This window comes from Bombina bombina, chromosome 1, assembly GCF_027579735.1.
Source record: "Bombina bombina isolate aBomBom1 chromosome 1, aBomBom1.pri, whole genome shotgun sequence".
NCBI classification, from domain to species: Eukaryota; Metazoa; Chordata; class Amphibia; order Anura; family Bombinatoridae; genus Bombina; species Bombina bombina.
In genome coordinates this window covers 621306952-621451130 of record NC_069499.1, presented here as the reverse complement: position 1 = coordinate 621451130, position 144179 = coordinate 621306952, and the positions used below count along the sequence as shown (strand labels likewise).

The 144179-nt window shown below is 39.2% G+C and overlaps 1 protein-coding gene across 3 annotated transcripts; it reads left to right on the top strand.

Moving 5' to 3' along the window:
* The first annotated feature begins 28833 nt into the window (after window positions 1-28833).
* On the top strand, window positions 28834-129270 carry EDA2R (ectodysplasin A2 receptor). Of its 3 annotated transcripts, none has more exons than XM_053699024.1 (10): window positions 28834-28899; window positions 61512-61627; window positions 61713-61826; window positions 68725-68897; window positions 71244-71329; window positions 71595-71765; window positions 73354-73491; window positions 75058-75551; window positions 76230-76272; window positions 123511-129270. In XM_053699024.1, the coding sequence occupies exons 2-10, from the start codon at window positions 61565-61567 to the stop codon at window positions 123777-123779; spliced, it is 1551 nt and encodes a 516-aa protein (XP_053554999.1). In that variant the 5' UTR covers window positions 28834-28899; window positions 61512-61564; the 3' UTR covers window positions 123780-129270. The 3 variants fall into 3 exon arrangements, with proteins under 3 accessions (XP_053554999.1, XP_053554997.1, XP_053554998.1); XM_053699022.1 differs by having other exon boundaries at window positions 75055-75551; XM_053699023.1 differs by lacking the exon at window positions 28834-28899 and adding an exon at window positions 28908-29053 and having other exon boundaries at window positions 75055-75551.
* Window positions 129271-144179: the final 14909 nt, after the last annotated feature.

The following is a 144179-nucleotide window of genomic DNA, read 5'->3' as shown; positions in this document are numbered from 1 at the left end:
AGGAATTAAGGTCTTTAGCTATCTCACTTTTCAGGTGTTCATAGTTGTATAAGAATACATTTTTTGGGTTGTCTGTGAGGTATATACCTAGGTATTTGAGCTTGGATTTGGCCAACGTAATCTGAAATTTTTTACTTGTGGTGGTGATGAGATATTTAGTAATTTGAAACTTGGCCATAATTTTGAAGTTCTAGTAATAGTTCTGGAATTGAGTTCTCAATATTGGACAATGTGAATAGTATATCATCCGCATACATGATGAGTTTATTATTCATGTTGCCTGTCTGTATACCGGTAATTCTTTCATTAACTCGTATTTTTTGGGCAAGGGCTTCAAATGAGAGAACAAATAACAGAGGGGATAGTGGACATCCCTGTCGGGTTCCATTTGTTATGTCAAATGTATCTGATAAGACACCGTTAGCTCTTACCCTTGCGTTCGGATTGGAGTATAACGAGAAGACCATGCGTAGGAAAGGTTCTCCAAAGTTCATCTTTGTCATAACTTGTCTGAGATAAAGCCAATCGACCCTATCAAAGGCCTTCTCGGCATCTGTTGAAAAGAGTGAGAGTGGCAGTGAATTTTGTTTGGCAAAATTAATAATGTGCTGTATTCTAACGGTGTTATCTTTGGCCTCGCGTCCGGGGACAAATCCCACCTGATCAGTAGAGATTAATTTGGGAAGGATTTTATTTAATCTGTTGGCAAGGATCTTTGCCAGAATCGTTATATCTGTGTTCAGCAAAGATATTGGGCGAAAATTGCTTGGAGTGTTAGGTGGTCTGCCCGGTTTGGGTAATACAGATATGTGGGCCTCAAGCATTCGGTGAGGTAGCATCTCAGTGGCAGGTAACTCATTAAAGAGAGTGAGAAGGTGTGGGACCAGGAGTGATTTGTAAGTTTTGTAATATTTTGGGGTGAATCCGTCGGGACCAGGGCACTTCCCTGATGGGAGTTCCCCTATTGCCTTTAAAATTTCTGTGTCCGTGATTGGCACATCTAGGGCGAAAGACTCCTCTTTGGATAGGGAGTTGAGAGGTAAGTTCTCCAGGTAGTCAGTGATTAAGATTTGTTTATTATTATTCTGAGGGTCAGTAGTGGTGTCTGGGATTCTGTTCAAGTTATATAAAGATTGGTAGTAGTGTCGGAATGTGTTTGCTATACCCTTACTATCTCTAATATCTGTGGAGTCATCTGTCTTAAGGGAATTGATAAATGATTTATATTTTTTCCTTTGAATAGATCTGGCTAGGATCTTGCCGGGTCTGTTGCCTTCGTCGTAATAGAGTTGACGGAGGTACAAAGCCTGCCTCTGTGAGTCTGATGTAATCAATTCTCCTAGTTCTTTTCTAGCTTGAGTAAGAGATGTCGTAAGGGACGGGTTCAGAGGGTCCATCTTGTGTTTATGTTCTAGGTGGTATATTGTGGAGTGTAGTCTCTCGTAGTGTGCTCTTTTGTCCATTAGTTTCCTTGCTCTTATTTTAATTAGTTCTCCCCTCACTACACACTTGTGCGCTTCCCAGTTGTTTGTGTTGGATGTATCTGTATGGGTATTATGGGTAAAGAATTCTGTAATAGTTTTGTTTATAGTTACATTTGTGATTGGGTCTAGCAGCAAGTGGTCATCTAATTTCCAAGTGAAATCGGTCAGGGGAGTCTCCGGCCATACCACCGTGCAGGAAACTGGAGCATGGTCCGTCCACGTTATAGAACCTATGTCACTTTTAAGTATAGAGGAGAGCTCTAGTGAGTCTGTGAACAGGTAGTCTATTCGTGAATACTTTTTATGTACGTGTGAGTAATATGTATAGTCATTAGTCATAGGGTGTAAAGTGCGCCAAATGTCGTGGAGGTTGAGATCTGAAATAGTGGTTTTGATTGACTTTAAAACATGTCTAGGAGCACTGGAAATGAGATTTGAGGTATCGAGCAATGGGTTAATTGAAATATTAAAGTCACCGCCTATCAATACCATACCCTTGCGATGGTCCAACAAAAGGCGTGATATTTTTTTGAGAAAGCGGTGTTGTTCCGTGTTAGGGGCATAGACATTAAGCAATGTGATAGGTCTCCCAAATAAAAGGCCTGTAACTAGTATGTAGCGTCCCTCAGGGTCTTTAATCGTTGTAAGTGGCTGAAGTGAAATTGATCTGTGGATCAGTATTCCTACTCCATTTCGTTTATGTGTATTAGATGCGAAATAGCTAGTGGAATATTTATGATTTGACCACTTAGGTTCCTTTCCTTTCTGAAAGTGTGTTTCCTGTAGGAAAACGATTGAGTGGTTGATTCTGTTAATTTCCTTTGTGGCTATGGATCGTTTCCCCGGGCTATTTAGCCCTTTGACATTTATTGTAGAGACTGTCAGAATGTGATCGGTATTGTTGGGTATTGTGTGTTGTGGCATGATTTCGTATCAATTAAGTTATACACGCAGCACTCAGGTTAAGGGGGAGGGGAATGCTAGGTAGGAGTTTAGGGTTAGTATACAGCTATTATCTAGAGTGTTGTTCCGAAGGGGAAAGGGTTAGGGAATAATGGGTCTTAAAGGTAGTTGAGTAAGAATCTCAGTAGTATACTGAGAGAGAGAAGAAAGAAAAAAAAGAGAGAAAAAAAAGAGAAAGGGTGTCGTCAATGGGGTCAATGGGGATGTGTCCCATGGCACTAGTGTAGCAGAATTATAAAATTTGAAATGTTTGGGAGGTAGGAGAAGGCTCCGTCCTCCGCGAATAGAATATAGAAAAATTAAATATTTTCTAGTAGAGCTCCGCATCTTATAAGTCTTATAGAGACAGTAGCTATTGTGCATAAGTACTTGTAAAGAAGTAGATGGGGAGGGGGGTCAAAGTAGAATAAATACAAATTCCAAGACTATAACATGTTACATTGTACCAGCAGTTTCTGTAATTTGTCACACAATTATATATATTATTAGTAACATTGTATTGGCATTATCTCTCCTCCAATCGCGCGCCGAACCACCTCCGATGTCCATATAAATGAAAGGACTTATCAGTGAGTGATCCAAGGCGCAACCCTAGGGGCTGAGAGGAAGTTCTGTGTTCCAATGCCTCCATTTGAATAATTGTCAATACGTAAAACTTAGAAAGTTCAATAAACATTGGGTTATAACAAGTAATTTTAACTGAGTGCAAGTTATTAAAGGAGCACAATACTGTTCTTCTACTTCTGTAAATCGATACAAACGACTATTTTACAGAAAGTTCCATCTAATGATTAGTTCTCGTCCCTGCAACAATGAGTTAGTGAGAGGGCTAGAGTCATGTTATCAGTTTTCATGTGTTCATTGGCATGTGAGTCTCTTGTACTACTGCTTCTCTTCTCTAATGTCAATCTTAACATAGGCACCAGAACACTTGCAACTTCCAACAAAACAGAGTATAATCATATAACATTCCTTAACTTAATGTGCCGATAAATCTAACATAGTAAAACTATAAAAATACCGTAAGGGCAAGAGAAAAACATAACTTAAGCCTGAGCTCTATGTGATATCACCTGATGGGCTTTGTATCGGTAGAAATGTTCATATGGGCCAGAGGTTTTCCATATCTCCTCAGCCTGTCTTCTGTCTTTATGGGTATTTATGTACCTGTTGAGATGAGCCCATGTACATTTTGAATCAAATAGAGTGTTCTCCTATGTAGGTCTTTCTGAGTCCTACGGTGCAGGTCTCGGGGGTGTATTGTTGTCTGAGGAAAGTGGAGGTTGTGTTACATCTATCGATAGTTCTCTGCAGAACATTTGCAAATCCTCCTCTGTACGATAAATCACATTTTTATTATCTTTTGAGGCTATAATAGCCACTGGAAATCCCCATCTGTATGGGATCTTGTGTGTTTGTAGGACAGTAGTGATATGTGATAGTGCCCTGCGCTTTTGCAGAGTCACTGGGCTTAAATCGCTAAAAATTTGTATAGGCATACCTGCATGTTGCAGAGGCTGTTTTGCTCTGGCGTTGTGAAGGATTTCCTCCTTGTCTTGGAAATTGAGCAGCCGAAGTATAACATCGCGTGGTGGGGCCTTGGGAGGCGGTCTAGGCCGAAGAGCTCTGTGTGCTCTTTCTATAGGGATGTCCGTCGAGCTAGGGGTTCCTTTGATGGTTCTAAAAAGGCTTTGTAGGTACCCTTCTATAGCTGTAGCTGAGATTGATTCAGGTATTCCCCGCACCCGCAAATTATTGCGGGGACTGCGGTTGTCTAAGTCCTCTATTTTGTCATTTAGAGATTGTATGATGTCGTCCTGTGAGTCCACTTTGTTGGTGAGTTGTGTTAAATTAGTAGATGTGGATGCTTGATCTTCCTCAACTTCTGTTATCCTGTCTTTTAATGAGGATATGTCTTTGTGCAGCTCTTTGTATAATGTGCGTACTTCATGCATCACTACCTTTATATCATCTTTAGATGATAAATGGCTAAGGTCCTCCTTAGTAACATAATTTGGGGGTAAAGTTTTAGTGGTATTTGTGTCTGCCATTGCTGCCTGTTGTTCAGTTGTAGCGTGCTTTGTAATTGTGGGCTCCTGGGTATTCTTTGGTTTTAAATCATGTCCCAGTGTTCTGCTGGCATTAACCTTTTCTCCCTTATTCTGTTTCTTGTTGGGCATCCCAAAATGCAGTAGTGTTTAAGAGTTTCCAGTTCAATACCCCTTGGGTTTGTATGTGATGAGGAAGAGGGCAATAGTTGAAATGTCCTGCTTTGTGTATATTAAAATGCAGGTATGCCAACAGTAATGCTAGATAATGTCCTGCAGATAAAAGCCCAGTGGGGGGCACAGCCTGGTGTGGGACAGGGATTTTGTCTGCTTTCAGTATGTGCTGTTTTTTTTTAACTCCTTTTTATTATTTCTTTTTTTCCCTTTGTACTGTTTATCTCTTCCTGGCAGTTTCTGTGCTTTGCTGTGTGCGTGTGTAGTAACGTTTATATTGCAACCCACGTGGCTAATGGCTGTCTCCCCTGCTCTTCACCGTGCTTGAGCTTTGGCCTGGTCTACTGTAACTAAGGTTAGTGTTATTTGGAGGTCTCTATTAATGCTGCTTTATGTACTACCGCTTCCAATTTCAGGCCAGTCTATTTAATGTTAATGGTATGATTTATATTTTCCCCTGTATGTCCCAGATCGCTCAGCTCTTTTGTGCTCTGCTTGAATCGGACTGTTCCGATTTATGTTACCTTTTATTTTTCTGCAGGCAGCGCCCGCCGTGTGTGCGTTCCGGTGGCTCCGGTCAGATTGTTTGGCAACTCCATTGCAGATAAGGGAGGTGTGTCTGTGACTTTGCTCAACGGTGTTCTTGTGGGGTCGCAGATCACCCGGCAGCTACACAACCACCCCTTACTATGCGATCGCGATACCGGGCGCGATCCGTTACCAGTGCTTGTCCTGAAGGTGGTCTGCTGACTCCGGTCAGATCAGTAGGTAGCTCTGAATCGGGCAGGCGGTGCCTTCTTGTGGTGTTGTTCAGTGGTGATCTCACTGGGCCACATGTAATCCGGCAGCTATACAATCACTTTTTCTTTAACACATTGCTGTCAAAGGTCCCAAATCACGATCTTCATACACCTCTAATATTTCGGATGCTGTTTTAATATGAAAATTATAATCCTATATTGTTATTTTTACACTTTTTGTGCCATAGGGCTCAGGAGCTCTTTCAGTTTGCTGCCATCGGCCTGCGTGGCTAGGCTCCGCCCCCTGGAGTATGCAATTTCATTAAGAAATACATGCCAATCCTATATGGGGATGACAACTTAAAACACGTTGTCAAACAAGGTTGTGATTTTGTATACTCCAAAAATCTAACTATTGGCAATATGCTTTCACCTAGTATGTTACCCAATTTGGGTGTACGTAGTTCTTGGTTGGATGTTGGGGGTACCTACAAATGTGGGACACCCCGTTGTAAGTCTTGTACATACCTTAAACAAGGAGAAAGATTTAAGTCTTATATAACAGATAAAACCTTCTCTACCCATGGTTGTGTTAAATGTTCTTCAACATATGTTATCTACTTAGTGGAATGTTCTGAACACAAAAAACAGTATGTAGGTTTAACTACCATGGACATACGTACCAGGATCAAATAACTTCTAGGTTATATCTCTAATTATATACATTGTTCAGCTTTTTCTAGACACTTCATTCAGGTACATAATAAACAATGGGTAAATTTAAATGGATTGCTATTGAGTCAATACATACACCACGTAAGGGAGGTAGTAAACAAAAAATTCTGGAAAGACAAGAGATCTATTGGATCCACAAATTGAGAACCCTGGTTCCAGGAGGGTTCAATTCACAATTTGATGTGATCAACTACTGGGAAAGAACTATATTTTTTTTTTTTTAAATAATTTTTATTGAGGTTCAGAAATAAGTTTACAAACAATTATCAGTTGGAACAAGATATAAATCATAGTACTACAACATTTTACAGTACGTATCCAAACTAAACATATAAGAGCTGCATCTATGTCCATAGGATCTTGAGCTTAGTACAGGAGCATATCAAATATCTTAACATATGTTTACAATCCAATTTGTTGTTGTAACCTAGTATCCAACAATCAAAAGAGAAAGAAAAAAAAAAAGAAGGAACCTCAGATTTTCACTTTTTTCCATGCCTTTAGAAATAGTTCCCTTAATGAGCCTTTAGGACCTCCCGGACCCAGTTCTTTACATAAGTGTTGCATAGGGAAAAGTATTAACATAATAAACAACAGTGAACACTAAACATAAACAACCTGCTGGTATGAGGACGAAAAAAAAAACATCACAAGGATGTTACAGTTATTGAATAACTTATCAGGTTGCTGCCTGAATGAATATAACTAAAACTGTGTGAAGGGATATTTTCCCGCAGTGAAAAGAAGAATAACATATAAGTCTTTTATAGCGGGGGAAGATAGATATTGAGGTAGAAGTAGAACTACCGTGTGGCTTAAAGTTTATATATATAGATTCCTTATTATAAAAAAATGCACAGTTATGCAATATGAAGTAAGGATATAAGGTTCAAACTTCAATACATAAGAAAAAATATGATTATATTTGCGGTATTTATCGAGGGAACCGCATTAAAACACGTCAAGCATATTTACGGATGCCTGAGTGTATTGGTGGCAGGGGGGAGCTATATATATAAATAAAACAAACAAGAGTAGGAATTAGTTATGAGAACAACAGAAATATCAAGTAAGACCTTTGGGGCGTACGGTTGACACACAGTGATATGGTGGGAGTGACAACTAAGTATGGTCTAGGCATTATAGCTAGTAGTATCAACCTTGATTAAAAATTATCTCTAAGCTGGAATAATGTAAATATATATATGGCGTATATTAGCTCACAAAAGGTTGCCGGAAGTTACTTTAAATAGTCAAACCATGGTGGGGTGGAAAACAGCAGAAATGTATGCAAAACTTAAATTGGTGGATTAGGGGGGGGAGTGAAGGGTGGCAACATAAGTAATTAGCTTGGGACGTTAAACAGATGACTGATACGGGTTACTATGGAGGATATAAATATCATTATTATAATATAGGTATACTGCTGAAACAAGCAATCTTAGGGAAAGCAGTGTTAGAAGTAATATATATAACTTCCTCAATTCTATATAGGTTATAACAAGCGATGTTAAAAGTGTGTGAAAACTATTCATTAACTAGCTATGTTGAGCTTTAGCACAGATATTAGGAGGCCAAGCAAATACTCCTAGAGTATGCACATTGTATTCATATTATTGAAGATTTAGTTTGAGAGGTCATATACTATACCACCCCGCCGCGCGAGCATGGGCCCTATGCCCCACAGCAAGGCAAAGTACAGTTTTAGGCAGATATGCATACAGGTGATATGTATAATAATAAGCTAGACAAACATGTATCAGAGCAATTTCCTTCATAAGGATTTGAGATATTTTATGAGACACTTAGATGTCTTAAATATGGATATTATGGTCCCAAAAGTAAGGTACAGGGGTACAAGGAGTATTAAGCACAAAGCATTGTGGTGAACAAAATTATAATGGAATGTGACTCCCCTCTAGCGGTGGAAATGGCTATTACATACCATACCTAGAAATTTTATTTGAAAACCAAGTTCTGTACTATAACTTGTTTTAAAATATGTGGTTCAAACAATATAGTTCTATATGACCTAGGAAAATCAGCATGATGAAACATACAAACAGATATATTCTTGAAAATATGTGGTTCAAACAATATAGTTCTATATGACCTAGGAAAATCAGCATGATGAAACATACAAACAGATATATTCTTGAAGCATAGTTGTACACAAACTGGGTTGCTAGAATCAAGAGAATTAACCATTTATAAACAGTGTAGAACACTAAATTCTTAAACATCTATAACAGTTTGAGTTTCTTTCATTCAATGTAATACAAATAAGAATGCATGTGTTGGAAATAACAAATACAATTGTCAGCTGTAAAACATATGTATAGAGTGCAGACTTAATCAAGCAACAACTCTTAATGGTTAAGCGTTTTCAGTATATTGTAGGTATGATAGGGAAAAATATAAGGAGCAAAGGATAAGCTATGATAAGTCCACCTGACATCAACATAAGAACTCCGTGGCAAAGTATCCATGAAACTGTCTATGAACATCTCGTAGTCTATCAGTCAAAGGAGGGAGACTGACCCATATGGAAAGTCCAGTACTCGCTCGCTATAGAAAGCCTTGCTGAGTCAACCAACGCCGACTGCAGGAGAGAGGCAGCAGACTGGACACTGGTCAAATCGCAGACACAGCCATGCCCAAATAATCTCTGCAGGAGGTGCGCTAAAATGGAGCGCCTCAACACGTATTCTAGATTGCAGCATGGCAAGCACTGTCGGTGTACCGACAAACCGCCCAGGATCGCCATCTATGCATGACCCGTCCCTCACTAATTCTGGGAAATACAAGGCCTTCTCTGTAGTGGGATCTATTGGGGGTCTTACTTGGTTCTCGTACAAGGCGGGCTGCACAAATGGTGGGGCGGCGTTCACACGCCATCTCCTAGGTATATCCTTGTCTCGCACTACTAGATGAGGTGCTTGTAGGTCACCCAACTTGCCCACATAGGGAGCCTGTATGCAGTCGTCAGATTCCTGCACCGGGACACAGCCTTTCATAATCATCTGAGAGCTCTTGCGGAATATCATCGGGTCTGCGCCATCCGTCACTTCAGATGTCATACAGGCTTCTCTTATGGTTTGAATCTCTGGCGTAGGAAGAAGTTCATCTAGGCTATGAAACATCTTCCTCTGAAAATTCTTAAGCAGAGCTTGTATCTGTGTGCAAAAATGTTCCATTTTTGGGAGTATGAAAAAGAGTCCCACTTGAATCAGATTGCGTCTTCTGGGCCTACAGGCTCAATAGCCCCGTGGCCAGTCTAAACTATTAAGGTCTCAAAAATTGCCGTAGTGTGTATACAAAAGTTCGCCAGCTGGGTTTTTGAAGTAGCTACTTTCCCAGTTTAGAAGGGTAGATCAGAAACTTTGCGTGGATCTAGGAAATATAGCTTTAAATCATTTTAGTTATCAGGAGCCCATGAACTGCACGTCTTGTTTCCTCTGTGGCTGGCTCCGCCCCCCGGAATGAACTATCTTAATAGGAATTGGAGATAAAATGGTCATAAATGCTGTGGAGAGAAATCCAAATACTACTTTTCTTTAAAATATAATCTTAAAAACAAGAATAAGAATTAAAATTAATATCAACATTATAGGTTTTTTGTTTCCATCATAGAATGAGGGACATATATGAATGTAATAAACATTCTTTATAACAGTTGTCTCTATATTTTTTTTTTTTTTTTTAATAATTTTTTATTGAGGTAAAGTGTTAAACAGAAATAAAAAACTCCATAAAGCAGTATCATGGCAACATGCCCATTTGACAGATATGAAATTTTACAAGATAAATTAAACAAGCATGTCATTACATCTGAAGGTTCTGGACTTAACTCAATCCAATTGTACACCTTCAAGCCATGAGCATTACCTCGTTTTTACATAAGTGCATGGAAATAGGACAGATAAATCAACACCAACCGTCTAGCTGAGTTCAAGCCTAGCCTCATTGACCAAAATAAAACATTATGCAGGCTTATGTTTGTCCATGGATCATTTAGCTGAACCTTTAACTAGGTAAGAAAATTAAGCACCAGCATGCACATTTCAGTACAGATCTCTGTCAACAAATTAAAAAACATAAACAAAGTAAGCATCTGGAAGGAGAGAAATACACTGTAACATTCCATTATATCCTACAATATCAAACAACAAGAGAATTAATATTATAGATTGCATGTATTTTGTTCTAAAAAGCATTAGTATTAGTTGTATAAACCACTGTAAAGCCTCTGAGATGTGCTAATGCTATTATACGCATAACTTAGAGAAGAATGGCATAACTATAGCATTTTCTAAGTGCCATCCTGAATATGTAGAGTTCCTTACTGGATCTTACTGAACCTCATAGGATAATAAAACATTGCTATATAGGTATCTCCACCTTAAAGTCTCCCCATACTGCATGTATTTCGCTACTAACTCATATGGGTTACTGATTTTCTATTAGGAGGATATATCAGGACCAAGATTTATATCAGGGCTTATATCTATGCTCAGCTCCCAATTGTAGGATAACCTAGAGATTTTAACCTTAGAGGGGAATATATATAATGCTCTAGACACTATTGCAGGGGGACACTTATCTATATGAACTAACAGAACATAAGAACATAAGTAGAGCCTCTTAGAGCCCATTGAACTCATATTAAATATAGGATAACGGTGGCTTAAGAAGTACGAGTTGCCCCCCTCCCCCGTTAACACAGGGAAGTCTATCTACATATCAGTGAGAGCACCTTGTACGTTGTATATTAACGGAGCATGGTTAAAGAGACATAAAACATTACATAGTCCCACATCCCTGATTTGTCAAGCAAGTGAGGTTAAAATAACTGCACAGGGCACATCGGACCAAAAAGTCGTCATTAGTCCCAATAGAAGAAACACATTGACCATCTATAATTAGCTCTTATTCAGGGCCAGCCCAGGTACCCAGCGTTAATCCACTGTCCCTTTCAAGGCAGGAGCTATGTCCAGTCACCCAATACCAGTCCGGGAGGCACACTGTACACTCAGATCGTGACCTCTTGTGAGCAGCCAGGAAACTACTCCATCAAGTAGTATCAGAGCGACGGGCGGTGAGTACATAATCCACCCGCCTCCTTCGTTCGGCACCCAAATTCCTGTGTCCGGTGAACAGAAATGTCCCGGAACCAGCAGCTCAAGTGTAGTATTCAGGCCTTCGCCAGTTATCAGCTCTGCTCTCACTCCGCCTCGGCCCCACCCGAAGGAGCCGGCCGCATCTCCCCGGCTAGGACCCAAGGCAGGTAAGGAACTCACGCAAGATCTCGGCTGCTCGCATACCTGCATATTCTCAGCTATATTCCGGTCTTCTTCATTTGTCATAAGTCCACATAGCCTCGAGTGATCCATGTTCACCTCTTTGCCGCTCCCGGATACCTCCAGCTTAGTGTGAATGAGAACCATGTGGGATAGAAGGCGGTCGCATCTTGCATGTAGTGTACGATCAAGGTCAGTCATCCAGCCCTGTATAGCCTCCAATAGCTCCTCCATTTTCAATTTTGTAGGTAATGATACAGGTCGCATTACAGGGTAAAGTAAATGCAGAGACACACTATTTACTCCGCTAACCCCGGTTCCCCGGGGGGGGGGGGTGCTGAGTTCTCTTCCTTTTCAGGCCGCCAAGAGATCTCAGCGGCCCAGTCCGGAAAGCTTCTTTTCTCTTAATACAGATGTAGTCCAATCCAGCAGGACATTGTGCACTTCATAAAGATCAAATTCTTTTTGGATGGACAAAGAAAATCTAAATTACAAGGCAGATTGCAATTTTTCTTTGCAGAGCTCCCAGTTTAGCAGCCATCTTAGGCCATAGCCCGGACACGCCGTCTCTATATTTAAATGGAGGAATGGGAACATGATAGGAAGTATATGCATTTCCTTAGGTTTATAAGGACAGTGCTTTGATAGTAAAACTTGGACAATAAAGAAATTGTAGTATGAATGATGTGCAAAAGGAACTTTTGGTAAAACTATATGCAATAATATGTAATACTTCAATCCAATATGTATATTCTGCATATTGTGCATATTTTATTTATCCAAACATTCTGCTGAATAATTGTTTAACTGCTTGTTTTTGTATATAAATTGCATCTGAATTCTTCCTGCTGGTAGTTAAATGGTTAAATTAATTGCTTTTTAAGGGGCGGAGGAAAGCCTTATAAAAACACCCCTTCTATGTTGAAGGAGTATGTCTATGATTACGGCCATAATGGCTGAAACATGTTAGACCGTGTTTTACTTTTATCCTTGGAAGCTCTGTCACTAACGCTTTTAGATTGAAGAATAAAGCCTTTTGATTTTTAATTACCTGGGATGCCTGGAATTCCTTCTTTCTTGTATATACGGTATATTTTTATTTATATATATTTTTTTATATATATATATATATATATATATATATATATATATTATATATTAGCTATTGCATTTTAGAACACAAAAAAAAAAACACCAAAGACACAGTAATTTTTAATATTTTTTTTTTTTCTTAAATGTCGGGAAAAGTGTGGATTTTGGAATTATTACAGATTTTGGAATTCCAGATCTGGGATTTGTACCTGTATCTGCATATTTAATCCCCCAATTTTGTAATCCAAGAAACAAATGTGCACCATTAAAGAGACACTTAACCCATTTTTTTTCTTTCATGATTCAGATAGCGCATGACATTTTATTCAACGTTCTAATTTACTCCTGTTATCAAATTTTCTTCGTTCTGTTGCTATCTTTATTTTAAAAGCAGGAATGCAAATATTAGCAGCCAGCCCATTTTAGGTTCAGCACCATGGATAGCGCTTGCTTATTGGAGGCTTACATTTACCCACCAATAAGCAATCATAACCCAGGTTCTCAACCAAAAATGGGCCGGCTCCTATGCATCACATTCCTGCTTTTTAAATAAAGATAGCAAGAGAACAACAAAAAAATGATAATAGGAGTAAATTAGAAAGTTGCTTAAAATTGTATGCTCTATCTGAAAGAAAAAAAAAAGTAGGTTTAACGTCCCTTTAATGACAAACAAAATGTTGATTTGGAGGGTTTTAAATAACAGGTTGAAGGGCTTGTGCAAGTTGTGTGCAATTAACCTGTTATGCTCCAAAACCGTAGAAACAGTTAAAACAGGGGCATTATCAATATGTTGCGTATGAGTTTTTGTTGGATTGTGGATTTGGCTAATTAATGTAAATGTGCTTATTAATGTTTTTTCAACTTTGTTTGAGCATGTAGTGTTTGTAACTAGTTGGTAATGTTGCTTCCTAATGTCATCTAATATCATTGATGCTAAAATATAATATAAAATTATAAATACTTATGTATATAGAAAAAAAGCAACCTCTTAGAAATGAAAGTGCAAAACACTGTTATACTCCACACAGCCATTGGGGCCCATTTATCAAGCTCCGAACGGAACTTGTGGGCCCGTGTTTCTGGCGAGTCTTGAGACTCGCCAGAAACACCAGTTATGAAGCAGCGGTCTAAAGACCGCTGCTCCATAACTTTGCAGTCCGTCTGCTCTGATGAGGCGGACAGGAATCGAGTACGATCAGGTTGATTGACACCTCCCTGCTGGCGGCCGATTGGCCGCCAGCAGGGGGCGGCGTTGCACCAGCAGCTCTTGTCGGATCCGCACTGTCGGATCTGGTCCACAAGACCTTTAATAAATAGGCCCCATTGGCTGCACACTCGAGTGACCTATATATACTGTAACTGTCCCTAATTGTCTACAGCAGAGAAGGTAACCTAAGTTACAACAGGGCAGCTCCCATTGTTTTATAGACACTAAGGGAGAGATTACATATGTGGCGCAGGCTTCAGCATAACTGCTGAAACCAGTGTCGCCCGTAATATCACCTTGCACTTCGGGGAGTCACATAAACCATGCCTGCAGTTCCTAAACTGCCGTAAGTCGGATAAACTAGCGATGTCCAGAAATGTGTGGAAATACAAATTTCTGGAGTCGCCAGTGACTTACGGCACTTTAGAAACTGCCGGCGCCTAAGAAAATTAAAAAAAAAGTCAAATCTCCTGTAAAAGTCTAACCCGCCTCCAAAAAATAAACCCGACACGTATAACCCCTATATCCGCTATCACCCCCACATTGAAACTAATAATAAATTAAATAAATTAAATAAATTAACCCCTAATCTGCAAACCCTCCACATCGCAATCTAACTAATTAAACTATTAACCCCTAATCTGCCATCCCCCAAATCGCAAATCTAACTAATAAATGTATTAACCCCTAATCCGCCATTCACCCACAACGCCAACTACCTAATTACACTATTAACCCCTAATCCACCAACCCAACATCGCAAACTACCTAATAAAACTATTAACCCCTAATGCACCATTTACCCACATCACAATCTACCTAATAAAACTATTAACCCCTAATCTGCCATTCACCCACATCGCAATCTACCTAATAAAACTATTAACCACTAATCCGCCAACCCCCTACAACACAAATTAACCCCTAAACAGCCAACCCCCCACAATGCATTAAACCTAATTAACCGCTTAACCCCTAAACCGCCAACCTCCCACAACGCAAATAACTAATTTAATTACTAAGCCCCGTAACCTAACACCCCCTAATTAACCCCACATACCTAAAAAAAAATCTAAGTTACAATTAAAATTAAAAAAAGTCTAATATTACTTTAAAAAAAAACTAAGTTTAAATCAAATTAACCTAAAATTACAAAAATAAAAAAGTCTAACATTACAGAAAATAATAAACCAAATTATCGAAAATAAACAATAAACCTAATCCCTATGAAAATTAAAAAGCACCCCAAAATAAAAACAACCCCTAATCTAAACTAAACTACAAATAGCCCTGATTTTCAGCCAATAGGATTTTAGTAGCTCTCATCCTATTGGCTAATTTGAAAATGTCAGCAAATAGGAATGCAAGGTACCCCATATTTAAACGGGTACCTTGAATTCATGCGGTGGTGATCATACAAAGAGGATCTCCACGCTCGATGCTCCGCAGTTGCCGGTTTTCTGTTCCGTGGTCACCTCCGCGCCGGCTTGGTCCTGGATGAAGATAGAAGATATCCCAGCTTGGAAGAAGATTTTACCGCTTGGAAGAAGACTTTTCCCACTGGACTTCAGGAACGGTGAGTACCTATTTGGGGGGTTAGATTTATTTTATTTATTTTTTAAGTTTTTTTTTTTTTAGATTAGGTATTTCATGGGCACTCGTAAAAGAACTGAATACTCTTTTAAGGGCAGTAAAAGAGCTGAATGCCCCATACAAATGCCCCTTTAGGGGCAGTGGGTAGTTTAGGTTTTTTTAGCATTAGTTTTTTTTTATTTTGGGTGGTTTGGTGGGTGGTCAAACTGAGTCTTTGCAATAAAAACATTAAGCACAAGTATCTCAGCAGCGGGTACTGTTGGTGAGGTATTTTGTAAAATGCCTAGGAACAAGAGAGCATTCATAGGTATCACAGCAGAGTCCTTTTGATTTAAGCAGTAAAGATAGGAATGCCCATGGATCACAGCAGAGGTCTTTGGTCTCAGCAGTAGGATAAGCATACACAAGTATTACAGCAGAGGTCTTTGGTCTCAGCGGTAGGATAAGCATACACAAGTTTCACAGCAGAGGTCTTTGGTCTCAGTGATAGGATAAGCATACACAAGTATCACAGCAGAGGTCTTTGGTCTCAGCAGTAGGATAAGCATACACAAGTATCATAGCTTTGGTCTCAGCAGTAGGATAAGCATACACAAGTATCACAGCAGAGGTCTTTGGTCTCAGCAGTAGGATAAGCATACACAAGTATCACTGCAGAGGTCTTTGGTCTCAGCAGTAGGAAAGGCATAAACAAGTTTCACAGCAGAGGAGCAGGAACAAGATAATAAGGACCTTCCTAGGGAATAACTCAGTACAGACTGATGTACTGAGCAGCCTTATATAGGAACTCCCACACCTGTGCCTTCTAGGTGGGAGACAGAGTCCTAGTAATCAGAGGCTGGCCCTTTAAATCTAGGCAGCGTGAGGCCACGTGTGCCTAGAGAGCTGCAGTTGCAGCTAGTGAACAGACTAGTCTCGCTGTCTCTGCACGTTTTTTTTTTTTTTTTTTTTTTTAGATTAGGTATTTCATGGGCACTCGTAAAAGAGCTGAATGACTCATACAAATACCCCTTTAGGGGCAATGGGTAGTTTAGGTTTTTTTAGCGTTAGTTTTTTTTATTTTGGGGGGTTTGGTGGGTGGTCAAACTGAGTCTTTGCAATGAAAACATTAAGCACAAGAATCTCAGCAGCGGGTACTGTTGGTGAGGTATTTTGTAAAATGCCCAGGAACAAGAGAGCATACATAGGTATCACAGCAGAGGCCTTTTGATCTAAGCAGTTAAGATAGGCATGCCCATGGATCACAGCAGAGGTCTTTGGTCTCAGCAGTAGGATAAGCATACACAAGTATTACAGCAGAGGTCTTTAGTCTCAGCGGTAGGATAAGCATACACAAGTTTCACAGCAGAGGTCTTTGGTCTCATTGATAGGATAAGCATACACAAGTATCACAGCAGAGGTCTTTGGTCTCAGCAGTAGGATAAGCATACACAAGTATCATAGAAAAGGTCTTTGGTCTCAGCAGTAGGATAAGCATATACAAGGATCACAACAGAGGTCTTTGGTCTCAGCAGTAGGATAAGCATACACAAGTATCACAGCAGAGGTCTTTGGTCTCAGCAGTAGGATAAGCATACACAAGTATCACAGCAGAGGTCTTTGGTCTCAGCAGTAGGATAAGCATACACAAGTATCAAAGCAAAGGGTTTTGGTCTCAGCAGTAGGATAGGCATACCCAAGTATCACAGCAAAGGTCTTTGGTCTCAGCAGTAGGAAAGGCATAAACAAGTTTCACAGCAGAGGAGCAGGAACAAGATAATAAGGACCTTCCTAGGGAATAACTCAGTACAGACTGATGTACTGAGCAGCCTTATATAGGAACTCCCACACCTGTGCCTTCCAGGTGGGAGACGGAGTCATAGTAATCAGAGGATGGCCCTTTAAATCTAGGCAGCATGCGGCCACGTGTGCCTAGAGAGCTGCAGTTGCAGCTATTGAACAGACTAGTCTCTCTGTCTCTGCACGTGGGATGCCGAGACGGACTGCCGGGGGCCCCTCATTCACTATGTCTAGGGTAAAGACTGTGACACAAACCCCTTAGTTATGCATACATGCATCATATCCTGTCTGCCTTAAATAGCACCAAGTTAAACCTTAATTCTCCATGTGTAAACACACCCCACCCAGTTGTAAACTTCAACAATAACAGTTTACAGATACGGACAGGTAACAATAAATAAAATAGAAACAGCAAGTATTCTGTCATCCAATCTTAGATAAACAACAATATGTGTAGTTTTTATCAATGTCCTACCATTAACATCATTAGTAGAACACAGACCAATCTATCTCTTTGCTCATGCCCCTAGAAGCGAGAGTGTCTAGTGCAAAACTCCAAAATGATTTAATAACTCCCTATTACCACCCTCCTAGGTCTATTTACATGCTCAATTATTTGAAATCATAACTGACTTACTTAGTGTCCGGCCTCTACAAAATGTCCTGCAACTGGAGCTATTAATGTTCTACACCTAATGTTACTTTTGTGTTAAACTATCCTATCGCTCTCCGACATAAGCCCTCCCACATGAGCATTTAAATTCTCTATATTCATACATGCATATGTATGCATAGATGTAATATGTAAAGGAAAATCTTTCTATCTTTCCATCGTATTTCACAATCACTTAGATATTAAGACATGCACAATCAAAAATGGTGGCACAATTCAATTTTAATTCTTATTTTTTGTCACTGCACAATCATAGCATTCAATATCCACTTTAATTAACAATATTACCTATACATATATACAGTATCTCACAAAAGTGAGTACACCCCTCACATTTTTGTAAAAATGTTATAATATCTTTCATGTGACAACACTGAATAAATGACACTTTGTTATAATGTAAAGTAGTGAGTGTACAGCCTGTATAACAGTGTAAATTTACTGTCCCCTCAAAATAACTCAACACACAGCCATTAATGTCTAAACCATTGGTAACAAAAGTGAGAACACCCCTAAGTGGAAATGTCCAAATTGAGCCCAATTAGTCATTTTCCCTCCCCGGTGTTATGTGACTCGTTAGTATTACAAGGTCTCAGGTGTGAATGGGGAGCAGGTGTGTTATATTTGGTGTTATCGCTCTCACACTCTCTCATACTGGTCACTAGAAGTTCAACATGGCACCTCATGGTAAAGAACTCTTTGAGAATCTGAAAAAATAATTATTGCTCTACATAAAGATGGCCTAGGCTATAGGGAGATTGTCACGACCCTGAAACTGAGCTGCAGCACAGTGTTCAAGACCATACAGCAGTTTCACAGGACAGGTTCCACTCAGAACAGGCCTCACCATGGTCGACCAAAGAAGTTGAGTGCATGTGCTAAGCGTCATATCCAGAGGTTGTCTTTGGGAAATAGATGTATGAGTGTTGCCAACATTGCTGCAGAGGTTGAAGTGGTGGGGGTCAGCCTGTCAGTGCTCAGACCAAACACCGCACACTGCATCAAATTGGTCTGCATGGCTGTCGTCCCAGAAGGAAGCCTCTTCTAAAGATGATGCACAAGAGAGCCTGCAAGCAACCTAAGGACATGGATTACTGGAACCATGTCCTGTGGTCCTATAAGACCAGGATAAACTTATTTGGTTCAGATGGTGTCAAGCATGTGGCGGCAACCAGGCAAGCATGTTGCGGCAACCAGGTGAGGAGTACAAAGACAAGTATGTCTTGCCTACAGTCAAGTATGGTGGTGGGAATGTCATGGTCTGGGCTTGCATGAGTGCTGCTGGCACTGGAGAGCTACAGTTCATTGAACCATGAATGCCAACATGTACTGTGACATACTGAAGTAGAGCATGATCCCCTCCCTTCGGAGATTGGGCCTGCAGGGCAGTATTCCAACATGATAACAACCCCAAACACATCTCCAAGATGACCACTACCTTGCTAAAGAAGCTGAGGGTAAAGGTGATGGACTGGCCAAGCATGTCTCCAGACTTAAACCCTATTGAGCAACTGTGAGGCATCCTTAAACAGAAGGTGGGGGAGCGCAAGGTCTCTAACATCCACTAACTCTGTGATGTCATCATGGAGGAGTGGAAAAGGACTCCAGTGGCAACCTGTGAAAATCTGGTGAAGTGATGGAAAATAATGGTGGCCACACAAAATATTGACACTTTGGGCCCAATTTGGACATTTCCACTTAGGGGTGTACTCACTTTTGTTGCCAATGGTTTAAACATTAATGGCTGTATAATGAGTTATTTTGAGGGGACAGTAAATTTACACTGTTATACAGGCTGTACACTCACTACTTTACATTGTAGCAAAGTGTAATTTCTTTACACTCACTTTTGTGAGATACTGTATATATACATATATATATATATATATATATATATATATATATATATATATATCACTACTACATCATTCATTCACACATCATCACATAGGTTTCACTGATCTTTAATCATAACATTAATAATATATTTTAAACAATGGGTTTTATAAAATGTTTTAAAGGTAATTTATTGTATAGCATAACATTTTTTTGTATATATTTTTTGATGTCTTAATAATTTTTCACACCCAGGAACATGCTACCTGGTTAAATGTACACACAAAAAATTGCTAACAGGTTCCGCAGCACTATGAACATAGGTAGTATATAAAAACAATTACAGGGATCAAATTTGTAGAGGGTCCTGCCGAGAGTTGCACTGTTGTAGTGGGCTCTTATGAAGGTGGACTACAAACAACTGGGCTCATAGGCTTAGATGCTATGGGGTTTAAGGGGAAAGCAGGGGAGATAGGAAGGCTAGTGAAGGTTGTATGTGTCCCTGAATAGTAGAGTCTTCATGGAGCACTTGAAGCTTTTAAAACTAAGGGAGAGTCTTGTGGAGCGAGGCAGAGAGTTCCATAAGATGGGAGCCAGTCTGGAGAAATCTTGTAAACGGGAATGTGAGGAGGTAACAAGCGAGGAGGAGAGTAGGAATATCATGAGTGGAGCGAAGGGGTCGGGAGGGAGAGTATCTGGAGGTCTGAGATGTAGAGGGGAGCAATGCAATTGAGGGCTTTGTGTGTCAGAGTGAGTATTCTGTGTTTAATCCTGGAGGCAAGAGGAAGCCAGTGAAGGGATTGGCAGAGAGGTGTGGCAGATGAAGAGCGATGTGTAAGGAAGATGAGCCTGGCAAAGTCATTCATTATGGATTGTAAAGGAGCTAGGTGGCATCCAGGGAGACCAGAGAGGATGGAGTTGCAGTAGTCGAGGCGGGAAAGGATGAGACAGTGGAATAAAATCTTAGTTGTGTAAGGAAATGTCTGATTTTAGCAATGTTTTTAAGGTGGAACTGGTAGGCTTTAGCTAAGGACTGGATGTGAGGAGTGAAAGAAAGATCTGAGTCAATTGTGACCCCAAGACATCGGGCATGTGAGGTTGGGGTAATGATGGGGTTATCAACAGTTATAGAGACATGGGGGGTGGAGATTTTGGAAGAAGGGTGGAAAATAAGGAGCTCAGTTTTGGAGAGATTTAGCTTGAGGTAGTGAGAGGACATCCAAGATGAGATATGAGAGAGACAGTTAGTGACATGGGTTAGCAAGGCAGGAGATAGTTCTGGTGCAGAGAGGTAGATTTGGGTATCGTCGGCATACAAATGATAGTGAAACCAGTGGGACTTTATTAAGGAACCTAATGAGGACATGTAGATTGAGAAGAGAAGGGGACTGAGGACAGAGCCTTGCGGTACCCCAACAGAAAGAGGTAACAGGGCAGAGGATGCCCCAGAGAAGGCTACGCTAAAAGTATGTTTAGACAGATAGGAAGAGAACCAAGAGAGAGCTGTGTCGCAGATGCTAAAGGATTGGAGGGTATGGAGCAAAAGAGGGTGGTCAACAGTATAAAAGACTGCAGATACAGATCAAGGAGTATTAGTAGAGAGAAGTGGCCTTTAGATTTTGCTGTAAGTAGGTCATTGGTAACCTTAATAATTGTGATCTCTGTTGAGTGAAGGGGGCAAAATCCAGATTGCAATGGATCAAGGAGGAAGTTTAATGTAAGGAAATAGGATAGACGTGCATATACTAGCTTTTCAAGAAGCTTTGAAGCAAGAGGAAGGAGGGAAATAGGGCGGTAGTTGTATGGGGAGGTTGGATCGAGAGAAGGCTTTTGGAGGATAGGTGTGACTAATGCATGTTTAAGAGATGTGGGAACTATACCAGTGCTGAGTGAGAGGTTGAAGATGTGTGTGAGTATAGAGATATGGGTAGAAGAGAGGGAAGGGAGTAGTTCTGAGGGGATGGGGTTGAGGGGGTTGATAGGTTCAATGAATAACAACGAGAATTGAATCATTCACCCAAAATGGAACATATTATATGTATGATACATGTCACAATGTAACCTTTTACGTAAACATGTAACAACCCATGATAGGTTGATTCAAATTGTAACATCCAGGTTTAGCCTTTAAAACAAACACCTGTGTCTTGTATTTGTATGCCTGAAGAAACGGCTTTGTTAAGCCGAGAAACACGTTGCATTAAACAGATTATTTAACCAACTAATCCCACACCAGAATTTAGTTGTTTGTTGAATTTAACATCTATTGTTGGAGACATAACATAGGATCTATTTGCTAATCCAGCGAGCCACACTATTAAGTGAATCACGCCACATTGGGAGCTATTACAGCAGAGAGGAGCAGAAGGTTTCCTACCAGATCCATGTCCAGCAAATAACACCACCTTGGTACAGCGAGTTGACCGCTGAAAGTGTCAGCCTGCCTTATATGCACCCCAGCAGTTGGTGGCAACATTAAATGTGAGTAAATTTCTAATAATTGCAATATCACTATTCTTACCAAAACATGGCTATGCTATGAGGCACCCCTTCTTTTGCTTTTTACACAGATATTATCTTCGTACCAGTGATTTTAATGAATAGAACATATTCTGCTATGTGCAGAACATTGGAATGTGAAATATTCATATTTTCATGTGGGGTTAGCGCACATGAGAATATGTGATCGGGTTTGCGCTAGAGTAGGGTGTTTTTTTTTAACTTTTTTTCTCCATTGACTTCTATGGGGAGGATGATATTCTAACTTTGGCTTTTTGCACTTGTCTGGTTAGCACGAGACTCAAAACAGTTTTCAACAAGCTTACTTCTATTGCAGTTAACACTCAAGCGGAAGCATTAAATAAAGCTCCAAAAAAATAAAATATTTCAGTCAAGAGATAAAAATTACTTGTTTAGAGTATTCACTGTAAATGTGTCCAATAATGCCCATCAGTGCTTACGTCAACTTGTTTGTGTGTAAAATTAAAGCAACTGTGAAAGTTGTCTCACATTAGATGAAAATTATTGCTGGTGTTGTTCTGGTGTCAGCTTGCAAGAGTACTAGGCCTGCTCAACTGCAAATGGCCAAAAGTCTTCTTGTCTTCCATGTTGGTATTAGCTGCTGCTGCTTAGTTATCTGTGTACTATATGCCCAGTTTCATGTATATCTAATTATTAGGGTCTAGATTAAAAGTGGAGCACAAAAATATTAGTGTAATTGTGATCTAACATCGCTCGAGCACCAGGGCCACCATCAGGGGGTGACAGGGGTGACTTTTTTATTTTATTTTATATTTTGGCAGCCACCAGTTGGTACTACAGCAGAGTGCTAATTGAGCATGGGAAATGTTATTACAAGGAGTAAAGTATTAGCATTTGAGAGGATTTCTGAGTGTGCACTAAATCACTATGCACAGTGTGAGACAGACTTGGCACTTTGTTTGTACAGTGTGTGCCTGAGTCAGACGGCAGATCACTTTCATTTGCACAGAAGGTAGGACTTACTTAACAAATGTTTTTTATTTCTTTGTGCAATTTCAGATTGTAACTTCAATGTGGTAGTAGTTGTATGGTGGGGCCAGATGTCCATAAAAACACATTTTCTTTTAGCAGCAGTGTATTTATGATTATTTGACAATGATGTAAAAATTCTATATTTAAAACCATGCAGAAATGTTTCCTCCTCAATACAAAAATGGTAGGTGCCCTTTTGGCAGATATATATATATATATATATATATATATATATATATATATATTACATTGCAGTTTACTGCCCCTTTATGCAAGGACTTTCCAGATGCAAGGAGGCATTTTATCATTTATATTTTTACATCTGCATAAAATGTTATACTCTCAGACTAAGATTGTTCAGTGTTTGAAATGAGACAGGTTAACTTAAAACTGGTCAGTTTACACTACAGCTGACTGAATTTTGAAATACATACCAACAAGCCTAAGTCCTGCATTTAACCAGATCTAATGGTATGAGTACCACAGCTTATGGTTCCACCAAGAACATATAGAGTACAGCATTTTCAAAATCCATAAATACAGCTGACAGATGGGAACATTTGTACACTATATTTGAAGTGGTGCTCTTGGTTGGGGAAAATGGGGAAAAAACAAACAAACATATGTCAACCTTTTAAAAGTACTTTTCTTCATCTAGCAATCTACCCAGATCATTAATGTACAATTCTCAATTCACAGAATTATTTTTGTTTGCACATTTACAAATATGAATCTTTAAAAAGTGATCTCTTAATTGCTGCAATTTTTTTTATCATGCGTGTCACACACTGTTGATTTAGGGGATGCAATGTACATAAATCTTTACTCCTGTGAGTGTTTCTGTGGGTGTCTGTGTTTATGTCTTTGTGCTTTGGTTTGTGTCTCTATGAGTGTGTATGTATTTTTTTCTGTGGGTCTCTCTGTGAGGGTGGGTGTGTATGTCTTTGTGCATTTTCTGTGGATGTCTGTGAGGGTGTGTGCATATGTCTTTGAGATTTTTCTATGGGTGTCTCTGTGAGGGTGTGTGTATGTTTGTCTTTGTGTGTTTTCTCTGGATGCCTCTGTGAGGGTGGGTGTGTATGTCTGTGTTTTCTGTGGATGTCTCTGTGAGGGTGTGTGTTTTATGTGGGTGTCTCTGTGAGGGTGTGTGTATGTCTTTGTGTGTTTTCTGTGGATTTCTCACTGAGAGTGTTTGTATGTGTCGTTGTGTGTTTTATGTGGTTGTCTCTCAGTGTGTGTATGTCTTTGTGTGTTTTCTGTGGGTATCTCTGTGTATGTCTTTGTGTGTTTTCTGAGGCTGTGTATGTTGGTGTTTCCTTGGGTGTATGTGCAAGTTTGTGTGTGTGTCCATTGTCTGTTCCTTTTTAGGACATTTTGACCTTACTACTGATTATTCACATCTTTCTACAGACTTTGAGCTAACAAGACCTTTCCGGAAGTCACTAATTCACCAATTAACCTTTAAATTATCATTTAGGCAGTTCAGGGCCCTTCCTTTCAGCCACTGCATGCTGTTGTCATCATTTAGTTGGCATCTTCCTTTACAAAAAGATAATCAGAACTCCATATTTTGTTTTCTAAATCTCCTTTTTTTTTCTACAAAATTGTAGTTTACCTCATTACTTGTCAGGTCAATGTAAACAAGTGCTGAGTGTCTGTTTGGGTGTCTGTGTGTGTTTCTTTGCGTGTCTGCTAGAGTGTCTATATGTAAATCCTTAGGTGTGAGTGTGTGTGTGTTTCAGTGTGTGAGTGTGTCTGTGTTTGTGTATGCTACTACCTTTACAACATTTCCAAGTTTAAATAGACACTTAAGAATAAAGTGCATATACGTTTTAGTTACTTGGTAAAAAATTGCACATGTCCAAGGGGGGGGGGGGGCTGATCAATGGTTAAGTCAGGGGCCCCACAATTTCTAGTGGCGGCCCTGTCGAGCACAATCAGTAGCTCTTCCATTTTTTTGCTCATATTATAAGTCAAGAGTTACTTTATATTGCTTGAGCAATTAGGCATGTTGGATAGGGTTGGTGCCCTAAATCCCTCACATAATATACTTCTATGAAGCATCCAGTAAAAACATTGTAGCTGCTATATGATGCTTTGGTTAAAATGTTTAACCATCTACTTGTAATACCAGATTGTGCAAAGGACATTGCACCGTGCGCAACTGATTGAGCTCCACTTGTAATCTAGCCTAATATGTTTTATTTGTATGGGCTTTAGTTGTGTGATCCCTATTTTTTATTTGGCCATCTCATTTTTCCTAACTATGTAATTCAAAACCTGGGTTAAAGTGCCATAAAACATGTTGAGATCTGTGCATATCCTAAAAGCGCTAATTAAGTAAAAATAGTTTGCATATTTTTTTTTTAATTGCTGGCAAGTATTTTAAAATAATTTTCAAAAATAAGCAACATTATTTACATAGCTTTGCTGTCTGGAGTGTCTGGTCCACCCCCCCCCCTTATCAGTGTTTTGCATCAGAAACACAGGCATTGTATTTCACAGTAGTTTATTTGCTTCTAGACATGCTCCAGCAGATAATCACTGTGTTACTTCTGCATTCTACCAAATCAATGGTAGATATAGATACAGCCATAAAAGGAAATGTGTGGGGGGAGTTAGAGCTGTACAGTTCGGAAACTTAAAAAAAAGGGTTAATGGGGAGGCACTGCAGTATACATTTGCAGGTAAAGTAATTAAAGTACATATTATTATATTTTGTCTATATCTCAACATGTTTAATGTCCCTTTAACTTCCTCCAGAGGATAGGATGTGAAAAGAGGGTAATATAATACAACACTTACTTAGAAGCTACTAATTTAGCACTGTTGATGAGGTTAGGCTTGAACACTCATTGAAAGGGGCTGAGAAAGCAGGAAGATCAGACTTCCTCTCTCCCTGCATATGAAAACACAGATTACATAACCAGGGTCTGCAGACACCAGTATACATCTAAATCCAGCCCAGTTGGGCTATATAAATAGATCACCTACAAAACATTTATGCTAAGAAAAATCTAGTGTACAATTTTCCTTTAATAGAATTATACTAACATAAGTGTAACATTAGCAGGAATGTATTGAAGAGAACAGCAGTGCAACATGTGACAAGGATGGGTGAAACGATAACTAAGGTTTATGAGAAATCTTAAATGAGCATGACAGCTAGCATGTATACATCTTCATGGGCAAGGAAATGGAGCTGATCTGTGAGCTAAACAAATGCAGATAAAGCAGTATTTATTCACACTCCTCCGATCCTCTGGCATCCACCCCAAGCGAACCATGGGAAATGACAGAGGCAAAAAAGATCATTTCTTCACCCATGGGTACTTTCATTTAACAGAACAAAACTCTATAGTGCCATCTGTTGGAATTCTGTATTCAACAACCAAGTGGCGGTCTGTTAATGGAAAAATAACCGACTTTCGAATTTAATGCCTTTATCAACTTTTCTTGGTATCTTTAGTTGAAAATGGGGATGTTAGCTCAGGAGCCTATCATGCCAAGGGCACTATAGGGCAGAAGTGAGTAAAGACTGTTTAGAAAAATAAAGCTACATTTTTAGGTTGTGCATTTTTCTGTACCGCTGATACCCATGTATTTAATGATTACTGGCTGATAGGGACAATTTCCACCTGGCTTATGTGTTTAATCTTTGTTATAGTAAGAAGGGGAAAAACTCATACATGTAACACACTTTGTGACCCCCAGAAAAGGATATGCATAGATCAGACAATTATTGGCTGCAGAGGTCCTAATGAAATATATCAGTTTCATTTTGATTATTATGGCCCTTAAAGGGACAGTAAACATTCAGAATTGGTGCAGAATTATATAACATTATTCTAAACGTTTATTGTCCCTTTAAAGGGACAGTAAACAGCTTTTCGAGTTGCAAATAAAAAGTTTAGTAATGCATAATGAAACAACTCTAACAAGATATTGTAACTATTTATTTTCCCACTTTACATGTAATTTACCTCTTTAAATTGAGCAATTTCTAATTCTCAGAACTGCAAAACCATGCATGATTGTATCCTAACTTTATGAGAGGAATTAGCCTTGTTGTCTGAGGACTAAAGCCCAGATTGGCTCCTGAAAATAAGGCAAATAATTGCAGTAAAAAATAGTTAATTTGTTTTAAAAAGGTTTAGACTTGGCTGAAATGTTCTTCTATTGCAACACAAAATAAATATCTTGTAATTACAATGTGTTTAGTGTCCCTTTAAAAATCTGCACTTTTTCCAGACCCTGCATGTAAAGATCAAATTGAAAAAAAAAAAAAAGAAAAAAGACCTCCTACTTATATATATATATATATATATATATATATATATATATATATATATATATATATATATATATATATATATATATATATATATATATATATATATATATATATATATATATATATATATATATATGATACATTTAAAAATGCTTAAAGGGGTATGTTAGTGCAATAGTAAAACATTCTTTTTTGTTACAGAAATGTATTCTTATAATAATATTCCTTGGAAACAGATACATTTCTCTTAGTTACAAAAGAATATTAGTGTAATAATAAATTGCTTTAACAAATAAAAACAGTTTATGTTTTCACTGACATGTCCCAGCTTTAAGTGTCAATGTAAGAATAAAATACACAAAGTATAGTGTTTTATTATTGCAATAAAATGCCCATTTAAGTCTTTAGTTGTAATGCATTGCTATGCAATGAAGGGATTTGAATCAAAGGGAGATAAAAGCCCCTAAAAATGTAAAATCTGTATTTAATTGATAATATTACCTTTCAGAACACATATTCTGACTATTTCCACTGCTATTTATTGCTATAATATTAATGTGTTGGTTATAATCCAGTTATACTTATTTTCAGTTAGGGAAAATATTGTAAAAGGCTAGGTACAACTTCAAATATTTAGATCAAATGGCAAGAAAAAGAAATAATGGCACCTTAAATCTCCCTCTGAACTTTCAAATTTGCTTTTTCCTATACTTCATATGAATATTCAATAATTCACTCTTTCACATAACATATCTCAGAAACTACTTGAATGTTCATCTTTTATACTAATTTTGCAGCCAAATTTGTTATTCCAGTCCAAATCAAGTTTTTAATGCTAACTTTTTAAATTTAAGCCTACATTATAGAGAGAGAAAGATAAATTAGATATTTAGACAGAGAGACATACAGACATAAAAATAGGTATATATAGATAGATAGATAACATAAGTGATTTAGATACAGATAGATAGATAGATAGATAGATAGATAGATAGATAGATAGATATAGATAGATAAGTGATTTAGATAGAGATAGATAGATAGATAGATAGATAGATAGATAGATAGATAGATAGATAGATAGAGATATAGAGATAGATAGATAGATAGATAGATAAAGAATTCAGTTCTTAACCACGAAAATAAATCTGCTTCCTACATCCTAGTTATTTTTTTTTTATCTTAAACTGTAATGTCTGGTTGACATTTTGATTTTAAAATACCTTTAACTTCACATCATACTAATTGTACTTGTTTCTTATTATATTCTACCTGATGAATTCATTTTACTTACAGCCCTTTCACTTCAAAGGCACCCTCCCTTCTAATGCTCTACCCAATAGTAAGGCGGGGCGTGGCTAAACTCACCCATGTGTATACAGAGTGATCAGGATTTCTTGAGATTTCATCAACTTGTTCATCGTGACCCAAAAGCAAACGAAGGAGAACTGGACCAGTGCAGTACTAGGTAATACAATCACTGCAGTACACAGGACAGTCACAGCAAATGGCAGTCACTACATAACATGTCCCTGCAGTGAGAATGATCCTGTCCTAATGCACACAGATATGCTGGGGAGACATGCCCGGGCTTATACACCCACATGTGGTTATCACCTAGTGTAAGTACACTGCTGTGCGTGTGAATGTCACTAATGAATGTTATTTAGAGTGTGACTGTCACCAGTGTGAGTGCCCTATTCCCCAGTGGAATGACAGGGATATCATTTTATATTATCATTGTTAATATAGGACTGGTCTATTTTATTTGTGATTGTCACTAATGACATTGTTCTACGCATCTGATTGGTGCCACCGAGTCGCCCATAACTAACACCTGTGTGATTGTTAGTCTTAGAACCCCTGAGAGAGACACTATTAATGCAAATAATGTTCACGCAGATGTTATTGTTTTTAGTTGCTCATGTGACTGACTGCAACAAGGAATATATGTGCTGCTGCTTGCGTGTCATTGTCACCAGTGGGCATTGTGTAGCTGACAATGTCCGTGTAAGACAGTGCCCAACAAGGAAGTCACCTGTTTCTATAACAGGCAAAAGGATGACCTAATAACTCATTATATATGACTCAAACAGCTTCATATTGGTCGCACATTGTGTGAAATGCATTTTGTATTTTAATTATACAGAGTATGTTACCTGTTTAGAATATCTAAGCCAGGGGTGTGTTTAGTTGTCCTGGTTACACATCATATACTACACATACTTGGGCACTGCCATCCCAGACCTGCTTGTGTCAGATCTGTGTTATTCTTGATAAAATCACAGCTTTTGATACAACTTTAAATATGAAGTAATATAGTATAATATATTAAGATGACCCTCTAGTAACGACTGGCTTTGTATGTTTTTACTTTGTTGCTGAGACCATGATGGGTATCACATTAACACAAACACTGTCACTTTGCACGGGTGGTCCATGCACACTGTGTAGTATTTTGGGACACTGGGGGCGGAGAGGATTTGTGCAGCCTCCTCCTCTTGTGCCATGTGCTTCTGAACAAGTCAGGGCTTGTAATCTGTGGCCACATAGAGGAGCTGCATACAGGTCTCATTCACACAGGGCTGCTATTTGGGTCCTTGAAAACCTCTGAGCCACTGCTAAAATATGTGTCTGGCATGCTGTGTCCATAGCAAGGTGGTGGGTGGATGGCCAGGCAGGAAGGCGACAGAAGTGTAAAGGAATTGGAGATATGTAGAGTGTAGTGACATGTGTATGTATGTTGTGAGGGGGGCTAGAAGAATCAGAAGTATCTATGTACACTTTGTTTAGAAGAAATATGCTAAAAATCACAACTGGATAACTTTATGCTCAGGGGCCGCAATAAAAGCTATCTGTGATTTTATCTACTTTCAAATGAAATAGTTTATATACCTAACACAGACTTCTTACAGCACTTAGTTGGGGAATTTGGAAGTAGGTTAGCACAGAAATATAGTAAGAAAGCAAAACTGTCTTTATCTTTTTTTGCAGTAACAGTAATTTGTCTGTGATGGGCTAACTACATGTGTATTTTATGTCATGCTTTGTTCTTAGGTTTAATTCACACTCAGATTTATTTTTTGAATATTTATGTATTAGATCTCATAAAGAAATGACCAAAACAGGAGATTAAAGGGACATTGTAATGTAGAAATTTCAATGTTATTTGCTGCAGTATATCATAGCGCTTTACATTTATTATATCATAGCGCTTTACATTACATTTTATTTAGTTTTCTGTTGAAACCTCCACCTATGCTGAAAATATGAACACTGTTGTATTCTCTGTAGAAACACTATGTAAACGAGAGACAGCAGCTTTAGTTATCCTTCATGTGGGGATGGGAGAGATAGGTGCTAAAATGTTAATCTAAATAACTTTCTATATGTATTGACATTTGTGTATACAGAGTAAGAATATTTAAGAAAGATTTTGTGCATAAAGGAAAAAGATAAAGTAGGTTGTACCTCCCTACAAGCTCAGCCCATTTAAAAGGATTGTGGTTTCAATGAGCAAAATCATCTATATATACAAAAATAAAGCCAACAGAACAATTTCCCATACTATTAATATTCTGTTGGTGGTATGAAAAGTAATTGGAAATTAATTAAAGGGACAAAAACCCATTTTTTTCTTTCATAATTCAGGTAGAGCATACAATATTAAACTACTTTACAGTTTGCTTCATTATCTTTGTATCCTTTGCTGAAGGAGCAGCGTTTCGATACTGTGATCTAGCTGAACACATTTGGTAAGCTAATGACTAGAGGTGTATATGTGCAGTCACCAATCAGCATTTAGCTTCCAGTAGTACATTGCTGCTCCTGAACCTACACTAGGTTTGCTTCTTAACAATATATACCAAGAGATCAAAGCAAATTTGATAGTAGAAGTAAACTGAACAGCTGTTTAAATTTGAATGTTCTATCTGGATCATGAAAGATTCATTTTAATTGTACTGTCCCTTTAAGGGGGAACCAATTTTAAAGTAAAGTGTCCATTTAAGTACTATAGTTGTTCTTTGCTTATATACATAGAACGTTATAGGTTGGAATAACCTTAAAAGTTTGGTTAATTTTTCTGTGGAAGTCTATGTGTTTAATGTCCACAAAGTCATGAATTCATAATTGGAAGCCACAAGCACGGTATCTCCCAAACTGAACACAGCCAGTGATTGGCAGGGTGATGAGACTGTCGATTGGATCATAGGCAGTTTCCTGCTCTGGATGAGCATGATCTTTGCAGCTTGTGAGCAGGGCTTTATCTATATGTTTAACCCCTTTTACATGGGGTTAAACACATACATTTCCACAACAAGTAGTGCTAAATGATGTGCTCTAACAAATTAGAGCATGTTATTTTCCCACTTCAATTTCCCTTTAGCCACTGTACTGCAATGCATTGTAAACAGGTCTGGCATGGACATACATTTTTATGTTTTCTTTTATATAATGTATGTTTGTACTCAGAGTCCTACTGTAATGTAACAATGAACAAACCACAAAGTAAGAGAAAAGTGACCTAAGTTGTGCCGTGGTCACATGGTCCGTATGCCTAAAAGGGGACATACCCAAAGAAAAGGTAAATGATAAAGAGAAAATAAAGGGATAGGTGGGAGAGACCACAGCAGGTATTTATAAGGTGTAAGACCCTCCTACAAATTCAGGCTAGCTAATAGTCACTCACATGAAAACAGTAACAATCTTTACTTTTAAAGCAAACTGCTATTTTCTCAAAGTATTGGGTAGCATGTTCTATTATTATTATTTATGAGGAACTTGTACATAGAGTTGAATGCTTAATTTTACACAGTAAAAAATGCAGTATACCTTTATTGTTTTGTCATTTAAAGGGACAGTCTACTCCAGAATTTTTATTGAACCAATGCTGTCTAGCTGTGAAAAACTGTCAAATGCATTCAGATTAGAGATGGCCTCAAAGGCTTAGAAATTAGCATATGAGCCTTCCTAAATTTAGCTTTAAACAAAAGAATACCAAGAGACCAGAGCAAATTTGATGATAAAAGTAAATTGTAAAGTTATTTAAAATTACATGCTCTGAATCATGAAAGTTTCATTTTGACTAGACTGTCCCTTTATTTGAAAACTAAGGGTTTTCTAATTCCAAGAACTGGAAGATGCACCCTTCAGACCTAACCCTGCTACATCACTGGCCTTAGATGAGCGATTAGGTTAGATACTAGGCATGTGAAGGTGGAGTTTGGCCACTGAAAAACAATTGCAGCAAAAAAAATTGTTAAACTTTTAAGAAAATTTCCCCACATTGCTTATTTGTTAATTTATTGTAAAACAATACTACAATCTTGTAAATACAAGATTTGGAAGTTCATACTACAGACTTAACAAGTCAGTGATTAATTATTGTAAAAGCTCATTTATATCTTTAATTAGCCTCAACAGATAAGATGTTTATTAAAAGGACATTATACACTAATTTTTTCTTTGCATAAATGTGTTGTAGATGATCTATTTATATAGCTCATAAAGTTGTTTATTAAAAAAAAAAATGGATAGTTTTGCTTATTTTTAAATAACATTTCTCTGATTTTCAGACTCATAACCAAGCCCCAAAGTTTTAGGAGAATACCGACATATGCCTATTACAGCTTGCTTCTGTTTGTGTAAAGCGTCTTTTCATATGCAAAGGAAGGGGGAGGGGGAGTGTCTTATTTTCCACTTGCAGTGGGCTTTCCAGTTACCTTTTCAACAGAGCAAAACTGAGAGCTTCTAAGTAAGTTTTTAAACAGTTTTATACTGGATTTTTATATCAGTATCTGTGCATCTTATTATTCATAGTAGTGTCTATTACATGCAGTTATATGAAAATTGGTATATACTGTCCCTTTAAAGGGTTCTGCCTTAAAAAAAAAAAACCAACAAATTTTGCTATATGTCTACAACAGTAACAAGTCTGGGCTGGCTCCAAATAAGACAAGCGGTGGGAAGTTTGGCCATTGAAAACTATTTCAGAAAACACAGTGTTAATCTATTCAGAAAGTGTTCACATACAGTTGGTGTACTAATTTCTTTTATGACTACAAAAAGTCTTTTAAATACAAGGGCCAAATGACACAGTTGATAACATTCAGAACTTTATTTTGTGTTCAGTCTCCTGCAAGCAATAACGGTTATTGCAAGCTGGTTAAAATGATTAAGCAAAGCATATATTAATGCATCACCTACTCCCAATACTTTTAATGGGAAGCGGTAGTAGTGCTCTTAATCTGCTTGTATTACAAGTTGTGCTCATGCCCAATCCCATATACTGTTCAAATTTCCTTTAATTGTCAATTTTGCTTAGTTCTAATGGATTTCTTAACCCTGCACGTCCTCGGTGTGGAAAGCAGCTGGAAGCGATCCAGCTGCTTTCCGGTTATTGCAGTGATGCCTCGATATGGAGGCATCCTGCAATAACCTTAAATGGCCATCCTCTGCACCGGACATCGATGGCCGGTATCGTTGGTGGGTGGGAGCGGACTTGGGAGGCGGGTGGGCGGCCATTGATTCGCAGTGTAATGTGCAGGGGGGCGGAATCGGGGGCGGGACGCGGAATCGGGGGCGGGACCGACGGGCGCGCGCATGGGAGCGCGCGTGCACAGGGGGGGGCGGTGGGCGGATTGCGCGCACAGGGCGGGAGCGGGAGGGAACCGCTACACTACAGACAAAAAATCTGGAAATAACTATAATAAATGGGAAATAAAAAAATATTTGTTAAATAATCTAAGTGATCTGCAAGTGGTGGGAGGTTGGTGGGGAAGCTACACTACAGAAAAGGGCATTTTTTTAAAAAAAAAAAAGATTACTTTTTTTACTAAACTGGGTACTGGCAGACAGCTGCCAGTACCCAAGATGGCGCCTGCTATGGCAGAGGGGGAGGGTTAGAGAGCTGTTTGGTGGGGGATCAGTGAGGTTGGGGGCTAAGGGGGATCCTACAAAGCAGCATATGTAAATATGCTATAAAAAACCTAAAAAACCCCCAAATATACCTTTTATTTTAGTACTGGCAGAATTTCTGCGAGTACTTAAGATGGCGGGGACAATTGTGAGGTGGGGGAGGGAAGAGAGCTGTTTGGGAGGGATCAGGGGGTCTGATGTTTCAGGTGGGAGGCTGAGCTCTACACTAAAGCTAAAATTAACCCTGCAAGCTCCCTACAATCTACATAATTAACCCCTTCACTGCTAGCCATAATACACGTGTGATGTGCAGCGGCATTTAGTGGCCTTCTAATTACCAAAAAGCAACGCCAAAGCCATATATGTCTGCTATTTCTGAATAAAGGGGATCCCAGAGAAGCATTTACAACCATTTGTGCCATAATTGCACAAGCTGTTTGTAAATGATTTCAGTGAGAAACCTAAAATTGTGAAAAATTCAACGTTTTTTTTTTAATTTGATCGCATTTACGGTGAAATGGTGGCATGAAATATACCAAAATGGGCCTATATCAATACTTGGGGTTGTCTACTACACTACACTAAAGCTAAAATTACCCCAAAAAGCTCCCTACATGCTCCCTAATTAACCACTTCACTTCTGGGCATAATACATGTGTGGTGCGCAGTGGCATTTAGTGGCCTTCTAATTACCAAAAAAGCAACGCCAAAGCCATATATGTCTGCTATTTCTGAACAAAGGGGATCCCAGAGAAGAATTTACAACCATTTATGCCATAATTGCACAAGCTGTTTGTAAATAATTTCAGTGAGAAACCAAAAGTTTGTGAAAAAATTTGTGAAAAAGTGAACGATTTTTTGTATTTGATCGCATTTGGCGGTGAAATGGTGGCATGAAATATACCAAAATGGGCCTAGATCAATACTTTGGGTTGTCTTCTAAAAAAAAATATTAACATGTCAATGGATATTCAGAGATTCCTGAAAGATATTAGTGTCCCATGTAACTAGCGCTAATTTTGAAAAAAAAGTGGTTTGGAAATAGCAAAGTGCTACTTGTATTTATGGCCCTAAAAGTTACAAAAAAAAAAGCAAAGAAGATGTAAACATTGGGTATTTCTAAACTCAGGACAAAATTTAGAAACTATTTAGCATGGGTGTTTTTTGGTGGTTGTAGATGTGTAACAGATTTTGGGGGTCAAAGTTAGAAAAAGTGTTTTTTTTTTCCATTTTTTCCTCATATTTTATATTTTTTTTTATAGTAAATTATAAGATATGATGAAAATAATGGTATCTTTAGAAAGTCCATTTAATGGCGAGACAAACGGTATATAATATGTGTGGGTACAGTAAATGAGTAAGAGGAAAATTACAGCTAAACACAAACACAGCAAAAATGTAAAAATAGCCTTGGTCCCAAACGGTCAGAAAATGGAAAAGTGCTGTGGTCATTAAAGGGTTAAAGATGAATCCTAGGTGAGCTCAGAGGTGTGCATGTGTCTTTAGCCATTTGGCAGCAGTGTTTGCAACATTGTTTATAGCAATGTTATACATAGTTCCAAACACTGCTGCCATAGAATGCTAAAGACACATGCACACTCCTGAGCTCCTACCAGCCTTTCTAGATTTCCTGTTCAACAAAAGATACCAAGTGAACAAGGGACATTTGAAAATATAAGTAAATTGGTAAGTTTTTTAAATTACATGTTCTGTCCCAATCGTAAAAGTTTAGTTTTGACTTCACTATTCTTTTAACTCTTTTGAAAATTTGGTATTAAGTATTAACACTTGCTATTGTACATTCCCATTAAAATACTAGAAAATAAATGAGTGGAGGTGAATTAAGGCTTAATGAATGTGAAATAAATGGTTATTAAAGAAAAAAGGTTTAGGGAATGGTTAAAGAGATGTGGTACTGGTATATGACAGTGGGTGGGAGCAGAGATATAACTAGAAACCATAGGGCTCAGGTGCAAGAATCTAAGAAGGGCCCCCTCACCCCCCCCCCCCCCAGAAAAATGTGAATTTGATACATATCTTTTTTTTTTTAACATTTAACACAAAAAACAGCAGTGTATATAGTGAGTTAGTGCCACAGTCTGTATTCTGCCGGTGAGATGGCTGGCCTGACCCTACCCGCCCAGTACTTTATAAAGTGACCACAGTGGTCTGGGACATGGTCCAGCCCCCCCGTACTGTATATAGTGGTACTGTATAGTGACAATGTTTACCCCCTGCCCCCCATGCTGTAGTAACAAGGTCTGTAATCTGCTGGATCCACAAACATACACACACATACATGCATAAATATGGTGATATTATGGTGACCCTAGGTCCCTACTACCCCCCAGCCAGTACAATATGTAGTGTGTGACTGTGAAGTGATACAGTATGTGAGATGGTTTGGCCCTGATACTCCCCTAAAATGCTCAGCCTTACCGGTTGCAGCCATTGCGCTACTGACCACCTGACACCTGTCCAGTCCACTACTCCAGTTACTGGTTCAATTTAATCAGCCTGGAAGCCTGCCACAATTGCATTCAGCCTCACACTGACTCACCACCACTAGCCAAGTAGCCGTCTCTAGCCGCCCTCCTCACTCAGCTGCCTCTGCTCGTCACTCGTCTCTCACTCAGTCTCTCACACTGACTGACTACACATGCAGTCACGAACCGATTGAGCAGACTACCCGTGCAGTCAGGAGCGGAGCCAATGTCCATGCGGCACGGTAACCACCAAAGCCAATCACAGTCAGTCAAGCTCAGAGTCAGGGATCATGATGGAAGTTAATTAAGTTCCAGGCGCGGTGCGGCTAATGGGTAAAACAGAAACACTAACCCCTGTAGTCAGAGACAGTGACATTAGTGAAGCATCACGTCACACTCAGATGATATCAGTGCAGGCAGCGGCACCTGGGTGGGAGTGAAAAGTTGTAAAAAATATGCTTGTGTTGTATATAGTAAACAACTAACTGAAAAACCCTACTTAAGTGAAATGTTTGCGTCAAATTATCCAACATTAATAATATTAATGTGGACACTAATAGAAATTTGTTTTCCGAGGGAAATAACGCATTTGCACTATCTGACATAAATGCTGTACTAACAAAATGCTACCGTGCGCACATTGGATTGTAATCTTAAAGGGATAGAAAAGTCAAAATAAAGCGTGCATAGTTCAGATAGAGCATGTCATTTTAAGACACTTTTAAATTCACTTTTATTTTAAAACGTACTTCTAATCTTAGCAAGGTGTTATATAGAGGGTGCTTACTCTTAAAGGATTACTTTCTGTTATAATTTTTAAGCTAAACAACTAACATATTAAAGTTAATAAACATTAAAACCTACTGACCTATATTTTCTCCAAAACGAAGTTTCATAACGTTCTAAAAGTTATATCTTTTATTCGCCGATGATGTCACGTTATCCTGCCCACTATTTTCAGCACTGTTCAAAATACTTAAACCAATAACTTTGTGTTTAAAGCGCCATTTTGAAACCTAGGTATTGTGAACGCATTGGTACAGAGCAAAGGATACCAACGGAGTGGGTTTGGAAAACAATTAAATTTGCAGACAAAATTTCTGATATACGGTAGAGATATGTTAATGAAATGCTATTGATAAAAAGCGTATTTTTTTGGGGTAGTTAGTTAGTAACAGGCATAGAAAATATTTACTTACAGTGGCCCTTTAATGATTCTTTAACCCTTATGGTGCTCATTTCTGAGCACTGCCTACAGCCTCCAGTCCCTAGGCTTTTTTTTTTTTTTTTTTTTTTTAAGGAAAGGCAGTCAATTATAGCTTATACAATGAATAAACAACAGCCGTGTGTTTACAATTATTATTCTGCAGCAAAGTTTCCATATATGCAATATATGAACTGATTTTTAGAGACAGGGTGCTGTTCCAGTGAATCTAAGAGACTTTCCTGATTGGCTGTATTGTTATTGTTCAAAAAAGATAGATAATCCCTTTTATTACCAATTCCCCAATTTTGCACATCCAACACAGTTATATTAATATACTTTTTACCTCTATGATTACCATGTATCTAAGCCTCTGCAAACTGCCCCTTATATCAGTGCTTTTTACAAACTTACATTTTAGCCAGTTAGTACTGACTCATAAATAAGTCCATGGGAGCGAGCATAATATTATCTAAATGGCACAGATGAACTAACATTGTCTAGCTGTGAAAAGTTAATAAAATGCCCTGAAATAAGAAGTGGCCTTCAAGGGCATAGAAATCAGCCTATGAGCCTACTTAGGTTTAGCATTCAACAAAGCACATTTGTTGATAAAAGAAAATTGGAAAGTTGTTTAAAATTGCATGCCCTATCTGAATCAGGACAGTTTAATTTTGACTTTACTGATGGTTTAACTGTGAAGTTTCTGTGTTGCAGCATAAAAGTTAGTTAACTAGAACTCTAATAATATAGAAAACATTGTTTAAAAGGAAGCAAGATGTATTATGTGCATGCTCATTGCCTGTATAATGTTTTGCTATATTTAAATGAAAGCAGAAGAAAATACCCCACAGCTATCCAAAGTCTATAAAGTGTCACATGGAGATTTGATGAGTGAGAACAATGTATATTTGAATTGGATGCTGTGAGCAATAAGATTAGTTTAGACACGATTTACCTGCAGTGAAAAGAAGACTACTGCAGGGTTCCTTAAAGGGGCATGAAACCAACATTTTTATTTCATGATTCAGATAGAGCATACAATTTACTTACATTATCACATTTTCTTCATGCTATTTGTATCTTTTGTTGAAAGTAGGGACATAAGCTCAGGAGCGTGCACGTGTCTGGATCAATATATGGCAGCTGTTTTGCAAGATTGTTATTCATTTGCAAGAGCACTAGATGGCAGCACTATTTTATGCCATGTAGTGCTCCAGACACCTACAGGTACCTCATTTATTTTCAACAAAGTCATTTTGATAATAGAAGTCAATTGGAATTTTTTTTTAATTGTGTGCTCTGTCTGAATCACAAAATAATATTATTATTTTTTTTAGATCCCTTTAAACTAACATAAAGTATCAATGATAAAATGCTCTATTGTGCTAAAGCATTTTATTATTGATCTGATGGTTGAACAGAACTATCGGCTAGATTTAGAGTTCTGCGGCCAAAGGGGTGCGTTAGCTACGCGTGCTTTTTTTCCCCCGCACCTTTTAAATACCGCTGGTATTTAGAGTTCACAGAATGGCTGCGTTAGGCTCCAAAAAAGGGAGCGTAGAGCATATTTACCGCCACTGCAACTCTCAATACCAGCGTTGCTTACGGACGTGGCCAGCTTCAAAAACGTGCTTGTGCACGATTACCCCATAGAAAACAATGGGGCCATTTGAGTTGAAAAAAAAACTAACACCTGCAAAAAAGCAGCGTTCAGCTCCTAACGCAGCCCCATTTTTTTCTATGGGGAAACACTTCCTATGTCTGCACCTAACACTCTAACATGTACCCCGAGTCTAAACACCCCTAACCTTACACTTATTAACCTCTAATCTGCCGCCCCCGCTATCGCTGACACCTGCATATTTTTTTTAACCTCTAATCTGCCGCTCCGTACACCGCCGCAACCTACATCATACCTATGTACCCCTAATCTGCTGCCCCTAACACCGCCGACCCCTATATTATATTTATTAACCCCTAATCTACCCCCCACAACATCGCCGCCAGCTACCTACAATAATTAACCCCTTATCTGCTGACCGGATCTCGCCGCTACTCTAATAAATGGATTAACCCCTAAAGCTAAGTCTAACCCTAACACTAACACCCCCCTAAATTAAATATAATTTAAATCTAACGAAATAAATTAACTCTTATTATATAAATTATTCCTATTTAAAGCTAAATACTTACCTGTAAAATAAACCCTAATATAGCTACAATATAAATTATAATTATATTGTAGCTATTTTAGGATTAATATTTATTTTACAGGCAACTTTGTAATTATTTTAACCAGGTACAATAGCTATTAAATAGTTAATAACTATTTAATAGCTAAAATAGTTAAAATAATTACAAAATTACCTGTAAAATAAATCCTAACCTAAGTTACAATTAAACCTAATGTCATGATTACCTCCGTTCATCGCCGTGTCGCCGCGGCTCCCGGAACTTCTCTGTGTGTCTGACGTCATGTTGCTTAGCAACATGACGCTTTCTCGACACACCCCTCTGATGACGGTTACGCTCCTGCCTTTAAACCACGGCGGGAGATCTGAATCGGGGCCCGTTTGTTTGTTTTCCTTTGGAGTGTGAGTACCGTATCAATTCTGTTCTTTTGTGTACCGACTTCTGCCTGCCTGACCAAGCCTCATGCCTAAACCCTACTTGCTGATATTTTGATGTTGACTTCTGCCTGCCTGACCTTGCCTGTAGCCTTTACCCTTTTGCTGATACTTGGATGCCGACTTCTGCTTGCCTGACCTTGTCTTTTGCCTCTACCTTTTGCTGATATTTGGATGCCGACTTCTGCCTGCCTGACCTTGCTTTTGCCTTTATCTTTAAACCTTTTCTTTGATAAATAAAACCTGCTTAAAGGGACATTTTACTTTTACAAGCTGCAAAAGAGAACTTTGCCTTTCTGTCTGTTATAAACCTGCTTAAAGGGACATTTTACTTTTACAAGCTGCAAAAGAGAACTTTGCCTTTCTGTCTGTTATAAACCTGCTTAAAGGGACATTTTTACTTTTACAAGCTGTACAAGAAAACTTTGCCATTCTGTTTGTTCTAAACCTGCTAAAAAGGGACATTTACTTTTACAATCTGCAAGAGAGAACTTTGCCTTTCTGTTTGTTATACACCTGCTTAAAAGGGACTTTTACTTTTACAAGCTGCAAAAGAGAACTTTTCCTTTGTTTTACAAGCCTGCTAAAGAGGACCTTTTTTCAGAAGCTTCAAGTAAGAGCATTTCCTTTTTGTTCTTTGTACTGCTTAAAGGGACGTTTTATCCTTTGTGGCTTTCCTGCATTCTGGAACAATATTCATTTTAGTTATCCTCTAATCTGCTTCCTGAGTGGGTCACGTCCTGGATATTTCTCAGTGTGCTAGCGTGTGCTTTCAATTCACGCTAGCAGTTGGGTTACATCCCGGATTGATTCCAGAGCGGCTGACACCTAACACTACACTATCAATAAATAAATTAAATAAATTACCTACAATTAAACCTAACACTACACTATCAATAAATTAATTAAATACAATACCTACAAATAACTACAATTAAATAAACTAACTAAAGTACAAAAAATAAAAAAGAACTAAGTTACAAAAATAAAAAAATATTTACAAACATTAGAAAAATATTACAACAATTTTAAACTAATTACACCTACTCTAAGCCCCCTAATAAAATAACAAAGACCCCCAAAATAAAAAAATGCCCTACCCTATTCTAAATTAAAAAAGTTCAAAGCTCTTTTACCTTACCAGCCCTGAAAAGGGCCATTTGCGGGGCATGCCCCAAATAATTCAGCTCTTTTGCCTGTAAAAAAAACATAAAATTCCCCCCCCAACATTACAACCCACCACCCACATACCCCTAATCTAACCAAAACCCCCCTTAAATAAACCTAACACTAAGCCCCTGAAGATCTTCCTACTTTATCTTCACCATGCCAGGTTCACCGATTCGTCCTCCGAAGTCTTGATCCAAGCCCAAGCGGGGGCTGGCGATCCATAATCCGGCTGAAGTCTTCTATCAAGCCGCGGCTGAAGAGGTCCAGAAGAGGCTCCAAAGTCTTCATCCTATCCGGGAAGAAGAGGAGATCCGGACCAGCTACCATCTTGATTTAAGCGGCATCTTCTATCTTCATCCGATGATGAACGGCTCCATCTTGAAGACCTCCAGCGCAGATTCATCTTCTTCTTCCGACGTCCAACTGAAGAATGAAGATTCCTTTAAGGGACGTCATCCAAGATGGCGTCCCTCGAATTCCGATTGGCTGATAGGATTCTATCAGCCAATCGGAATTAAGGTAGGAAAATTCTGATTGGCTGATGGAATCAGCCAATCAGATTCAAGTTCAATCCAATTGGCTGATTGGATCAACCAATCAGATTGAGCTTGCATTCTATTGGCTGATCGGAACAGCCAATAGACTGCGAGCTCAATCTGATTGGCTGATCCAATCAGCCAATCGGATTGAACTTGAATCTGATTGGCTGATTCCATCAGCCAATCAGAATTTTCCTACCTTAATTCCGATTGGCTGATAGAATCCTATCAGCCAATCGGAATTTGAGGGACACCATCTTGGATGACGTCCCTTAAAGGAACCTTCATTCTTCAGTTGGACGTCGGAAGAAGAAGATGGATCCGCGCTGGAGGTCTTCAAGATGGAGCCGTTCGTCATGGGATGAAGATAGAAGATGCCGCTTGGATCAAGATGGTTGCCGGTCCGGATCTTCTCTTCTTCCCGGATAGGATGAAGACTTTGGAGCCTCTTCTGGACCTCTTCAGCCGTGGCTTGATAGAAGACTTCAGCCGGATTTTGGATCGCCAGCCCCCGCTTGGGCTTGGATCAAGACTTCGGAGGACGGATCGGTGAACCTGGCATGGTGAAGATAAGGTAGGAAGATCTTCAGGGGCTTAGTGTTAGGTTTATTTAAGGGGGGTTTGGGTTAGATTAGGGGTATGTGGGTGGTGGGTTGTAATGTTGGGGGGGGTATTGTATGTTTTTTTTACAGGCAAAAGAGCTGAATTATTTGGGACATGCCCCGCAAATGGCCCTTTTCAGGGCTGGTAAGGTAAAAGAGCTTTGAACTTTTTTAATTTAGAATAGGGTAGGGCAATTTTTTATTTTGGGGGTCTTTGTTATTTTATTAGGGGCTTAGAGTATGTGTAATTAGTTTGAAATTGTTGTAATATTTTTCTAATGTTTGTAAATATTTTTTTATTTTTTGTAACTTAGTTCTTTTTTATTTTTTGTACTTTAGTTAGTTTATTTAATTGTAGTTATTTGTAGGTATTGTATTTAATTAATTTATTGATAGTGTAGTGTTAGGTTTAATTGTAGGTAATTGTAGGTAGTTTATTTAATTTATTTATTGATAGTGTAGTGTTAGGTTTAATTGTAACTTAGGTTAGGATTTATTTTACAGGTAATTTTGTAATTATTTTAACTATTTTAGCTATTAAATAGTTATTAACTATTTAATAGCTATTGTACCTGGTTAAAATAATTACAAAGTTACCTGTAAAATAAATATTAATCCTAAAATAGCTACAATATAATTATAATTTATATTGTAGCTATATTAGGGTTTATTTTACAGGTAAGTATTTAGCTTTAAATAGGAATAATTTATATAATAAGAGTTAATTTATTTTGTTAGATTTAAATTATATTTAACTTAGGAGGGTGTTAGTGTTAGGGTTAGACTTAGCTTTAAGGGTTAATCCATTTATTAGAGTAGCGGCGAGAACCGGTCGGCAGATTAGGAGTTAATTATTGTAGGTAGCTGGCGGCGACGTTGTGGGGGGCAGATTAGGGGTTAATAAATATAATATAGGGGTCGGCGGTGTTAGGGGCAGCAGATTAGGGGTACATAGGTATAATGTAGGTTGCAGCGGTGTACGGAGCGGCAGATTAGGGGTTAAGAAAAATATGCAGGTGTCAGCGATAGCGGGGGCGGCAGATTAGGGGTTAATAAATATTATGTAGGGGTCGGCGGTATTAGAGGCAGCAGATTAGGGGTACATAGGGATAACGTAAGTGGCGGCGGTGTACGGAGCGGCAGATTAGGGGTTAAAAAATTTTCATAGAGTGGCGGCGATGTGGGGGGACCTCGGTTTAGGGGTACATAGGTAGTTTATGGGTGTTACTGTACTTTAGAGCACAGTAGTTAAGAGCTTTATAAACCGGTGTTAGCCCAGAAAGCTCTTAACTACTGACTTTTTTCTGCGGCTGGAGTTTTGTCGTTAGATTTCTAACGCTCACTTCAGCCACGACTCTAAATACCGGCGTTAAAAAGATCCCATTGAAAAGATAGGATACGCAAATGGCGTAGGGGGATCTGCGGTATGGAAAAGTCGCGGGTGCAAAGTGAGCGTTAGACCCTTTCCTGACTGACCAAAATACTAGCGGGCGGTAAAAACCAGCGTTAGGAGCCTCTAACGCTGGTTTTGACGGCTATCGCCCAACTCTAAATCTAGGCCTATGTGTTTAACCTCCATAATGGGTTAAAAACATAATTAAAGTCAGCTGTGGAGCAGAGATTTGCTACTGTTTCTATGCTGAATTATTCTAAAAATATGTAACTCAGGATATTTAAAGGGACAGTAAAGTAAAAAAAAAATCTTTCATGATTTAAATAGGGCATGTCATTTTAAACAACTTTCCAATTTACTTTTATTACCAATTTTGCTTTATTCTCTTTGTATTCTTAGTTGAAAGCTAAATCTAGGAAGTTCATGTGCTAATTTCTTAGACCTTGAAGACTGCCTCTAATCTGAAAACATTTTGACAGTTTTTCACCACTAGAGGGCGTTAGTTCATGTGTTTCATATAGATAACATTGAGCTTAGGCACGTGAAGCTCCTAGGAGTCAGCACTGATTGGCTAAAAATGCAAGTCTGTCACAAGATCTGAAATAAGGGGGCAGTTTGCAGAGGCATAGATACAAGGTAATCACAGAGGTACAAAGTATATTATTATAACTGTGTTGGTTATGCAAAATTGGGGAATGGATAATAAAGGGATTATCTACCTTTTTAAACTACAAAAATTCTGGTGTTTACTGTCCCTTTAAGCTACATTTAATTGATTTCTTTTTTCGGTCTACCTCAATTAAGTTTGTAATATTTATTATAACAAGCAACAATCAACGTAAGGGCTCCCATTCATTAAAGTACACACACCTTTCCATTCTTCGGAAAATGGCCTTTATAGAATATCATAGGATCTTGGGATATTGGAGAGACAGAAGAAGATACTATTAAATCAGTACATTTGTCAGGAGAATATTCTTTCAACTTCATAGCATCTTTATATGTTAAAGGGACACTAAAGTCAAAATTAAACATTCACAATTTAGATAAAGCATTCAGTTTTAAGAGACTTTCCAATTTACTTCTGTTATTAAATTGTGCACAGTCTTTTTCTATGCACACTTTCTAAGGCACTGAGCATGTGCAATAGTACACAGTGTATAAGTATATGAGTCTGTGATTGGCTGATGGCTGTCACATGATACGGGAAGATGCAAATTGAAGTACATTTTTAAATTACTGCTGATAATATTAATGCCCAATAAAAAGTGCTATTGCATTGTCTTTTTATTATGCATTTGATGATTATGGAATTCTAAGGTATTTAATGCAGGACTTGACATATTTGTTCAAAATCTATCATGATCGCTTCCAGCCGCTTTCAGGGTATTGCAGCGATGCCTCGATATTGAGGCATCATGTAATAACTTTTTTAAAGCAATCGATGCAGAGAGAGCCACTCTGTGGCCCTCTCTGTATCAGCCAGCAATGGTACCGATCGCTGGGGGCGTGGGAGGGATAGGAGGGATGCGGGTGGGCGGCCCATCGCTGGAGGAGGTGTGAGAGGGGCGGGAGGGGGATGTTGGAGGGGCGGGTGGGACCGCTACAGCCACACTACAAGCATTTGATGAGTGGGAAGGAGAGAGAGGGTGTATATATGTCTCGGGAAAGAGATCTGGGAGGGGTAGGGGGGTAGGGGAATGAGGGGGGGGGCAGATACCCTATGGAAAACGTTATTTATTTTATTTATATTTTAATTAAAAAAAAGAGCAAAATACATAGGAAACTGGGTACTGACAGACAGCTGCCAGTACCTAACATGGCAGCTAATAGGTAGAGGGGGAAGGGTTAGAGAGCTGTTTGTGGGGGCTCAGGCAGTTTGGGTGGTAAGGGGGGATCCTACACTGCAGGAAATATATCATTACAAATTACAAAAAACAAAAAACAAACATTTTATATTTATATTGGCAGACTATCTGCCAGTACTTAAGATGGGGGTGACCCTTGGGGGGTGGCGGAGGGAAAAGAGCTGTTTGAGAGGGGTCAGGGAAGGATCAGGGGTTGGGATGTGTCAGGTGGGAGACTGATCTCTACACTAAAGCTAAAACTAACCCTACAAGCTACCTAATTAACCCCTTAATATGTCTGCTATTACTGAACAAAGGGGATCCCAGAGAAGCATTTATAACCATTTGTGCCATAATTGCATAAGCTGTTTGTAAATAATTTCAGAGAGAAACCTAAAGTTAGTGAAAAAGTTAACGATTGTTTTTATTTTATCGCATTTGGCAGTGAAATGGTGGCATGAAGTATACCAAAATGGGTCTAGATCAATACTTTGAGTTGTCTACTAAATAAAATATATACATGTGAAGGGTTATTCAGGGATTCCTGACAGATATCAGTGTTACAATGTATCGCTAATTTTGAAGAAAAAAAAATGGTTTGGAAATAGCAAAGTGCTACTTGTATTTATGGCCCTATAACTTGCAAAAAAAGCAAAGAACATGTAAACATTGGGTATTTCTAAACTCAGGAGAAAATTTAGAAACTATTTAGCATGGGTGTTTTTTGGTGGTTTTAGATGCATAACAGATTTTTTGGGTCAAAGTTAGAAAAAGTGTATTTTTTTCAATTTTTTACATCATATTTTATAAAAAATGTTTATAGTAATTTATGATATGATGAAAATAATGGTATCTTTAGAAAGTCCATTTAGGGCTCCATGTACTAAGCAGTCAGCGAGCTACCCGCAACAAATCTCGCGTCAAAACTCGCAAACTGATATGTACAAAGCCGTCAATTGTGTTAAAACTCGCATCTTTAAAATTGGGAGCGTACTTATCCGCCAAACCTCGCTACCGCTCCATTTTTCACTGTAATTAGACACATTTGACCACCAACTCGCCAAAAAACGAATGTACTAAAAAATCTATTTGTCCGCTCGCTACAATTTCCGCTCCCACCTCGCTATTTTTGCCTCGCCACCTTTTAGGTGGCGGGCAAGGTACAAAACAATAGGAAAGTCAATCTAGACGCCAGTCTAGACATATATAAAAGGCAGTAATATCAGCATTGTACTTACAGCATAACTGGCGTCTAATTTGTCTCTCATTTCCATGTACATAAATTGCGCCCAATTTGTCGACTGTAATTAAAGAGTAATCTATTTAAATTTGTATTGTTAGTTGTCAATCTTTATAATTATTTTTATATTAATATTTATATATTATCAGATCCAGATGAAGCCATATCCAAATTGTAAATAAATATTACAAAAATAACGCTCTGTTATCACTCTTCAAAAAATTTTGAACAATAATAAAGTTGTTTAGATAAGTTGAACTTTTATAGGAGCAAAATTCTATTCCCGCGACTACTATGATGTTCGTGACACCTTGCATGTCACGTGTTAATAATTGGCCAGACAATTCAACTAAAAGTTAAGTACCATCAGCTTAGTCGCGGCGAGCGAGGCGTCAAATTTATCAACAATCCGCAACTGCTCGCGGCGGGCTAGACTTGTCTATTTATTGGGGGAATATTAGTACATAGCGACAGCGGACACCATTTCGCCCGCGGCGAGTAACGGCGAGTTTATCCGCGTCTACAATGACGGATGAATTGACGGCTTAGTACATGGAGCCCTTAATGGTGAGAAAAAATGGTATATAATATGTGTGGGTATAGCAAATGAGTAAGAGGAAAATTATAGCTAAACACAAACACTGCAGAAATGTAAAAACAGCCCTGGTCTTAACGTTAAGAAAATTGAAGAATGGTTTGGTCACTAAGGGGTTAACTAATAAATAATGTCACTTTAATATGGAGTAGATCTTAATTTATCATTATTATTTTTATTATTATCTGGTGATAAAAAATAACAAATAAGTACTTGGCTACTAGAAATTTGTTAACTAGTGATTAACTCTTTAACTCTTCATTTTGTGCCAATGTCCCCCCCCCCCCCCCACACACAGACACACACCATCTTCCCCCCCATTTTGAATCTATTTTGTCCCTGCTGTATTCTTTTTTTATCTTGGTCGTGTGAATATTTTTCTGTTATACCTTGCAGAAGTGTGATTGACACTTATGACCCTGCTGAATTTATGTTATATTTTTCGAAAACATTTTTTTTTGTTTATTAAAACCAGTCAAATTAAAAAAATAATATATATATATATATATATATATATATATATATATATATATATATCAGTCTATGTTGTCAGAATATTGATTTGCTAATCCTTATACTACTTGTATGTGCTATAATTTTAGTCTTTGTAGAGGTTAATTAAGGCACCTCCAGTATTTTGTCCTTCTCTCAGGGTTACTGTGTAACGAAACAGGAACGAAACAGCTTGTCTGAACAGCCCTACGATTCTTAATATGTTGTCTCCTGTTAAGAGTTTGCTCTATAGAAGATATATCTAATTAGTCACTAAAAGTAGAGGCGCATCCAGGAGCACATTGACTGGTTCAGACTTGTGTACAGACTTTAAATGTGGGTGGAAATAAAAGGGATGCCTGTGGATACAATTACCAAACTATTTTATACCTGACTCATGTTTACTCTATATATTTAGCTAATTTGTTACTAAGTGATTTAATTATCTTTTGCTGAGTGCACTGAATGTGATAATGACTCACTTATTTGTAAATTTAGAACATACTGTAGTTCTTGTACCTCCACCTAACAATCTAGAGCTAAAGATATCTAAATCCAATCTAATATTTTTGGATGCACACATTTTATCTAATTTAAGTGTCAATTTTTTGTTGTTTATTTTTTTTAATATAGTAGTCAAAATTTTGGATATTCAAAAAAAATGCAAATATCGAGATGTTGATTTGTTTTAAAAATATTTAGACTTGGCTAATATAATATTCTATAGCAAGACAAAATATATGTCTTGTAATTACAAGGTGTTTACTGTCCTTTTAAATGGACAGTATGCACCAATTTTCATATAACTGCGTGTAATAGACACTACTATAAGGTAGACACAGATATTGATCTAAAAATACAGTATAAAACCTTTTAAAAACTTACCTAGAAGCTCCTAGTTTAGAACTGTTGATGAGGTTCGGCAGGGACCCCCATTGAAAGGGGCTGGAAAAACAGGAAGAGCAGACACTACCACCTTCCCTGCATATGAAAAGACAGATGACATCTGCAAGAGTATGTAAATTAATGTATACATTTGACACTTTGGGACTTGGTTAGGCGTCTGAAAATCATCAAGTTATTAAAAAATAATCAAAACTATACATTGTTACAAAACACTCCCAATTGTATATATAAATGGATCATCTACAAAACATTTATGCAAAGAAACATCTAGTGTACAATGTCCCTTTAAGGTGAGGTTTTAACATCCAAGGCAGGCGCATCTGAATGAGTTCTTACACATAGATATTTTGATAATCTATTAAGGGTTCCAGTGAAGGGAGAGGAAATGTAGTTTGGTCATTTTTGTTTGGGGTTACATCGTAACAAATGATGACCAACAAGATCTTTAGATCCCTTCATACTGGGCTTGACCAATATCTGTGAGTCAAAATAATTTTGGGTGGGGTTTGAGTAGCCTATACATAGGGATGGACACTTGTACAATGCTTCCAAACTGGGTCTAACCCACACTATGTGGGGTGGTTGGAAGCTCTACTTTTTATGTTTATTTATTATTTATTGTTGTATTGATTGTGCATATTTATGGATATGTTGAGGCGGTAAGTGTTGCATTAGTATGTAAAGATTGGGTTTGCTGTGGAAGGAATAGACAGTGAATATACTGTGTAACATCAGTACACTGCTGTAACGAATTCAGCTCGCCACCATGGAAGTCTACAAAAATAATTGGCAGACTGAGCCAAGAAGTTGAAAAGTGTTCAATAGGTCAATGAAGTCTGTATTCTTTTAAGTATATATTGAGTAGGATGTGATAATCTGTGAGCATAAGGATAAACACTTTTTAATTTTCCGGTCTGCTCTTTTCACCCACACACTCCAGGGAACCTGATCTTCTGAAATCCATCTCTCGTCTTACAGTTTGAATTTACTAGTGACACCATGTGGGTGGCAGACAACAGAGCTCAAGGTCTTAGACAATCAGCTCTTAAATTACAGCTTGGGTAAATGCAATATCTCTCAAAGACTTAATAAAGTGTATACACTCAGTGACCACTTATACTCTTCTCTGTAGGACTGTTAATCATGCTTAATTTCACCAAGGGGATGAAAAACTAGCATGGAGTTCAAATGCTACATATTATATAATACTATCAGATTCCATTAATGTATGAACAAAATATACCCTATTTACTAAACCTACATTAGCTCACATTCACTGGGAAAGTGAGATTTTTTTAAATTAATTAATTGAGTAAGCAGTTATTTTTTTCTTATAATTCTAGAATGTATCAGTGTTTCATATTGTTAACTTTGCAGGTCCCTCCCACATGGGTAACATACACAAAGACAATCAGAGTGGCACTTCTTCATGGTTAGAATATGCTGTCATTATGTTACTATTTGATTATAACTTTTAAAGGGATGTGAAACCCAAACATTTCTTTTCTGATTTTCTTTTCTGACAGAACATACCATTTAAAAAAAGTTTCCAATTTATTTCTGTTATCAAATTTGCTTCATTACCATAATATTCTGTGCTGAATATATAACTAATTAAGCACCTGGAGCAGTATTTAGCACAAACTAGTGCTGCCATCTAATGCTTTTGCAAACGGATAACATTCTTGCAAATCTGCTATCATATAGTGCTCCAGAAATGGTCCGACTCCTAATCATATGTCCTTGCTTTTTAGCAAAAGGTACCAAGAGAATGAAGAAATACTAGACATGAATTAGAAAGTTGTTTAAAATCGCATGCTCTGTCTGAAGCATGAGAGAAAATAATTGGGTTTCATATCCCTTTTAATAAAAGTGTAGTATTTCAACAATCAGTCTGCTTAGGAATTGTTTTTTGTGCACAGTATAGATGAAGGTTTTGTATTCATTTATACCAAAGAAAAACATTTTGCTAAGCTATGTAATTAATCACATTATGGGGCCGATTTATGAAAGTTCGAGCAGACATGATACGATGTAGCGTATCATGTCCGTGGCACGTTGATAAATGCCGACAGCATACGCTCTCAGCATTTATCATTGCACAGACAGTTCTTGTGAACTGCTTGTGCAATGCCGCCCCCTGCCGCTAGCAGGGGATGTCAATCAGCCCGATCGTATAGGATCAGGTGGATTGATGTCCGCAGCCTCAGAGCAGACGGACAAGTTATGGAGCAGCGGTCTTTAGACCACTGCTTCATAACTGCTGTTTCTTTCATGTAATTAGCAAGAGTCCATGAGCTAGTGACGTATGGGATATACATTCCTACCAGGAGGGGCAAAGTTTCCCAAACCTCAAAATGCCTATAAATACACCCCTCACCACACCCACAAATCAGTTTTACAAACTTTGCCTCCTATGGAGGTGGTGAAGTAAGTTTGTGCTAGATTCTACGTTGATATGCGCTCTGCAACAGGTTGGAGCCCGGTTTTCCTCTCAGCGTGCAGTGAATGTCAGAGGGATGTGAAGAGAGTATTGCCTGTTTGAATTCAATGATCTCCTTCTACGGGGTCTATTTCATAGGTTCTCTGTTATCGGTCGTAGAGATTCATCTCTTACCTCCCTTTTCAGATCGACGATATACTCTTATATATACCATTACCTCTACTGATTCTCGTTTCAGTACTGGTTTGGCTTTCTACTACATGTAGATGAGTGTCCTGGGGTAAGTAAGTCATATTTTCTGTGACACTCTAAGCTATGGTTGGGCACTTTTATATAAAGTTCTAAATATATGTATTCAAACATTTATTTGCCTTGACTCAGAATGTTCAACGTTCCTTATTTCAGACAGTCAGTTTCATATTTGGGATAATGCATATGAATAAATCATTTTTTTCTTACCTTAAAATTTGACTTTTTCCCTGTGGGCTGTTAGGCTCGCGGGGGCTGAAAATGCTTCATGTTATTGCGTCATTCTTGGCGCAGACTTTTTTGGCGCAAATTTTTTTTTTCTGTTTCCGGCGTCATACGTGTCACCGGAAGTTGCGTCATTTTTTACGTTTTTTTGCGCCAAAAGTGTCAGCGTTCCGGATGTGGTGTCATTTTTGGCGCCAAATAATGTGGGCGTCTTTTTTTGGCGCTAAAAAATATGGGCGCCACTATTGTCTCCACATTATTTAAGTCTCATTATTTATTGCTTCTGGTTGCTAGAAGCTTGTTCACTGGCATTTTTTCCCATTCCTGAAACTGTCATTTAAGGAATTTGATCAATTTTGCTTTATATGTTGTTTTTTCTATTACATATTGCAAGATGTCCCAGGTTGACACTGAGTCAGAAGATACTTCTGGAAAAACGCTGCCTGGTGCTGGATCGACCAAAGTTAAGTGTATCTGCTGTAAACTTGTGGTATCTGTTCCTCCAGTTGTTGTTTGTAATGAATGTCATGACAAACTTGTTAATGCAGCTAATATTTCCTTTAGTAATGTTACATTACCTGTTGCTGTTCCGTCAACATCTAATACTCAGAGTGTTCCTGTTAACCTAAGAGATTTTGTTTCTAAATCCATTAAGAAGGCCATGTCTGTTATTCCTCCTTCTAGTAAACGTAAAAGGTTTTTTAAAACTTCTCATTTTTCAGATGAATTTTTAAATGAACATCATCATTCTGATTCTGATAATGGTTCCTCTGGTTCAGAGGATTCTGTCTCAGAGGTTGATGCTGATAAATCTTCATATTTATTTAAAATGGAATTTATTCGTTCTTTACTTAAAGAAGTCTTAATTGCATTAGAAATAGAGGATTCTGGTCCTCTTGATACTAAATCCAAACGTTTAAATGAGGTTTTTAAATCTCCTGTAGTTATTCCAGAAGTTTTTCCTGTCCCTGATGCTATTTCTTTACAGGCTCGTAAATCTGTATCTAGGAAGATATATTATAGAGTCGGGAAGACTTACATTTCTTGGTGTCTTTCTCATCATTTTTCCTGGCATTCTTTTAGAATTCCGAGAATTTTACAGTTTCTTCAGGATGGTTTGGATAGAGGTTTGTCTGCAAGTTCCTTTGAAAGGACAAATCTCTGCTCTTTCTGTTCTTTTTCACAGAAAGATTGCTAATCTTCCTGATATTCATTGTTTTGTACAAGCTTTGGTTCGTATAAAACCTGTCATTAAGTCAATTTCTCCTCCTTGAAGTTTGAATTTGGTTCTGGGGGCTCTTCAAGCTCCTCCGTTTGAACCTATGCATTCATTGGACATTAAATTACTTTCTTGGAAAGTTTTGTTTCTTTTGGCCATCTCTTCTGCTAGAAGAGTTTCTGAGTTATCTGCTCTTTCTTGTGAGTCTCCTTTTCTGATTTTTCATCAGGATAAGGCGGTGTTGCGAACTTCTTTTCAATTTTTACCTAAGGTTGTGAATTCTAACAACATTAGTAGAGAAATTGTGGTTCCTTCATTATGTCCTAATCCTAAGAATTCTAAGGAGAAATCATTGCATTCTTTGGATGTAGTTAGAGCTTTGAAATATTATGTTGAAGCTACTAAGAATTTCCGAAAGACTTCTAGTCTATTTGTTATCTTTTCCGGTTCTAGGAAAGGTCAGAAGGCCTCTGCCATTTCTTTGTCATCTTGGTTAAAATCTTTAATTCATCATGCCTATGTCGAGTCGGGTAAAACTCCGCCTCAAAGGATTACAGCTCATTCTACTAGGTCAGTTTCTACTTCCTGGGCGTTTAGGAATGAAGCTTCGGTTGATCAGATTTGCAAAGCAGCAACTTGGTCTTCTTTGCATACTTTTACTAAATTCTACCATTTTGATGTGTTTTCTTCTTCTGAAGCAGTTTTTGGTAGAAAAGTACTTCAGGCAGCTGTTTCAGTTTGATTCTTCTGCTTATAATTTCAGTTTTTTTCATTATAAAATTTAAACTTTATTTTGGGTGTGGATTATTTTCAGCGGAATTGGCTGTCTTTATTTTATCCCTCCCTCTCTAGTGACTCTTGCGTGGAAGATCCACATCTTGGGTAGTCATTATCCCATACGTCACTAGCTCATGGACTCTTGCTAATTACATGAAAGAAAACATAATTTATGTAAGAACTTACCTGATAAATTAATTTCTTTCATATTAGCAAGAGTCCATGAGGCCCACCCTTTTTGTGGTGGTTATGATTTTTTTTGTATAAAGCACAATTATTCCAATTCCTTATTTTTTTTATGCTTTCGCACTTTTTTCTTATCACCCCACTTCTTGGCTATGCGTTAAACTGATTTGTGGGTGTGGTGAGGGGTGTATTTATAGGCATTTTGAGGTTTGGGAAACTTTGCCCCTCCTAGTAGAAATGTATATCCCATACGTCACTAGCTCATGGACTCTTGCTAATATGAAAGAAATTAATTTATCAGGTAAGTTCTTACATAAATTATGTTTTCCGGCGAGACTGAAAGTTCGGAGCTTGATAATTCGGCCCCAAAGATTTTACATACAATATTCCAAAGTTTAATTAAAATAATATTAGCTTATGAAAGGAATAAAGTACAAAATAATTAAATAATTCAGGCTGTTTATTTGTAGCATATCCTAATGTTTGTGCCAGCAAGTTTCTTCTAGGTGGAATAATATGGAATTAACAAGGAAAGTAAGTATTTCACTGGACGGTTCTTTAGCAATGCTTTATTAAATGGACATTAAACACTAAATAAATGCTAGATAGTATGATGCATTCAAAGATAACATTAGTCTGAGAATAACATGTAGATGTATTTTTAAAGTTTAATTATACAGTTAGTTTTAATATTGACATAATTAGTGTAAAGTTTTAGGGCTAGATTACAAATCGAGCACTAATTTATCTCGAAATCTGCTTGGGCAGTTTTGTGGCCCTTAAAATCTAATTGGTATCTTCCAGCATTTCTATAATGTTAACACTTCATACCTCAAGGGACAGTCTACTCGAAAAATGTTATTGTTTACAAAGATAATAATAAAGCGTGTTATAAGAGGCTGCCTGTAATGGCTTAGAAACAGGCAAAACATTTGAGATTTAAACAATAAACATTAATGATTCAGACAGAACAAGCAATTGGCAACAACAATCATATTAATTTGGTTTCATACATTGTTGCAAACTCTGATGCTTTCCAGTGCTCAAATAGGTATAACATTGTTAAAAGCATTCTGAACCTTTCTACCATATAACGCTCATGGCAAATTCACGCTCTTGAGACTACATATGTATGCTCTTCAGCAAAGCACATCAAGAGAACTAAGCAAATTCGATAAAACAAAGCAAAAAAGCAAAATTAATCTCCCCCAATTTATTTCTCTGTCTGAATAATAAAAGTTTAATTTAGATACATTAAATAAACAGTTACACTCATATATACACTATTTTATAAAAAAAAATAATTGCTAAATAGGTGTATGGGTGTTTACACAGTATAAATGCATATATATATATATATTCCTGTGCACCCTTTTTTTGTTTTCAGTTTGTTTGGATTTGAAAGCTTGCATTGTGTGGCTGTTATAGGGTCTCAGGTATTTGGAAAGGACCTTGACGTGGTACCTGAGCTTGTCCCATTTGGCCAGATGCGGTGACTAACCTTTCCAGTTTTGCTTTTAAATCTTAGCTGAGAGCTTGTAAGTGAGTGCTGGGTTTTCTCTGTGTGTTGTATTAATTTGTTTTGTAATTTTCCCTATGGTTCTTGCACCCAGACCTGTCTGGGGTTAACTGCTTGTGGCTCTGGGGACAGCACAGCTTCCTGTGAGTGCCAGTGGCACCCAGGGCTGGGCATGTTGCAGGGTCATAGGATGTGTACCCGGTCCGGTATGAGAGTGCAGTTCCCTTCCGTGTTTTGTATATGTCTAGGGTGATTACATATTCCTGTGCACCCTTTTTTTGTTTTCAGTTTGTTTGGATTTGAAAGCTTGCATTGTGTGGCTGTTATAGGGTCTCAGGTATTTGGAAAGGACCTTGACGTGGTACCTGAGCTTGTCCCATTTGGCCAGATGCGGTGACTAACCTTTCCAGTTTTGCTTTTAAATCTTAGCTGAGAGCTTGTAAGTGAGTGCTGGGTTTTCTCTGTGTGTTGTATTAATTTGTTTTGTAATTTTCCCTATGGTTCTTGCACCCAGACCTGTCTGGGGTTAACTGCTAGTGGCTCTGGGGACAGCACAGCTTCCTGTGAGTGCCAGTGGCACCCAGGGCTGGGCATGTTGCAGGGTCATAGGATGTGTACCCGGTCCGGTATGAGAGTGCAGTTCCCTTCCGTGTTTTGTATATGTCTAGGGTGATTACATATTCCTGTGCACCCTTTTTTTGTTTTCAGTTTGTTTGGATTTGAAAGCTTGCATTGTGTGGCTGTTATAGGGTCTCAGGTATTTGGAAAGGACCTTGACGTGGTACCTGAGCTTGTCCCATTTGGCCAGATGCGGTGACTAACCTTTCCAGTTTTGCTTTTAAATCTTAGCTGAGAGCTTGTAAGTGAGTGCTGGGTTTTCTCTGTGTGTTGTATTAATTTGTTTTGTAATTTTCCCTATGGTTCTTGCACCCAGACCTGTCTGGGGTTAACTGCTTGTGGCTCTGGGGACAGCACAGCTTCCTGTGAGTGCCAGTGGCACCCAGGGCTGGGCATGTTGCAGGGTCATAGGATGTGTACCCGGTCCGGTATGAGAGTGCAGTTCCCTTCCGTGTTTTGTATATGTCTAGGGTGATTACATATTCCTGTGCACCCTTTTTTTGTTTTCAGTTTGTTTGGATTTGAAAGCTTGCATTGTGTGGCTGTTATAGGGTCTCAGGTATTTGGAAAGGACCTTGACGTGGTACCTGAGCTTGTCCCATTTGGCCAGATGCGGTGACTAACCTTTCCAGTTTTGCTTTTAAATCTTAGCTGAGAGCTTGTAAGTGAGTGCTGGGTTTTCTCTGTGTGTTGTATTAATTTGTTTTGTAATTTTCCCTATGGTTCTTGCACCCAGACCTGTCTGGGGTTAACTGCTTGTGGCTCTGGGGACAGCACAGCTTCCTGTGAGTGCCAGTGGCACCCAGGGCTGGGCATGTTGCAGGGTCATAGGATGTGTACCCGGTCCGGTATGAGAGTGCAGTTCCCTTCCGTGTTTTGTATATGTCTAGGGTGATTACATATTCCTGTGCACCCTTTTTTTGTTTTCAGTTTGTTTGGATTTGAAAGCTTGCATTGTGTGGCTGTTATAGGGTCTCAGGTATTTGGAAAGGACCTTGACGTGGTACCTGAGCTTGTCCCATTTGGCCAGATGCGGTGACTAACCTTTCCAGTTTTGCTTTTAAATCTTAGCTGAGAGCTTGTAAGTGAGTGCTGGGTTTTCTCTGTGTGTTGTATTAATTTGTTTTGTAATTTTCCCTATGGTTCTTGCACCCAGACCTGTCTGGGGTTAACTGCTTGTGGCTCTGGGGACAGCACAGCTTCCTGTGAGTGCCAGTGGCACCCAGGGCTGGGCATGTTGCAGGGTCATAGGATGTGTACCCGGTCCGGTATGAGAGTGCAGTTCCCTTCCGTGTTTTGTATATGTCTAGGGTGATTACATATTCCTGTGCACCCTTTTTTTGTTTTCAGTTTGTTTGGATTTGAAAGCTTGCATTGTGTGGCTGTTATAGGGTCTCAGGTATTTGGAAAGGACCTTGACGTGGTACCTGAGCTTGTCCCATTTGGCCAGATGCGGTGACTAACCTTTCCAGTTTTGCTTTTAAATCTTAGCTGAGAGCTTGTAAGTGAGTGCTGGGTTTTCTCTGTGTGTTGTATTAATTTGTTTTGTAATTTTCCCTATGGTTCTTGCACCCAGACCTGTCTGGGGTTAACTGCTTGTGGCTCTGGGGACAGCACAGCTTCCTGTGAGTGCCAGTGGCACCCAGGGCTGGGCATGTTGCAGGGTCATAGGATGTGTACCCGGTCCGGTATGAGAGTGCAGTTCCCTTCCGTGTTTTGTATATGTCTAGGGTGATTACATATTCCTGTGCACCCTTTTTTTGTTTTCAGTTTGTTTGGATTTGAAAGCTTGCATTGTGTGGCTGTTATAGGGTCTCAGGTATTTGGAAAGGACCTTGACGTGGTACCTGAGCTTGTCCCATTTGGCCAGATGCGGTGACTAACCTTTCCAGTTTTGCTTTTAAATCTTAGCTGAGAGCTTGTAAGTGAGTGCTGGGTTTTCTCTGTGTGTTGTATTAATTTGTTTTGTAATTTTCCCTATGGTTCTTGCACCCAGACCTGTCTGGGGTTAACTGCTTGTGGCTCTGGGGACAGCACAGCTTCCTGTGAGTGCCAGTGGCACCCAGGGCTGGGCATGTTGCAGGGTCATAGGATGTGTACCCGGTCCGGTATGAGAGTGCAGTTCCCTTCCGTGTTTTGTATATGTCTAGGGTGATTACATATTCCTGTGCACCCTTTTTTTGTTTTCAGTTTGTTTGGATTTGAAAGCTTGCATTGTGTGGCTGTTATAGGGTCTCAGGTATTTGGAAAGGACCTTGACGTGGTACCTGAGCTTGTCCCATTTGGCCAGATGCGGTGACTAACCTTTCCAGTTTTGCTTTTAAATCTTAGCTGAGAGCTTGTAAGTGAGTGCTGGGTTTTCTCTGTGTGATATATATATATATATATATATATATATATATATATATATATATATATATATATATATATATATATATATATATATATATATATATATATATATATATATATATATACACATGTGTAGACATATAGACATAAACAGTGCGCTGCCTAATTTACCTTTACTGTACAAGTGTGGTCACTTGCTCACCCCGGCTGGTACTGGGCACCACTGCGTGAGCTGTTTTAGAGTGAGTATGCACACTGGAGACAGAAAAGGCACACGGGTGGGTATATACATACTAATACATATTTAGCAAAGTATCTGTATGTATCTCTATGTAAAAGTACTTTGGCTGTTTTTTTTTTTTAACCCTTAGAATTTTTTTGTGTAATATTTTTTGTGAATAATTTTTATTAGATGGTGTTATTATGAGTGTAACTGTACATTGTAATGTATTTTTGCTGTGTTTTGTGACACTTTTTAGTTTTGGAAAACAATTAACCACAGCTCTGAGATAAGAATTGCGATTTTGCTCAGCTTATATTAGCGCAATTAAAAATGCTCTTGAAAAGACGATATCGCTTGGGCAAAAACGTTGCACCTCATTTGTAATCTAGCCCATAATGTATTACTTTTCATAGTTAAGACTATAATATATACGGAACATAGAGATTTAATATTGTTCTATTTGTGGCTGAAATTGAGTTAATACTGCTCTATACAAGGCTGGCAACTGGCAAGTGATTAATATTCCTGAATATGTCCCTGATCTTAGATAACCAGTGATTAAATGCTACTTAACATAAGGCTAATAGTTAAAGAGTTAAACACCACTCTATATGTAAGTAACAAAGACTTAAAGGGACATTATACACAAGATTTTTCTTTGCATAGATGTTTTGTAGATGATCCATTTATGTAGCCCATCTGGGGGTGTTTTTGGAAAAATGTTTAGTTTTTCTTATTTTTAAATAACATTGTGCTGATTTTCATACTCCTAACCAAGCCCCAAAGTTTTAGAAGTAGACTGTTGTCTTACCACTTCAGCTGGTTCCTGTTTGTGTAAAGGGGCTATTCATATGCAGGGGGGAGTGTCTGCTCTTTTTGCTTTCCACCCCATTTCAGTGGGTGGCCCAGTCTAATCTTTTCAATAGTGCTAAACTGGGAGCTTCTAAGTACGTTTTTAAAAGGTTTTATACTGGATTTTTAGATCTATATCTGTGCAAAATATTCTATATAGTAGTGCCTATTTCAAGTAGTTATATGAAAATTGGTGTATACTGTCCCTTTAACACTACTGAACTGCTGTATAAGTGCCTGAAATGAAGTGGCTTTCTGTGTTGCTGAAAATACCACTTTATATGTCTGAAAATAAAAGGTTAAGTATGCTCTATATGTGTCTGTCAGGAAGAAAAAATAACAAGCTGTATTGAGTGGCAAAAATGCCAAACAAGGATTATGGGTGGAAACAACAGACCTCTTTATGCCTTCATCAGATAAGAGATGTGGAAAGATACTGGTTGACCTGCCCGTGTCTCCTTGCTTTGTAATACCTGAGCATTTCTGCAAGGATAACTGGGAGACAATATCTCAGGGTAAAAGGGCTGTACCTCGATTGATGGACTGTATAGACTTTAGTTGATTGGACATAGTCTTGTACTTTGCCCATTAGCATAATTACATTTTCTCTGCACAAGACAACTGGAGTGGGGTGTTGGTTGGAGAGTATGTGTTTGTGTGTGGAAAGTGTATGTGATGTGTGTGTGTCTTTCTGTCCCTGACTGATTCTGTGCATGTCTATTCTTGCCTCAGCTTGATAGCATCTGCAGAAGAAACTGCTCTTTTTAGGTAAGAGAATATGTTTATATTATTAATATGTTTTATACTAAATACAAATGTGTAATAAACAGGTATAACTGTATATTACAAGTTTATGTGTGACATGAAAATGTGGAGTTGAAAAATGTGGGCGACTAAGAAATTTCATGGGACCACGTGGTGTCGGGCAAGCGAGAAGTGTTTTTACATTAGTGCACTCTATTAAATTTGTTGGGGAAAAGACGTAACATGGTCACTATATCTATAGTCCGGAAGATAGTGTATGTCAGCAAACCATTTACTTTCAACTTGTAATACACGTGCTAAACTGCATGCATTAAAAGTTTGCTTCTGGTAGTGTTTGCACACCACTTGTAATCTAGTCCTTAATGTTCTCCCAATCACTATTTGCTTTCTATACTTTCTTGTCTCCTCTTACTGTCCACATGGTCCTAATTGTTATCATTATTAACCAACAATTTTGCATTGATTCTCTATCTTTGCTTTTTTGTCCTGTAGGACATTTTACTCATTTCGTACTTTATAACAGTTTTACGTAACATGATATATCCCATAGTATTACAGGGCATAATTGTATATAGGGCTTACTTTTCTCTAAGTGATTACAAATAAGTGATAACTGAATATTTTTTGCAGTTGCAGTTCCTTGGACTTTGCTTTTTGATTCCCAAGCAAACTTAAAAAGAGATATGACTTGTCTCAGGATGAAATTATCAGGATCACAAATATTTTTCTTCTTACTCCTTACACAGGTAATGTTTGAGTTAAAACTATAAACGTTGGATAATACACCTGCCTGAAACATTTTATATAACATTCTTAAATTTGTCTCCACAGCTAGATTTAGCTACTATCACAGCTTTTACCGACTGCCACGAAAATGAGTATGAAGATGAACATGGAAACTGTGTTCCCTGCAAGCAATGTGGGCCAGGGCAGGAGCTTTCCGAGGTAAGTGAATAATTGTGATAACAAATTCAGAAATTGTACAGGATCACTTTGCCCCTTTTGTGACGTCACTACGCTCCGACGTACGTTTCGCCAATCACAGCTTGGCTTTTTCGAGGATATATATATATGTGTATAATTTTTATTAGATAGTGTATATATAAGTGTAAATTAATTTTTTATGTATTTATGTTGTGTTTAATGCAACTTTTTTTTTTTTTAGCCCTAACCCTTTACGCAAGGTTTACGCTATCCTGTGTGATTGTGTTTACTTTTAACTTGTAATATGAGCGCAAGTTAGAGCAGGCACGATATTTCAATATCGCATGCACACTAGCGTTAGCATGCCACTTGTAATCTAGTCCTGCGTAAGTAGAGATTACAAAGGGAAAACAGTTTTTAAAATTAATTGTATTTCTCTTGTAAGGTGTATCCAGTCCACGGATCATCCATTACTTGTGGGATATTCTCCTTCCCAACAGGAAGCTGCAAGAGGATCACCCACAGCAGAGCTGTCTATATAGCTCCTCCCCTAACTGCCACTACCAGTCATTCTCTTGCAGCTCTCGACAACATAGGAAGTAGCTAGAGAGATGTGGTGAATTTATGTAGTTTATCTTCAATCAAAAGTTTATTATTTTCAAATAGTACCAGAGTTGTACTGTTTTAGCCTCAGGCAGAAAGTTGAAGAAGAGTCTGCCTGTGGTTTTTGATGATCTTAGCAGGTTGTAACTAAGATCCATTGCTGTTCTCACACATAACTGAAGAGATGAGGTAACTTCAGCTGGGGGAATGGCGTGCAGGGTCTCCTGCTATGAGGTATGTGCAGTTTAAATTTTTCTAGAGAAATGAATATGCTAGAAAATGCTGTTAATACCGGATTTATTTAAGGTAAGCCTGATTACAGTGATTTAATAATGACTAGTATCATGCTTGCTGTAAAAGGTAATATTCTTATTACTTTCTCACATTACTGAAAATAAGATAACGTTTGCTGGAAGTGTTTAAACGTTTTTTTCTACATATTGGTGATAAAACTTTATTGGGGCCCAGTTTTTTCCACATGACTGGCTAGATTTTGCCTAGGGATAGTTTTTTTATGGCCCTCTCACTGTGAGTACAGGTTGGGAGGGGCCTAATTTCAGGCCTAAATCGTGCAGTAGTTTTTGCAGCTTGAGACTTCGAGCTTCCCTGAATGAGTCCCCTGAACACTTAGGACCTCTACAAAGGGTTTTTGTGCCTTCAAAAGTCGTTGTATGGGCAGGTAGGGCCACAAAAGAGCTGTGGCAGTTTGTTGTGACTGTTAAAAAACGTTTATATTGTTTTTTTTATCCAGTTTTGAAACTAAGGGGTTAATCATCCATTTGCAAGTGGGTGCAATGCTCTGTTAGTCTATTATACACACTGTAAAAATTTCGTAAGATTTACTGTTTTTTATCACTGTTTTTCAATTTCTGACAAAAATTGTTTCTCTTAAAGGCACAGTACCGTTTTTATTTTTTTTACATTTATCAAAGTGTTTTCCAAGCTTGCTGGCCTCATTGCTAGTCTGTTTTAATATGTCTGACATAGAGGAAACTCCTTGTTCATTATGTTTAGAAGCCATTGTGGAACCCCCTCTTAGAATGTGTACCAAATTTACTGATTTTACTTTAAGTTATAAAGATCATATTCTGTCTTTAAAAGATTTATCACCAGAGGAAATTGACAAGGGGGAAGTTATGCCGACTAACTCGCCCCACGTGTCAGAACCTTTGACTCCCGCTCAAGGGACTCCCGCTCAAGTGGCGCCAAGTACATCTAGCGCGCCCATGGCGTTTACTTTACAAGACATGGCGGCAGTTATGGATCATACCCTTACAGCGGTATTGTCCAAACTACCAGGGTAACAAGGAAAGCGAGACAGCTCTGGGACTAGAAAAAATACAGAGCTCTCTGACGTTTTAGTAGCTATGTCTGATATCCCCTCACAATATGCAGAAGCTGAGGCAGGAGAGCTTCTTTCTGTGGGTGATTTTTCTGACTCAGGGAAGATGCTTCAACCTGATTCTGATATGTCTACATTTAAATTTAAGCTTGAACACCTCCGCGTGTTGCTCAGGGAGGTTTTAGCTACTCTGGATGACTGTGACACCATTATAGTGCCAGAGAAATTTTGTAGATTGGATAAATACTATTCAGTGCCTGTTTACACTGATGTTTTTCCAATACCTAAAAGGTTTTCAGAAATTATTACTAAGGAATGTGATAGACCAGGTGTACAGTTCTCTCCCCCTCCTATTTTTAAGAAAATGTTTCCAATAAATGTCGCTACACGGGACTTATGGCAAACGGTCCCTAAGGTGGAGGGAGCAGTTTCTACCCTAGCTTAGCGTACAACTATTCCCGTCGAGGACAGTTGTGCTTTCCTAGATCCAATGGATAAAAGTTAGAGGGTTACCTTAAGAAAATGTTTATTCAACAAGGTTTTATTCTCCAGCCTCTTGCATGCATTGCCCCGGTCACTGCTGCTGCGGCCTTCTGGTTTGAGTCTCTGGAAGAGGCCTTACAGGTAGAAACTCCATTGGATGATATACTTGACAAGTTTAAAGCGCTTAAGATAGCCAATTCATTTGTTTCTGATGCCGTTGTTCATTTAACCAAACTAACGGCTAAGAACTCAGGTTTTGCTATACAGGCGCGTAGGGCGCTATGGCTTAAATCCTGGTCAGCTGACGTTACTTCAAAGTCTAAGCTTCTCAACATTCCCTTCAAGGGGCAGACCCTATTCGGGCCTGGATTGAAGGAGATCATTTCTGATATTACTGGAGGAAAAGGTCATGCCCTTCCTCAGGATAGGTCTAATAAATTAAGGACCAAACAAAATAATTTTCGTGCCTTTTGAAACTTTAAGACAAGCGCGGCATCAACTCCATCTAATGCAAAACAAGAGGGAAATTTTGCCCAGTCCAAGCCGGTCTGCAGACCTAACCAGGCCTGGAACAAAGGTAAGCAGGCCAAGAAGCCTGCTGCTGCCTCTAAGACAGCATGAAAGATCAGCCCCCGATCCGGTAACGGATTTAGTAGGGGGCAGACTTTCTCTCTTCGCCCAGGCTTGGGCAAGAGATGTCCAGGATCCCTGGGCGTTGGAAATTGTGTCCCAGGGATATCTTCTGGACTTCAAAGCTTCTTCCCCAAAAGGATGATTTCACCTCTCACAATTATCTGCAGACCAGATAAAGAGAGAGTCATTCTTACATTGTGTTCAAGACCTCCTAGTTATGGGAGTGATCCACCCAGTTCCAAAGGAGGAACAGGGGCAAGGCTTCTATTCAAATCTCTTTGTGGTTCCCAAGAAAGAGGTAACCTTCAGACCAATCTTAGATCTCAAGATCCTAAACAAATTTCTCAGGGTCCCATCTTTCAAGATGGAGACTATTCGAACCATCCTACCTATGATCCAGGAGGGTCAATACATGACTACCGTGGACTTAAAGGATGCTTATCTTCACATTCCGATACACAGAGATCATCATCTGTTTCTCAGGTTCGCCTTCCTAGACATGCATTACCAGTTTGTGGCTCTTCCCTTTGGGTTAGCTACGGCACCAAGAACCTTTACGAAGGTTCTGCGGTCACTTCTGGCAGTCCCAAGGCCGCGGGGCATAGCAGTAGCCCCTTACTTAGACGACATTCTGATACAGGCGTCGAATTTCCAAATTGCCAAGTCCCATACGGACATTGTTCTGGCATTCCTGAGGTCTCATGGGGGGAAAGTGAACGAAAAGAAGAGTTCTCTCTCCCCTCTCACAAGAGTTTTCTTCCTGGGAACTCTGATAGATTCTGTAAAAATGAGGATTTACCTGACAGAGGACAGGTTGTCAAAACTTCTAAATTCCTGCCGTGTTCTTTATTATACTTCTCGCCCTTTGGTGGCTCAGTGTATTGAAGTAATCGGCTTAATGGTAGCGGCAATGGACATAGTGCAGTTTGCCAGCCTACATCTCAGACCGCTGCAACTCTGCATGCTCAGTCAGTGGAATGGGGATTACACAGATTTGTCCCCTCTACTAAATCTGGATCAAGAGACCAGGGATTCTCTTCTCTGGTGGCTATCTCGGGTCCATCTGTCCAAAGGTATGACCTTCCGCAGGCCAGATTGGACAATAGTAACAACAGATGCCAGCCTTCTGGTCTGGGGTGCAGTCTGGAACTCTCTGAAGGTTCAGGGGTCGTGGACTCAGGAGGAGGCACTCCTTCCAATAAACATTCTGGAACTAAGAGCGATATTAAATGCTCTTCAGGCTTGGCCTCAGCTAGCGGCAGTGAGGTTCATCAGATTTCAGTCGGACAACATCACGACTGTATCTTACATCAACCATCAAGGGGGAACAAGGAGTTCCCTAGCGATGTTGGAGGTTTCAAAGATAATTCAATGGGCAGAGATTCACTCTTGCCATCTATCAGCTATCCATATCCCAGGAGTAGAGAACTGGGAGGCAGATTTTCTAAGTCGTCAGACTTTTCATCCGGGAGAGTGGGAGCTCCATCCGGAGGTGTTTGCACAGTTGATTCAACATTGGGGCAAACCAGAACTGGATCTCATGGCGTCTCGCCAGAACGCCAAGCTTCCTTGTTATGGATCCAGGTCCAGGGATCCCAAGGCAGCACTGATAGATGCTCTAGCAGCGCCTTGGTCCTTCAACCTGGCTTATGTGTTTCCACCGTTTCCTATGCTCCCTCGTCTGATTGCCAAGATCAAACAGGAGAGAGCATCGGTAATTTTGATAGCACCTGCGTGGCCACACAGGACTTGGTATGCAGATCTGGTGGACATGTCATCCTTTCCACCATGGACTCTGCCTCTGAGGCAGGACCTTCTACTTCAGGGTCCTTTCAACCATCCAAATCTAATTTCTCTGCGGCTGACTGCTTGGAGATTGAACGCTTGATTTTATCAAAGCGTGGTTTCTCCGAGTCGGTCATTTATACCTTAATACAGGCGCGAAAGCCTGTCACCGGGAAAATCTATCATAAGATATGGTGTAAATATCTTCATTGGTGTGAATCCAAGGGTTACTCATGGAGTAAGGTCAGGATTCCTAGGATATTATCTTTTCTCTAAGAAGGATTGGAGAAGGGTTTGTCAGCTAGTTCCTTAAAAGGACAGATTTCTGCTCTGTCTATTTTTTTGCACAAACGTCTGGCTGAGGTTCCAGACGTGCAGGCGTTTTGTCAGGCTTTAGTCAGAATCAAGAGAAAGAGGTTATAGATTTGCGCTAGAAAAAGAGGGTATGGCTATTGAGTTTAGAAGGGATTTCCTCTAAAGATCCCAAAGAGAGAGATAGCATGCAAAGGGAAAACACACCAGCGCCTAAAATAGGCTGTTATACCCAAGAACCACAGAGTCAGTATAAGGATAAAGAAAAATATTTATTACTAGATTAATATGGGACAAGAAATACAATTTTTAAATTATTAAAAATCCTCACTCAATCTAAAAAACTAAAATAGGTGCAGGTTGGCCAACCTTGGAAACTAATATTTAAATAGATAGAAGTGTCTATAAGTATAAAACATATGTAAAAGTATAAAACATATGTAAGGTTTAGATATAAAATGAGCACATTAAAAGCGAATAGAATTTTGCAACACACAGCGATATACCGTATATAACATATGACAAATTATAAACTAAAAATTGCTGATAAATCAATTCTGAGCACTAAACACTAACAGACCTATTAAGAGTACTATTATAACAACCACTTCTGATCGTGGGTTAAGGCAATGTCCGATGAGAGTCTTTAAGACTGTATTGTCAGTAGTTCAAGTAGCAGATTACTTCAGTAAATGAAGAACGGATTAAACCTGTATGTTTTTTGTTAGCCCGTATAAAGTGCAGCTGAATGGTACCTTTTTTGTTGTCTATCCAGTTATGGCAACAATGTGTGTCTTCTCATAAAGGCTGCGTAAGGGAATAGGATAAATTTCTTTTGGAGCAGATTGGAATTTGCCTTGTCTAAGTATGTTTAGTGATGCTAAATAAGGTCTAGATTACGAGTGGCACGCTAACTGTACCACACTAGGGGTATGGGGTATTTCTCAGCTCTTTGCACACTTGTTGGCTTGAGCGCAATCAAATTTAACGTATGTTAGATTAGCGCAACTTCAGAGCGCTGGTTAACTGTAATGCAAGACAAAAAAGTTGCACAAAACACATCAGAAATGTATTAAACAGTACAGTTACACTCATTTAAAAAAAATGCAAAATAAACAACTTTAACTTAATCTTTTTTTTTGTGCTAAAATATTTTTAACATGCTTAAATAGTGCACATCAAAAGCATGACATAATGTGTTTATCGTTTAAAGGGACAGTAAAGTCATAATTAGACATTCATGATTTAGACAGAGCCCAAAAATGTAAACAACTTTTCAATTTACTTCTTTTATTGAATTTGGTTCCTTCTTCCTCTTGGTATCCTTTACTGAAAAGTTTATCTAGGAAATCTCAGAAGCAGCAAAAAACCTAGGTTCTAGCAGCTGATTGGTGGCTGCATATATATACCAATTGTCATAGGCTCACCCATGTGTTCAGTTAGAAACCATTAGTGCATTGCTGCTCCTTCAACACATGATACCAATGAATAAAGCAAATTTGATAATAGAAGTAAGCTGGAAAGTTGATTAAAATTCTATGTTAAGTACCTAAATCATGAAAGAACATTTTTGGGTTTCATGTCCCTTTAATGTCTTCTATTGCAATAGTAATTTTAATTAAGTGAGATCTTGGCTTTATACAGATTTGTAAGCACACACTTGTGAGAAGTTTGTTGTTCAGTAGTCTAAGAACTATTCAAATATCACACACACCTATATCACCAGATTTACTACTGTGACACATTTATCTGTGTTTTTAGGAGTGTGGCAATGAAATAGAACCTTATTGTGTACCATGCAGACCCGGAAGGTACAAAGAAGACCGTGGGCATCACCGCTGTATCCGCTGCTTGCCTTGTGCAATCATAAACCGAGTGCTGAAAGCTAACTGCACCCCAACCATGAACTCTGTGTGTGGGGACTGTCTGCCAGGGTGAGTGTCTGTACCTGTCACATGCGCAGAGTACATTTCTAAGCATTTTGGCAGGTTTAGGGCCTATGGCTTGGTAACCCCATACAGGTGTGCGAGATTAATTATTCTACAATTTCCCATTTTGAGTAGTGTAAAGCTTTGAATCTCCAAAAATTAGTTTATAGTACAGTGTCCCTTTAAAGTTAACTATGTCTCCCCTTAATGTGTTCCAAAGGAACCTACTGGAGAGTATTAAATGGATGGTGAATTTATTTTTGTATTTGAAATAGCTGGTTTTGCTAATTAAAGTCATCACCTGTTATTCTTCAGGACATAAGCACAACAATGGGCTGAGCCTGCAAGTATAACAGACTTGCTTATGTTATCTATGCTAGGTATTGAAATGCTAACTATATCTGGGGGTTGAATGAGCACAAACGGCTTTTTTAGATTCAAAATCTCTCTCTTCCTCCTACTCTCACAGGGAGATTAATTAGTTTGATTATCTCTTCTTTACATAGTTTTTCTACAGAGAACATGTTTGTTACTCATATTTTTATATAGGTGGGGTACAACAGACAAAATTAACTATTTTAAGTAACAAAATAAAGGCAAAGGGGCTGTTTGCAAATACGTAAATACACTCCAACAGATAAAATGGGCCATTGGAAATAGGAGGAAAAGGGAATGTGTTAGAGGACAGTGTCTCTTTAATATTGTGTCTTGGCAGATCCTGATTCATCTACATTTGTAACTACTAGACTTTACATTTACAAGTTCTGTATTTTGAATTTATAAACCCCATATATGTGATAGGCTTTGTATGTATTTAGGGCAGTGCCAGACTACATCTCCCTCCCTTTCCAGTTCCCTTTCCAGTTAGCTGTATTTGGTAGCTAAAGGGACACTAAACCCAAATGTTTTCTTTCATGATTCAGATAGAGCATGCACTTTTATGCAACATTCTAATTTACTCCTATTATCAATTTTTCTTCATTCTCTTGCTATCTTTATTTAAAAAGCAGGTATGTGATGCATAGGAGCCAGCCCATTTTTGGTTGAGATCCTGGGTTATGCTTGCTTATTGGTGGATAAATGTAAGTCTCCAATTCAGCAATCGCTATCCATGGTGCTGAACCTAAAATGGGCTGGCTGCTAAGATTTACATTCCTGCTTTTCAAATAAAGATAATAAGAGAACAAAGAGAAATTGATAATAGGAGTAAATTAGAAAGTTGATTACAATTTCATGCTCTATCTGAATCATGAAAGAAAAACTTTGGATTCAGTGTCCCTTTAATCTCTTTACCCACCACAATGAGTGCTGCTTATACCCCACACTGTGGGCAAGATTACAAGTTGCATGTTATGATTTTTCCATGCGTAATATTGTCTTTTCCATTGCACAGCTTTTACAAGTCTTGAAAAATTGTGAATGCACATGCATTCGCCTTTTACACAACAATCCTTTTGCGCTCGAAGAGCTGTAGCTAACAATTTCGCACAACATAAAATATTACAGAGTACAGTTAAACTCATATTAACACTGTCTAATAAAAATTATTTAAATAGAACATATTCCGTTACGAAAACATTTTTGCAATATGAAATAATCGCATTTTCATGTACACTTTTCGAGGAGAATACGTCAAGGGCTTTGCGCAACATAGTGTTTTTTTTTTTCTATTTATATTCTCCATTGACTTTGACCATTTAGCTGTTTAGATTATGCGGCTTAACGCAAATGCAAAATAAATTATTTTGCAACTTGTAATAGCTGCTCAACCCCAAATGCGAAAAAGCCTTAATGCGCTGTGTTTTCACAACTGATTTGCTGTGCGTCTTGTAATCTCGCTCTGTGTGAGTTATTTTCTGTAACCCACACACAGAGTAGCATTAAAGGGTGTATTTACCATACTGGGTAGTTGCAATCAGGGGCGGAACTACCATTGGTGCAGCAGGTGCAGATGCACCAGGGCCCAAATGCTCTGGGGCCCATAGAATCCAGTGTATACATACGCGTGTACAGAATATGTACAATCCTAATGTACGGGAGCCTTGCAGATCCATCTCATCTATCAATATATAATCACAATTATACAGAGCAGCATGTATATTATTACAATTGTTTACTACTGAGTTACCTTTGGGTGGCCCAAACAATTTCTTGCACCAGGGCCCTCTGTTGAGTAGGTCTGTTACTTTTTGCAGTTGCTATTCCTCATGGAGGAGGGAAATATTGTGTATCTCTCTGTACTAAGTGCCAGCCTTATATGATCATTTCTAGGTCTGATTGTCCAGCATTAAGCAGTGCCAGGATTGTGTGTTTCCCTGTACTGACCTAGTTTTCTATGATGTATATTTTAAGGTTCTACAGTAAGACCCGGATAGGAGGCCTGCAGGAGCTGGAGTGCTTCCCTTGCACTGCGCACACACCTCTGACGGAGACACAGTGTAAGTATGTAGCTTGAGTGTGATGTCTGTAAAGTGGATCTTTTAGGATAAAGTACCACACAAGATTGTTGTAAATGATGGCTTCTTAGTATGCATGGTGCATGCACTTTTGTGAATTCAAGTTGGAATCCTTTATTTGCTCCTTACATTTACTATGAGGATCTTGGTCACAACCTTTAATACTAATTCTAATGAGCTGAGTATAATGTAGGTGGGAATCTGCCCTTTAGTGGGATTTACAGTTGAGAAAATGTTTCTTCTGCAGGTCATTCTCGGTCAGGAGCAGGTCAACCATCCAGCACTTCCCCTCCTCCTGCAAGGGACCCTGTGGTTCTGATGGTTATAGTGTTGGTGGCTCTGGCACTAATTCTTGTGGCTCTAGTAACCTTATCCTTTGTCTGCTGTGGACGTTTCTTCAAAAGCCAGTGCCAACGCGGTGAGTGGTGCAAACACAAATATGTGTGCTTTATCCATTTTACACTGTACCCCAGATCAAAGGCATTGCCTGTCTCTCGAAATTCCTATAGAAATATAAAACATTTTTATATACAATTAAATCTGCTTCATCCTTGTAACTTGAAAGGGCCCGATGCTTAAAAGGTTTCTCTCCTCCATTTAAAAGAAAGTATATAAAAATGTATTGTGGGGCTGTATACAATCATACACTTTTTGTTAGTTTCACATACATAAAATGACATGAAAGTCAAAATTAAATTTGTATGCTTCTGACTGAGCATGCAATTTTAAAATACTTTTCCATTTAATTCTATTATCAAATTTAGTTTGTTCTCTTGTTATCCTTTGTTAAAAAAGCATACCTAGGTATGCAGCGATACTAGTGGTGCTTGGTGGTTATGCACGTATATGTCATTGGCTGATGTGCTCAGCTGGGCCTCAGTGCTACATTGCTGCTCTTTAACTGACATTTAACTTTTCAGGAGCTAAGCAGATAGGGGTCAATCACAATCTAATGTTGTTTTTTTCTTTAGAATTCACCATTATGGGTATTTATGTGGATAAATCATTTGATAATCTTTGTTAAAGGACAGTGATCAATCCCATAGTTGTATGCCAGTGCTAGTGCGGTAATAAAATGCCTAAACATATTACAACACTTCCTTTTAATAATTGTATGTCTCTTTAACTGCTGTTCTTTCCTATACACACTAGATATTTTGAGTACAATGCCCCTTTAATTACTATATTAAATGCAACACTAACACTTAAAGGGATAGTCTACCCGAAATGTTTTATTGTTTAAAAATTGTTTTATTATTACCCATTTCCCAGTTTTGCATAACCAACACGTTTGTATTACTATAGATTACCTCTTTGATTACCTTGTATCGAAGCCTCTGCAGATAGCCTCCTTATCTCCGTGCTTTTTACAAACTTGCATTTTAGCCAATTAGTGCTGCTTCATAAATAACTCCATGGTATTTAGCACAATGTTGTCTATATGGCACACATGAACTAGCACTATCTGACTGCAAAAAGCTGATAAAATGCACTGAGATAAGAGTTTCCTTAGATCACAGTTTCAATTATTTTTTCTTATTTAATTTGCACTAACCTTGGTGTATCACGTACAGATATTTCTACAAAAAAATGTATTGTTTAAAAATATAGATAATTCCTTTATTTACCATTCCCCAGTTTTGTATAACCAACGCAGTTATATTAATATACTTTTTACCTCTATGACTACCTTGTATCTAAGCTTCTGCAGACTGCTCCTTATTTCAGTTCTTTTGACAGACTTGCATTTCATGCAGTTAGTGCTGACTCTTAAATAACTCCACCGGAGTGAGCACAATGTTTACCTATATGGCCCACATTAACAAACAGTACATATTATTAGCTATTTACAGACAGAGAGTAAAATAGGAGGCATTATACAATTTTAACAAAAAATTACTTATGATCAAATCTTTCTCAAAATTTGAATTTTTATGCATCTTGTTTTGTATTTTGTATATTTCTCCAGTAATTTGTGTTTTTCATGTACACACTTGTATTTTCAGCCTTTCAGAGATCTCAGGATTTTAGAGGCCAGCATGGAAGTTTAGCAGAGGGGCAAGAGGCTACCCAGAGTCCTTGTGAGGAGCAGTCAATACCGTCTTGCTGCTTTGGACAATCAGAGACCTGTAGACAATTACAGAGTAAATACATCTACCTATACATATATGAATTATTGTGTTTCACACATTTTATTCTGTTTGAACATGTTTCAAATAAGTGAACTGACATTTAAAGATGTCATGTTTGTATTTTGCTTCAAATTACAAATATGAGAAACGTATGCTTAATTTATATAATGCACATAAAGCAGTGATTTTAAAACACTTCAAACATCATTTAGAATGAACACACAATTATTTAAAGGGACATGTAACCCATATTTTTCTTTCATGATTCAGATAGAGCATATGATTTTAAACAACTTCCAATTGTAATTCTATTATCTAATTTGTTTTATTCTCTTGGTTTCCTTTGTTGAAAGGCTCAGGAGCTGCTGATTGGTGTATGCACACAAATCCCACATTTTATTGGCTTACCTTATGTGTTCCGCTAGCTCACAGTAGTGCATTGCTGCTCTTTCAACAAAGGATACCAAGAGAATGTAGCAAATTAGATAATAGAAGTAACTTGGAAAGCTGTTTAAAATTGTATTCTCTATCAGAATCATGAAAGAAAAATGTTATGTTTTATTTCCCTTTAACCATGTAAACATGTTCTTCTTTGTGCAAAGGCATCTTTTAAAAATATCAATGGACACAATTTACAAACAGGTCTCTCCAGACTATTCAACCTTTCCAGTTCCTATTTTTTCTCTTAAGCTAATTCACTATAGAATGGAATGATAGCGGTAAGTGAACTTTAGTGAATTGCACCCGGTACAACATCTCTATGCAAACCTAAGATAAATTAATAATAGTTGCACAGAAAAAACGAATAATAATTATTTAATCAGAGTATTTCTGGAAATAAATATATTTGTTGTTTAAGCAAGTGTCACAAACCACTATCTTTCTTTAGAGCATGGTTGCCTAACCCCTGGTGTGGCTTTCCTTTGCTTTTATTCTGGTCCCTCACCCATTTATTATAATGCCGGAACCTTGGTCATAATTTGTGGCACTTTTGCTGGGACTCCATGCACCACATTGCACTTGATAGTGCAGCACTTGTTTGTTTAATGTTATAGTGGAGAATCTGGATGTGAGCCACACTATTCCAATAGTTTATTCCAGTTTTTAACACACAGAGTCCATCTGCATTACAGGGGTTGTTCTAGATAATAACAATTGGGGTTGCAAAAAGTTGACCATTAGGTAGAAGGATGCAGGGTATACTTTTAGAGGATCCTATCTTCTACCACCTATTCCTACCCTATTTATGTTCTCCATTCTCCCTCCATTACCCCTTTCTTTGCTATGCATAGAGCACTGGGCTTGTAAAAATTATGGTATCTTACAAATTAAAGGTAGCTGGGATCTATGCGGCTCACAAACTGCATATACAGTACGTATATATTGTGATCTCTTGCTCATGATCTGTAGGAGCTGGTACTTCTAAAAGTGTGCATATCGAATTACTGTGCACATTTTGATGATGGGATTTTTTTTTTTTTTTAAAGTTGGGTGCTCTACCTGAATCATGAAAATTCAATTTTTACTTAAGTGTCATTTTTACATTAACTTGTATCTATTTTCTCTATATTCAAGTAGGTCCTGTAGAAGAAGTTCAAGCAGCTTTAGACAGAGACCCTTCCAGAGCTCATACAGCATGTAATGCTCTTCAACCCTCGGTGGAGTTGTGCACACTTCCTCCTGCACCTATCAAACCTCAATACACACGGAGTGTGTCAGAGACTCAGCCCCTGATACGTAACTCTGGCTGCAGCGACTGTTTCTCAGGAGGTAGCTCACCTACAACAGATCCCAATTCTGTTACCTCAGAGCCACTGAACATGCAGGCACGGTCCTGTGCGTCTGAGAAGCAGCACTGGTCTCATGCCCCAGTGGAATGTACTGAACTGGATTTACAGAATTTGTCTGCAGATTATTTTTCTTCTGGTAGCCAGCCTCAGTTTGAAAGTACTCAGGAATCCCTTAAAACAACAGCTCCCCACACTTGTATTTGCATAGACTCTGGACACAGTTTTCCAGTCGAGGCTGAGACCAGCAGATCAACCAGCAGGAACCCTACACAGCTTACTGGGGTAAGTTTTGTACATCTGTGTACTTACATTATTGGTGTTGTGGAAACAAGATACTTTAGTTGTAGTCAGGGCAAAACTCCACTGATGCCATCTTGTGTCTCTATGCTCTGCCCATTCTCTAAACTGTTTTTCTACATTTATCTTTCTTTATAAAATTTTAAAACCATGCTTTGTTTATTGTGGATGGGGCTAATTGAAATTCTGTATTTAGGGCCATATGGTTGTCTCAGAGGGACAGAGCTCAAAATCAGGGACTGTCCCTCTCAAATAGGGACAGTTAGGAGGTCTAACACATACACTCACTCTTTCACTCACAGACTCAAACATACAGAAAGATGTTGACAAACACACTCACATAGAAAGACACTCCCACACTCCCACAGAAAGACACTTACACACACACTCCAACACTCAAAAACAAAGACACAGACAAGAGATAAATAGGCATGTAGAGTATGTTGCAAATGCACATTGTCATCTTTTTAGCCGTGGCTGTTTCCCACCAAACCTGAACATTTGTTTGTCTGGGCCTGACTCAGCTTCAAACCCGGACACACAAATGGAAACCAGAACTTTCCAGGTCATTCCTGGACAGCTGTCAACCCTAGTTACGACATGTTATGTACTGTTATGTAATTAGGCCTAAGCCTCCTGTAATCCATTTTATTTTGTTTCCAGGTTTGTGAAGATCTTTTGACCCACCTGAGTAATGCCACATTAGGTAAGTGACACAGGGATGTCTGTTAGGAATGTGTCTTAAGGCTATGTCACTGCAATGTTCCAGTCTCTAGTGGTGTGAAAATGTTTTGCCACATTTATTTAAGATAATTGTATGTATATCATAAGTAGGAAGGTTAGACATGTATTAATGGATGGTTTCTTTCCCTCACACCTTTTGGGAAGCATTTCTACCTTCAGTGCATTCAGAAAATATTGAGACCCCTTCATTTTTTTTACATGTTGTTATGTTGCAGCCCTATGCTAAAATGTTTTGAATTTTTTTTTTTCACACCAATCTACACTCCATACCCCATAATGACAAAGCAAAAAAAAAAAAAACATTTTTGAAAGCTTTACAAATTCATTAAAAAGAAAAAACTGAAATATCACATTGAAATACGTATTCAGTGCCTTTGCTATGACACTTAGCATTTAACTCAGGGGCATCCCATTTACCTGAGATATCCTTAATGGAAACCTGGTCCAAAGCGATCAGGACCTCAGACTGACTAAAGGTTCACCTTCCAACAGGCCAATGATGCTAAGCACATTGCCAAGCCATTGCAAGATTGGCTTAGGGACAACTCTGTTAGTGTCTTTGAGTGGTCCAGCTATAGTCCGGACTATACTCTATCGAACATCTCTGGAGAGACCTAAAAATGTCTGTCCACCGATGGTCCCCATCCAACCTGACATAGCTTGAGACGATCTGCAGAGAAGAATGGTGGTAAAATTCCCAAATCCAGATGGGCACATCATACCCACAAAGAGGCTTCAACTAAGTACTGAGTTAAGGGTCTGAATACTTATGTGAATGTGATATTTTAATACATTTTCAAAGTTATCAATAATCTTGATTTTGCTTTGTCATTATGGGGTTTGGAGTGTAGATTGATGTAAAAAAAATAAATTAAAAACATTTTAGCATAATGCTGCAACATAACAAAATGTGAAAAAATTAAGGGGTCTGAATACTTTCTGAATGCATTGTACTTCAGAAGTTAAGAGTCATATATTCACTGATACTTACGTATATGCTTCCTTATATGTAAAGAGACTGATTTATCATTAATTATAAATAAGGTTTTTAAGGTGCTGTAAAGATTTTGTATTTTAATGTTTATATACATTGAAGCACAGTTTAGAGTTCAGTAGGTTGGATAAGCATATAAATATACTCTTGGGTCTCCCTAAGAGTAATGGGGGAAACCAGACGCGGACTCCTTGCACACATGCCCTTAGAGAGATACAACCGCACCTCACTGACGTGGCCCACAGAAGGCCAAAACGATCGTCTGGGGTTGTTGTTTCTCTTGTTCAGAGAAGAATTGCCTGGTATTTTCGGTGCTGGACTGTCATTGAGCAGGGTCAGACTGATATGCTACAGGATATTTTTTCTCTGTGAAAGGGCATAGTGTGCACCCTGAGTTGCAATAGAAATGAACAGGCATGGAAGTTATTCTAGCTTTTGTTCTATCTCAGGAGTGCTGTTGTGTATATATATATATATATATATATATATATATATATATATATATATATATATATATATATATATATATATATATATATATATATATATATATATATATATATATATATATATATATATATATATACACACACACAGGTATTTAGACATATATATATATACATATATATATATATATATATATATATATATATATATATATATTTCTCTTGTAAGGTGTATCCAGTCCACGGATTCATCCATTACTTGTGGGATATTCTCCTTCCCAACAGGAAGCTGCAAGAGGATCACCCACAGCAGAGCTGTCTATATAGCTCCTCCCCTAACTGCCACTACCAGTCATTCTCTTACAGCTCTCGACAAGAAAGGAAGTATCAAGAGAGATGTAGTGAATTAGTGTAGTTTATCTTCAATCAAAAGTTTGTTATTTTTAAACGGTACTGGCGTTGTACTGTTTTTACCTCAGGCAGAAATTAGAAGAAGAGTTTTGCCTGAGGTTTTTGATGATCTTAGCAGGTTGTAACTAAGAACAAGAAAATAGAAAGCAGCGCTTTACATACAAATTTATAATATTACCACTAGTCTTAGGTACAGACTTATCCTCTGTGGAACAAAGAGGGATACAGGTGTTTCCACCCACAGTTAATGTTCTTTGCAACTCGATCCTAATGCAGCCACTCTCGTCCTGTGTCTCTCTCCCCACACTGGATAATGACGTGATCAGAAAATAGCTGTGAAGTAAGAACAGCGCAGAAGAACCGAGATTCAAGGTAGTAGTTTTATTAGCACATATACAAGACACAATACAATTCCTACTTACAAACAGTAGGTTTTAAAAGAGCCTTTCACAATCTATGATGTGAACAATTCTTTTATCCAGAAGCAAGGAAGACCACAGCCGGCGGATATGTCTCACTTTTCATCAAGGAGCTGCACACAGCTTGGGTCACGGTGGGAGGCTTTATCCAATCCCTTCTTTAAAACAGGTAGATAGCTCGACGCGTTTCCCCCGGCTGTGGTCTTCCTTGCTTCTGGATAAAAGAATTGTTCACATCATAGATTGTGAAAGGCTCTTTTAAAACCTACCGTTTGTAAGTAGGAATTGTATTGTGTCTTGTATATGTGCTAATAAAACTACTACCATGAATCTCGGTTCTTCTGCGCTGTTCTTAGTTCACAGCTAGGTTGTAACTAAGGTCCACTGCTGTTCTCACACATAACTGAAGAGTATGGGAAAACTTCAGCTGGGGGAACGGCCTGCAGAATTAACTGCTCTGAGGTATGTTCAGTATATTTTTTTCTAGAGAGATGATAAGGTCTAGAAATATTTAAGGTAAGCCTGATTGCAGTGATTTAACAAACGACTGGCATCATGCTTGCAGTAAAGGGTAATATTCATGTTACTTGCTCTTATGGCCTAGTATGTAAAACGTTTGCATGATATATAAAGAACGTTTTTTACTAAGGGTGATAAATCTTTATTTGGGGCCTAGTTTTCCACATGGCTGACTAGATTTCTCCTAGGAGTAGTTATTTATGGCCCTTTCACTTTGAGTGCATGGTGGAAGGGGCCTATTTTCGCGCTCTAATTGCGCAGTAGTTTTTACATTCTGAGACATCCAGCTTCCCTGAAGGAGTCCCCTGACATATTGGACCTCTGTAAAGCGTTTTTGTGCCTACAAAAGTCATTTTATGGGAAGGTAGGAGCCACAGTAGAGCTGTGGCAGTTTGCTTGTGACGGTTTTACAGTTTTACTGCTTCGTTTTTGAGCCTGAGGGGTTAATCATCCATTTGCAAGTGGCTGCAATGCTATTTTAGTCTATTATACACAGTGTAAAAATTTCGTAGAGTTAACTGCTTTTTTTCCACTGTTTTGCAGTTTTTGTGTTTGTTTTTTTCCTTTAAAGGCACAGTACCGTTTTTTATATTCTGCTTTTTCACATTAATTAAAGTGTTTTCCAAGCTTGCTGGTCTCATTACTAGTCTGTTAAACATGTCTGACATAGAGGAAACTCCTTGTTCATTATGTTTAGAAGCCATTGTGGAACCCCCTCTTAGAATGTGTACCAAATGCACTGATCTTACTATAAGTTATAAAGACCATATTCTGGCTTTAAAAGATTTATCACCAGAGGAAATTGACAAGGGAGAAGTTATGCCGACTAACTCTCCCTACGTGTCAGAGCCTATAACTCCCGCTCAAGGGACGCCAAGTACATCTAGCGCGCCCATTGCGTATACTTTACAAGACATGGCGGCAGTTATGAATCATACCCTTACAGAGGTATTGTCCAAACTGCCAGGGTTACAAGGAATGCGAGACAGCTCTGGGGCTAGAACAAATACAGAGCTCTCTGACGCTTTAGTAGCTATGTCTGATATACCCGTACAATGTGCAGAAGCTGAAGCAGGAGAGCTTCTATCTGTGGGTGATTTTTCTGACTCAGGGAAGACACTTCAACCTGATTCTGATATGTCTACATTTAAATTTAAGCTTGAACACCTCCGCGTGTTGCTCAGGGAGGTTTTAGCAACTCTGGATAACTGTGACGCCATTGTAGTCCCAGAGAAATTGTGTAAATTGGATAAATACTATGCAGTGCCTGTTTACACTGATGTTTTTCCAATACCTAAGAGGTTTTCAGAAATTATTACTAAGGAATGGGATAGACCAGGTGTACCGTTCTCTCCCCCTCCTGTTTTTAAAAAAGATGTTTTCTATAGATGCCGCTACACGGGACTTGTGGCAAACGGTCCCTAAGGCGGAGGAAGCAGTCTCTACCCTAGCGAAGCGTACAACTATCCCTGTCGAGGACAGTTGTGCTTTTCTAGATCCATTGGACAAAAAATTAGAGGGTTACCTTAAGAAAATTTTTATTCAACAAGGTTTTATTCTCCAGCCCCTTGCATGCATTGCCCCTGTCACTGCTGCTGCGGCCTTCTGGTTTGAGTCTCTAGAAGAGGCTCTACAGGTAGAAACCCCATTGGATGATATCCTTGACAAGCTTAAAGCTCTTAAGCTAGCCAATTCATTTGTTTCTGACGTTGTTGTTCATTTAACCAAGCTAACGGCTAAGAACTCAGGTTTTGCTATTCAGGCGCGTAGGGCGCTATGGCTTAAATCCTGGTCAGCTGACGTTACTTCAAAGTCTAAGCTTCTCAACATTCCCTTCAAGGGGAAGACCCTATTTGGGCCTGGACTGAAGGAGATCATTTCTGATATTACTGGAGGAAAAGGTCACAACCTTCCTCAGGATAGGTCCAACAAATTAAGGACCAAACAGACTAATTTTCGTTCCTTTCGAAACTTCAACAGTGGCGCAGCTTCAACTTCCTCTAATACAAAACAAGAGGGAAATTTTGCCCAGTCCAAGCCGGTCTGTTGACTTAACCAGACTTGGAACAAAGGAAAGCAGGCCAAAAAACCTGCTGCTGCCTCTAAGACAGCATGGAAGATCAGCCCCCGATCCGGAAACGGATCTAGTAGGGGGCAGACTTTCTCTCTTCGCCCAGGCCTGGGCAAGAGATGTCCAGGGTCTCTGGGCATTGGAAATTGTGTCCCAGGGATATCTTCTGGACTTCAAAGCTTCTTCCCCAAAAGGGAGATTTCATCTCTCACAATTATCTGCAAACCAGATAAAGAGAGAGGCATTCTTACATTGTGTTCAAGATCTCCTAGTTATGGGAGTGATCCATCCAGTTCCAAAGGAGGAACAGGGGCAAGGCTTCTATTCAAATCTGTTTGTAGTTCCCAAGAAAGAGGGAACCTTCAGACCAATCTTAGATCTTAAGATATTAAACAAATTTCTCAGGGTCCCATCCTTCAAGATGGAGACTATTCAAACCATCCTACCTATGATCCAGGAGGGTCAATATATGACTACCATGGACTTAAAGGATGCTTATCTTCACATTCCGATACACAGAGATCATCATCGGTTTCTCAGGTTCGCCTTCCTAGACAGGCATTACCAGTTTGTGGCTCTTCCCTTTGGGTTAGCTACTGCACCAAGAATCTTTATGAAGGTTCTAGGGTCACTCCTAGCGGTCCTAAGGCCGCGAGGTATAGCAGTAGCCCCTTACCTAGACAACTTTCTGATACAGGCGTCAAATTTTCAAATCGCCAGGTCCCATACAGACATTGTTCTGGCATTCATGAGGTCTCATGGGTGGAAAGTGAACGAATAAAAGCGTTCCCTATCCCCTCTCACAAGAGTTTCCTTCCTAGGAACTCTGATAGATTCTGTAGAAATGAAGATTTACCTGACAGAGGCCAGGTTGTCAAAACTTCTAAATTCCTGCCGTGTTCTTTATTCTACTTCTCGCCCTTCAGTGACTCAGTGTATGGAAGTAATCGGCTTAATGGTAGCGGCAATGGACATAGTGCCGTTTGCCCGCCTACATCTCAGACCGCTGCAACTCTGCATGCTCAGTCAGTGGAATGGGGATTACACAGATTTGTCCCCTCTACTAAATCTGGATCAAGAGACCAGGGATTCTCTTCTCTGGTGGCTATCTCGGGTCCATCTGTCCAAGGGTATGACCTTCCGCAGGCCAGATTGGACAATAGTAACGACAGATAACAGCCTTTTGGGCTGGGGTGCAGTCTGGAACTCCCTAAAGGATCAGGGCTCGTGGACTCAGGAGGAGGCACTCCTTCCGGTAAACATTCTGGAACTAAGAGCGATATTCAATGCTCTTCAGGCTTGGCCTCAGCTTGCTGCGGTCAGGTTCATCAGATTTCAGTCGGACAATATCACGACTGTAGCCTACATCAACCATCAAGGGGGATCTCCATCCGGAGGTGTTTGCACAGTTGATTCAACTTTGGGGCAAACCAGAACTGGATCTCATGGCGTCTCGTCAGAACGCCAAGTTTCCTTGTTACAGATCCAAGTCCAGGGATCCCAAGGCAGCACTGATAGATGCTCTAGCAGCGCCTTGGTCCTTCAATCGGGCTTATGTGTTTCCACCGTTTCCTCTGCTCCCTCATCTGATTGCCAAGATCAAGCAGGAGAGAGCTTCTGTGATTTTGATAGCACCTGTGTGGCCACGCAGGACTTGGTATGCAGATCTGGTGGACATGTCATCCCTTCCACCATGGACTCTGCAGCTGAGGCAGGACCTTCTACTTCAGCGTCCTTTCAACCATCCAAATCTAATTTCTCTGCGTCTGACTGCTTGGAGATTGAATGCTTGATTTTATCAAAACGTGGTTTCTCCGAGTCGGTCATTGATACCTTAATTCAGGCTCGAAAGCCTGTCACCAGGAAAATCTATCATAAGATATGGTGTAAATATCTTCATTGGTGTTAATCCAAGGGTTACTCATGGAGTAAAGTCGGGATTCCTAGGATATTATCTATTCTCCAAGAAGGATTGGAGAAGGGATTGTCAGCTAGTTCCTTAAAGGGACAGATTTCTGCTCTGTCTATTCTTTTGCACAAGCGTCTGGCGGATGTTCCAGACGTTCAGGCGTTTTGTCAGGCTTTAGTTAGAATTAAGCCTGTTTTTAAACCTGTTGCTCCACCATGGAGTTTAAATTTAGTTCTTAAAGTTCTTCAAGGGGTTCCGTTTAAACCTCTGCATTCCATAGATATCAAGCTTTTATCTTGGAAAGTTCTGTTTTTGGTAGCTATCTCTTCGGCTCGAAGAGTTTCAGAGTTATCTGCCTTACATTGTGATTCCCCTTATCTGATCTCCCATGCAGATAAAGTAGTTTTGCGTACCAAACCTGGGTTTCATCCTAAGGTGGTATCTAATAAGAATATCAATCAGGAGATTGTTGTTCTGTCACTGTGTCCTAATCCTTCTTCAAAGAAGGAACGTCTATTACACAATCTTGACGTGGTTCGTGCTTTAAAGTTTTATTTACAAGCTACTACGGATTTTCGTCAAACATCTGCATTGTTTGTTGTCTACTCTGGACAGAGGAGAGGCCAAAAGGCTTCAGCAACTTCTCTTTCTTTTTGGTTAAGAAGTATAATCCGCTTAGCGTATGAGACTGCTGGCCAGCAGCCTCCTGAAAGAATTACAGCTCATTCCACTAGAGCGGTGGCTTCCACATGGGCTTTTAAAAATGAGGCTTCTGTTGAACAGATTTGTAAGGCGGCGACTTGGTCTTCGCTTCATACTTTTTCTAAATTCTACAAATTTGATACTTTTGCTTCTTCGGAGGCTATTTTTGGGAGAAAGGTCTTACAGGCAGTGGTGCCTTCCGTTTAAGCGCCTGCCTTGTCCCTCCCTTCATCCGTGTCCTATAGCTTTGGTATTGGTATCCCACAAGTAATGGATGAATCCGTGGACTGGATACACCTTACAAGAGAAAACAAAATTTATGCTTACCTGATAAATTTATTTTCTTTCATGTAATTAGCAAGAGTCCATGAGCTAGTGACGTATGGGATATACATTCCTACCAGGAGGGGCAAAGTTTCCCAAACCTCAAAATGCCTATAAATACACCCCTCACCACACCCACAATTCAGTTTTACAAACTTTGCCTCCCATGGAGGTGGTGAAGTAAGTTTGTGCTAGATTCTACGTTGATATGCGCTTCACAGCAGGCTGGAGCCCTGTTTTCCTCTCAGAGTGCAGTGAATGTCAGAGGGATGTGAAGAGAATATTGCCTATTTGAATTCAATGGTCTCCTTCTACGGGATCTATTTCATAGGTTCTCTGTTATCGGTCGTAGAGATTTATCTCTTACCTCCCTTTTCAGATCGACGATATACTCTTATATACCATTACCTCTACTGATTCTCGTTTCAGTACTGGTTTGGCTATCTACTATATGTAGATGAGTGTCCTGGGGTAAGTAAGTCTTATTTTTTGTGACACTCTAAGCTATGGTTGGGCACTTTATATATAAAGTTCTAAATATATGTCTTTAAACTTATATTTGCCTTGATTCAGGATGATCAATATTCCTTATTTCAGACAAGTCAGTTTCATTATTTGGGTTAATGCATATGAATAATCAATTTTTTTCTTACCTTAAAAATTGTTTTCAAATTGACTTTATTTCCCTGTGGGCTGTTAGGCTCGCGGGGGCTGAAAATGCTTCAATTTATTGCGTCATTCTTGGCGCTGACTTTTTTGGCGCAAAAAATTTTTTTTTTGTCATTTCCGGCGTCATACTTGACGCCGGAGGTTGCTCGTGATTGCGTCATTTTTTTGACGTTTTGCACCAAAAATGTCGGCTTTACCGGATGTGGCGTCATTCTTGGCGCCAAAAAATTTAAGGTGCCAATAATTTGGGCGTCTTTTTTGGCGCTAAAAAATGTGGGCGTCATTCTTGTCTCCACCTTTTTTTCACATTATTTCAGTCTCATTTTTCATTGCTTCTGGTTGCCAGAGGCTTGTTCATTGGCATTCTTTCCCATTCTTGAAACTGTCATTTAAGGAATTTGATAATTTTGCTTTATATGTTGTTTTTTCTATTACATATTGCAAGATGTCTCAGATTGACCCTGGATCAGAATCTACTTCTGGAAAGATGCTGCCTGATGCTGGTTCTACCAAAGTTAAGTGCATTTGTTGTAAACTTGTGGTAACTGTTCCTCTGGCTGTAGTTTGTGATGAATGTCATGATAAGCTTGCTAATGCAGATAGTATTTCCATTAGTAATATACCATTACCTGTTGCTGTTCCCTCAACATCTAATACTCAGGATGTTCCTGTTAATATAAGAGAATTTGTTTCTAAATCTATTAGGAAGGCTATGTCTGTTATTCCTCCTTCCAGTAAACGTAAAAGGTCTTTTTAAACTTCTCATTTTTCAGATGAAATTTTAAATGACCGTCATCATTCTGATTCGTCTGTTTCTGATGAGGATTTTTCTGGTTCAGATGATTCTGTCTCAGATATTGACACTGATAAATCTTCATATTTATTTAAGATGGAATTTATTCGCTCTTTACTTAAAGAAGTTTTAATCGCTTTAGAGATGGAGGAATCTAGTCCTCTTGATACTAAATCTACTAAGCATTTAAATTCGGTTTTTAAACCTCCTATGGTTATTCCAGAAGTAATTTCTAGGGAATGGAATAATATGGGTACTTCATTTACTCCTTCTCAAAGGTTTAAGAAATTGTATCCTGTGCCATCTGACAGATTAGAGTTTTGGGACAAAATCCCTAAAGTTGATGGGGCTATCTCTACTCTTGCTAAACGTACTACTATTCCTACGGCAGATAGTACTTTCTTTAAGGATCCTTTAGATAGGAAGATTGAATCCTTTCTAAGGAAAGCTTATTTATGTTCAGGCAATCTTCTTAGGCCTGCTATTTCTTTGGCTGATGTTGCTGCCGCTTCCACTTTTTGGTTGGAGGCTTTAGCACAAGTATCAGACCATAATACTCATAGCATTGTTAAACTCCTTCAAACATGCTATTAACTTTATTTGTGATGCCATCTTTTTTGTTGATGTCAGATATATGTCTTTAGCTATTTTAGCTAGAAGAGCTTTATGGCTTAAAACTTGGAATGCAGATATGTCTTCTAAGTCAACTTTGCTTTCTCTTTCTTTCCAAGGTAATAAATTATTTGGTTCCCAGTTGGATTCTATTATTTCAACTGTTACTGGGGGGAAAGGAACTTTTTTTCCTCAGGACAAAAATCTAAAGGTAAATACAGGGCTGCTAATCGTTTTCGTTCCTTTCGTCAGAATAAGGAACAGAAGCCTGACCCTTCCCCTAAAGGAACGGTTTCTGTCTGGAAACCTTCTCCAATCTGGAATAAAACCAAGCCTTTTAGAAAGTCAAAACCAGCTCCCAAGTCCACATGAAGGTGCGGCCCTCATTCCAGCACAGCTGGTAGGGGGCCGGTTACGATTTTTCAAAGACATTTGGATCAATTCGATTCACAGTCTTTGGATTCAGAACATTGTTTCACAAGGGTACAGAATAGGTTTCAAGGTAAGGAAGCCTGCGAAGAGATTTTTTCTCTCTCGCATTCCAATAAACCCAGTGACGGCTCAGGCATTTTTGAAATGTGTTTCAGATCTAGAGTTAGCTGGAGTAATTGTGCCAGTTCCAGTTCTGGAACAGGGTCTGGGGTTTTACTCAAATCTATTCATTGTACCAAAGAAGGAGAATTCCTTCAGACCAGTTCTGGATCTAAAGATATTGAATCGTTATGTAAGAATACCAACATTCAAAATGGTAACTATAAGGACTATTCTGCCTTTTGTTCAGCAAGGGCATTATATGTCCACAATAGATTTACAGGATGCATATCTTCATATTCCGATTCATCAAGATCACTTTCAGTTTCTGAGATTCTCTTTTCTAGACAAGCATTACCAGTTTGTGGCCCTTCCGTTTGGCCTAGCAACAGCTCCAAGGATCTTTTCAAAGGTTCTCGGTGCCCTTCTCTCTGTAATCAGAGAACAGGGTATTGCGGTATTTCCTTATTTGGACGATATCTTGGTACTTGCTCAGTCTTTACATTCTGCAGAATCTCACACAAATCAACTTGTGTTGTTTCTTCAAAGACATGGTTTTAAGATCAATTTACCAAAGAGTTTGTTGATTCCTCAGACAAATGTAACCTTTTTGGGTTTTCAAATAGATTCAGTGTCCATGACCTTGTCTCTAACAGAAAAGAGACGTCTGAAATTGGTTTCAGCCTGTCGAAACCTTCAGTCTCAATCATTCCCTTCGGTAGCTTTGTGCATGGAAATTCTAGGTCTCATGACTGCTGCATCGGACGCGATCCCCTTTGCTCGTTTTCACATGCGACCTCTTCAGCTTTGTATGCTGAACCAGTGGTGCAGGGATTATACAAAGATATCACAATTAATATCCTTAAATCCCAATGTACGACACTCTCTGACGTGGTGGATAGATCACCATCGTTTAGTCCAAGGGGCTTCTTTTGTTTGTCCAACCTGGACTGTGATCTCAACAGATGCGAGTCTGTCAGGTTGGGGAGCTGTATGGGGATCTCTGACAGCGCAGGGGGTTTGTGAATCTCAGGAGGCGAGATTACCAATCAACATTTTGGAACTCCATGCGATTTTCAGAGCTCTTCAGTTTTGGCCTCTTCTGAAGAAAGAATCGTTTATTTGTTTTCAGACAGACAATGTCACAACCATGGCATATGTCAATCATCAAGGTGGGACTCACAGTCCTCAGGCTATGAAAGAAGTATCTCGGATACTTGTATGGGCGGAATCCAGCTCCTGTCTAATCTCTGCGGTTCACATCCCAGGTGTAGACAATTGGGAAGTGGATTATCTCAGTCGCCAGACGTTACATCTGGGCAAATGGTCCCTTCACCCAGAGGTATTTCTTCAGATTGTTCAAATCTGGGGACTTCCAGAAATAGATCTGATCGCCTCTCATCTAAACAAGAAACTTCCCAGGTATCTGTCCAGATCCAGGGACCCTCAGGCGGAGGCAGTGGACGCGTTGTTGCTTCCTTGGAATTATCATCCTGCCTATATCTTTCCGCCTCTAGTTCTTCTTCCAAAGGTGATTTCCAAAATTCTAATGGAACGTTCGTTTGTGCTGCTGGTGGCTCCAGCATGGCCTCACAGGTTTTGGTATGCGTATCTCATTCGGATGGCCAGTTGCCAACCTTGGACTCTTCCGTTAAGACCAGACCTTCTATCTCAAGGCCCTTTTTTCAATCAGGATCTCAAATCATTAAATTTGAAGGTATGGAAATTGAAGGCTTGATTCTTAGTCATAGAGGTTTCTCTGACTCAGTAATTAATACTATGTTACAGGCTCGTAAATCTGTGTCTAGGAAGATTTATTATCGAGTCTGGAAGACTTACATTTCTTGGTGTTCTACTCATAAATTCTGGCATTCTTTCAGAATTCCTAGAATTTTACAGTTTCTTCAGGATGGTTTGGATAAAGGTTTGTCTGCAAGTTCCTTGAAAGGACAAATCTCTGCTCTTTCTGTTCTTTTTCATAGAAAGATTGCTAATCTTCCTGATATTCATTGTTTGTACAGGCTTTGGTTCGTATCAAACCTGTCATTAAGTCAATCTCTCCTCCTTGGAGTCTTAATTTGGTTCTGAGGGCTTTACAAGCTCCTCCGTTTGAACCTATGCATTCTCTGGACATTAAATTACTTTCTTGTAAAGTTCTGTTCCTTTTGGCCATCTCTTCTGCTAGAAGAGTTTCTGAGTTATCTGCTCTTTCTTGTGAATCTCCTTTTCTGATTTTTCATCAGGATAAGGCAGTGTTGCAGACTTCATTTAAATTTTTACCTAAGGTTGTGAATTCTAACAACATTAGTAGGGAAATTGTGGTTCCTTAATTTTGTCCTAATCCTAAGAATTCAAAGGAGAGATCTTTACATTGGATGTAGTAAGAGCTTTGAAATATTATGTTGAAGCTACTAAAGATTTTAGAAAGACTTCTAATCTATTTGTTATCTTTTCTGGGTCCAGAAAAGGTCAGAAGGCCTCCGCCATTTCTTTGGCATCTTGGTTAAAGTCTTTGATTCATCATGCTTATGTAGAGTCGGGTAAATCCCCGCCTCAAAGAATTACGGCTCATTCTACTAGGTCAGTTTCTACTTCCTGGGCGTTTAGGAATGAAGCTTCTGTTGATCAGATTTGCAAAGCAGCAACTTGGTCTTCTTTGCATACTTTTACTAAATTCTACAATTTTGATGTGTTTTCTTCTTCTGAAGCAGTTTTTGGTAGAAAAGTACTTCAGGCAGCTGTTTCAGTTTGATTCTTCTGCTTATAATTTCATTTTTTTTTTCATTATTGAGATTAAAACTTTTGTTTTGGGTTGTGGATTATTATTATTTTTCAGCGGAATTGGCTGTCTTTATTTTATCCCCCCCTCTCTAGTGACTCTTGCGTGGAAGTTCCACATCTTGGGTATTTATTATCCCATACGTCATTAGCTCATGGACTCTTGCTAATTACATGAAAGAAAACATAATTTGTGTAAGAACTTACCTGATAAATTCATTTCTTTCATATTAGCAAGAGTCCATGAGGCCCACCCTTTTTGTGGTGGTTATGATTTTTTTGTATAAAGCACAATTATTCCAATTCCTTATTTTGATGCTTTCGCTCCTTTCTTATCACCCCACTTCTTGGCTATTCGTTAAACTGAATTGTGGGTGTGGTGAGGGGTGTATTTATAGGCATTTTGAGTTTTGGGAAACTTTGCCCCTCCTGGTAGGAATGTATATCCCATACGTCACTAGCTCATGGACTCTTGCTAATATGAAAGAAATGAATTTATCAGGTAAGTTCTTATATAAATTATATTTCTCTTGTGGTGTATCCAGTCCATGGCCCGCCCTGTCATTTTAAGGCAGGTGGTTTTTTTTTTTTAAACTACAGTCACCACTGCACCCTATAGTTTCTCCTTTCTCTTGCTTGTCTTCGGTCGAATGACTGGTAGTGGCAGTTAGGGGAGGAGCTATATAGACAGCTCTGCTGTGGGTGATCCTCTTGCAGCTTCCTGTTGGGAAGGAGAATATCCCACAAGTAATGGATGATCCGTGGACTGGATACACCACAAGAGAAATAAATTTATCAGGTAAGCATAATTTATATATATATATATATATATATATATATATATATATATATATATATATATATATATATATATATATATATATATATATATATATATATATATATATATATATATGATAGTATTCAAGAAAAAGTACCAGCGCTCAGTTGTTCCGCAGACAAATAGGTCAATATATGGGTAAAGGTGGCAAAAAAAAAAAATATTTTGTTGTTAAATTACCACACTAGTTTCAGAGATGTATATAGGTCTGGGATGTGTATGTTCCCTGTGTAATCCTAATAAGCTTTTGATAAACTTATATGGTGTAGGTATTGAGCTGCATGAATGTATACGATTCAGTGTACCCCTGACACTGATGAAAAATTATGTGCAAGAGAAATGTCGAAAGATATTCAGCGCTACAAATACTCAGAATATGTAAATATATAAATATATATAAAGTTCTATTAAAAAAGAAATGAAATGAAATGGAATGGAATGTCTCTTGGTTGAAGTAGACAAATGTCCTTAGTCTTACTTAAAAAGTTCAAGTGATGACTATGAACAAGTAAGGTGAATTTTATACGTTCAAGATGTATTATTGTCAACAAAACTTCACAATAACAGTAACGCTGGTACTAGGAGACTAGTGGTGTGCCCTTACCAGAGGGTACCTCAATCATATGAGGTAATGTCTGAGTGTCTGGTTGGTGTCTCTCCGGTATGCCTTGGCAGTCTTTCCTGTGTTGGAAGATGTTCTTGTCTTTTGTTTCTTTTATTTCATGCCAAGCTTGTGTATGGTACTTTCAACCTTGGAGTCTCCTGGTCTCTGGTATTGCTGACTTGGTATCTCTCCGCAGTATGGTAGTGCGATCTGGATCTTGGCTCTCACCGTGTAGGATGAAATATGGCAAAGAAAGAAAAAGAGTACATAGCGTGATACTGTATAAATAAAAATATTTATTACATACAAAACAGGTGTAAGAAATGCACTCACATTTATTAACCTCAATCTGTATGAGGTAAGCAATGGCGTGTAAGTATATATTTATACACCTTAGGCAGGTGTTACTGGAGACAGGTGTCTGTTGATAAGCTAATTGGGTATATCCTGGTAGTAAAGTCACTTCACGTAGTGTCCTCTGTGTCCCAAACAAGAGCTAGTAAGCTTCCCTGGTAGTTGGATACACGTCTAGTGTGTGAGGACCAAACCTACTGTGGATAGTAGTGAGAATAGAGGAATCCTCGAGTGCCTGGAGTGTCTAGAACCTGCAGCTGTGATGAGTTGAAGGCTGCTAGAGTTTTTGTTCTCTCAGACACTGTATGTGCGAAAACAAAGTGTTTCTGTACCTGAAATGCGGTGCAGACAGTAATTGTGTGTAGTAGATGGTCACCGGCTGGCGGTGGTGTCAGAACCTGCTGTGGTCTGATATTTAAAAATAAGTGTACGGCGCTGTGTGTGACAGCTTGAGGTACTTGGTGATTCTACCTAATAGGCTGAATCCGTGGTGTGATGCTCGATAAGCCTGTAATCTAGCTAAATGAATGTGTTGAAAGGTTGCTAGCAAAGGCTATGTTCGTGCAAGTTGAAGTTAGAATGCTGATGTGTTAAAGCAGCGTGGAATAAGCTGCTAGTAGCTAGGATAGAGGCTACTGAATGATTCTACCTAATTGGCTGAATTTGTAATGTGATGCTCGATAAGCATATGATCTCGCTAACTGAATTGAAAGGTTGCTAGCAAAGGCTATGTTCGTGCAAATGCGGATGTGTCAGAGCAGCGTGGGAAAGGCTGCTGGTAGCAAAGATAGAGCACTCAAAAGTGCTGAGGTTGGCGGTCAAAAGGATATGTCTGCAAGGTATCGTGCTGACCGCAGTTAAAAGACTGATGCAAATTACAGCCGCTGAGGTAAAAAAGAGCTAAGCCACACTCTGTAAAAGTAAATCCTTACGCGTTTTGAAGCGTGGGGTTGCTTCTTCGTCAGAGGAGTTTGTGGCTTGCTAATCAAAGGTACTGGCATTTAAAGATCCAAGAGTGGGCGTCTTTTTTACGTATAGCATAACGCGTGATTACGTTATGGCGGGTGCGGCTGCAATTTGACAGCTGAATGTATGTTGCCTAGGTAACTGTTGTTTATGTGTAAGTACTTGTAACCTGAGAGCTAGGGTATATACACTCTAGGCTGAACCGATTTTTGTATGCCGTAGAAATAGGAATAAGAATAGGAGGGGAACACTGTGTGCCCTTTTAGCTACGAAGGGCATTTATTTATAAGAAATAAGTGTTAAAGGTGAATAGTGGTCGATTAGAAAAAATGCTAATTGATTTCCACAAAAAATAGCTAGGTGGGAATACCAAGCTGGTTTCACTAAATGATATTTGGGAATAAATGGTGACTTTGTTAATGTGTCAATTGGCTAGTTTTCCTGTCTTTTTTAGTTTTTCACTTTTAACTGGTTTGACCCCCCCCCTTTTTATTTTCTGTATATTGTGGGACCTGCTATAGGATATGTAGTGGACAATTCTAAGATTTTTTTGAATGTCACATTGTGTTAAACTGGTATGACAACTTAAACCTAGAAAGATATCTTAAATACAAGATAATCCCCAAAGGCCTAAAACTCTATAAATCTTCCATTTTTGATCCCGAGGATGTGGAATATCTATCAGAATGGGACACAGCCTTGGAGGAATGCTCCATCATTTTAATCAAAATTGCCTCAAAATACCGTAATCATAAAATAGAAAATATAACAGAAGAGATAAAAGAACTAAAAAATAGTCTTGAAAAATTCAAAGGGGACCCTGGGGTGAAAGAACTAGATGAAAAAAACAAAGAAAAAATCTCCCGCTTTGAAACGCTTCTAGAAGCCAAAAAGAGAAAAAAGTTCCTAAGAGACTATTTAGATATGCAGGAAGGCGAAGAGTCTAAGGGTCCAGATGGGGAGGACAACATATGGGAAGACATAAATCCTTCAGAACTACCGCATAACGACAACCCTGCAGAAAATATTCAGGACACGACACATACCAATAATCACAATAAGATTAAAAACCAGAAAGATATGAGACAGATACACTTTAAACTCCCTACAAACAGTACAAAAAGAAGAGATAGCACAATAGATTCTTCTAAACATATAACTAGAACAAACAGTATGAATTCAGACAATTCTTATCCCAATGGAAACAGACAAAATCATTATCCAAATTTCAATAGAAACAAAAATAAAACAAAAAACAATTTTCAACATTCACCCAAACAGAATAGTTGGTATCACAAAGGGCAAAATAGGAAACATAGTGGACAGACATACAATATAGATCATGCTCACTATAACCAACACAACCAATATCCACAAAACAAGAAACATATTACATACCAGCAATATCACAATAAGAAACATAGCTATCAGACAAATCCTGAACGTGACTGGAGAAACTCCAATCCAGGGCCAAGTGGGTATACCGCACACAGACAAGATGATAAAATGCTTAGAACACATAAAAGTAGAGAACATAAACAGAATTTTTTAGAGCAAGAATGGACAGGCTATCACCATCCACAAACCAGACAAAATACTATAGAGATACCCAAAAGAAACAGGATAGAATCAATCGATTACGAAGTGAACCTCAGACCACAATGGTCAAGGGACACGACCAGAAAAAGAAAAGGACCAGAAGAGGAAGAAGAGGAAGAGGTGTGGTGGGATCCAGAAGGAGGAAAAGAAGCTCCAAGAACACCCAAGAGAGGAAAACGGGAGAGGGATTTTTAAAAATATTCAACCTCTCCAACAGTATCTTCTCCAACACACAATTAGAAATTCTATCCAAAGGCCTCAGTTTTGCACCCACAAAAGGCCCAAATTCCTTCAACTTATTCATTGACTTTAATAAATTCATTCGCAAACTAACCCTTTGCAGACATTTTGAAAAAATCAAAATGAAAGACAACACAAATGCGAAAGAACAACTAGAAGACACGGACTATGAAACACTAAACATTCTAGAAGAATTATATTCAAATACTGAAAATCATCTAGAAGATAATATCCTCAAGGTGAACAATAACTCAAATCTAAAACCCTCATCCATTTTCTATCCGACACAATCAAAGGGAAACTTCATTCCCACATTTTATGATCTAGTAATTAAAGAACTAGACAATCTCTGCACTGGTTTCAAAATAAGACATGATAACCTGTGTAAAAAAGAGAATGAGGCTCTAAAAAACCTAATGGACATGGATGACATTATTCTAAGGGAAGCTGATAAAGGAGGGGGTCTAGTCATCCAAAATAAGACTGATTACATCAAAGAAGCTTACAGGCTTCTGAATGATAATCATACATATGTTCAATTAAGAGGAGACCCTTCTGAATCCTTTCAAAAAGAATACAATTCCCTCATAGACACAGCTCAATTTAACAAACTCTTTAACACCAACGAATTAAAATTTCTAACACACCAACATCCTAGGAAGGCAATTTTTTACCACCTGCCGAAAATACATAAGGACCAAAAAAATCCTCCAGGACGTCCAATTGTGTCAGGAATTGACTCATTAACCGCCAGACTATCGCAATATGTGGACTATTTTCTGAAGCCCTTGGTGCCAAAATTAACCTCATACATAAGAGATTCTACTGATCTAATTACAAAACTAGCCCAAAAGAAATGGAAAAACACGTATAAATGGATGACATTAGACGTGTCATCTTTATACACTTGTATTCCACATAATTTGGGAATACAAACCCAGGTGTTAAAAGAGACACCACTGACAGAGACTCACCAACATTTTATTTTGGACAGCATAAGATTTGTCCTGGAGAAAAATTATTTCCTGTTTGATGGCAAATTCTTTTTGCAAACCAGTGGAACAGCTATGGGGACCATAATGGCCCCCAGCTACGCGAACCTCTATATGGGGGAATGGGAAAAGACTTACATATATACCAACAACCCCTTTCAGAAAAATATAATCTGGTGGGGAAGGTATATCGATGACATCGTGGTCATATGGGAGGGAGATGACAAAACTAGCAACGAATTTATCGAGTACCTAAACACAAACACCTACAATTTAAAATTTACATCAAAAATCTCGGATACAAGCATTGAATACCTAGATCTAGTGCTATTTAATGAAAAAGAAGAGATCCTAACCAAATTATACACCAAAGAAACCGACTGTAATGGCTATCTGAGGGCAGACAGCGGTCACCATCGACCATGGATCAACAATATTCCGTACGGACAGTTTCAGAGAGTGCGAAGAAATTGCTCCAAAATACAAGATTACAATACAGAATCAGATATTCTAAAAACCAAATTCATTGAAAAGAAATATCCAAAAAAACTCATTGAAAATTCTCAGAAGAAAGTGAGACAGTTAGAAAGGAAAAATTTACTACAAGGTCAAACAAAAAACGGCACCAACGAAATACAAAAGATCTTCTTGATCACCACTTACAACGAGGCCGCTCCAGAAATCAAAAAGATTCTTAGGAAATTTTGGCCAATATTACAGCAGGACAAACTATTAAAGAACGCAATAGGCCCAGCACCTAAAATAATTTTTAGAAAAAATCTAAATTTCAAACAAATGCTGGCACCCAGTCAAATCAAAAAGAAATCTGGAGAAAATTGGCTAACGGAAAAAAGTAAAGGGTTCTTCAAATGCAATCGGTTGAACTGCAAGGGATGCGAACACGCTTATGACCCTAAAAAACCAACAAAACTGGTACAGTCCCTTACTTTCCCACATAAAAAATGTAACATTAATAGACTAACCAACTGTAAAACCAATTTTGTGGTATATCTACTAGAATGCCCGTGCAAACTTCAATACATCGGACGCACCAAGAGGACGTACAAAACACGTCTACTGGAGCACCTAAAAAACATCGAAGAAGGCTACAAAGATCATAGCCTATCGAGACATTTCAAGCATTTTCATCAAAAAAAATCCCGCTCTCCTAAAGGGTACCATTCTTGAACATGTTCTAGCCCCTGTTAGAGGAGGGGATAGATTTCAAAATCTGAGACAAAGAGAATCTTACTGGATACACTACATGGGTACCATGACCCCCAGGGGTCTAAATGAAGAAATAGACCTAGCAGCCTTTCTTTGATAAATTACACAGTTAGATCTCAGTTATTCTATAATAGTCATTTAGACAGTACTTATACCCAACCACTTTGCATTCATTTCAAATATTTTTATATATTTTTTTATCTCCAGCAGGTGCAATTAGTACATCCGATATAGAAACATTAGGGGCACCTTTATTTAACTATAGCATAGTTCACTCAGTGTCCTACTTCTAATTAAGCTAGAGATATGACATTCAATAATATTCATCCGTCCACATGGAAATGATGGAGCACTCCATACAACTGTATTCTAAAGGCCTCTTGACAGCAAAACTTCCGTCGCTGTCCAGCACTGTATATTTCATATAGCGTGTCCCATTTTTAACACAATGTGACATTCAAAAAAATCTTAGAATTGTCCACTACATATCCTATAGCAGGTCCCACAATATACAGAAAATAAAAAGGGGGGGGGGTCAAACCAGTTAAAAGTGAAAAACTAAAAAAGACAGGAAAACTAGCCAATTGACACATTAACAAAGTCACCATTTATTCCCAAATATCATTTAGTGAAACCAGCTTGGTATTCCCACCTAGCTATTTTTTGTGGAAATCAATTAGCATTTTTTCTAATCGACCACTATTCACCTTTAACACTTATTTCTTATAAATAAATGCCCTTCGTAGCTAAAAGGGCACACAGTGTTCCCCTCCTATTCTTATTCCTATTTCTACGGCATACAAAAATCGGTTCAGCCTAGAGTGTATATACCCTAGCTCTCAGGTTACAAGTACTTACACATAAACAACAGTTACCTAGGCAACATACATTCAGCTGTCAAATTGCAGCCGCACCCGCCATAATGTAATCACGCGTTACGCTATACGTAAAAAAGACGCCCACTCTTGGATCTTTAAATGCCAGTACCTTTGATTAGCAAGCCACAAACTCCTCTGACGAAGAAGCAACCCCACGCTTCGAAACGCGTAAGGATTTACTTTTACAGAGTGTGGCTTAGCTCTTTTTTACCTCAGCGGCTGTAATTTGCATCAGTCTTTTAACTGCGGTCAGCACGATACCTTGCAGACATATCCTTTTGACCGCCAACCTCGGCACTTTTGAGTGCTCTATCTTTGCTACCAGCAGCCTTTCCCACGCTGCTCTGACACATCCGCATTTGCACGAACATAGCCTTTGCTAGCAACCTTTCAATTCAGTTAGCGAGATCATATGCTTATCGAGCATCACATTACAAATTCAGCCAATTAGGTAGAATCATTCAGTAGCCTCTATCCTAGCTACTAGCAGCTTATTCCACGCTGCTTTAACACATCAGCATTCTAACTTCAACTTGCACGAACATAGCCTTTGCTAGCAACCTTTCAACACATTCATTTAGCTAGATTACAGGCTTATCGAGCATCACACCACGGATTCAGCCTATTAGGTAGAATCACCAAGTACCTCAAGCTGTCACACACAGCGCTGTACACTTATTTTTAAATATCAGACCACAGCAGGTTCTGACACCACCGCCAGCCGGTGACCATCTACTACACACAATTACTGTCTGCACCGCATTTCAGGTACAGAAACACTTTGTTTTCGCACATACAGTGTCTGAGAGAACAAAAACTCTAGCAGCCTTCAACTCATCACAGCTGCAGGTTCTAGACACTCCAGGCACTCGAGGATTCCTCTATTCTCACTACTATCCACAGTAGGTTTGGTCCTCACACACTAGACGTGTATCCAACTACCAGGGAAGCTTACTAGCTCTTGTTTGGGACACAGAGGACACTACGTGAAGTGACTTTACTACCAGGATATACCCAATTAGCTTATCAACAGACACCTGTCTCCAGTAACACCTGCCTAAGGTGTATAAATATATACTTACACGCCATTGCTTACCTCATACAGATTGAGGTTAATAAATGTGAGTGCATTTCTTACACCTGTTTTGTATGTAATAAATATTTTTATTTATACAGTATCACGCTATGTACTCTTTTTCTTTCTTTGCCATATTTCATCCTACACAGTGAGAGCCAAGATCCAGATCGCACTACCATACTGCGGAGAGATACCAAGTCAGCAATACCGGAGACCAGGAGACTCCAAGGTTGAAAGTACCATACACAAGCTTGGCATGAAATAAAAGAAACAAAAGACAAGAACATCTTCCAACACAGGAAAGACTGCCAAGGCATACCAGAGAGACACCAACCAGACACTCAGACATTACCTCATATGATTGAGGTACCCTCTGGTAAGGGCACACCACTAGTCTCCTAGTACCAGCGTTACTGTTATTGTGAAGTTTTGTTGACAATAATACATCTTGAACGTATAAAATTCACCTTACTTGTTCATAGTCATCACTTGAACTTTTTAAGTAAGACTAAGGACATTTGTCTACTTCAACCAAGAGACATTCCATTCCATTTCATTTCATTTCTTTTTGAATAGAACTTTATATATATTTATATATTTACATATTCTGAGTATTTGTAGCGCTGAATATCTTTCAACATTTCTCTTGCACATAATATATATATATATATATATATATATATATATATATATATATATATATATATATATATATATATATATATATATATATATATATATATATATTGTACAGTAATGAGTCCCGACATTCACATTAGTAAATGATGTATATCAAATGTATATAAGTGCAGACAGTGAAAAAAGTTTAATACATTATAATGCAATAATCAACATACAATCACCCTAAAACATCAGACATAGATGCTAGGAATAAAATGTCCAGACTTGGCATAGCAGCTTATATATATCATGCAAATAAATGTGTCGCTGAAACAGCAGATGCAGGCTGAAGAGACAGCAATTAAGCTGTGGGTGTAAGCGGATAGCGTGTCATATGCAGAGTTAATACAGGATGAATATGAAGCTTTGCAGGTTAGTATAGCCAAAGGTAACTAGCGGATTGCACTGCTTCCAAGCACTCCCGAGCCAAACTAAAAGACAAGCAAGTGGACACCAGCATTCAAGGAAATAATCCGCCGGTTACATTAGCAACAGTCATATGACTCAAATAGAACTCCGCACCGTGAGCGGTCTCACCCAAACTTGAAGGAAATGGATTCTCCTTCTGCCGTATCAGCAACAATTGTAAAGGTGAAGAAACTTGCTTGGATCGATGGTAGCATCACAAAACTTTCAATCGAGAGTTGCATCCGCATCCATGCTGAACACACAGGCCTTATATATATATATACACTGTGTGCACAATTATTAGGCAAGTTGTATTTTTGAGGATTAATTTTATTATTGAACAACAACCATGTTCTCAATGAACCCAAAAAACTCATTAATATCAAAGCTGAATAGTTTTGGAAGTAGTTTTTAGTTTGTTTTTAGTTATAGCTATTTTAGGGGGATATCTGTGTGTGCAGGTGACTATTACTGTGCATAATTATTAGGTAACTTAACAAAAAACAAATATATACCCATTTCAATTATTTATTTTTACCAGTGAAACCAATATAACATCTCAACATTCACAAATATACATTTCTGACATTCAAAAACAAAACAAAAACAAATCAGTGACCAATATAGCCACCTTTCTTTGCAAGGACACTCAAAAGCCTGCCATCCATGGATTCTGTCAGTGTTTTGATCTGTTCACCATCAACATTGCGTGCAGCAGCAACCACAGCCTCCCAGACACTGTTCAGAGAGGTGTACTGTTTTCCCTCCTTGTAAATCTCACATTTGATGATGGACCACAGGTTCTCAATGGGGTTCAGATCAGGTGAACAAGGAGGCCATGTCATTAGATTTTCTTCTTTTATACCCTTTCTTGCCAGCCACGCTGTGGAGTACTTGGACGCGTGTGATGGAGCATTGTCCTGCATGAAAATCATGTTTTTCTTGAAGGATGCAGACTTCTTCCTGTACCACTGCTTGAAGAAGGTGTCTTCCAGAAACTGGCAGTAGGACTGGGAGTTGAGCTTGACTCCATCCTCAACCCGAAAAGGCCCCACAAGCTCATCTTTGATGATACCAGCCCAAACCAGTACTCCACCTCCACCTTGCTGGCGTCTGAGTTGGACTGGAGCTCTCTGCCCTTTACCAATCCAGCCACGGGCCCATCCATCTGGCCCATCAAGACTCACTCTCATTTCATCAGTCCATAAAACCTTAGAAAAATCAGTCTTGAGATATTTCTTGGCCCAGTCTTGACGTTTCAGCTTGTGTGTCTTTTTCAGTGGTGGTCGTCTTTCAGCCTTTCTTACCTTGGCCATGTCTCTGAGTATTGCACACCTTGTGCTTTTGGGCACTCCAGTGATGTTGCAGCTCTGAAATATGGCCAAACTGGTGGCAAGTGGCATCTTGGCAGCTGCACGCTTGACTTTTCTCAGTTCATGGGCAGTTATTTTGCGCCTTGGTTTTTCCACACGCTTCTTGCGACCCTGTTGACTATTTTGAATGAAACGCTTGATTGTTCGATGATCACGCTTCAGAAGCTTTGCAATTTTAAGAGTGCTGCATCCCTCTGCAAGATATCTCACTATTTTTGACTTTTCTGAGCCTGTCAAGTCCTTTTTTTGACCCATTTTGCCAAAGGAAAGGAAGTTGCCTAATAATTATGCACACCTGATATAGGGTGTTGATGTCATTAGACCACACCCCTTCTCATTACAGAGATGCACATCACCTAATATGCTTAATTGGTAGTAGGCTTTCGAGCCTATACAGCTTGGAGTAAGACAACATGCATAAAGAGGATGATGTGGTCAAAATACTCATTTGCCTAATAATTTTGCACTCCCTGTATATATATATATATATATATATATATATATATATATATATATATATATATATATATATATATATATATATATATATATATATATATATATATATATATATATATATATATATATATATGTATATATATGTATATATATATATATATATATATATATATATATATATATATATATATATATATATATATGTGTGTGTATATATATATATATATATATATATATATATATATATATATATATATAAGTTTTGTGATGGGTTACTATTGATCCAAGCAAGTTTCTTCACCTTTACACTTGTTGCCGATGGGGCAGAAGCAGGATCCATCCCCTTGAAGTCTGGGTGAGACCGCTCACGAAGCGGAGTTCTATTTGAGCCATATGACTGTTGCTAATGTAACCGGCAGATTATTTCCTTGAATGCCGGTGTCCGCTTGCTTGTCTTTTAGCTTGGCTCGGGAGTGCTTGGAAGCAGTGCAATTCGTTAGTTACCGGTGAATTAGTATAATTATTATTAGTTATTTGTAGAGCGCCAACAAATTCCGCAGCGCTACAGACATGGGACATGCAAGGTTATCTACAAAGCAGCTAGGCTCGTAGACTTACATGCTAAGGGGGTTCAAGGGGATAGTTAAAGGAGCAGAGGGACTAAGATAGGAAAATGTTAGTGTTTATTATATGCATCCCTGAACAGTAGAGTCTTTAAGGAGCGCTTGAAAGTTTGAAAACTAGGGGAGAGTCATGTAGAGCGAGGCAGAGGTAACAAGAGAGGAGGAGAGAAAGAGGTCATGAGCAGAGTAAAGGGGACAGGAGGGCAAATATCTTGAGAATAGGTCCGAGATATAGGGTGGAGCAGTGTTATTGGGAGCTTTAAAAGTCAGGATTTTATGTTTTTAAGGGAGCCAGTGAAGGTTTAAGGAAGCCAGTGAAGGGACTGACAGAGAGGTGCAGCAGATGAGGAGCAATGTGTAAGGAAGATCAGCCTGTCAGAGGCATTTATTATGGATTGTAAGGGAGATAGACGGCAGCTAGCGAGGACGGAGAGGATGGAGTTGCAATAGTCCAGGCGCAAAATGATAAGAGAGTGGATAAAATTCTTAGTTGTGGTTTGTGTGAGGAAGTGGCAATTTTTTTTAGATATTTTTTTAAGGTGGAGGCGGCAAGAATTGTCCAAAGACTGGATGTGGGGAGTGAAAGAGAAATCGGAGTCAAGTGTGACATCGGGCATGTGGGGTTGGGGTAATGATGTTATTATTATCAGTTAGAGAAAGTTGGGGATAGGGATTTTGGAAGAAGGGGGGAAAATAAGGAGCTCAGTTTTTGAGAGATTTAGCTTAAAGGGACATTCTGGTCAAAATTTAAATGCAAATAGATAAATTACATATTTGAACAGAAACATATTTGCAATATACATGTATTGGCAAAAATGCTTCTAGTAAAAGTTATCACTGTTTTAGTGTTAGCATTTTTCTCTGCATGTGCATGTGAAGCATGGCTTTGACAGAACTCTGGGGTCTTCAAACTTCTTTGAAGGGAAGTAGATTCTCTCAGCAGAGCTGTGAGATTTAATAGTGACTGTGATTTAAAACGTTGCTCTGTAATTTTTATGTTTAAAATTTAATTAGTGTTATTTTACTAATGGGAACAAACCTTTGCTAAAAAGTTGTGTTGTTTGTTAAGAGTGATGCTATAACTGTTTTTCAGTTCATTATTTCAACTGTCATTTAATCGTTTAGTGCTTTTGAGGCACAGTACGTTTTTATTAAATAAACTTGTAACCGAGTTGCATGTTTCTTGCTAGTGTGTTAAACATGTCTGATTCAGAGGAAGATACCTGTGTCATTTGTTCCAATGCCAAGGTGGAGCCCAATAGAAATTTATGTACTAGCTGTATTGATGCTACCTTAAATAAAAGCCAATCTGTACAAATTGAACAAATTTCACCAAACAGCGAGGGGAGAGTTATGCCGACTAACTCGCCTCACGTGTCAGTACCTGCATCTCCCGCCCGGGAGGTGCGTGATGTTATGGCGCCTAGTACATCTGGGCAGCCATTACAGATAACATTACAAGATATGGCTACTGTTATGACTGAAGTTTTGGCTAAATTACCAGAACTAAGAGGCAAGCGTGATCACTCTGGGGTGAGAACAGAGTGCGCTGATAATTCTAGGGCCATGTCTGATACTGCGTCACAGCTTGCAGAGCATGAGGACGGAGAGCTTCATTCTGTAGGTGACGGTTCTGATCCAAACAGATTGGATTCAGATATTTCAAATTTTAAGTTTAAATTGGAAAACCTCCGTGTATTACTAGGGGAGGTCTTAGCAGCTCTCAACGATTGTAACGCTGTTGCAATACCAGAGAAAATGTGTAGGTTGGATAAATACTTTGCGGTACCGGCGAGTACTGACGTTTTTCCTATACCTAAGAGATTAACTGAAATTGTTACTAAGGAGTGGGACAGACCCGGTGTGCCGTTCTCACCCCCTCCAATATTTAGAAAGATGTTTCCTATAGACGCCACCACACGGGACTTATGGCAAACGGTCCCTAAGGTGGAGGGAGCAGTTTCTACTTTAGCTAAGCGTACCACTATCCCGGTGGAGGATAGCTGTGCTTTTTCAGATCCTATGGACAAAAAATTAGAGGGTTACCTTAAGAAAATGTTTGTTCAACAAGGTTTTATATTGCAACCCCTTGCATGCATCGCGCCGATCTCGGCTGCGGCAGCATTTTGGATTGAGTCTCTAGAAGAGAACCTCAGTTCAGCTACGCTGGACGACATTACGGACAGGCTTAGAGTCCTTAAACTAGCTAATTCATTCATTTCGGAGGCCGTAGTACATTTAACCAAACTTACGGCTAAGAATTCAGGATTCGCCATTCAGGCACGCAGGGCGCTGTGGCTAAAATCCTGGTCGGCTGATGTAACTTCTAAGTCCAAATTACTTAATATACCTTTCAAGGGGCAAACTTTATTTGGGCCCGGTTTGAAAGAAATTATTGCTGACATTACAGGAGGTACCTCAAGACACAGCCAAAGCTAAGGCTAGACAGTCTAATTTTCGTCCCTTTCGGAATTTCAAAGCAGGAGCAGCGCCACCCTCCACTGCTCCAAAACAGGGAGGAACTGTTGCTCGTTACAGACAAGGCTGGAAGCCTAACCAGTCCTGGAACAAGGGCAAGCAGGCCAGTAAACCTGCTGCTGCCTCAAAGACAGCATGAACCGAGGGCCCCCGATCCGGGACCGGATCTAGTGGGGGGCAGACTCTCTCTCTTCGCCCAGGCTTGGGCAAGAGATGTCCAGGATCCCTGGGCGCTAGAGATCATATCTCAGGGATACCTTCTAGACTTCAAATTATCTCCTCCAAGAGGGAGATTTCATCTGTCAAGGTTGTCAACAAACCAAATAAAGAAAGACGCGTTTCTACGCTGTGTACAAGATCTATTATTAATGGGAGTGATCCATCCGGTTCCGCGGTCGGAACAGGGACAAGGGTTTTACTCAAACCTGTTTGTGGTTCCCAAAAAAGAGGGAACTTTCAGGCCAATCTTGGATTTAAAGATCCTAAACAAATTCCTAAGAGTTCCATCGTTCAAAATGGAAACTATTCGGACAATCTTACCCATGATCCAAAAGGGTCAGTACATGACCACAGTGGATTTAAAGGATGCTTACCTTCACATACCGATTCACAAAGATCATTACCGGTATCTAAGGTTTGCCTTCTTAGACAGGCATTACCAGTTTGTAGCCCTTCCATTCGGATTGGCTACGGCTCCAAGAATCTTCACAAAGGTTCTGGGTGCCCTTCTAGCGGTTCTGAGACCGCGAGGAATTTCGGTAGCTCCGTACCTAGACGACATTCTGATACAAGCTTCAAGCTTTCAAACTGCCAAGTCTCATACAGAGTTAGTTCTGGCATTTCTAAGGTCGCATGGATGGAAAGTGAACGAAAAGAAGAGTTCTCTCTTGCCTCTCACAAGAGTTCCATTCTTGGGGACTCTTATAGATTCTGTAGAAATGAAGATTTATCTGACAGAGGACAGATTAACAAAGCTTCTAAATGCATGCCGTGTCCTTCATTCCATTCAACTCCCGTCAGTAGCTCAATGCATGGAGGTGATCGGCTTAATGGTAGCAGCAATGGACATAGTACCCTTTGCACGTCTACATCTCAGACCGCTGCAATTGTGCATGCTGAGTCAGTGGAATGGGGATTACTCAGATTTGTCCCCCACTCTGAATCTGGATCAAGAGACCAGAAACTCTCTTCTATGGTGGCTTTCTCGGCCACATCTGTCCAGGGGGATGCCGTTCAGCAGGCCGGACTGGACAATTGTAACAACAGACGCCAGCCTTCTAGGTTGGGGCGCTGTCTGGAATTCTCTGAAGGCTCAGGGACAATGGAGTCAGGAGGAAAGTCTCCTGCCAATAAACATTCTGGAATTGAGAGCAGTTCTCAATGCCTTTCTAGCTTGGCCCCAGTTAAAGACTCGGGGGTTCATCAGGTTTCAGTCGGACAACATCACGACTGTAGCTTACATCAACCATCAGGGAGGGACAAGAAGCTCCCTAGCAATGATAGAAGTATCAAAGATTATTCGCTGGGCAGAGTCTCACTCTTGCCACCTGTCAGCAATCCACATCCCGGGAGTGGAGAACTGGGAGGCGGATTTCCTGAGTCGCCAGACTCTTCATCCGGGGGAGTGGGAACTTCATCCGGAGGTCTTTGCCCACATACTTCGACGTTGGGGCAAACCAGAGATAGATCTCATGGCGTCTCGCCAGAACGCCAAACTTCCTCGCTACGGATCCAGATCCAGGGATCCGGGAGCGGTTCTGATAGATGCTTTGACAGCACCTTGGAACTTCAGGATGGCTTATGTGTTTCCACCCTTCCCGCTGCTTCCTCGATTGATTGCCAAGATCAAACAGGAGAGAGCATCAGTGATTCTAATAGCGCCTGCATGGCCGCGCAGGACTTGGTATGCAGATCTAGTGGACATGTCATCCTGTCCGCCTTGGTCTCTACCTCTAAGACAGGACCTTCTGATTCAGGGTCCATTCAAACATCAAAGTCTAACTTCTCTGAAGCTGACTGCTTGGAAATTGAACGCTTGATTTTATCAAAACGTGGTTTTTCTGAGTCGGTTATTGATACCCTGATACAGGCTAGGAAGCCTGTTACCAGAAAGATTTACCATAAAATATGGCGTAAATACCTATACTGGTGTGAATCCAAAGATTACTCCTGGAGTAAGGTTAGGATTCCTAGGATATTGTCTTTTCTACAAGAAGGTTTAGAAAAGGGTTTATCGGCTAGCTCATTAAAGGGACAGATCTCAGCTCTGTCCATCTTGTTACACAGGCGTCTGTCAGAAAATTCAGACATCCAGGCCTTTTGTCAGGCTTTAGCTAGGATCAAGCCTGTGTTTAAAACTGTTGCTCCGCCATGGAGTTTAAACTTAGTTCTTAACGTTTTACAGGGTGTTCCGTTTGAACCCCTTCATTCCATTGATATAAAATTGTTATCTTGGAAAGTTCTATTTTTAATGGCTATTTCCTCGGCTCGAAGAGTCTCTGAGTTATCAGCCCTACATTGTGATTCTCCTTATCTGATCTTTCACTCAGACAAGGTAGTTCTGCGTACTAAACCTGGGTTCTTACCTAAGGTTGTCTCTAACAGGAATATCAATCAAGAGATTGTTGTTCCATCCTTGTGTCCAAATCCTTCTTCAAAGAAGGAACGTCTTCTACACAATCTGGATGTAGTTCGTGCCCTCAAGTTCTACTTGCAGGCAACTAAAGATTTTCGCCAAACTTCTTCCCTGTTTGTCGTTTATTCTGGACAGAGGAGAGGTCAAAAAGCTTCTGCTACCTCTCTCTCTTTTTGGCTTCGTAGCATAATACGTTTAGCCTATGAGACTGCTGGACAGCAGCCTCCTGAAAGAATTACAGCTCATTCCACTAGAGCTGTGGCTTCCACTTGGGCCTTTAAGAATGAGGCCTCTGTTGAACAGATTTGCAAGGCTGCAACTTGGTCTTCGCTTCATACTTTTTCCAAATTTTACAAATTTGACACTTTTGCTTCTTCGGAGGCTATTTTTGGGAGAAAGGTTCTTCAGGCAGTGGTTCCTTCTGTATAATGAGCCTGCCTATCCCTCCCGTCATCCGTGTACTTTTGCTTTGGTATTGGTATCCCAGAAGTAATGATGACCCGTGGACTGATCACACATAACAGAAGAAAACATAATTTATGCTTACCTGATAAATTCCTTTCTTCTGTTGTGTGATCAGTCCACGGCCCGCCCTGTTTTTTTTAAGGCAGGTAAATATTTTTTAAATTATAATTCAGTCACCACTTCACCCTTGGCTTCTCCTTTCTCGTTGGTCTTTGGTCGAATGACTGGAGGTGACGTAGAGGGGAGGAGCTATATAGCAACTCTGCTGGGTGAATCCTCTTGCACTTCCTGTAGGGGAGCAGATAATATCCCAGAAGTAATGATGACCCGTGGACTGATCACACAACAGAAGAAAGGAATTTATCAGGTAAGCATAAATTATGTTTTTTATTTCTACCGGGTGTCATTATCATTTGTTCCAGAGCAGTTTTTGGGCAGGCTGGGATGCTGCCTAGTCTATATGTATTTATAGCATGGGAAATTTGGAGATATAAAAACCAGTGCAATGTATTTGGGTGTATTTTATCTCTTAATTGTGTAAATGTCAACAACTTCCCATTGTCTAGGAAATCAGCTACCCTATAGAGGCCTTTATTTCCCCACTTATCTATTTGTTTTTGAAATTCTTTTGGGAGTAGTGTACTTATAGGTATTATAATAGTGTGTGGCAAGAGTAATTTCATTGTATGTGTTAGTGACCTCCACATAAGCTTAGAATCTTCTGTAGTTTTTAGTTTAATTATCCTCTGGTCTTTTGGATCTGAGGGTTTCCATAATATATCTCCCGGAGAGCTTAGTCTTCCAATATCTGCTTCAATACCTGGCCATGTCATCCCCTGGCAATCTTTACATAAAAGAGCATTTTGTGCCAGTCTGGCAGCATGATAATAATCTCTAAGATTAGGGACTCCTACACCTCCCAATAGCTTGTGTTGTTTTAAAATATGAGCAGCTATTCTAGCTGTTTTATGTCCTCTTATAAATTTAATAATTTCAGATTGTAGTTCTTCAAGCTCTTTTATTGGGATTTTAATAGGTAAAGCTCTAAATAGATATAACAGTCTTGGTAGGACATTCATTTTAATGGCCGATAATCTGCCATACCAAGAAAAGTTCCCTTTCTTCCATTTCAATATATCTCTTCTTATAGTTTTGTAAATTGGGATGTAGTTTGCTTTATACAATGTTTCTATGGTGTCTGTGATTTGTATGCCTAGATATTTTAGGGAATGATTAACCCATTTAAAATCAAAGTTCGCTTCTATCAACTTTTGTGTGTGTGTTGGTAATGATAGAGGGAGTGCTTCGCATTTATCCGAATTTATTTTGAAACCCGAAACATTGGAAAAATCTTCTAATAATTGGTACAACCTAGGGAGGGAAAACATTGGTTTTGTAATTGTAAGCAAGATATCGTCTGCAAATAAAGTTAGTGTTTGTTCCCCTTTATTTAATTTAACCCCATGGATATCCTTAGAGTTGCGAATACAAGACGCCAAAGGTTCTATGCACAACGCAAATAAAAGTGGAGACAACGGACATTCCATTCAATATATTGATAGGTCGAGACTGATATCCCGCTGCCCTAATTGTTGCTACTGGATTTGTGTATATATTTTTGATTGCCCCCCTAAATTTACTACCGAATCCCATATATTCGAGAACTGCCATCATATATTGCCAATCTACTCTGTCAAACGCCTTCTCCGCATCCAGAGAAAGGAGCAGAGAAGGCGTTTCTGTTCCCTTCAGATATTCTATCAGCGTCACTATGCGTCTTACATTATCAGGGGCCTCCCTATCTTTAATAAACCCTACCTGATCAGGATGGATCAATGAAGGTAAGTATTGTTTAAGCCTGTTTGCTAGGATTTTGGTGAGAATCTTGAGATCTTGGTTAATTAAGGAAATTGGCCTATAATTTTGTACTATTTTGGGGTTTTTCCCTGGCTTAGGGATTACTACTATCTTGGCCTGTAAAAGTTCAGAGGGAACCGGCGTGCCTGACATGACATCTTTACAAAATTTATGTAGGTGGGAAGTCAAATTGGTTCTAAATAGCTTGTAGTAATCTCCTGAAAATCCATCGGGACCTGCTGCCTTTCCTATTTTAAGATCTTTAATAGCTGCAGACACCTCAGTAGCAGAGATCTCTGCATCCAGTGCCTCTGCGTCCGCTTTGTCTAATTTTGGCAGATTCGCTAACATTAGTAGTTTATTTCTTTGGGTCTCTATCTGGGGGGATTGACCCACCTTCTTCCCATCATACAGAGATTCATAATATTTGGCAAAACATTCTGTAATTTCTTGCGGATGAGATGTCATAGTACCATCTGGTTTTTGAATTTGTGCTATTGTGAAAGATTTTGTTCTTTCTCTTAGCTTATGGGCCAGATATCTATTTGGCTTGTTTGCATATAGGAAATAGTATGTTTTTAATTTATTAATGGACCTCACTGAATTATCAGATAACATTTTAGCCAGTTCTTTTCTTTTATTTGTCAATGTGTCTAGTGATAGTTGGGATAGTGTATTTTGATGTGCCTTTTCCAAGAGTTCAATCTCTTGTTGCAAGGTAGCTACCGCAAACCTACTCTGTTTTATATATAAAGCTTTTTCCTTTATAAGTAACCCTCTAATATATGGCTTATGTGCAGCCCATATGATTACTGGGTTGATTGCAGGGTCTACGTTTAATTTCCAGTACTCTTCCAGACTCTTTAATATTTTAGTTTGTATACCTGGTTGCTTTAGTATTGTAGGGTCGTATGTCCAGGATCTTTGTCTTTCTACATTAATAAGACCTTTTAGTTGTATCTGTATTATGGAATGGTCTGACCATACTGAGGCGTGAATGGATGAAGAGATTAGGTTTGGTAATAGAATTTGGCTAATAAATATATAGTCGAGTTTGGTATATGTTTTATGTGCAGGTGAGTAGTATGTGTGGTCATTTGTTTGTCCATATAATGTCGTCCAAGTGTCATATATATTATGATTCTCTAAAGATCCCCTAATGGATTTGGTAATAGAGTTAAGTCTTAATTGTTTATTTGTAAGTTTAGATGTATTAGTATCCCTTAAAATCTTTAAGTTTACATTAAAATCCCCAGCCAATATTATCAAGGTTTGAGACCATTGGGTCAGTAAATGCGAAAGATTATCAAAAAATTTGTGTTGTTGCTCATTAGGTGCATATATGTTGCAGAGTGTGACTTGTTTGTCTTACACAGTCCCCCTCACTATAAGATATCTGCCTTCCTTATCCCTTATCACCTCTTCTTTTATAAATTGAATGGAATTATGAATAAGTATTGATACTCTTCTTTTTATCGGTTGTGGAGTGAAAGTGTTGCGTGTATTGTTTGTCCCAATATTTAGGGATTTGATGGTGTGTAAAATGTGTCTCCTGTAGGAAAATGATTTTAGCCTTCATATTGTTATATTGGGTAAGTGCAGTTTTCCTTTTAATATTGGTATTCAAACCTCTTACATTATGGGAGATTATCTTCCATCTAGAATCCATAATTGAGCATTTTACCTCTCCCCTCCTCATACCTGAACATCAATGCCTCCATTTTCTGACTAACAACTGCTCTCTTAGTGTCCATCCTGTTATGGAGAAACTTTCCTGACCACTGCTCGATGGTACTTGAAACAAAAAAACAACAAAAACATAAAAAACATAGCTCAACATTAAACAACAACAAACTATTAAACAATCTGTAATCCTTCAAGTTATTCTTGTTTGTCTGCAACATCAAATCTATCTAAGTGGGTGTGCAGCTAAATATTACATAGTGTATCTTATATAATAATGAATTGAAAAAGTGGATCTTTTATTCCTAGAGGGAACATATAATAATAACTAATGTCATGGATAGTGTAATTTAGTCATATCTTATCAATCTCCAGTTCTTTATAATTTACTTAATGTTCTTTTTACTGACATAAATAAATATACTTTATGCTCGTGCCATTATATACTACTAGGAGATTGATATTCAAGTCTTTTACCACAACATGAGCCGTGACAATAACTCCTCCACACGGAGTAAGGCAAAGAAAGATTATACTTGTTAAAGAACATCAGTCAGTTCTCTCAGTCTCTTTAATCCTTCAGGGCCTTTGTTTCCTTTTAGAGACCTTTGTCCAACGTTCACTTTGAGCTGTTCCTCTTAATGGCTGTGTGGGTCTTTTGGTATTGTCTTGAGAGTTATCTGGAATCTCTGGACAATCCAGCTTAAGCAGTTGGCAGAGACCTGGTATGTCTTGTTTCTCCTTGATAGTAATAAAACAGTGTGCTGGGTTACAATGTCCTAGTATTCTTAAAACAATTAAGGTTTTCAGCACCCTGTTTATATAATTTTCATCAATTTTTCTCCCCCCTTCCCTAACTCCCTCTCCACCCCCTCCCCCCTCTTATCCCATTTCCCTAAACCTAAACTTCATAACTGTATACAAAGAAAAACCTTTAACTTTAAACTTTTCCCGTCGAGCAGTGACAATGTTGTAGATTTCTTTAGAACGCTATATCTATATTTAAGAAAGTTCCTATTCTCTCCAATTTAATTGCCCTAAAAAAGCCTTATTGGTTACTTAGTGTTGATCTGTATGTACCTACATATTTCTGTTTATTTAAAATCCAGTGTATCCACATGTTTTGGAATCTCTCAGATGTCCCTTGTATCCATGCAGCTGATTCTAGCATATTATAAACATCTTCAATTTTGATCATTACCTCACCCCATTCTGGAGCCCCCACTTTCCATTTTCTAGCTATACATATTCTGGTTGCTGTACATATAATATTAACCCATCTATTAGTAATTGAGTTCATTGACTCCTGGGGGATATGTAGTAAGGCCTGTGAGGCTGATAATGTAAAGGAGTCGTCTAGAATCACCTTAAATAGTTGAGAAAGCTTGTCCCATGTAGGTTGTATCTTTGGACACTCCCACCACATGTGAAAATAGGTCCCTATCCCATTACATCCCCGATAACATAATCTACTACCCTGTGTGGTGTAATGTGAGGATTTCAGTGGTGTAAGGTACCATCTATATGAGGTTTTTATTGAGTTTTCGATAAGGTCTGCCCCTATTAAGCTTCTCCTCATTGAGGAGAAAATCTGGCTCCAATCTTCTCTATCATAGGTTATAGCTAAATCTTGTTCCCATTTGTCATAAATTACCAATTTTGCTGAACTATTTGCTTCTTGAATGGCTAAGTATAGGCGTGTAATCATTTTTTTATTTCTACCGGGTGTCATTATCATTTGTTCCAGAGCAGTTTTTGGGCAGGCTGGGATGCTGCCTAGTCTATATGTATTTATAGCATGGGAAATTTGGAGATATAAAAACCAGTGCAATGTATTTGGGTGTATTTTATCTCTTAATTGTGTAAATGTCAACAACTTCCCATTGTCTAGGAAATCAGCTACCCTATAGAGGCCTTTATTTCCCCACTTATCTATTTGTTTTTGAAATTCTTTTGGGAGTAGTGTACTTAGAGGTATTATAAAAGTGTGTGGCGAGAGTAATTTCATTGTATGTGTTAGTGACCTCCACATAAGCTTAGAATCTTCTGTAGTTTTTAGTTTAATTATCCTTTGGTCTTTTGGATCTGAGGGTTTCCATAATATATCTCCCGGAGAGCTTAGTCTTCCAATATCTGCTTCAATACCTGGCCATGTCATCCCCTGGCAATCTTTACATAAAAGAGCATTTTGTGCCAGTCTGGCAGCATGATAATAATCTCTGAGATTAGGGACTCCTACACCTCCCAATAGCTTGTGTTGTTTTAAAATATGAGCAGCTATTCTAGCTGTTTTATGTCCTCTTATAAATTTAATAATTTCAGATTGTAGTTCTTCAAGCTCTTTTATTGGGATTTTAATAGGTAAAGCTCTAAATAGATATAACAGTCTTGGTAGGACATTCATTTTAATGGCCGATAATCTGCCATACCAAGAAAAGTTCCCTTTCTTCCATTTCAATATATCTCTTCTTATAGTTTTGTAAATTTGGATGTAGTTTGCTTTATACAATGTTTCTATGGTGTCTGTGATTTGTATGCCTAGATATTTTAGGGAATGATTAACCCATTTAAAATCAAAGTTCGCTTCTATCAACTTTTGTGTGTGTGTTGGTAATGATAGAGGGAGTGCTTCGCATTTATCCGAATTTATTTTGAAACCCGAAACATTGGAAAAATCTTCTAATAATTGGTACAACCTAGGGAGGGAAAGCATTGGTTTTGTAATTGTAAGCAAGATATCGTCTGCAAATAAAGTTAGTGTTTGTTCCCCTTTATTTAATTTAACCCCATGGATATCCTTAGAGTTGCGAATACAAGATGCCAAAGGTTCTATGCACAACGCAAATAAAAGTGGAGACAACAGACATCCCTGACGAGTTCCATTCAATATATTGATAGGTCGAGACTGATATCCCGCTGCCCTAATTGTTGCTACTGGATTTGTGTATATATTTTTGATTGCCCCCCTAAATTTACTACCGAATCCCATATATTCGAGAATTGGCATCATATATTGCCAATCTACTCTGTCAAACGCCTTCTCCGCATCCAGAGAAAGGAGCAGAGAAGGCGTTTCTGTTCCCTTCAGGTATTCTATCAGCGTCACTATGCGTCTTACATTATCAGGGGCCTCCCTATCTTTAATAAACCCTACCTGATCAGGATGGATCAATGAAGGTAAGTATTGTTTAAGCCTGTTTGCTAGGATTTTGGTGAGAATCTTGAGATCTTGGTTAATTAAGGAAATTGGCCTATAATTTTGTACTATTTTGGGGTTTTTCCCTGGCTTAGGGATTACTACTATCTTGGCCTGTAAAAGTTCAGAGGGAACCGGCGTGCCTGACATGACATCTTTACAAAATTTATGTAGGTGGGAAGTCAAATTGGTTCTAAATAGCTTGTAGTAATCTCCTGAAAATCCATCGGGACTTGCTGCCTTTCCTATTTTAAGATCTTTAATAGCTGCAGACACCTCAGTAGCAGAGATCTCTGCATCCAGTGCCTCTGCGTCCGCTTTGTCTAATTTTGGCAGATTCGCTAACATTAGTAGTTTATTTCTTTGGGTCTCTATCTGGGGGGATTGACCCACCTTCTTCCCATCATACAGAGATTCATAATATTTGGCAAAACATTCTGTAATTTCTTGCGGATGAGATGTCATAGTACCATCTGGTTTTTGAATTTGTGCTATTGTGAAAGATTTTGTTCTTTCTCTTAGCTTATGGGCCAGATATCTATTTGGCTTGTTTGCATATAGGAAATAGTATGTTTTTAATTTATTAATGGACCTCACTGAATTATCAGATAACATTTTAGCCAGTTCTTTTCTTTTATTTGTCAATGTGTCTAGTGATAGTTGGGATAGTGTATTTTGATGTGCCTTTTCCAAGAGTTCAATCTCTTGTTGCAAGGTAGCTACCGCAAACCTACTCTGTTTTATATATAAAGCTTTTTCCTTTATAAGTAACCCTCTAATATATGGCTTATGTGCAGCCCATATGATTACTGGGTTGATTGCAGGGTCTACGTTTAATTTCCAGTACTCTTCCAGACTCTTTAATATTTTAGTTTGTATACCTGGTTGCTTTAGTATTGTAGGGTCGTATGTCCAGGATCTTTGTCTTTCTACATTAATAAGACCTTTTAGTTGTATCTGTATTATGGAATCGTCTGACCATACTGAGGCGTGAATGGATGAAGAGATTAGGTTTGGTAATAGAATTTGGCTAATAAATATATAGTCGAGTTTGGTATATGTTTTATGTGCAGGTGAGTAGTATGTGTGGTCATTTGTTTGTCCATATAATGTCGTCCAAGTGTCATATATATTATGATTCTCTAAAGATCCCCTAATGGATTTGGTAATAGAGTTAAGTCTTAATTGTTTATTTGTAAGTTTAGATGTATTAGTATCCCTTAAAATCTTTAAGTTTACATTAAAATCCCCAGCCAATATTATCAAGGTTTGAGACCATTGGGTCAGTAAATGCGAAAGATTATCAAAAAATTTGTGTTGTTGCTCATTAGGTGCATATATGTTGCAGAGTGTGACTTGTTTGTCTTGCACAGTCCCCCTCACTATAAGATATCTGCCTTCCTTATCCCTTATCACCTCTTCTTTTATAAATTGAATGGAATTATGAATAAGTATTGATACTCTTCTTTTTATCGGTTGTGGAGTGAAAGTGTTGCGTGTATTGTTTGTCCCAATATTTAGGGATTTGATGGTGTGTAAAATGTGTCTCCTGTAGGAAAATGATTTTAGCCTTCATATTGTTATATTGGGTAAGTGCAGTTTTCCTTTTAATATTGGTATTCAAACCTCTTACATTATGGGAGATTATCTTCCATCTAGAATCCATAATTGAGCATTTTACCTCTCCCCTCCTCATACCTGAACATCAATGCCTCCATTTTCTGACTAACAACTGCTCTCTTAGTGTCCATCCTGTTATGGAGAAACTTTCCTGGCCACTGCTCGACTGTACTTGAAACAAAAAAACAACAAAAACATAAAAAACATAGCTCAACATTAAACAACAACAAACTATTAAACAATCTGTAATCCTTCAAGTTATTCTTGTTTGTCTGCAACATCAAATCTATCTAAGTGGGTGTGCAGCTAAATATTACATAGTGTATCTTATATAATAATGAATTGAAAAAGTGGATCTTTTATTCCTAGAGGGAACATATAATAATAACTAATGTCATGGATAGTGTAATTTAGTCATATCTTATCAATTTCCAGTTCTTTATAATTTACTTAATGTTCTTTTTACTGACATAAATAAATATACTTTATGCTCGTGCCATTATATACTACTAGGAGATTGATATTCAAGTCTTTTACCACAACATGAGCCGTGACAATAACTCCTCCACACGGAGTAAGGCAAATAAAGATTATACTTGTTAAAGAACATCAGTCAGTTCTCTCAGTCTCTTTAATCCTTCAGGGCCTTTGTTTCCTTTTAGAGACCTTTGTCCAATGTTCACTTTGAGCTGTTCCTCTTAATGGCTGTGTGCGTCTTTTGGTATTGTCTTGAGAGTTATCTGGAATCTCTGGACAATCCAGCTTAAGCAGTTGGCAGAGACCTGGTATGTCTTGTTTCTCCTTGATAGTGATTGTTCTGCCCTCATGGTGTATGTGAAGTGCGAAAGGGAATCCCCATCTGTATAATATCTGATTTTTTCGCAGTAGTTGTGTCAGCGGACGGAGAGCAGAACGCTACTGCAGTGTTTTGATACAAAGGTCCTGGTAAAATTGTATGACTGAGCCCTGAAATTTAAAGGTTGGATTTTTTCTAGCTGCAGTCATGATTTCTTCTTTTTCTTGGAAGCGTAATAGTTTAATTATGACGTCCCTTGGTGGTTCTGTGTCCTTTGGTTTTGCTCTTAGAGCTCTATGTGCCCTTTCCATTTGGAATTTTCCATCCTCAGCAGAGCTTGTGATAGCCTGGAATAGTTGTAGAATATAATTGCTTAATTCTGTTGTAACTATAGTTTCAGGGATACCCTTTAGACGTATATTACACCTCCTGCTCCTATTTTCCAGGTCTTCCAGCTTGTCATTAATGTCTGCCAATTCCTGTTGTTGATCAGCCATTTGTTGAGTTATGGTTGTAATGTCTTCTTCCAGTGTTTCTTCTTTTTCTTCCAAGGATTCTAACCTGGATCCCAGTTCCGAAATATCCTGTTTGATTTCAGTGAGACTGTTTGTAACAGTGTTCTGGAGGGTGTCCAGCATTTCCCACATTTTGTCAAATATTGTGGATATGTCTTGTTTGGAGACAAGGTTCCTTATGTCACTTCTGGTAATGGGTATATTATTACCCGCTGGCGAAGTTGGTTCTAGAACTTCTTCCATTTCTTCCTCAGTTACAACAATTTCTTTATCATGAGCCTTTTCTCCTTTCTGAGGTTTAAAAAATATATTGGCTGCTGCAGGTTTATTTGTAGCATTTAGTTTACTTTGTCTTCTGACTGACATGATATAGCTCATATAATAAAATGGAGGAACACTTGAAATGATCTAGCTGTTGAACAAAGGATAGCAAGACCCCTGTTTATGTCCTGAATTGGGAGAAAGTCTGCTGCAGCACTAGTGTTTTAATAGCACTTTGGAGTCACATGCAAAGCCGGACTGGTTTACAGGAGAAAAATAAATTGCAAGGAGTGATTTATATAGGGTGAATGTTCTGTGTCAAAGTTATTTTCCTTCCATCCAAAGTTTCTGAGTAGTTTTGGTGATATGCTGTGTACTATAGATAGGTACAATCTGTGCTATATCACCATACAATGCTATTTCTTTTTATGTGTTATTTTGTGATCCAGCTTTCACATTTTAATGCTTTATTTACTTATGCTTCCTCTGCAGCCCGATTCATTAACATCATGTAGGGTTAAAAGTCTTTATTAAATAGTAGGCATGTTGCTGTTCAAGTCTCTCTGGCTGTTTATAATCACTTTATTAACATGCTGCCTCCCACGTGGCTGATTCCCTGCTATGGCGTCTTAAAATTGTCTTTCTTCCTCAATCACCCTGTAGATTAATTGCTTGCCATATTACCCTCTGAACTCCTTACCCTGTGATGTGGCAGCTTCCTTGCAGTTTTATCCTCTGTTTTCTCTCCAGCTTATCTGATTCTTAGGAGACCGGCATTTTGGTTCTTGTACTCCTCAGCTTGCAAGACGTCAAAGACTGCATGTCAGCTTTTACACTGAGCAAACTGAGTGGTCATAAAACACAGAGGATTGATGTATAAACACTCCGGTGGTGTTTTAGTGACCCTCTGGGAGCTTATGATAACCTTTTCTCCACTTTTCTTATTCACTGCACCTGGAGCTCACATATCACACGTCCTCCATTATGCCTGCCTTGGCTCCACCCCCTTGGCGCTCTTTTAGTGGGGCAGGGGCGGTCCTGCATGGCGCACTATTTGACCGGGTGTGGTCACAGTGATTCTCTTCTTCCTGACCGTGTGGTGTCTGGAGATGAAGCGGTTTCTCTCTTGGGCTTGGGTCATAGGAGGTGGTGAGTACCCCAGCCATTGGGGGTATAAAGGTGCAAGCTATGGAGGACTCTGATATGTTAGAGGGTACTCCCTCTTTACCTAAAACGAATGCCTGTCTATATTGTGAGGAGGCCACGGTATACCCGCCTGCTCAATTATGTTCCACATGCCTTGATAAAGTAATCTTATCAGCGAAAGCTATTATGTTTAGTACTACTGAGCCTTCTACCTCTGAGGAGTCTCCGTCCCGTGAGGTGTGCACCCTACATTCATTTCCTAATACACATGCAGCTTCCCGTAGCACTCCTAATTCTCCATCTGGAGGGGCCCTTTTACCGCCAGACTTTACTAAACAGTTACAGACGGCAGTGTCTGCAGCCTTTAGTGCTTTACCTCGCACTGCTAAGCACAAGCAAAAGGTTAAATATTGCTATCCTTCCCAGGAGTCATCTACTAACTTATTGGATTTATCTGATACAAGATTATCCGATGATGAAGACACCTCTGATACTTCAGAGGATGCTCTTTATGGGGCGGAATCTGCTGCCTCTAAGTCTCCAGCTGTGGAGGAACCAGACTTTAGATGTAGGATTGAACAATTACGCTTTCTGCTAAAGGAGGTGTTGGCTACTTTAGAGGTTCCAGAACCTAAATTACCTGAGGAATCTTGCATTCCTAAATTAGATAAGGTCTACGAGGACAGGGTTGTACCAAGACAGTGCTATCTCCACACTTGCTAAATGCACTACTATCCCACTTGAGGATAGTTCGTCGTTTAAAGAGCCCATGGATAAGAAGCTGGAAACTATATTAAGAAAAACATTTCAGCATATGGGATATTTGTTCCAACCAGCAGCGGCTGTTGCTGCAGTTGCGAGAGCAGCTACCTACTGGTGCGACTCCTTATCTGAGTTGATCGAGGTGGATGGTCCCCTCGACACAATCCTTGAAAGAATTAGGGCCTTAAGGGTAGCTTGTTCTTTTATTTGTGATGTAAATATGCAGATTATTTGCCTGAACGCCAAGGCTTCAAGTTTTTCTTTGCTAGCCCGTAGGGCACTCTGGCTGAAATCTTGGTCTGTGGACATGACTTCGAAGTCTAGACTTCTTTCTCTCCCATTCAAGGGAAAGATTATTTTTGGTCCTGGCCTGGACTCTATCATATCCACTGTTACTTTAGGCAAAGGTACCTTTTTACAGCAGGATAAAAAGAACAAGCCTAAGGGACAAGGTCCTAATTTTTGTTCCTGTCGTTCGGACAAATCCCAACGTAAGCAGCCCTCTGCAAAGCCGGAGCAGTCCAAGGGAACTTGGAAACCTTCTCAGTCCTGGAATAAATCCAAGCAGAATAAGAAGCCCGCTGAGTCTCAGCATGAAGGGGCAGCCCCCGATCCGGCATTGGATCTGGTAGGGGGCAGACTGTCACTCTTTTCAGAAGCTTGGTTTGGGGACGTGCAAGACCCATGGGTACTGGAGGTCATCGCTCAGGGATACATGATAGGTTTCAAGTCTCATCCTCCCAGGGGAAGATGCCTCTTATCCGGTACCCCCCCCAGCAGAGAGAGGTCTGGGATACTACTCAAACCTGTTTGTGGTCCCAAAGAAGGAGGGTGCTTTTCATCCAATTCTGGACTTAAAGTGTTAAAACAAATTCCTGTCTGTCCCCTCAGGAAGGACAATTTATGACCACGATAGGCCTGAAGGATGCTTACCTTCACGCCCCTATACACAAGGAACACCATCAAGTTCCTAATATTTGCGTTCATGGACCAGCACTTCCAGTTCATTGCACTTCTGTTTGGTCTAGCTACTGCTCCGAGAGTTTTTACGAAGGTTCTAGGGGCTTTGCTCACAGTGGCCAGAACCAGAGGGATTGCAGTGGCGCCGTACTTAGACAATATTTTGGTTCAAGCACCGTCCTGTTGTCTGGCAGAGGACCATTCGAAAGCTCTTCCTTCTCTTCTTCGATCTCATGGATGGAAGATAAACTTAGAAAGGCGTTCTCTTATTCTCAGTACCAGGGTGGAGTTCCTGGGTACGATAATAGATTCCATATCTATGAGGATATTTCTTACAGACCAGAGATGTTACAAGCTAACTTTCAATTGTCTTGCCCTCCAGACCTCCTTCAGGCCATCTGTGGCTTGATGTATAAAGGTTATTGGACTCATGGTCTCCTGCATGGACATTATACCCTTTGCCAGATTCCATCTCAGACCTCTTCAGCTGTGCATGCTGAGACAGTGAAACCGCAATCATTCAGATCTTTCTCAACAGATTTCTCTGGACAGACGGTCAAGAGAATCGCTCTCCTGGTGGCTTTGTCCAGATCACCTGTCCCAAGGGACGTCTTTCTTGAGACCATCCTGAGAGATTGTGACTACAGACATGAGTCTCTCAGGATGAGGAGCTGTTTGGGGTGCCAGGAAGGCACAGGGCCTGTGGACTCGAGAGGAATCCCTCCTCCCAATCAACATCTTGGAACTTCGAATGATCTTCAATGCTCTGAAGACTTGGCCCCTTCTGGGTTCAACCCAGTTTCTCAGAGTCCACTCGGACAGCATAACCTTGGTGGCTTACATCAACCATCAGGGGGGAACGAGAAGCTCCCTAGCAATGAGGATTCTGGAGTGGGAGGAGGCCCACAGCTGTTTGCTGTCAGCGTTCCACATTCTGGGTGTGGACAACTGGGAAGGGGATTTTCTCAGCAGACAATCCTGTCATCCGGGGGAATTGTCTCTCCATCCTGAAGTGTTTGCGGAGATATGCAACAGGTGGCGTCTCATCTCAGTACCAAGCTACCCATATATGGGTTGAGGTCCAGGGATCCTCTGGCAGAGCTAATAGATGCATTAGCAGTGCCTTGGAGGTTCAGTCTAATCTACCTTTTCCCGCTGTTACCACTCCTTCCTCGTGTAGTGGCCCGCATCAAGCAGGAGCAGGCGTCAGTGATACTGATTGCTCCATCGTGACTGCGAAAGATGTGGATTGCGGATCCATGGAGGTTACCTTGTTGCAGGGATCTGCTGGAACAAGGTTCTTTTGTTCATCAAAATCTAGATTCTCTGAAGCTGACTGCATGGAGATTAAACGCTTAGTCCTAGTCAAGAGAGGTTTTTCTGAGAGAGTTATTGATGCTCTCATTCAAGCCTACAAGCCGGGTACTCATTGCATCTATCATAAGGTGCAGAGGTACTTATTCTGGTGTGAAGAGCGTGGATTTCCCTGGCATAAGGTTAGGGTTTCCAGGATTCTTTCTTTTCTCCAGGATAATCTGGAGAAAGGCCTTTTGGTTAGCTCTCTGAAGGGACAGATTTCGGCCCTATCTGTTTTACTGCACAAGAGGTTTGCTGATCTTCCAGACATCCAGTCCTTTGTTTAGGCTCTGTCTAGAATCAAACCTTTGTTTCGACCTCCTTGGAGCTTAAATCTTGTTCTTAAAGTTTTGCAGAGGGCTCCGTTTGAGCCTATGCACGGCCTTGATATTAAATTATTATCTTGGAAGGTTGTCTTTTTACTGGCTATTGCCTCAGCATGCAGAGTATCTGAGATGGCTGCCTTGCAATGTGAGCCCCCTTACCTAGTATTCCATGCTGATAAGGCTGTTCTTCGTACTGGGTTAGGTTTTCTTCCTAAGGTTGTTTCTGATCACAACATAAATCAGGAGATTGTTGTTCCTTCCTTGTGTCCTAGCCCTTCTTCTTCAAAGGAGCAGTTACTTTATAATTTGGATGTGGTTCGGGCCTTGAAGTTCTGTCTTCAAGCCACTAAGGAGTTTAGACAGACTTCTTCTTTGTTTGTTGTCTATTCTGGGAAGCGTAAGGGGCAGAAAGCCTCATCCACTTCCTTTTCTTTTTGGTTGAGGAGCATTATTCGCTTAGCTTATGAAACAGCGGGGCATAAGACTCCTCAGGGGATTAAGGCTCATTCTACTAGAGCAGTGGCTTCCTCTTGGACCCTCAAAAATGAGGCATCTATGGAGCAGATTTGTAAGGCGGCTACCTGGTCCTCCTTACATACCTTTTCAAAATTTTACAAGTTTGACGTTTTTGCTTCGGCTGAAGCATCTTTTGAGAGAAAGGTTTTGCAGGCTGTGGTGCCCTCAGAATAGGGTCCGTGTCATTTTACCCTCCCGCTTCATTCAGTGTCTTCTAGAGCATGGTTATATGTTTCCCAAAAGTAAGGAATGAAGCTGTGGACTCTCCTCATATTAAGATGGAAAACATAAATTATGCTTACCAGATCATTTCCTTTCCATCTGTATGAGGAGAGTCCACGTCCCCCACACGTTTTCTCCATTGGGCACACCAACATTTTTTGTTCTTCTGGCACCATTTATACCCTGATATTTCTCTTACTGTTCCTTGTTCCCTCGGCAGAATGGCTGGGGAATGAGGGAAGTAGGGGAGGTATTTAAGCCTTTGGCTGGCGTGTCTTTGCCTCTTGCTGGTGGCCAGGTTCAATATTCCCACAAGTAAGGAATGAAGCCGTGGACTCTCCTCATACAGATGGAAAGGAAATTATCTGTTAAGCATAATTTATGTTTTTTTTGCTATATTGGAATTTGACAACTTTCACAAGGAATATTTTTTCTAGTGTTTGTTAAAGTCCTGGTTCCATTTTGACGTGAACTGTACCCAAAATAGCAACTGCAAATTTATGTGTAAAACACTTAAATATATTTTACAGGATTTTTAACTTCTTTAAAAATTTAAATCTCAACCCTGCTTCCTTGCTGCTTAGTATCTTTCATTTAGGACTCCAAACACTAAATACAATTCATGCACCTCCCTCTAATCATAGGTGCTGCCATTATGGACCTAGGCTACACTGCAGGTATCTGCAGGAGAGTTGTTGCACATGTGCAAACACATTAATGCTGGAATGTAGAGAAAGCTAGATTTCAACATGGCGGCAGCCATTACTAGAGGGGGTTGGGAAATAACGTAATTATTATGCTTATAGAAAGTATTTATTGTTCAATGTCCCTTTAAGTACATTGAGCATATTATGTACACCCATTTATTGCTCCTCTGAGTGACCATTTATTCTCGTCAACTATAGGTCTTCCAATTTCTCACATCCCGGATTCCCTGGTAATATCTCTTGGTCTCCAGCTGGATCCCTCCATTCCGGGACTAATGGATTTTCGAGATGTTGGTGCTGCACTGGGAGTCCCCTCTCAAGTCATGGAAGACATGAATGGTTTCAAGGCTCTGCACTCCCATCTCTCCTCTGCCAGCTCCTGCACATTGTTTGAACTGGTATACACTCTTCAGCATCTTCAGCGATCTGATGCCTTGTCCTTAATTTCCAAGCACTTTAATCACTAGTAAGTCACACACTCAGCGAGCTGCCTAGCAAGCACTATGACCCAGCAACAGATCTGCACTTCTGAGATGTAAACGATCTTACTCAAATTGAGTACTGTCATGTTGTTCTGTAGCTCATGCCATAGAGATGCTACAATCAGTGGCACTTGATGGACAATGATTTTTGGCAGTGTCTACATCAATAAGAAAGAGACACAAATCATTCGGGCATCTGTTGATGCATCTTATTAAACACCTGTGGTTGAAGCAAGGGACACAATTGTGAGGAGTTGAGTGTTAACTCAGGGAAAAGAGGATATCTATGGCTCATTATTTAGTCACATTTTGAACATTTGATGTCCATAGTTCTCCCTCCTCTCCTGTTACTTAAAAATCTGAAAATATACAAGTTTGTCTGGTACTTATCCAAGCCATGGCATAACATTTATAGGATGCTCTAAATGTACAAAGGGAAATGTGTGGTAAGAACTATTTGCAACAAAGTTCTAGAGTTTTTATTCAGCATTCAGAACACTAAAGATACTTGAACCAACAGCATTATGAGAACAACATTTGACCCTTTAGACTAAATGTTATATGCTGTAAAATTGCACAGTTTTATGTGGCTTTCTTTAGCTAAAGTAAAAATGTTTATACTTTTGTGATAATGTTAATGTATACATTTTCGTTGAGTGGGTAATGTGGCATTAATATTAAATATGAGTGACATTTCAGCATTAACTTTTTTATCCACTTTGCTAGTGCCCAAATAGGTTAAAGAGCACTGTGACAGTATTACTGATAAATAAATATCCTCATAGCATGAAATATATCATAGCAGTGAACAACATAACATTTCAGGGATTCTGTTAAAGGGACAGTGCAGTCAAAATTAAACTTTCAGGATTCAGGTAGATCATGCAATTTTTAGCAGTGTTCAAATAGACTGATATATAAATTTACTTCATTATCTTAGTATCCTTTGTTTAAAAGCATACATAAGTAGGCTCAGAAGAAGCAGTGCTCCAGTAGTGGAATTCTGCTCCTTCAACAAAGGATACCAAGAGAATAAGCAAATCTGATTTCAGAAGTACATTGGAAAGTTGTTAAAAATTGTATCCTCTATCTGAATCATGAAATAAACATTTTGGGTTTCATGTCCAATGATTTATTTGTCTGTGAAAAACAACAACCTGGCATACTGTATCTAGTGAAAGTCCAAGTATTGTATTTAGGCCTCATGCCTATACCTACACCTGATGGAGAAAGTAGTAACCCCCAGACAATGTGCCTCTTTATATGGATCATGCCTAAATACATTAACTTTATAAAGAGTGTAAAACCTTTTTTGTGTGGTGGTAATTACTGGAGATTTATAAAGGCCAAAGCCCACTAGCCCTGTATAATTACATTGAACTGTGTCACATTGTTTAATTTTCAAGACTTGGTTTATCTATTAGTTAATCATTTGATTGAAAACCTAATGCAGTAATACAAAGATGGCTTCTTACACCTAGAAATAACCTGAATCCAAGATATATTTTCTCTTTCTTAACACAACTGTGAACTCTTCACCCACTCAGGTTATTCCTTTTCACCTCACACAGTAAATGTTTATTTTTTCCACCAGTTATAATTGATAATGTGCAGCAGTTTGTAGGTCTTGAGCACAATTTATAGTGGCACTTAAATAATTGCTATATAGCTTGCCAGGTGCCAGCTCTTATGCAGTATTCACAGATGAGCAGCAGAGGGCAGCAAATGTACATTTTAGTAATCCTTGATGTTGACAGCTATTTCTAGTTTTGGGTGAATAAACAATAGATTCCTGTGTAAAAATAAAATGCTGTATTTAGTTAGGGCATTTTACTTTCATAATCCATTTTCTTACTATATGGTGTATTTCAGTCTATTAGAGGAGCATGTTGCATTTTATCAGAAAAGCCAGTTATCGTGTAGATTTGGAGTAGTTTCATATGTTTAAAGGGCACATTTTTTTTTTTAATTTAATCTAAAAGAGGATGTTTTAAAATATATTACAGTATTTTTAAAAAAATGTTCCTGTACATAGAATTTTTTTTTTTATATATACTTCTGAGGCATGTCACTAAACACAAAGCAGTGGGGTTTTTACTTATTGGCCAATAAGCAATCAGCCCTTAAGGCACATTTGGACTGCCTGCCAAAAAATATTTTTAATTTTTAATAGTTTTCCTATTTTATGTATGATAGAAACTTTTAGGACTTTCTTTCCCTTTATTTTACAGATACTTTGCATTAAGAGATTTAGACAATGGTATTCAACAGATGTGTATATGATTTTGGAGCAATTTTAGTCTGTTTTGAGCAGCATACCCTGTCTGTTCTTTCTCTGATTTTTACTGGTGCTTTCTGAAAGATTAGAATGGGATCTATGGGATTAACTATTTAAAGGGATTAAACATATACAACTTAAATTTCTATTCCTCTCTGTTCTCTTAAAGTGACAGTAAACTGTTGTGTACAACTACAAAATAACTCACTATGTAATTGAATTTTATCCTGCAGATCTTTTCAAACATTTTTTTCTGTTTTTAATAGCTTAAAGGCGTCAGATACTGAAGCTCTGCCTTTTCATACTGGGCGCCACCATCTTGGAGCTCAAGTATTCTCACAGCCTGTGACAGGCGTAGTGTGCATTTACATAGCAATGAGGTTGGCAACTGTATAAAGTGTTTCAGATTAAGTGCATGACATCCCTCCCAACATTTCAAAATTCAAAAGAGACACCCCCGACCCGCGGGGATTTGTGGTGTATAACCCTGGGAGAGAAAAGCCAGCTGCTTCTGAGTATGGGCCCCATAGTTTTTTTTGTTTTTTTTTTAATTTATTTTTTATTGCATGGGGCAATGCGGGACACATGGCTAGCAACACGGGACAGCGGGACTGACCCCTAAAATCAGGACAGCCCCTTGAAATTCGGGACAGTTGGGGAGTATGGCACGATACAAACCTACATTTTTGCTGAGGCTGCATTTCTGTATTATTGTTGAGTGTTTTTTTTTTTAAATGTATTTTGTGTAACTGTAAAACTGTGTAAAAAATGCAAAAATGTTAAGCTCACATGATGTATTATGCACACTAACCTGAAGCACATTATACAACTGTAAATAAGTGGACAATATTACTGATCTGTGAGTGTGCACTGCTTCTGTCACAGGCTGTGAGAATACCTGAGCTCACAGATGGCAGCCCCAGTACAAAGAGGTGGAGCTTCAGTATCTGGCACCTTTTATGCTATTAAAACAGTAGAATTGATTTGTAAAGAGCTGCAGAAAAAGGATGGAATGCAATAACATGGTGAGTAGTTACTGTTCTTTTGTAGTTGTGCATATCAGTTTAATGTCCCTTTAAGATAATGCAAGAAGTCTTATTATTACTGCCAGAGCAATCACGACATTTTGGAGAGGCACATTTAGCTTGAAAGCTATTTATCTTAGAATACACATACCTTGCAATATAATGCTTAAAAACATGCATAATTTCCATGCTTAGAAGTTTGTGTTAATCAAGCCCATTGTCGCTGTCTCTCAACCAGGTCATCTTTATGCCAAAAGGATGCAGCTGGTTTGGGTAGCAGCAAAACATTTGCCTGCCTCTGATAGGCTCAACTTTGAACTTTGCCCAACACTTTAGAATTTCTATATAAAAAACTCTGTTTAGTAACTTTTTATTTATTTATGTTTTATATTAATTACAAAGCAATTCCAATCAATTTGAAGAGTTAATGATGGAATTGGGGGAAACATGCTTGAATAACAAAAAATAAAACATCAAGAAATAGTTAAACACTTGAAAAATAATAACTTAACAAGGCTTTTCAAGTATGTTTTAATAAAAAATGTGTTTTTAGCAGATCCAAGGTACAGAAATTTAGCAAAGAAATAATTTTAAAAGCTGCTGGAAAAGAATTGTCCTTATTGACTCAATTAGAAGTGTTGGATTTTAACCCAGAAATGTATAGCTGTGATTTTGTGGTTCTAAAGCATTTGAAAAGTATTTAATTAGATTAGTTATCTTAAGGTTTTCAAACATTTTGCAATGGATTGTAATTTGAAAACCTGCAAAAACTGACACAATGCACTTCACAATAAATTCTTGATTGATAGCTGAACTTAAGTTTAGAAAAAATAGTTACAAAAATAAAATGTTGTAATAATATATAGCATTTTAATTTTACACTAGAATGTCGAACTATGTCAAATGATTTATCATTTTTACAAATGGTCCTTTCATAAATCCCTTTCAAAAACACTTACTAATATCAATGTACTAATCAGTGTATGCTGATTTTGAGCCCTCATGAGGTAGGCTGCTATGGGCAAAAAGCAGCAATTTTTTGGTAACATTTAACAATATAGATTTTCTTCCTCTAATTTAACCTTACAAACTAATTTAGAAAGCACTTAATTTGTTAAACTACTTAGTTTATAGAGGTAAATTTGCTAATTTAGGGCCATATTACAAGTGGCGCGCTAACAGTTGCATACAAGCAATACCGGGTTTATTGCAGCTGTTTGCATGTGTTAGAAGTAGCGTGCATATTACAAGTGTAAAGTAAACGCAATTGCTTGAACACAATTGAATGTAACATGCGTTGGGATAGGGCGACCTTAGAACTCTGGTTAACTGTTATGCGAAACATAAAAGTGTCATAAAACAGATCAAAAATATATTTAAAAGTACAGTTACCCTCATAATAACACTTTCTAATATAACTTTTTCAGGCCCTTTGCAATGAAATAATGTTAAGGGCTCAAAGATATGAGGTGCCAGGTGTTAGGAAAAATAAGGGACTGCTAAGGGCTTTAACATAGAGATACATACATATACATGTCTAAATATGTCTAAACATGTCTAAAAATGCAATCGGGTTTGCTCGCGAGTAGGGTGTTAATTATTCCACTTTTCTTGTTCCATTGACTTCTATAGGGGAATAAATTTATGCAATTGTGATATTCGAAGTTCGACTTTTTATGTGCACCAAAAACTTTTTACTTTCCACTTGTAATATGTGCGCAACTGACATGCACAAAAAGCTACTACTAGCGGAGTTAGATAGCACTCCACTTGTAATCTATCCCATATTGTTTACGGGGTTTGTTTGTGTGGTTGTTTTTTGTCATGTACTTGACTGCAAATAACTAAGATTCAAGAATAAGTTGCTGGTTGAACAATTAATTTTTGAATGATATAAATAAAACTTTACAGGCTCTAATAGATGCCAGTTTAGTTGTTTTTTTTTGCTGCTATAACAGGTTCTGCTGAATCCATAGTGACTGCACTAAGTAACAGCCAGTATCCGTTTGCTGTGCTGTAAAATAGCCATGTATATACTATAAATTAAGGTGTAAATGTACTGTGATTTTAATTTTATATGTAATTTGTTCTTTCATATTTAATATAAATGTTTGAAAATTCAGTTCTGTTTATTGGTTTTGTACTTCAAATAAAGTTAATTTAAAAAAAAAAATGTTTTTGAGTTATTTCATGTGAACACCAGAACATACAGGAATCATACATTACTCATTTTTTGTTCAACTACATTTTAATGGATTTTGTTTGATAACTCAAATGATCCTAACTTTGTGACGGAATAATCTAGATTTCTCCAACATAGGTGTGTCCGGTCCACGGCGTCATCCTTACTTGTGGGATATTCTCTTCCCCAACAGGAAATGGCAAAGAGCCCAGCAAAGCTGGTCACATGATCCCTCCTAGGCTCCGCCTACCCCAGTCATTCTCTTTGCCGTTGTACAGGCAACATCTCCACGGAGATGGCTTAGAGTTTTTTAGTGTTTAACTGTAGTTTTTATTATTCAATCAAGAGTTTGTTATTTTAAAATAGTGCTGGTATGTACTATTTACTCAGAAACAGAAAAGAGATGAAGATTTCTGTTTGTATGAGGAAAATGATTTTAGCAACCGTTACTAAAATCCATGGCTGTTCCACACAGGACTGTTGAGAGGAATTAACTTCAGTTGGGGGAACAGTGAGCAGTCTCTTGCTGCTTGAGGTATGACACATTCTAACAAGACGATGTAATGCTGGAAGCTGTCATTTTCCCTATGGGATCCGGTAAGCCATGTTTATTAAGATTGTAAATAAGGGCTTCACAAGGGCTTATTAAGACTGTAGACTTTTTCTGGGCTAAATCGATTCATTATTAACACATATTTAGCCTTGAGGAATCATTTAATCTGGGTATTTTGATAAGATTATATCGGCAGGCACTTTTTTAGACACCTTTCTCTTTAGGGGCTTTCCCAAATCATAGGCAGAGCCTCATTTTCGCGCCGGTGTTGCGCACTTGTTTTTGAGAGGCATGACATGCAGTCGCATGTGTGAGGAGCTCTGATACATAGAAAAGACTTTCTGAAGGCGTCATTTGGTATCGTATTCCCCTTTGGGCTTGGTTGGGTCTCAGCAAAGCAGATACCAGGGACTGTAAAGGGGTTAAAGTTAAAAACGGCTCCGGTTCCGTTATTTTAAGGGTTAAAGCTTCCAAATTTGGTGTGCAATACTTTTAAGGCTTTAAGACACTGTGGTGAAATTTTGGTGAATTTTGAACAATTCCTTCATATTTTTTCGCAATTGCAGTAATAAAGTGTGTTCAGTTTAAAATTTAAAGTGACAGTAACGGTTTTATTTTAAAACGTTTTTTGTACTTTGTTATCAAGTTTATGCCTGTTTAACATGTCTGAACTACCAGATAGACTGTGTTCTGAATGTGGGGAAGCCAGAGTTCCTTCTCATTTAAATAAATGTGATTTATGTGACAATGACAATGATGCCCAAGATGATTCCTCAAGTGAGGGGAGTAAGCATGGTACTGCATCATTCCCTCCTTCGTCTACACGAGTCTTGCCCACTCAGGAGGCCCCTAGTACATCTAGCGCACCAATACTCCTTACTATGCAACAATTAACGGCTGTAATGGATAATTCTGTCAAAAACATTTTAGCCAAAATGCACACTTATCAGCGTAAGCGCGACTGCTCTGTTTTAGATACTGAAGAGCATGACGACGCTGATAATAATGGTTCTGAAGGGCCCCTAAACCAGTCTGATGGGGCCAGGGAGGTTTTGTCTGAGGGAGAAATTACTGATTCAGGGAACATTTCTCAACAAGCTGAACCTGATGTGATTACGTTTAAATTTAAGTTGGAACATCTCCGCATCCTGCTTAAGGAGGTATTATCCACTCTGGATGATTGTGACAAGTTGGTCATCCCAGAGAAACTATGTAAAATGGACAAGTTCCTAGAGGTCCCGGGGCTCCCAGAAGCTTTTCCTATACCCAAGCGGGTGGCGGACATTGTAAATAAAGAATGGGAAAGGCCCGGTATTCCTTTCGTCCCTCCCCCCATATTTAAAAAATTGTTTCCTATGGTCGACCCCAGAAAGGACTTATGGCAGACAGTCCCCAAGGTCGAGGGAGCGGTTTCCACTTTAAACAAACGCACCACTATACCCATAGAAGATAGTTGTGCTTTCAAAGATCCTATGGATAAAAAATTAGAAGGTTTACTTAAAAAGATGTTTGTTCAGCAGGGTTACTTTCTACAACCAATTTCATGCATTGTCCCTGTCGCTACAGCCGCGTGTTTCTGGTTTGATGAGCTGGTAAAGGCGGTCGATAGTGATTCTCCTCCTTATGAGGAGATTATGGACAGAATCAATGCTCTCAAATTGGCTAATTCTTTCACCCTAGACGCCACTTTGCAATTGGCTAGGTTAGCGGCTAAGAATTCTGGGTTTGCTATTGTGGCGCGCAGAGCGCTTTGGTTGAAATCTTGGTCAGCTGATGCGTCTTCCAAGAACAAGCTACTTAACATTCCTTTCAAGGGGAAAACGCTGTTTGGCCCTGACTTGAAAGAGATTATCTCTGATATCACTGGGGGTAAGGGCCACGCCCTTCCTCAGGATCGGCCTTTCAAGGCCAAAAATAAACCTAATTTTCGTCCCTTTCGTAGAAACGGACCAGCCCAAAGTGCTACGTCCTCTAAGCAAGAGGGTAATACTTCTCAAGCCAAGCCAGCTTGGAGACCAATGCAAGGCTGGAACAAGGGAAAGCAGGCCAAGAAACCTGCCACTGCTACCAAGACAGCATGAAATGTTGGCCCCCGATCCGGGACCGGATCTGGTGGGGGGCAGACTCTCTCTCTTCGCTCGGGCTTGGGCAAGAGATGTTCTGGATCCTTGGGCGCTAGAAATAGTCTCCCAAGGTTATCTTCTGGAATTCAAGGGGCTTCCCCCAAGGGGGAGGTTCCACAGGTCTCAGTTGTCTTCAGACCACATAAAAAGACAGGCATTCTTACGTTGTGTAGAAGACCTGTTAAAAATGGGAGTGATTCATCCTGTTCCATTAGGAGAACAAGGGATGGGGTTCTACTCCAATCTGTTCATAGTTCCCAAAAAAGAGGGAACGTTCAGACCAATCTTAGATCTCAAGATCTTAAACAAGTTTCTCAAGGTTCCATCGTTCAAAATGGAAACCATTCGAACAATTCTTCCTTCCATCCAGGAAGGTCAATTCATGACCACGGTGGATTTAAAGGATGCGTATCTACATATTCCTATCCACAAGGAACATCATCGGTTCCTAAGGTTCGCATTCCTGGACAAGCATTACCAGTTCGTGGCGCTTCCTTTCGGATTAGCCACTGCTCCAAGGATTTTCACAAAGGTACTAGGGTCCCTTCTAGCTGTGCTAAGACCAAGGGGCATTGCTGTAGTACCTTACTTGGACGACATTCTGATTCAAGCGTCGTCCCTTCCTCAAGCAAAGGCTCACACGGACATCGTCCTGGCCTTTCTCAGATCTCACGGATGGAAAGTGAACGTGGAAAAGAGTTCTCTATCTCCGTCAACAAGGGTTCCCTTCTTGGGGACAATAATAGACTCCTTAGAAATGAGGATTTTTCTGACAGAGGCCAGAAAAACAAAACTTCTAGACTCTTGTCGGATACTTCATTCCGTTCCTCTTCCTTCCATAGCGCAGTGCATGGAAGTGATAGGTTTGATGGTAGCGGCAATGGACATAGTTCCTTTTGCGCGCATTCATCTAAGACCATTACAACTGTGTATGCTCAGTCAGTGGAATGGGGACTATACAAACTTGTCTCCGAGGATACAAGTAAATCAGAGGACCAGAGACTCACTCCGTTGGTGGCTGTCCCTGGACAACCTGTCTCAAGGGATGACCTTCCGCAGACCAGAGTGGGTCATTGTCACGACCAACGCCAGTCTGATGGGCTGGGGCGCGGTCTGGGGATCCCTGAAAGCTCAGGGTCTTTGGTCTCGGGAAGAATCTCTTCTACCGATAAATATTCTGGAACTGAGAGCGATATTCAATGCTCTCAAGGCTTGGCCTCAGCTAGCGAGGGCCAAGTTCATACGGTTTCAATCAGACAACATGACAACTGTTGCGTACATCAACCATCAGGGGGGAACAAGGAGTTCCCTGGCGATGGAAGAAGTGACCAAAATCATTCTATGGGCGGAGTCTCACTCCTGCCACCTGTCTGCTATCCACATCCCAGGAGTGGAAAATTGGGAAGCGGATTTTCTGAGTCGTCAGACATTGCATCCGGGGGAGTGGGAACTCCATCCGGAAATCTTTGCCCAAGTCACTCAACTGTGGGGCATTCCAGACATGGATCTGATGGCCTCTCGTCAGAACTTCAAAGTTCCTTGCTACGGGTCCAGATCCAGGGATCCCAAGGCGGCTCTAGTGGATGCACTAGTAGCACCTTGGACCTTCAAACTAGCTTATGTATTCCCGCCGTTTCCTCTCATCCCCAGGCTGGTAGCCAGGATCAATCAGGAAAGGGCGTCGGTGATCTTGATAGCTCCTGCGTGGCCACGCAGGACTTGGTATGCAGATCTGGTGAATATGTCATCGGCTCCACCATGGAAGCTACCTTTGAGACGAGACCTTCTTGTTCAAGGTCCGTTCGAACATCCGAATCTGGTCTCACTCCAGCTGACTGCTTGGAGATTGAACGCTTGATCTTATCGAAGCGAGGGTTCTCAGATTCTGTTATCGATACTCTTGTTCAGGCCAGAAAGCCTGTAACTAGAAAGATTTATCACAAAATTTGGAAAAAATATATCTGTTGGTGTGAATCTAAAGGATTCCCTTGGGACAAGGTTAAGATTCCTAAGATTCTATCCTTCCTTCAAGAAGGATTGGAAAAAGGATTATCTGCAAGTTCCCTGAAGGGACAGATTTCTGCCTTGTCTGTGTTACTTCACAAAAAGCTGGCAGCTGTGCCAGATGTTCAAGCCTTTGTTCAGGCTCTGGTTAGAATCAAGCCTGTTTACAAACCTTTGACTCCTCCTTGGAGTCTCAACTTAGTTCTTTCAGTTCTTCAGGGGGTTCCGTTTGAACCCTTACATTCCGTTGATATTAAGTTATTATCTTGGAAAGTTTTGTTTTTGGTTGCAATTTCTTCTGCTAGAAGAGTTTCAGAATTATCTGCTCTGCAGTGTTCTCCTCCTTATCTGGTGTTCCATGCAGATAAGGTGGTTTTACGTACTAAACCTGGTTTTCTTCCAAAAGTTGTTTCTAACAAAAACATTAACCAGGAGATTATCGTACCTTCTCTGTGTCCGAAACCAGTTTCGAAGAAGGAACGTTTGTTGCACAATTTGGATGTTGTTCGCGCTCTAAAATTCTATTTAGATGCTACAAAGGATTTTAGACAAACATCTTCCTTGTTTGTTGTTTATTCCGGTAAAAGGAGAGGTCAAAAAGCAACTTCTACCTCTCTCTCTTTTTGGATTAAAAGCATCATCAGATTGGCTTACGAGACTGCCGGACGGCAGCCTCCCGAAAGAATCACAGCTCATTCCACTAGGGCTGTGGCTTCCACATGGGCCTTCAAGAACGAGGCTTCTGTTGATCAGATATGTAGGGCAGCGACTTGGTCTTCACTGCACACTTTTACCAAATTTTACAAGTTTGATACTTTTGCTTCTTCTGAGGCTATTTTTGGGAGAAAGGTTTTGCAAGCCGTGGTGCCTTCCATCTAGGTGACCTGATTTGCTCCCTCCCTTCATCCGTGTCCTAAAGCTTTGGTATTGGTTCCCACAAGTAAGGATGACGCCGTGGACCGGACACACCTATGTTGGAGAAAACAGAATTTATGTTTACCTGATAAATTACTTTCTCCAACGGTGTGTCCGGTCCACGGCCCGCCCTGGTTTTTTAATCAGGTCTGATAATTTATTTTCTTTAACTACAGTCACCACGGTATCATATGGTTTCTCCTATGCAAATATTCCTCCTTAACGTCGGTCGAATGACTGGGGTAGGCGGAGCCTAGGAGGGATCATGTGACCAGCTTTGCTGGGCTCTTTGCCATTTCCTGTTGGGGAAGAGAATATCCCACAAGTAAGGATGACGCCGTGGACCGGACACACCGTTGGAGAAAGTAATTTATCAGGTAAAAATAAATTCTGTTTTAATTAAAGACAAATATTTTTCTTATTACTTTCTTTTACTACTTAATGCAGCCAATCATAGACACAATATCATTAATAAATACATAAACAGAAATAAACCAAAACATTCAAAAGAGGTTTTCAAATGTAGAAGAAAAATAACCGATCAGAGAGCCAGTCCAATCTATAAAAGGACAAATGAGAAAGGCAGCTTCCTCTCTTACAGCTTTGTGATGAAAACATTGAACAGTAAAACAAAAAGGAGGATCAGTCCATCTCAAGTGGTCCAATAATTGTAAAGTTTGTTGCTTTATGAAAAAGAAACAGAGGCGCCACAATGACCCAGTACCACCAAAACCAGCAATTTAGGTATAGAATATTAAATATACTCACAAATGTGATGCACCCAATGGTGCTAATAGGGCAGGCTGTAGCTTTGCAGTAGTCCAGCTAACTGTTATCATCCGGCCGTGGATTCAGATTAGGATTTCTTTAAAGGGATGCTCCCATTTATCTGTGTATGGATATAAAACACACAAACATATGATATACACTTACTATCTGTGTGTGTTAACAATTAGTTGTTCGTTGACATGGTAACAACAATATACAATTACCTCAGTACAATGGTAAACAAAATACATGCATATAAATTTTAACCATTTGTGGTCACCTCCTCTAACAAACCACTATGCAAGTGATTTGCACAACCAACATTTCTAATGAGACGGTGAGTCCACAGATCATCATCAATTACTGTTGGGAAATATCTCTCCTGGCCAGCAGGAGGAGGCAAAGAGCACCACAGCAAAGCTGTTAAGTATCACTTCCCTTCCCACAACCCCCAGTCATTCTCTTTGCCTCTAGTGCAAGGAGGAGGTGAAGTAATTAGGTGTCCTGATGAAATTCTTCAATCAAGATTTTTTTATTTTAGAATCAGGGCAGGATTGCTCTGATCTTCCATTACAATCTGGGTATAGCTGTACTACATGTTAGTCTCTTCAGCAGGGCTGTGGTAGCTTTAAAGCAGTTAGGAACTTGTAAAGTGTGCTTTGCTGCATTTTCCTAACATGTTGCTGCCCTGGTATAGAAAGCCTGAGTAAGTTTACTCTGTCTTTCTTTTTACACAGCTGCTGGCGATGGATATCTATGGACTTCTTGGAATAGAGCCAATACAGAATTAGGGCTCTTAAGCTAACCAATTCTTTATCTATGATGCTACTAAGCTTTCAGCCAGGAGCTAGATATCTGGTTTTGCTGTATTAGCCACTGGGCATTATGGACAGGGGATTTTTCCTATGAATCCAAGTATTCTGGTGCATCCGTACAAATTGGATATAATGGAATTTGCCCTCTATCTGGGATTGATCCGTTTGTCTGCAAACAAAGATCCAAGATATCTCAGATAGTCTGTGAATATAGTACTTCAGGGTTTAAACGTAGTAGTTATTCCTTCCCTGCCTGAGACAGGTTCCGTATCTCAGTTTTATCTGCAGGTCAGATAACTGAGTTTTTTGAGTGATACTTACAGTCCTGGTAAGAGAACAGGGTCTGGGATTTTATCATTCCTGTTTCTGGTTCCCGAAGAGGAGGGAACTTTTCGCCCTTTAGTAGACTTGAAGTGTTTCGACAAATTGTCTCAAGGTAATGTTCTTCAAATGGAAACCAGTGGTTAAATTCTGCCTTTTGATCTGGGAGGGTCAGTTCACAGTGACCGGAATCTTGGAGGATGTGTATTCCAAGTTCCTGAGGTTTGCTTTTCTGTCAAACACTTTCAGATTGTGGCTTCCCTTTGGCTTTGCCATGGTTCTCAGAAGGTTTTAGGGAATTGCTGTGGTGCCATTCCTGGACATCATAAGGTTCAGGCTTCATCTTTTATACAAACAAACTCTCATTCTGAGACCTTGTTGTCTCTCTTCTTTCCTCGAATGGAAGTGTGTCTAAAAATAAGTTCCCTTGTTCCAGCTACAGGGGTAATTTCTTAGGGACAAGATTAGTTTTCCCTATCTCTGAAATAGAGGATTCTTCCTCTTGCCTTTTTAGGCACTCTTCTGTTTGGCCCTTCAGTGGATCAATGTATGGAGGTATTGGTCTGATCTTTGCTTCATTGGACACCATCCCTTTGTTCAATTCTGTCTGAGAGTCTGCGGTAATGCATGTTCAGATAGTTAACTGATAATCTTGTTGCTCTGTCCTGGAGGATAGATCTAGATCTGTCGACACAAGATTCTTCCCTGGGGAAGAGCACTTGTTTGTATTTCGTAGCAGATTCGTTGCCCGCATTTTACGGAATCTTGGGTTCCTTCAGGAGCATCTGTTTAGGGGTTCATGCCTCCGTAGACTTCCTGAGTAATAGTTAGGGTCGCTAGCCTGTTGGATTGGCCACTATAGACTTGAGAGGAGACCGCTCTCCCCATAACATTTTGGAGTGGACAGCTATTACAATGCTCTGATGGCTTGGCCTCAGTGTCTTATCCATTTTTTCAGGTTCTATTTTTTAACCATTAACCATCTGGGAGGAACCTTGAATCTTTTGCCATGTTTGGCGTGGATTGTTCGGTAGAAGTATGTTCTCATCTAGTTTAGCCACTATTCACGTCAAGTGTGTATACCGGGAATGGATTTCTTGAGCAGTCAGAATTTTCATTCCAAGGAGTGGAGGATTCTCCCTGAGGTGTTCCCCAGGTTAATCCTTGCATGGAGAGTGCTGGAGTTGGAAATGGCAGTATGCCTTTTTTCCGTGTTATGTTTAAGGGATTAGCAGGTTGCTCTACTGAATTCCCGGGTGCTTCCTTAAGATTTCTGTTGGATGGTTCTTCTTCCATAAGTCTTTGCTCATACCAAATAGGAGTGAGCTACGGTATTTTAATGGTTTCTGCATAGTTGCAGGGTCTGGTTTTCAGACCTAGTGGAGTTTCTGAGGAAGGACCTTCTAATTCAGGGTCCATTCTTTCATACAACTTCATTTTCTCTGAAGCTGTTTGCTTGAAGTTTATTTGCCTTTTCTGTCTAAGCGTGGTTTTCTGAATAGGTCATTGTGACCATGATTCAGTTTTGCAAGGCTGTTGCCATTTTCTTTTATCATAAGGTAGGACATTAAATTCCTGATTGGTGTGAATCCATGGACTTCTTTTGAGAAGTAGGGTCAGGATTCCTAGGAGTTTCGTCCTTCTCCAGGTCAGTCTGGAGGATGGTTTGCAGTCATTTTTCAGCGTTAGCCTTATTTTCTTTAGTGTCTGGCGGATGAGCCAGACGTGTATTCCCTTTGTCAGACCCTGGTTAGTATCAGGCCTGTGTTTAGGTCTGTGGCTCCTCTTGGAGTTTTAACCTTGGCTTTTATGGTTGTGCAGGAGGCTCAGTTTGAACGATAGCTTCCATAGATTTAAGTCTTTTTGGAATTTTTCTATTTTTCTATATCTTCTGCTTGGAGAGTTTAGTACTTGGTCTTGCAGCATGATTCTCTTCATCTTATTTCGGATGAGGTGTTTTTTTCTCCTAAGTGGAAATATTGTTTGGGAATTGTTGTTCTCTCTCTGTGTCGTCATTTTATCTCTTGAGGAACGTGTGTGCACAATTTGGATGTTGTGCGGGCATTATATTTTCTGATATCTCTTTTCTCTGCTTGAGAAGTTTACTTGTTTGCTTCAGACTACGGGGCTGAAGTCTCCTGAGAGAGTTACAGCTTTTACATGAGGGCTGTCTCTTCTTTCTGGGGTTTCTAATTGAAGCTTCTGTGGAACAGATTTGCATGGCGGTCTTCATTGCATACTCTTTCTAAGTTTATGAATTTTATCTTTTTGCCTCGGCTGAGGTTTCATTGGGATAAAGCTCCTTCAAGCAGTGGTGCCTTCTGTTTAGGTTACATGTCTTGTCTCTCCCTTATCATCCGTGTCCTCTAGCTTGGGTATTGATTCCCAACAGTAATTGATGATGATCCGTGGACTCACTGTGCCATTAGAAAAAAAACAAAATTTATGCTTACCTGATAAATGTATTTATTTTTTGACACAGTGAGTCCACGACCCTCCCTGTTTCAGACAGTTTTTTTATATAAACCTCAGGCACCTCTGCACCTTGTGTTATTTCCTTTCTCTTCCTTCCTTTGGTCGAATGATTGGGGATTGTGGGAAGGGAAGTGATACTTAACAGGCTTTTCTGTGGTGCTCTTTGCCTCCTCCTGCTAGCCAGGAGTGATATTCCCCAACAGTAATTGATGATGATCCGTGGACTCACCGTGTCAAGAAAAAAATACATTTATCAGGTAAGCATAAATTTTGTTATATAACATTTAAACCTCTACATTTCTGCCTGTTTCAAAGGCTCTATTGACAGCCTCTTAATCACATTCTTTTGTATTTGCTTTTTACAACAGGAGACTGATAGTTCATGTGGGCCATATAGATAACAATGTGTTCACGTCTGGGAAGTTATTTAAGAGTTAGCACCGCACAGTACTAAATACAACTCAATAGATTTTAAATAGTCACAGTCATGTGATCAGGGGGCTGTGAGAAGATGCTTAAGAGACAAGGTAATCACAAAAGTAAAACGTATAATAACCCCTTGAGGGTTAACAAGAGCCGTCGCAGAGTTTCCAACTCTGGTGTAACGACGGCTCAGAGCCGTCGCTAGCACTCTCCCACCTTGAGGGAGATTTGGGGACTCCCACCCGCTCCTACCCCGGCGATCGGGCCTGCATAGTGACAGGCATCGCCGGAGCTTCATGTTATGCTTGATGACGTTGCGTTTAATGACATGATGACTTCACCGCGCAACTTTATTTAAAATTCACAATGTTAAGTATAGGAGCAAGAGCTGTTTAGAATCCTGTAAAATATATATATAAAAAAAAAACGGCTTAGCACCCAGGTGAGAAAGTGCTTAGCACTCAAAGGGTTAATTTAACCATGTTCGTTATGCAAAACTGGGGAATGGGTAATAAAGGGATTATTTATCTTTTAAAACAATAAAAATTCTATTGTACACCCCAAAAGGAGGAGTAACGAGGTTGAGGAGGACGTTTGGAACAAATAGCTTTCATAACTCTACAAACTTGAGGATGTTTGCCAGTAGTAGAGTTACTAATTAAAGAATGGCCAACAAAAATAGCTGAATGGGGGGGAACTTCCGGGCAGCGGCCATTATCAGTCGCATAGCCACATGCTGCTACAACTTTTTCTTATTTACTTTAAAAAAATCTTCCTTTAGCTGCTCGATCTGTATAACTTTCCACAAGAATTGCTCTACACTTTGGATGCAGCAAATATTGAACACAGAATTATAGGAATCACTGTTGGCATTGGCGCCTGGAGCCGTATCAAGACCTCAGCCTTCATTATACTGCCCGGCAGGGCACCTTAGCCCTGTCGTTAGGCAGCACTGTGTGTGCTTTAAACTTACTATCTACTACCGCTGTATCTCTCAAGGGTTTAAGGGAATACATTTACTATCATTTACAAAATGGAGCCCTATGACAGAGATTTGTTTAATGCTATGGCGCACTTGCTAGAGCTACATTTCCAGCGCCTCACGGCCAGCGTCTTTGCAGCATGGTGTTCCGCAACATTATGTAAGCCACAGAGCGAGGAGCTACTGGGTTGGGTAAATCTACAGATCCCATTTACTGAAAAGCACTACAATATGACAGATCACTCGAACGAGCTGTATATGAATGATCACCCATTTCGAGATAGAGAGAAGCGAGTACAGCCGGAGCTGCAGGCAATTCAGGCTAAAGATCAACCAACCATTTCCGAGATTTGCTCTGCTTTAGACCTCCCTGAGTTCACAACAGTGCAGGCGAAAGCTTGTAAAGAAGGATGCAGCACTCTCATCACTTCACGGAGTGATAACTGTTTTGACATAAGAAGCCAGGTCTTCGAAGCTGGACTTTGGGTAATTAACTTTACAGACTTAGAGCCATCTGAGATTGATGGAGGCGCTGATATGCCACTAACTTATAGACCTTGCTCCCAGACTCTAACACTTCACCTGGATACTTATGTCTTGAAAATGGGAATAGGTTAAATGTGACTCTAATTAGATGTTCTTACCGACTTTGTTCCAACCTATATGATGATGGTAAGCTCCACTGGAGAAACTGTGACTGTTCATCTCTCTTATAGCTAATAAGGGATTTTCTATCCGATTTCTGAGCCCAGCAGTTTTGTGTTGTTGTTATTTTCTCTTTGTCTTTGCAGGCTGGTCCCAGCACTAATATATATATATGCATTATTGCTAGCTACAGATTTACCACTGTTGTTTTGGCTTAGTCTCACTAAATTTTATGCTATTACGTGTCATACCAGCATAGGGTAGCTACTATTCAAGTTACAACATTGCTACTATAGTAGTCTCATTTTTCCTTATCCCTTACTGTGCAATTAGTTGACTTCATAGTTTATAGCCAACAATGCTCTTAGAAGCTCCCTAGTATGTGTTTGTTAACCTTCTAAGTCACTATATGGTGTCATGTCCTGTCAGCGGCCGAGACGGGGCAGGGCACTTTGTTTATCTTAACGTAATACAGAGGTGAGTGTTCACTTTACTCTTAATATTTTTCCCTTTGTAGAGCTATTCTCATATTACTAAATATAGTTGTATGGTCATGTATATGCATTATGCTGAGTCAGCATACTAGCAGCTAGTGAGCTGTAACCCTTTATCTGTAGATTAAACCCTAATTTATTTTACAGTTAATGAACCGCAACAACGCTCCTATTGGTTTTCCAGGTTGCACTGCCCCATATTCTCTTAGCTATTGCTGGGAAATACTTATACCTCCAGGTGTTTTGAACAGGTAGAACTTACTGCTATATGTATATAGTTTGAAGCAGCGCTATAAGACTTACTTATACATATCAAATGACACTCTAAAATTCATTTAGCCCCCACCATAATTCATAAAGCAGTTCCATACAGCTGCTTTTTATTTATATATGCTACTGCCCGGTCTGCTCCTTGCATACTCTGAATAGGTGTTACTCCACTGTTCTATTCCCAAGATAGAGGGGATTGCCTTGATAAGATGAACTGTTAAGTTGTACCACCCATAAGGTTATCCCCTGTAATCCCTTCCTTTTTTTGAGCCTTTGATTTTTAATAGCGGCAACATATACCATAAGCTTTTTTTTTTTCTTTATCTTCTTATACCAAGTTGATATTATTAACAAATATTCTACTATAAAACTGAGGTTTATCAGGTGAGATCCATGAGTGGTCTCATATATTCCAAGGAGCCTTCTGCCTTTCCTATGTTTTATATGAGGTACAAAAGTTGCCCCTTGCGTTCACTGTAAGGCTCAAAGATTGTATGGCATGCTATATATACTGTACATTATATTCTGTTATTGTATTGTAACTATTATTTACTTTGGTTTTACTTTGGTTTCAAAAGGTTTTTAGCTCAAGACAAGAAATCTGTAACGATCTGGTATTGGATCTGTATCTTTAAGCCTTTTTCACCTGACCCTGCCCACAATTCCTTCCAGTATTCAGTGCTTAGTATTTTGTGTATGTCTAGCTGTTTGCTGATAACCCTACCTAAGCTACCTACTTGTATTCCTATACACTATATTTGGAACAAATAAATTGCATGCTCTCACTGTGATGATAGCAGGATGTGATGTCACTAGCATGTGGGCGGGGCTTAGGTCCAGTGTCTGTGTCGCAGTTAGTTTAGTACAATCAACCTGTCTGGATGTGTATTGCTATGCTCTGTAATAAAATAGAGTTGTACCATCATTGCTGTGTCCTGCATATGTCCTGCATCTCATGACATGGTGTCAGAAGTTCTGGACTACGCTTCTGTTTCTGATGATGACGATGTCAAAGTTTACCCCACCTGAGCCTTTTGACTTTTCTCAGCCTGCAGCTTGGCCCACATGGCGTCAGCGGTTTCAGCGCTTCAGGATTGCATCCAAACTGAACAAGGAGAGTGGTGAAGTACAAGTTAATTCTCTTTTATATTCTATGGGGAAAGATGTAGAGCCAGTGTTCAATGCTTTTACTTTCCAAGAAGGGGACGAAGTTAACTTTGATATAGTTATGGATAAACTCAGTGCCCACTTTGTGCCCAAAAGAAATGTGATTCATGAGAGAGCTTGTTTTCACAAACGTAATCAGCGTGTGGGAGAATCTGTGGAGTCATTTGTGCGCAGCCTGTATGAATTAGCTGAATTCTGTGAGTTTGGTGTTGCTAAAGAAGAGCAAATCAGAGACAGAATAGTTATTGGAATTGCAGATGCTGAAGTCTCCCTGAAGCTGCAGTTAGAGCCTGATTTAACGTTAGACGGGGCTATTAGGATGGCCCGCCAGAGTGAACTGGTGAAAAAGCAAAGTGCTGATCTGAGGTCTGAGAGTATTGTGGATGAAGTGCAACAGTCTAGGAAAATTACTAGTGAAAGGCACAGTGTGAGCGGTAGATCTAAAGTACTGGAAAGGCCTAGAAGTGGATGGGCGCAACATGGCCGATGCACACGGTGCTACCGGGCTCATGATCAGAGTGCTATATGCCCGGCCAGAGATAAAAGATGCAGAAAATGTAACAGAATAGGCCATTTTGAAGTGGTGTGTAAAACTGAATACATTAAGGAGATGCAGGTGGACAGTGACCAGGAGGGTCAGGAAGTGTCTTTTGTGGGGTCTGTTGTGGAACGGACAAGCTCAGAGGAAGATTGGAAAGTTACTTTTACTGTAATGGGAGCCAATGTTGATTTTAAGATTGACACAGGAGCTGATATCACTGTAATGTCTTTTGCTGAATTTATGAAACTGCCTCGACAGCCCCAGCTGGCGAAGGTTACTACAAATGTTCATAGTCCTGGTGGCCGCATTGATTGTGTGGGGAAATTTCTTGCAAGCTGTGAGTACAAACAAAAAAAGTTCACCATGTGGGTGCATGTGATCCGAGGTCAGTGTGTTAACAGTTT

Bases quoted from the DNA above. Each gene is read 5' to 3' on its own strand.
- EDA2R (XM_053699022.1), top strand. From the start codon at position 61,565: ATGACTTGTCTCAGGATGAAATTATCAGGATCACAAATATTTTTCTTC. The intron at 68,898-71,243 runs GTGAGTGTCTGT...GTATATTTTAAG, and splicing joins TGTGGGGACTGTCTGCCAGG to GTTCTACAGTAAGACCCGGA. The intron at 73,492-75,054 runs GTAAATACATCT...TCTATATTCAAG, and splicing joins GACCTGTAGACAATTACAGA to TAGGTCCTGTAGAAGAAGTT.